This window comes from Hyaloscypha bicolor (genome assembly GCF_002865645.1).
Source record: "Hyaloscypha bicolor E unplaced genomic scaffold K444scaffold_23, whole genome shotgun sequence".
Lineage (NCBI taxonomy): Eukaryota > Fungi > Ascomycota > Leotiomycetes > Helotiales > Hyaloscyphaceae > Hyaloscypha > Hyaloscypha bicolor.
Window position 1 is genome coordinate 5032 of NW_020194525.1, and position 141510 is coordinate 146541.

The window sequence follows — 141510 nt, forward strand, 5'->3', positions numbered from 1 at the left end:
ATTATAACTATATATAGAAGTATATTAATACCTATAAAGTTTATTAGTATAAGAGTAAAAGAAAATAAGAAAAAGCTTTATATCTAATAAAAACTATATTTCTTTTCTATTATCTTGGAATTAATATAATTAAATTACTAGATTATAAAAAATATAACTCGCTAGTTATTACTAGAGATAACTTCTCAGAATAAGTTAAAGCTAGACCTTTAAAGAACCTAATTAGTAAGAAGATTACTAAGTTTATTTAGAAAGAAATTATTTATAAGTATAATTTATTTAGATAGCTTAAGGTAAATAGTAAATTAGAATTTTTTAAAAAATAGTAATTCAAGAACTTAATAAGCTAGAAATTAATAAAATTATTATTTTGGCTTATAATTCTAAAAGAAATAAGATAATTAAAAGAAAATATTAACTAATTATTTAAATACTTATTATATTTATAATAAGTAAAAAGAAGCCTTAGGTAAATTTATTATTATATATTTTATTTACTAACGGAGTTATTATATATAAACTAACTAGATTTACTTCTTTTTATATAGTCTATAATAGAGAAGCTATATTACTTATAAAAATACGCTTTCTAATCTAGAAAATACTTGAATAAAATAAAGTCTATAATAGAGAAACGCTTCTAGAAATATATATAAAGCAAATATAAATAAAAGATAAAAATATTAAAGAAGCCAGAATAAAGAAAAATAAATAATATTAAAAGAAAAAGAAATAATTTAATACTACTTATTAGATTTATTTAAAACCTATTTCCGAAAAAAATCTAGTTCTTATATATAATATTAAATTAATAAATTAAAATAAGTTAAAAAATATAAAGCTATTATACTACTAGTTTAGCCTATATAAAGTAAGATATATAAATTAACTAAAAGAATACTATATACTAGAAGAACTTAATAATATTATACTCTAAAGAATATATACTAGGAATTAACTTAAATAGTTTATTAAAAGAAATAAATTCTGGTACTTTCTTAAAAACAAAGTTAATAACGAGTATATATCTATAAATAAATATTTTAAAACAGATATAGAACTAGAAAAGAAAGTAGTTATAAAGTATTATAAGTAAAATAATATTTAAGAAATTAAGAAAGCTACTAGTATTATTATATATATTCTAGAATTACCGGAATTAGAAAAAGTAAAGTATATTTCTTTTATAAAGAACTAGAAAGAAGTATCTAATAATAGAAGCTTTTCCTAATCTAGAATAAAGCTAATTACTTTTAATTTTTTATATATCTTTTATTTTTTTTTCTTTTAAATATTATTTATAACTATTAAAGAATATTATTATTAGATTACTATTCTGGAAATTAGATAAGCTTTACTATTATCTAATTATTATTACTAGATAGTATTTTTAATATAAGATTCTATTACTAGATCTTAGAAATTAAATATAAAGTATTTCTTTTAGTATAAAAACAAATAAAGAATTAAGAAATTATCTTATAAACTCTTAATTCCGAATTATAATAATAAATAATAATTATATTTAGAGAAAAGAAAAGAAAAGAAAAGAAAAAAGAAAAGAGCCTTTTATATATATCTTATTAAACTAGAAATCTTTTAAAAGCTTTATTTGCCTTTTTAACTAGTTATTCTTATAGCTTATACTAGTCTAAAGCTTAATTATAATATCTTTAGATCTTAATTTTAACTTGAATTATTATTATAAGTTTTCTTATAATATCTAAATAAACTTCCTAATTAGAAGCCATATATAAACGAAATAGCTAAACTAGAAGCCCTATAAGAAAAAAGGGAAACCTTATTAAACCTAATAGTTATTTCTAAAAATATTTAATAATATATAATTCTGGAAATCTCTTAATTATTAGATAAACTAGATCTATTTATTTAAAGCCTATTTTATATTAGAAAACCTATTTTTTCTTTAATATAATTATAGTTATATTTAAGGCATATATTATAACTACTTTAAAAATATATATTAAGACTTAGTTAGTATATTATATATTTCTACTTCTATATAAAAAGAGCTTCTCTTATATAAAACCCTTTCTCTAATTATAATACTATTTTATTACCGGAAACTAGTTACTTCTTTAAAAAACTAGTATAATTTACTAATTCTTATTATTAATTTATTTCTTACTATTAAATATTATCTAAATAATTCCTATATCTTTAATACTAATTCGGAATATCTAATTTTTTTATATTCTATATTAATTTTAATATTAACTATTTCAAACTTAATAATAGTACTATAAATCCTATTTATATTATCTTATAATTCTTTTTTTATATATCCTAATACCTTTAGTATTATTTTTATAAATATAGATATTACTTTAAAGTTCTAACTAACTAAATAGTTTTATATTATATAAAGTCGACTTTAATAAATACTAAAAAGATATAAATTAGTTTCGAAAGAAGTAATATTTTATTCTAAGTTATTTCTTAATTCTATTATTCTAATTTCTTTTTTATTAATACTTATTTTATATTTGCCTAATATCTTTAGTATATTTATATATCTTATCTTTTATATACTTCCTATATTATTCCTCTTCTTTTATATTATTTTTTGAATTAATAGAAATATTTCTAAATAAATAAAAAATTAAAATATATTTCTATTATATTACTTTCTTATTTCTCTATTATTACTATTTAGTTTAATCTATTTTAATTATTTCCTTAATTATATTTCTTTAAATATATATATTTATATTTTTTTCTATAATAGAAACCTAATTTCATATTTTATCTTTTATAATTATTTCTAATTTATAATTATATTATTTTAAATATATCTAATTATTATACTTACTTTTCTTATTATATATATTACTATTTTAGCTTTATTTTTTTACTAGAAAAAAAGAAAACTCGAATATATATAATACTTTTATATAATTTAAGATTATTTTAATTTATTCTTTATTTTAAAATATACTTAAAAGAAATTCTTATAATCTCGAGAATCTTTAATTCTATAATTTATAACTATTATATTAATAATACTTTTATACCCTATTAAAAATAATAAAATAACTAAAGTATAATAGCTAGTTCTTATAAGCCATAATATTATTACAAGCCTATAGATTAATAATATTAAAGTTTAAAGTATTAAAGAAGCTTAGGTAATTATAGAAAGCCTACTAATACTAGAAAAAATAGCTATAAATATTAAATTTAATATAAATATTCTAGATAAGCTAAGTAATATATATAATAAACTCTTAAAATAAAAGACCTTTATTAGAAACAGAACTAGACTAGAATTAACTAAAAAGAAGCTAAAGAATTACTAAGCTAATAATAGAAAATTAGAGAATATTATTAAAGGTATTTTTAAAGGCAAATAATAGAAGCTTAATAAGATTAAGACTATAGTAAATAGTCTAGAAACCAAGAGTTAGAATAGAATTATATTATATAATAAAGCCTTTAGCTAATATATTAATAATATCTATAATAATCTTAGTAAAAATATTTATAAGAAGTTATATTCTCTCTTTAAAATAAAAGCTTTAGTATATAAAGCTATTTAGTTAATTAATAAAGCTATTTTAAAGTATATTAAGAATAAGAAATATTAGAATACTAATATATTTACTAAATTAAATATTACTAAGATACTTAAGTATACTAAAGCTATTTCGAAATCTAAAGAATTAGAATTTAAGCTACTATTAGCTAATAATTTCAAGGCTAGATAATATATCTTTAATATTTCCGGAATTCTAATTAAGAGAATTTATAATAATAAGTCTTTTTCTATTTTCTAAGATAAGTCTAAAAAATAGGCCCCTATTATAATTTTAGCTTTAACTTAATTAGATCTAACTAAAAAAAATAGAGCTAATTTAATAAAGCCTAGCAAGAAAACTACTAGTAAAGCTAGTAAAACTAGTATAACTAGATAAGAAGAATCTAGTAAGAATAGAGAATAAGCTAAGCCTAAGACTTCTAATAAATAATAGAGATCTAAATACTAAACTAAATATAAGATTAATAAAATAAAAAAAAATAAAAAGAAACTTTTTATTTTAAAGAAAAAGATACTATCTAGAAAAACTTCTATAACTATATTTAGAACCAAGAAGCAGAAAACTAAGAATATTAAGTTTAGAGAACTTAATAAAGGCATTTAGTATACCTATAAGATACTAGCTAAATAAAGTTAATACTTGCTTAATAAGATAAGTATATTTTTAAAGAAATATATAATAATATTATAGGACCTATTTATAAGCGAGAATATTATAAGATTAATAATAGATTCCTTAAAGTTCTCTATATAAAATATATTTAATAATTTACTAATACTTTCTTTATTAATATATAAGATATTAAGGATACTTTAAAGCTAGTTACTAAGATTTATAAAGTTATTAAAAGCAAGAAATATATTTCTATTATTTAGATAAATAAGAAAATACAGGATTTCTTTTTTAAGACTCAGGAAATTAAGTAATATAAATATAAGTACTATATTTTTAATTAATTTTGCCCTAATCTATAGCTCTAATTTAATATTATAATTCCTGTTCCTAAGTCTAGTATTACTAATCTAGATATAAATAGTTATATTTATAAGAAAAATTACCTAAAATAGATTAAGAAGCTTAATATTTAAGAACTCTTAATAAAAGAAATAGAAATACTATAATTCTATTTCTAAAAAAAAAAAAATATTAATATATAGAAATCTTAGTAATAGCTACTTTATCTTAGTCTCTTAACTCTTAATAATAGACCTATTAATATAGCTCGGATTTTATAAGGTATTAAATAAGTATTTTATTTATCTAATTATTTACTTTTAGCTAGCCTAATACTTTATTTCTAAAAATATTAATTATAATTAGTATAAAAGTAATACTAAAGATCTAGCTATTACTAAAGCTTTAAATAGCGAATTCTATTTTAGTAAAGAATATCGGAATATTAGCTATATTTTTCTTATAAATTATAAAAAGGCCGGAACTTTTAGTAAGAAGTTCTTTAAAGATATTAATTACTTTTTTATTTCTAATAAATTTGAGCCGGAAGTAACTAAGAAATTAGGCAAGTATTTACTAAAGATAATAGAAAGAAAAACTTCAAGTATAATTTATTTAACTAGATAAATAAATGCCTTTAGCTAGGTAATTTATAAGTCTAGAATTATAGGAAAGTATTAATTCTCGGATAATATATAAGTTAAAGAATAGCTTAATAATAATTTGCTACTTAATAGGCCTTTTATTATAATTCTAATAAGTCTAGTTATTATTAAGAATAGAATATATAAAAATAAAATCTCTTATAAGATTATTAAAGCCTCTTATTTAGAACTTTCTCTTTTTATTAAAGATTAATTTAAGAATATTATAAATAATATAAAATTTAAAGAAGCTATTTATTTAGAATATATTAGTATAATTTATAATATAATTCACTATAATAAGCTTTCTTAATATCTTATAATAAAGGCGGAAATTAAGTAATAATTAAAGATAAATACTAACTAATATAAAGAATTATATCGGATTTAGTATAAGAATATAGTTAAGCGAGTTTGAATTACTTTTAAATAAGTTCGGGAATATAAAATAAGACTATTTAAGAGTAATAAGTCTTATTTTAGGTATATAAAAAAGGAATTAGATTAGCTAATAAAAGAAAATTCTAATTATTTTATTATTTTAGACTCTAAATAGGATCTTTCTATTATTTTTAGTATTTAGAGAATAAGTATAAATAAATAGAGAGTTAGATATAGTATAACAGGCCATATTTATTAAAAATTATATTATTTTAGTAGTTTTAAGATTTAGATTATTAGTAAAAGCTATGGCCTTTTATATATAACTTATAGAAATTATATAAAAAAGCTAGTTTTTTTATAGTTCTAGAAAATAATTCTTTATAAGTATTGAATTAATTAAGCTTTTATATACTATATACTATTTATACTTTATTATTTATACTTTTAATTTATTATTTTACTATTAAGTTATATTTTATATTCTAGTATATTTTATATAGGTTTTTATCTTATTATAGTTTTCTTCCTATAATATATATAGGACTTATAAAATTATAAAATAGGATTTAGGAATAATAATTAGATTATTAGCTTATAAATATCTATTATTCTAGAATTTAATTAAAAAGTAATCTTTATTTAAGGTTCTTTAATTTTCGGATTTTTTAAAAAATTTCTAATATATTATAAATATATATTTATAAAAATATAAATACTTATTTTCCCCAAAAAATCTAAAGCTTTTTATTTTTATTATTTTAGAATTTATTACTTATATTTTTAAAGTTCTATTATTTTAATAATACTTATATTTCTAATAATTTTAGATTAGTTTATTTAAAATTCTTTATAAAATTAAAAGAAATAAACTTTAAATATTATTATAAATATAGTATTTAAGGCTTAAAAAGTAAAATAAAAGATTTCTTATAAAAATAATTTAAAGCTAAGAAAGAAAAAACTAGAATATATATATATTATAATATATTAGTTTTAAAAGAATTTAGTTTTCTAAATATTTCTAATATATTTCAAATATATTTCTCTAATAAGGTAATTATATTATATATATTTAGAAAATATTTAATATTTAATTAGATATCTCAAATATTAGATATTTGGAAATTATAATATAAAATATATAAAATCTCGAAATTCTATTATAAAAGAATTAGAAATTACCTTATTTATTATTTAATAAGTTTTTATATTATTATAAAATACTTTAGGTTTTTATAATTTATTTAAATCTCAAACTAGTAAATATCTTTTAGTTCTATTTTCTGTTTTTTTTAAATAATAAATAATTATAAATATTTCCTTATTATAGATTTTATAATTATATTTTATATAATTTATTTTTTTTCGAAAAAAATATATAGAATTATAAAATATTTTCTTTATTAATTTATATAAAAATATTATTTATATTTTATTTAAAAGAATTTATTTCAAGAATTATTTTCTAATTATAATTAAATTATATTAATATTATTAGAATAGCTATATTACGAATTTCCTAGTTATATAACTAGTTATATAAATTTATATTATAAATATAACTCGACTAGTAAACTAGTTCTTATTAAGCTTAGTAGATTTAGGAATTATATATTAATATTATAATATTATAATTCTTATTTCTAAATAATAACTATTTTACTAACTTATATAAATAATATTCTATAATTATATAATAGTATTATATATTTCTAATAAACTAATACTAATTAGTTTATATATATAAATTAGAAAGAATTAAGTTATACTTATCCAAAATTTAGTTATTCAGAAATAAAACTATTATTTATAATTCAGTTATATAAATAGGAAAGATATTTAATTTTACTAAAGTCTAATTATATTATACTAAAAGAAAAAAGATTTATTAGTTCTATTATTTATAATTTAATTATATAAGTAAGAAAAATACTTAATTTTACTAAGTATTAAAATAGTTAGCTATTTAACTATTCTATTTTATTTTTTATTTAACTCTTATAAAACTCTTTTAAAAACTATTTTCTTTTAAATCCCTGGGGCTTTTAAGCTTTAGAACTATTAAATCCTCTCGAAATCTTAATATTTTACTTCTTAAATTTCACTTCCTAAATTTCTTGTTATAAACGAAATTTTTATCTCGAATATAATACCTTCTATAAACTATATATCTTATAAACTACTTTTTTCTTTATAAATCTCAACTATTTTCCTTTTTATAAATCTATTCTTCTTATAAAATATTATATCTTAAACTAGATATAAGCTTATAAAATATAAAATAATAGAATATACTATAGTAAATAATTCTTTTATTAGATTTATCTAAATTAATTACTCTATAAATAATAATAATTACAAGAAATTAGTAAAAAAATAAAGATATGAAATTAATCTAAACTTTACTAAAATAAATAAAATAACTAAATTTCTAAATACTAAAATATTTTAATATATTCTTTATAAAATAATTAATAATAACTTCTAGAAATTATTTAGATATAACTTCAAGGACTTTATTTATTAAAGAAACTTTAATAAACTTGAATTTAAGGAAATATAATATTTATATAAAATTCTTTAATATAGGAATATATTTATATAATAGAATAATAGTACTAATATTATTATAAATACTTTATATATTATTATAAAAGAAAATAAATAGTATATATAATTAAATAAAGATATATTAATAGCCAGACCAGATTTTATAAAAGAACTAATTCTATTAGACTTTATTACTTTTATAAAAAACAAATACCTAGAACCCATTATTTTTAATATTTCTATATTATTATTACTTTCTCTATTATTATTTTTACTATTATATCTTATATTTCTATTAGATTTATATACTAGTATAAGAGTTCTAGAAATAAATAGTATATTTCTATTATTATTATTATTATTATAACTATATCTAAATAATCCCTAATTTCTTTTAATTATAAGACTTATTAAGGAAGTTACTAAGATTTATATTAAAAAATAAAAGTATAATAGATTTAATAATAATTTTAATTATAAACTTACTATTTTCCTTAATATTTACTAATATATAAAGCTTTTATAAAAAGTACTAATATAAGCTTTTCTTATTATACTAAAGGAACTAGTTTAAAACTACTTTTATAATAATTAGCTCCTTTAATATATATATAAAAAGGCTTATATTAATATCTATAGCTTTTTTTAAAGGCCCTGAATTCGAATATCGAAACTTAAATAAATAAAATACTACTATATTAGTTTCTATAATAGCTAAATTCCAGGAAAAGATAATATTTAAAACTATTTATTTACTAATTAATAAATTATATTAACTATAATACGGTTTTATACTTAATTTATAAAAACCGAATTCTTTTATAATAAGATTATTACCTTTTACTAAGATTTCCGGATATATAGATATATAATCTCAGACTCTCTTATAAATCTCGACTAACTTATTAATAAGCTCTAGTTATCTATTACTATATATAAAAGCAAATAATAAACTAATTCCGAAATACTTTTTGCTAATTAATAATACTACTCTTAGAATCCTCTAAGCTATTATCTCTCCAGAAATCATTAATACGGACCTAGTTATAACTTCGGAACCCGTAATAACTACTCTAAGCCCCGTAATTATAATAATTATATTCCGAAGTTGTATTTTATATATAAGAAACCCGAATACTGCTTATAGAAGCATATACCGGAAGAATAAGAGGCTAAGAAGGCTCGATTTAGAAGTAGAAATATCTATTGGTTCAGATCCCGAAATACCTGCAACTTTAATAAATATTTTAATGCTTATATATAGTATATTACCGAAGCCGAAAGCAAAGAGGGCAATAAGGGCAGTAAGGACGAACTAGTAAATGACGCTTTTGAGGCTTTATTAGCGGAAACGGACAAAGAAGAGGAATACCACTCAGATTCCTACTTTACTTCAGTCGAGAGCTTTTTAGCCGCTCCTGCCGCTCCTGCTCCACTAATAACTATAGCTAATACCCTCGTAGATAACCTCACTTCCCTTTCCCTTATATACCAGATGACAGGCGAAAACCACGCCTTGGAGCCCATTGAACCCTCAATGGAAGACGCCCTTACCTTTAATACCCTCACTTCATCTCAATCGACTACCACCCTCGTTTCACCTCAATCGATCCCTTTTACCAGTGGCTGTCTAGCTTACACCCTCTCTTTACCTTCTTCGATTCCTGCTACCGGATTCGGCCAATTCCATACCCTGCAACCTACCGATGGATGCACTACATCCACCTATACCCTCGCTAAATTCGGACGATTCCAAGGTTTACAGCGAACAGGAGTGGGTTGAACGCGAATGGGCATACTAAATGGGAGGAATGGGTATACTAGGAATGGGAGGAATGGATACATTAGTGGAAAATGGGGCATACGGGGGGAAATGGGAATATTGGATGGGAATATTGAACGGGAGGGACACTGAGCGTTTGGGAGGTTTGGGACTAGGCCCAATTAGGAAATTAGTATGCGATGGGAGGGAAGCACTGTTTTTGGCGTTTTTAGAGAGGTTCCAGTGTCGGAATAGCTGCACTGCGAATTTCCTGGTCATGTGACTAGTCATGTGAGCTCGCATCGCAGGCGTGACTCGACCGGTAGACTAGTCCCCATTAGGCTTAGCAGATTTAGGGATCGCATATCAATACCACGATATTGCGATTCTTACTTCTGAATAATAACCACTTCACTAACTTACACAAATAGCATTCCATGATTATATAACGGTACTATGCATTCCTAGTAAACCGACAAGTATTAAAGCCAAAATAAATATCTTTTTAAGCTTCTAGAAAATAGCTTCTATTTTATTTATTTATAATAATACTCGGTTTTTATATAAGATTAAATAGTAATTAAATAATCTCTAAGAATTCTCGAATAAAATATTAGTAAAAATTAGTAAATTCTAAGAAATTTTATATATCTTTTACTAATTTCGGGACTTTTTAACTTAAAATAGCTTTAATTTTTATTAGATTTATATAAATACTTTTTCTGGCTCTTTATAATAAACTTTAAATATTTTATTAACTTAATTTCAAATTTATATTTATTAATATCTAGCTATAAATCTATTTCTTAAAATTATTAAAGAATCTTTTATATATATTTATAGTATTCTTTTTTTTAATTCTAATAAATAAAATAGAACTTATTTAGGAAGTTTTTAAGAATTTAATTAATATATTTCTAAAATATATTTAAAGTATTTATTAGATTAAAAGAAATTACTAATTATTTATAAAGTTTATATTTTATATAAAAGGCTTTTTTTTAAAAAAATATAAATCTTATAAAAAGCTATTATAATATTAAGTTTTATAAACTATTTTGCTTTTCTAATATTTTAAAGAATCTTATAAATTAGTAAAAGCAAATACTAGTTCTTTTTTATAAGCTTATTTAGGCTCTAGTAATTTATATAAAACCGTAATTCCTTATTAGATTTCTATATAAAAAGAATAGAAATAGTAATAAGAAAGTAATTTATTTAATAGTTTTATAAATATCTTTTATAATACTAGAAGCTTATTTCGAGATATATTATATAGCGGGTCTTATAATATAACGAGTTCTTTTTTATTAACTTCTTTTAATTTAATCTAATAATTAATTTCTTTGTCCTAAATAAATAATAACTTTTTTATTTTAATTAAATAAAATGCTTTTTAGAAATTCTTATATTATTTCAGAAGCTTTATATAAGAATTGGTTTTTTTTTCGAATTAGGGCTTTTTAAATATTTATTAGACTAACTAAGAATATTTTTATATTTTTATTTTTATTTTTCTTTATTAGATAAAAAAATAAAGCTATTAAAACCTATATATAATCTATTATTTATAGACTAAAAATTAAAATTTTATTTATTTTATATTAAAATTTTTAATAATAAAATAAATAGTTTTAATCTCGAATTATAGATTTATATATCTTATAAATAAAGCTATTATATATCTAAAATTATATTTAAATTAAAGATTTTAGGAACTATATAGAAAACAAGATAAGATTTATATTAAATACTATTATTTCTCTAATTATATCTTGTATTACTTTATTAAAAGCCTTTATTTATTTAGAAATAATTAATATATATTAAAAATTATATTAATTAGTAAAGCAAGAATTAATTATTTTATATAATATATATCTAGTATTAATAAAAATTTATATAAAATATTCTTTATTAACTATTACTAATATAAAAAAAGAAAGCCTAATTATATTTTTCCGAAATTACTTCTAAATTTATTAATCTAAATTTATTTCTATATATTTCTAATAATAATTTTTATTAAAAGCTAGTTTTTTCCTAAATTAAATAAACTCGAGTTTTTTTTATTTTTATTATTATTTTTATTCGAGGTATTAATATTCTTTTCCCGAACTACTTTTATTTTTTTTAAAGCTATTTTTAATATTTTTATATTTTTTGTTTTATTTTTAGCTATTTCTCTTTTTTTATTTTTTTTATTTACTAGTTTAAGAAAAAAGAACCCGAATAGAGCTTTATTTAATATAAAATAATTATTTTAATTATATTAAAAATAAAGTATTATAGTTATTATAATATATAATACTAGTAGGAATTAGACTAGAGCTAGTAAAGTATCTGGTATCTAAAAGAGATATCTAATATCTAAATAAGGTATCTATAGTTACCTAATTATTATATATAACCCCGAGCTTAAGCTAGTATATAGGCCCATATATAGCTTGTAATTATTTAGATCCGAGGCTTCTTTGAGATTCTCTTTTTTCTTTAGCTTTAAATTATTAAAATAGAAATAGTCTAACTATATTTTCTAGGCCCAAGATCTTATACTTATAATATAATTTAAAGCTTACCTATTTCTTAATTCTATAAAGGATTTAAATAATACTTACCTAATTAGTTTTTAATAAATATAAATATAATATATTATAGTTATTCTTATACTAGTTAACTAATATTAAAATAAAAGAAAGCCCTAGAATAACTAGATAAGAAAGCCCTAAACTAGCTAGGTAAATAAATAGGCTAGTAACTTTATTACTAGATAAAGATTTATAAGAAAGCAAGTCCCGAAATAATTAGACAAATTAGAAGAAGCTATAATATAAGATATTACTAGTATATTACTAAAAGATAAACTAGAGCCTCTTATTAAGTTTTCTAAAAAGTCCGAATATCTTATTAATACTTATAATAAGAGAAATACTTTCTTTTAGAAAACTAAGAAAAAAGAGGAACCTATTTTATTAAAGGCAAATTTCCAAGAATTACTTCGGAGCTCAGAGGCTTTATATAAGGAAATTATTAAGCTAATTCTAAAGATATATAATATTCTTACCTATAGCAAGAATTATTATAATTAGCTAAAAGAAACTAAGTAAGTCTTATAAAAGAATAAAGCTATTATTAAAAAGCTTATTATATAACCTATAGAAATAACCGGTTCTTTTATTTTAGAAAATAAATATTTAGTTAAATTTCCTAATTCTTTTATTTTTAAAAACATAATTAAGAATAGTATTATCTTTAATAATTAGTTAGTTCAGATTAAGAACAAGTTCTATAATAACTCTAATATTTACTAGATAAAAAACCTTAAGATTATCTATATTTTTGGCTATATAAATAGTTATATTTTTATATTAATTTTTTTTTTTACCTAAATTAGGATAATTAATATATATATAAAACTATTAGAGAACTATATACTTACCTAAAAGAATTATATAATAACTTAAATAAGAAATATAATACTCGATAAGCCTTTAAAAAGCTATTTATAAAAAAGAGCTAGATTTTTTAGGAATTTTATATTCTATTTCTAAAATATATAATAGACGAAAATATTAACTTATAGAACCTTAAGAATAACCTAAATAATAAGCTTACTTAGAAGCTCTAAAAAGCTATAGCTATATATTATAATAACCCGGCTATTTATATTATAAATAACTAGTAAATCCGAGCTTATTATAAAAAGAAAAACTAGGTATTTAAGAAAGCTAATAAAGATATAAATAAGTCAAGTTCAGAAGGCATTTCTTATATAAAGCCTGCTTCTAAGACTCTAGTAATAAATAAGCCTATTATTCTAAAGCCCGAATTCTTAGATCTCAAGTACTATAACTATAATAAATTTAGTTATATATCTAGGAACTATTTAAAGCCTAAGATAAAGTATATAAAGTAAGTTTTAGTAACTAAGCTAATAATACTTATTATAAATAAGCTATTTAAGAATATAGAATAGGGAAACGAGAATTCCTAAAGAAAGTCTTCTTTTTAGGGCCATATTATATAAATATAGTAGAAGTTAATTTGAGCTAGCTACTAGGAAATAAAGCATTTATATTTCCTTATATAATTAATAATAATAAATTAGATATTAAGACTTCTTCTTTTATTAATACTAGAATAAACGAATATACTTTTATTAATTTCAAGTTTATAAAAATAATTAAATAATTTCTAGATATTAACCTTATTTAATTAGTATTACCTTATAATATAAGGGAATTTAATAATAAGCAGGCTATATTTATTACTTATTATATTAAGCTTATATTCTTAATTAATAAATAGAAGATTCTAGTACTTATACTAGTTATAAAGCTAGATAAGTATAATATAATTTTGGGATAATAATAGTTTATAAATACTAGTATTCTAATTAATTATAAGAATAGAAAGTTAATCTAGCTAGATAATTAGCCTAGAAAAAAGAATTAGAATAAGGTTCTAATTACTATATATAAGAACTTGAAATCTAGAAAAAGTAACTAGTACTAAAAAAATATAAATAGAAAAAATAAAGCTATAGCTATAAATAAGTTCTAAAGACCTTAGCTTATAAAAAGAAAACCCTTTTATTCTTTTCCTAAGCCGGGTTTAGAAAGCTATATATAGTAAAAGAATTAAGCTTAATATTATAGAAAAATATAAGTAGCCTTAAGAAATATAGAAGTTTTTCTTAAGCTAGAAATAGAAATATTAAAATTATATTATCTAAAAAAAAAGCCATAAGATCTAGTTAAGGCCTATAATTAATATTATAGGTATCTTACTAGCTACTTTCTAGATAAACCTATAAAAAAAGAAGAACCTTTTTTTTATAATATTATTTTTTAAAATTAATAAAGAGCTAGAATTATAATAAGAGAACGAGTTTATTCCGGATAAGTAATAGCTAGAAGAAATAGAGCTATAATAGCTAGTAAGAGTCTTATTAAAGAAATTCAAGGATTTTATAGATATTTTTTTAAAAGAAGTATTAAATATCTTATTTCTATATTAATTATATAATTATAAGATTTAGATTAATAATTCTAAAAGCCTAGAGATCCTAGGGTATTTCCCGCTCTATTAATAATTAACTTATAAGCTATAAAAAATTAAGTATTTCCTTAAAAAGAACCTCTAATAAGGCTTTATTAAGCCAAGCTAGTTTTCTTTTATATCTTTAATTCTCTTTATAAAAAAGACTAATAAAGCTCTCTAATTTTATATTAATTATTATAAGCTAAATAACTTAATATAAAAGAACTATTATTTTCTTTCTCTTATTTATAAGACTCTTATATAGCTAGCTTAAGCCAAGGTCTATATAAAGCTAGATATTTAGTAAGTATTTTATTAAATTTAAATAAATCTAAAATTAGAAAAACTTATAATATTTCATATAAGATATAGGGCCTATAAATATAAGGTTCTTTAGGAAAGCCTAATTAATAGCTCTATTATATATTAGAGATATATAAATAATATTTTCTTTAATTACCTTAATATCTTTTATATAGCTTACTTAAATAATATTCTAATTTACTCGAATAATTTCCTAGAATATAAAAACTATATATAAAAGGTTTTTTAGTAGCTATAGAATACCGGCCTCTAAATAAATATTAAGAAATTAGAGTTTAAGATTATTTATATAAAGTACCTAGGTTTTATTATTTTTACTAGAGATATTAAAGTAAATTTAGATAAGATAATAATTATTAAGAACTAGTAATTACTAAAGATAATTAAAGAAATATAAGGCTTTCTAAGTTTTTATAACTTTTATTAGTATTTTATTATAGAATATAGCTATATAATAAAGCCCCTAATAATAGCCGAATTAGAGGCTACTAAGAAATATTTCCTAGAAAACCTTAATAAGAGTTTTATTATTTCTAGTTAATTATTATTTATAGCCCCTATTCTTTTTATAAGAAAGTTTAATAGAAGTTTATAGTTCTATATTAATTACTAGAAACTTAACCAGATTATTTATAAGAACTATTATTCTCTTTTTCTTATTAATAAGACCTTAGCTAGAATTAGTAAAGCCAAAATCTTTATAAAGCTTAATATTTATTAGGCTTTTTACTAAATTCATATAGATCCCGAATTAAAGAAATTAATAATATTTTATATATATTATAGGATATATAAATATAAGGTTTTATTCTTTAAATTAACTAATAAACTAGTTATTTACTAGTACTATATAAATAATATCCTATTTAATTACCTAAATAACTTTTATATAGCTTATCTAAATAATATTTTTATTTATTCTAATAATAAGTTAGAATATAAACTTTATATAAAAAAAGTTCTTTAGTAATTCTAGAATATAGGCTTATAAATAAATATTAAAAAGCGCAAATTTTATATTATATATATGAAATACCTTGGGTTTATTATCTTTATAAAAAGTATTAAAGTTAATCTTAAGAAAGTTATAATTATAAAGAATTAGAAAGCTTCTTAAACTATAAAAGAAATATAAGTCTTTCTAAAGTTCTATAACTTTTATAGAAGATTTATTTATAACTATAATAAGATTACTAAGCCTTTATTAAATCTTATATATATAAATATTTCCGTTTTATTTAATAAGGCTTATTAGAATACTTTTAAGAAACTTAAAGCCTATCTTATATTATTAGTTCTATTTTATTACTATAACTTAAAATAATAATTAATAATTAAAACTAATATCTCGAATAGTATTATTACTAGTATTTTCTTCTAATAATATAGTAATAAATAATATCTTATAATATTTTTCTTAAAAATAATAGTACTTATAAAATATAATTATAAGATATATAATAAAGAAATACTTATTATTATATAGTTTTTAAATTAATAATACTCGGAATTTTAAGAAACTATCTATTAAATCCAGATTTATATAAATTACTACTTATTAAAATACTTTATAATAATAAAGAAGCTTATAAATAAATAAGCTAAATAGGCTAAAGCCTTAGTTAAATATTACTTTATTATCTAATATAAATTTAGTAAATAGAATATAAAGACTTATATTCTAATATATTAAAATAATAAGATTATCTAATAAAATAAAGTAAAAGAGAAATACTATATTAAAACCTTTCTCTCTTAAAACCAAGTTAACCTAAAAGTATTCTAGAACCTTAGTATTAAAGTTAATTTTCTTTTTATTTTCTAAGATAATAATAATAATCTTAATAAAATAAATAATTTAGTTAAATGAATTCTATAAAATAACCGCAAAGTCCCTTTTTTATAAGCCCTCTATAAGTAGGCTAAACGGGATAATACCGACTTTATTATAAAGAATAAGTTATTACTTTATTATAAATAACTTATAATACTAGAAAAATAATTATATATAAATTTAATTTATAAGGCTTATAATTAAATCTTTATAATATATCCTAGTAAAAATAAAACCTATAAGCTAATATAGCTATAATATTACTAGAAGAATATATAATATAATATTACTTAATATATTTATAATTACTAATTATATAAATAGGTAAATATCCCAAAAAATAAATCCCCTAGTTTACTTTATTCTTTACTAGTTCCGAACTACTCATAATAATATATTATAATAGATTTCAAGTTAATACCTAGCTTAAAATCTGGCTATAATACTATATATATTATAATTAACTAATTAAGTAAGTAAGCTATTTTTATATCTTATTATAAGATAATTATAATAAAGAATATAATAAAGATATATTTCCGAACTATTTATTATTACTATAGCCTTTTAGCCTCTATTATTTCCGATTATAGTTCGTAATTTATATTAGTATTCTAGAAGAAATTTAATAAAATTCTAGATATAAAATTAAAGCTATTAATAGTATATTACTTATAAGCTAATAAATAGACAGAAATCATAAACTAATATATTAATTAATAATTATACCCGTATATTATATATTACTAAAATATCTAAAATAAGTATTTATTAATTATTAATTATATTTAACTTATTTTCTTATATAGCTTTATTAATATATTCTTATATAAACTCCTTAATAGTAGGCTTCTATAAACCTCCTTTAACTAGTTAACTCTAATAACTATATTCCAAAACGAGCTAAGTAATATAAAGGTTTAATAAATTACTAGATAAATAGAGAATACTATAAAAAGAAATAAGAAGAATATAAAATAAATATAAAAGAAAATAAAGAAGTATACTAATACTAAATATTACTTTATAGATTTCAAAATAGAAAACAAGATATATATATTAATAAAGAAATAGAAAACATAATATCCTAGCCGCAAACTAGACTACTAAATAGCCGGGCCTTACCCGATCTTATATTAAGTTAGTAATTCCTATAAGGTCGAATTACCTAAAAGTATTAAAATTTATAATATATTTTCCCCAGACTATTTATATAAAGCTACTAATAATTTATTATCTAGCTAAAAGAACGAATTACTTTTACTAATTCAAGTAATAATAGATTAAGAATATAAAGTATAAAATATTCTAATATTAAAGGCAAAGCGAGAAAAGCTCTTATATAGGGTTAGTTAGATTAGATATAATAAAAACCTTAACTAGTATCTGGCCTCTAATCTGAAATACTTTTCTTATAAGCTATAAGATTACTATTTGACTAATTAATAATAGCCAGGCCTACTAAAAAAGCTAGTTAACTAGATACGAGCCTAAAAGAATAAGATAAAGAACTATAATAAATTAGATAATAATTCTATAATACCTATTTACTTAAGAATAAGCTTTTTTTAAAGAAAAAAGTAATATTATAATTTCATACTTTACTAAACCTAGTATCTAGTATTTAGTATCTAAGCCTAGTATCTAGTATTTAGTATATAAATATCTAGTATCTGGAGTTATATAATAGTTATATATAATAAAGCTAGAGAAAGCTATATTTCAGAAAATTTAGAATACTAAGCCTTATTAGGCCAAGCTATAAGTAAAGAACTATAAATATTTAAAGAACCTTAGCTCGAGACTTTCTTTCTTTCTTAGCTTAGTTTTCTTAATAAATAGTTCTTTTATAAGTGCCTTATTTATGGGCTCCTTTTATAAGTCTATAATATTAGAAAGATTTTCTTTAATTTTTAATAATATTTCAAATTAATATAATAGCCGGTGCCCCTCCCACGCACTTCGCTTGTGGTCGGAATAAGCAAGTATCTCGTTTAACCAAGTGTCCCATCGAGATTTTAGCTAATTCTTGATTTTTGGTATATATTATATATAAAATCAAGCATATTTGCAATGGAATTTAAGGATACTAGTTATAAAAAATACAAAGCTATCTAGAACTATATAAAATCGGTATTCGCTTATATACTATTAATTGAGCCCGTATTACTTTCCATATCTAAAGAGTCTGGAATAATAAGGGGGAATAGACTTGAGTCTATATACTCTTCTATTCTCTTCTTTTAATACTTCTATTTAGTAGTATTAATTACTATATCCTTATCCCCGTTAATATTAATAAAGGTATTTGGTACCTCTAGCCGATCGGGGGCTAGATTACTAAGGGATGCCATAAGCTAGCGAACTACGAACTATAAATCAGGGTAAAAGTCCTTCTTATAGCAAGCTCGTTTAATAATTATAGGGTATTTATTAGGTTCGCAAATTGGTACTATATCCTCTACTGGAATTAGCTTATTCTTTAGTTAATACTTTACGATTCTAGCTAGTCTAGCTTTCTTATCCTTGCGAGCTTGAATTCCGGCGTCCTTAAGCTGATTTTTAGCTCGATTTACGGTAGTAGTAAGCTTCTTTTTAGCCTTATAAAGAGCTTCTCTATTATCTTTCTCTTTCTTTTCTTTAATCTCTATATAAAGCTCTGCTATACTAGCAGATAGCCCTCCCTTATATAAGCTTTTACAGGACTTCGCCTTGTAATTATACTTCTTATAAAGCTTTATTTGGAGAGCCTAGTACTCTATTATCTGGAGATGACTTTTTTATAGTTAGATATTAACCTTTTTGACTATAGCTATCCAAGTTTCCTTCGAATTTTCTGAAAAAGTAATAGGATTATAATCTGCAAGTACTCTAAGAATTACGGCTATATTCTATACTTTATCGGGGCAAGTAAGTAATAAAGGGAGAAGATCTAAGCTCTCCTCTTCCTTAACCTCCTTAATTAATCTCTTCTTCTTTCCGTATAATCGTATATTTTTAATTCCAGCTTTATAACTAACGGGCCATATATTAGAGCTCTTAAAGGCGTTCTTAATTATATATTTTTGTATTATTTATATATAAATCAGGGTAAGATTACGGAAAAAGGAGGTAATTATATATTTAAAATCGAGAGAACGGAGGGCCGTATAAATTACTATTTTATAATAGTGCTTTTAGGGACGGAATATACTAATATTAAGTAGTTAAAAGATATATATTAAGTAAGAGGGAAACTAGAATAGCTTAATATTATATTTCCCGGCCTTTAATTAAAATAGTTTATAGATATATGATTCGTAACTATCTAGGAGGAGGATTTTCCAAGGTTTGTCTGGCCTAGCTCTTAAATACTTAATTAAATAATTAAGATATTTTATAGCTATATCGTTATTTATATATCTAGTAGGTATATACTTAATATACTCTATCCCGATTAGGTTTTCTAATATCCAATTATCTATAATCTTCTTCCCAGAAGTAATTATAAATAGTAAAAGAGGTTTATAATTATCCGTATAAATAGTCTCGATTATTATAACTAATTTGCAATTCTCAGGGCTAGCCATATATAGCTCTTTTATCTCTATAAGTATAATTATATACTTACTAGTAGGGTAACTAATATATACTCCTGACTTGTCTATATTTAGAATATTCTTCCCCTTTATAATATAAAGCTTCTCTAGAATATTATAATATTTCTGAAACTATATTCTAATATCCTCTTCTATATAGGACTCGAGTTATATATATATAATTAGCTTCGTTTTAATTATATAAAGTATCTTATAGTTCCGTATCCAGAGGCTAAACCAAATAGCCAAAGGAGGTGGTTTTGGGGGAGATTTAGCCTAATTATATTAGATATATTATTAGATTTAAAAGAAGTACTTATAGCCTTTAAGTAGGTAATTACGGCTTAAACTATCTAATATATAGTACCCAAACCAGCCTCCTATTACTTATAGCAATATTGCCGAATCGCCTCCTCTTATACCTCGTTTAGGATCTTATTATTACTACTATATATATTATAGAGTTCTTGGGAGTTTCTTTTCTTATTATACTTATAGAGTACCGATTTTCGTAAAGAAGCTTCCTTGATATAATATATCCTTATAGTAGTAATTACTGAATTATTATTATTCTCAAGGTACTATTTATAGGCCTTATTAAAGATACGGTAGTAATTAGCTTCCGTAATATATGAATAATAGAAATACTTCTAGGATATCTCCCTAATTCTAGTAGAATTAAATAAAGGTATATCTATTTTTGGAATCTTTATACGTGAATTAAATAATAAATTAGTTAATAAATTGGGCCAAATATGTAATTACAAGATGCGTTTTTTAGTAAGAATTATATGTAAATTTTAGGGCGTGCATTTTCTCGATAGGATACTTGGTTAAACGAGACACTTGCTTATCCCGACTACAAGCGAAGCGCATGGGAGGGGCACCGGCTATTAAGTAAGTATTTATTTTTAGCTTAGTTTTAAGAATTTACTTTTTTTTTATAATTTGCCTAAATAATAAAATATAATTTAATATAGTAAAAAAAGGTATTTTATCTAGATTTCTATAAAAATATATATATATTAGAGTTTAAATAAAACCCGAGAAATATTTAGGTTTTTTCTTTTTTTTCTAATTATAAAAGTTTTATTATTAAAATTTATTATTATCTAAATAGTTTTTATTAAACTTGTTTTTTTTAATTAAATAATTTAGAAAGCAGGAAATATATTTATAGATTTAGATAAATCTATAATAGAAGTTATAGAAGTCTAAAAATATTTTTTTTTATTATAAACTAAGACTAGTTTTAAATAATAAAAGTTTTAATAGAATTTATTTATATATTTTAATTAGAAATAATAAATCCTAAGAATATTATTTTAGAGATTTTAAATTCATATTTATAAATATTAATTTTTAATAAAATAATCCGATATTCTAGAGCTTTTATAAAACTATTCTAATATATTATTAATTTTTATTTTTATTTTTAAAGAAAATAAATATATTATTAATATAGGCTAAATAAAAGTTATTTAAATAGTTTATAAGAATAATATTAATATATTATTAGAAAGTTACTAAACTATTATAAAGTTTAAATAATAGAACTACTAGTTTAAAAAATTTATATCTTATTCTAAAAGCTATTTATATTATAAAAGCTAGTTTTTATATAAATTTAATTAAAAGTATATTAAATATCTAACTTAGTAAATACTAATAATTTAGCTAATTAATTAAATATCTCAGTAATAAATAATAAGAAATAATAGTTCTTTTTTATTATAGTATTTAGCTATTAATAATTAATCTAAAATTATAGGCTATTATTTTTCTTTTTAATAAATAAAATTAGTAATAAAAAAAGAAATTTAGATAGCTTAATAAAATTCTTTTTTATTTTTTCGAGTTTATTAGAGCTTATTTTATAGAAATAAGCTATTTCTATTAAAAGATCTAGTTTATTAAAATAGAACTTATAATTAAAAAATTAAAACTAGAAAAGTTTATTTATTACTTTTTTAGAAAATATCTTATTTATATTATATAGCTATATAAAAAGAAATACCCGAAGCTTTTAAAGTTCTTTAAAAATTAAAAAATAATATATTATTAAGAATATCTAGCTTATTTATATCCAGAAAATATATTAGATTACTAGTTTAAATATAATATTTAGTAGGCTATAATATTAGTTATTTAATTATTATAAATAATAATAAATATCTTTTTAGTTTATAATTTTATTTCTTAAATATATAATTAATTTCATTAATAATAACTAATTTAATTAAGTTATTAAAGTTTCTAGTATTTAATTAAAAAGCAGTTATTTTAATAAAATAGCAAGAATAATCTAATAGTTTACTTATTTCGAAAATATTAAAATCTGGTTCTTTTTTTCTTATTTAGTATTTGGCTTTTCTTATAAAAAGATCTTATAAAAAGATAAGAAATATATTCTTTTATTTCTTTAATCTAGTTTTATTAGTTTTTTTAGAATTCTAGTTAGAATATTTTCGGAATAATTATTTTTTTAATATTTTTTATTAAAATATTAGATTTTCTAAATAAGATCTAGCTAATTTATCTTATAATTCTTTAGCTAATAAAGTTAATTCCATTAATAGTTTAATAAAATATTTTATTTTATTAGCTATTTTCTTTCTAAAATTATATTATAAAAGCCGAGATTAATAATAAGCAAGTATTATTAAATTTAGAAATACTAATTAATAACTAGATTTATAATAATTAGATATTAAATAGCTTTATTAAATTATTTATTAAAACCTTATAAAAAAATAAGGGTTTTGAATTTATATAAAAGTATTTATAATATTTTTATTAAAAAACAAATATACTTTTAATTTATTAGAATATATATATTTGCTTTAGTATTTACTAAATACTAAAAAGTTATAATTTTATTTTTTTAGTATATTCTATATTTAATAAGGAACCAGTTTATATTAATTAATTAAGTAAGATTTATAAGTCTTTAATAAAGTTTTTATTCTAGAAAAGCTATTTTTATATCTAGAACTAGACTTTTCTCAACTTATTAATATTATATTTCTTATTAAATAATAAATAGAAATCGGTATTTTTATTATTTATTTCCGAATTATTAGCTTTTTTTAAATAATTTGCTTTAATAAATATAATTTTATTAAAATTAAAACAAGTACTTTTTATATATTTAGGCTTTTTATAGCTATAATAATAAAAACCCTTTAGCTAGTCTAATTTCTTTTTAAATTCTCAATAAACTATATTTTTTTATTATAAGAATACTAGCTACTAAAATTAATTTACTAGATATAAGATTATAATAGTTTTTTAGTTTCTAATAGGCTTTTTAGTTCGGAATAATATTTAGTAATAAATAATTTCCGCTAGTTATTTTTCCTAGAACTAATAGTTTTTAATTAAAAGAAGTCTATTTTCTTATTTTATATATTATTTAGTAAAATCCCTAAATAAATTAAACTTTTTATTATTTAAGCTTTTAAAAAGCTTGAAATTTATCTTATTTATTAAATTATTATATTAATTATTTAATAATTTTTCTAGTTTTATTATTAAATAAATAAATTTTATTTAGAATACCAGAAATAGTGTGAGGTGTTTGTTGGTAGGCAATAAGACAATAGAATGAATCAGTGTGTTGTGAAACCACAGTATTAAATTCAGTACAGAACTAATCTCTGTCCCTCCTGTGAGGTCCAGGAAAGCCCCCTCTAAATAGGAGGCCCCGATGGCATACATACAATTAGTGATTTATAAGCCTAATGCATATGATATAAACAGTAGTTGGTTGGGATATCGAAGGGCTGCCGAACTCCCTGATCGACACCCGCGATATCCGAGGTTCGTCACATGCCCTTAAGTCACGTGCGACCCTGCACACATCACATCACAAATAGCTTATTTCTTTATTTTAGATACTAGTATATCTCTTTTATTTTCTAATATTTTATTTCGTTATTTTTATTATAAGCTTATTAAAAAATCTTAAAGATTTATTTAATAATTAAAATCTATTTAACTAATTCAGGTTCTAGTTAATTATAAATAAACTTATAAATATTTTTAATAACTAGTTATATTATATAAATAATTTTTAGTAATTTACTATTAAATTCAGAAAAGTTTTATATTAGTTTATTTCTTATATTAAATATCGAATTATTAATCTAGTAATTATTAATCTAGTAATTATTAATCTAGTAATTATTAATCTAGTAATTATTAATCTAGTAATTATTAATCTAGTAATTATTTTTGTTTATAAATAGAATAGAATTCTTAATTCTAATAAGCTATAATTAATTACTATAAACTAAAAACAGAAAAAAGCCTTAGTATTAGCCCCTATATAATTTTCCTAATAAAAACCTATAATATTTCTGGATATCTGCTTATTTAAATCTCTATTTTATAGCTTTTCTTATACTAGTTTTTTCTTTATATAAAGTTAACTAGTAATTATTTCTAGCTTATTAACTTTTTTAATAAGTTAGTTAATATATAAGTGGAATTTCTAATAGTATTTTACTTATTTATTAGCTATAAAATAGTATTTATTAATAAGATTATCTTATATAAATAATTTCTATTAGGCTTTATCTGTTTTCGAAATATTTATATTAATTTTAAGTTCTAAATTAGATAGCTATTTCTTAATATTTTTTTCCGGAATAATATTATAATAGCTTTTCTAGTAATATAGATTTATAATATTAAAGTCTGGCTTTTTTATTTTATTATACTAGGGCCTTTTATCTAATATATCTATAATAGTAATACTTAATTCCGGGCCGTTTATAATAGCTTTAAAAAAAGTATTAACTATAGAAATAAGTTTTAAATAAGTTTTTCTTATTTAATATTAGTAAATTATAACTAATTATTATCTTATCTAATTTTAAGTTAGTAAACTCTAACTAACTATTATTTTTTCTTGTTTTAAATTAATAAACTACTATTAATTTTTCCTATATTAGAGAAAGAAGGCTAGTTCTTTTATTTTTATTAGTATTAAAGAAATATTATTTATTCTAGTTAAGAGCCAAGCTTTAAAATTAATTAAATAATAAAAAATAATATCTTTTTCTTTTATATTAATAGAAAACTAATTACTAGAAGAGAAATATTATCTGCTTTAGTTAAGAGCCAGGCTTCGAGATTAATTAGATTATAGAGAATATTATATTTCTAGTTAAGTTCTTTAGTTTTTTATAGTTCGAGGAGGTTATTAAATATTAAAAGTAGTATTTTGTTTTCGCTTTCTAAGAATAAATACAAGTCCTTTACTAGTAGTATTATATTACCTCTATAGGCCAAGTCGAATAAGCTTAGTATTATATAATAGCAGAATTAATATAATAGTTAAAGGCTCAAAGTTCAAAGAATCTCATATATTAGAAAATACTAAGCTATAGAACAAAGTAGAGAGGATGCCTTGACCTTTAGTATTATTCCGCCCAAGTAATTCCGGCTTAGCTTCGTTTTGTGCCTGTTTCCGATATCCTGTCCTTGGCAGATCATGCCCTTACGCCAGCCGTCACAGGTATGACTGCGACGAAGAAGTCGAGTAGTGATGAACGGAACTTGGACTGCGTTCAGCCTCGATCAGGGTGGTGGATCTTGCAGGAGGCTAATAGGCCTTTGGAGCGCGCTTGATAGAGACCTCCATGCCTAATATCACTTGAAGTTTAAGCAGATGTAAGAACGAGCAAGGACGATTGGTCTTGGTAAGCGTTTTCTGAAATACAACTTTGCTTCTATGTACTCAAAAGCAATCGAATTGAGCCAATCCCGGTTCTACCACAGTACACCAAATTACTAACAACGAAATAGTCACTTGATTAACACTATTGACAAATGCATCCCGCACGAAAACTAGACTTGAGATTTCAATCATTCTGTTTTCAGCTTTGCGCTGCGACTATGAGATCCATCCTTAACATTTAGGATAGAAGGCGTATACCAAGTAGCGGCCAGGGGGTTGTTGAAGGTGGGGAATGCTAGACCCCACCTCGAACGAGGATTCGTCGGGGTAGATGTGGAGGGTATTCCAACTTTGGCTATGTTTGCGATGCGACGGATCAGTGCATGAGTGGCTGCAAGCGTTGTGCTCTGAAAACGATAAGAATGCAAGCTTCGTAAAATTTCTTGAAAAGGAGATCACCTCCGAAGGCAAAGGCTCCTTTTTTTTCTTAGAGGGATGCGGGGGGAGAAGGAGCCAAGGTCCCTCGGTAGCATGTGGGCGGGGCTTCAAAAAGGAGGGTATTCGTGAAGATTGTGTGGCTGATGACGCATAAATTATGGATTTGTGATGATCGTCGGAGCGGAGATTGTGGACGGGGAAGCTATTTTTTTTTTTTTCAGATACCGCGCCGTTGAGGCGCCGCTGCATGACTGACGCCTGAGAGGGTGAACTAGAAACGAAAATTGGGCCCTGCAGATCCAGGGGCCGAGGTTTGATGGGCCGCCAAGGAATTTTGAGCCGAGATGCTAAGAGGTTTTGGAGATTTGTAATTCTGAAGATGAGCGAGAATGTTGCGCTCGGATTCGATTCAATCACGAGGTGTTGCGTGCCCTTGAAGAGTGTGGCGGATTACTTCGAGGGGGTGGTCTCAAGGTGCTCAGGTTGGCATCGAGGGAGCAGATGAGAAATTGTAGTACGCAAAGAGCAAGAGGTGGACCAACAGCACATGTATGAAACAGTTGAAATTTGAGCACTAAGAAAGTAGGAGGTAGGGTGAGGATGCAATAGAGAGTTCAGATCTAACTTTCTCTCAATTATGTGTATATAAGTACAGAGTGAAAACTAAAGATTCGACAATGAGAGGAATGTAGAATTCATTCCTACCAAAGCAACAGTCCTCAGTTCACCTAGATTTCGAGGCCAAGCCTCTAGAAATCTCATCACGTCGTATCCGATCCCCAATTATGTCAGATAGTCTGTCCCAACCTCTGAAACGCCGAATGCAGACCTGGTATATATATGAACAGAAATGCAGACCCCCCGTGCTTCGCGAAGCAGCTATTTTCATGTCTCGGGTTTGGGGTCGATTGGCGCAATGTGTGGGGGCTCGACTTCTTTGTGCACTTTGTTCTCTCCGTCGAGGGTGTCTTGAAGTAACATCCAGCCGTCTTGTTGCTGATGCTCCTGCTTGTGCTCTTCAGGTTTCTGCTCCTGCTTGTGTTCCTCTTTATGTTCCTCAGGTCTTTGCTCTCCGTTGTTCCGGTTCTGGTCGTCATGGTGCTCTTCATCATGGTGCTGTTCCGGCTTCGGCATCTCGAACGGCGGATCCAGCTTCTCGCACTTCTCACGGGTTTCTTTGTCTATCCTCTCCCGATCTTCCCTCTCACGATTTGCCTTTTCCTCTTCCTCCTTGTTGAACCTGTCCGCGTCAACCTTCTTCTTCGCTGCAAGTACCTTCTCCTTCTCTTCCTCGCTCAAAGTTGGGTATGCCGCTGTGTTGTTGTCCCATGCTTGCACACACTCTGGCTTCCAATTGCACTCCTCCACCATGCCATAGCCAGGGTGGCTGTATCTGGGATGCCGGTCTGGCCATTTCGAAGCATGGTAATGGTGCTTAACGAGCGCTCTTGGATCATCGTGTGTGCCCGAGTTCGAATGTCCCTGTCCTGAGGCAAATGCATGGACGGTCAAAACCAAAATCCGCCCAACGAGGGTTGGCTCTGTCAAATTGTGGAACGTACTCCATGGGATGTGCTTCATCCCCGTTTGCCTCTTCATCTCGGAGAGCATGGCGGTGGTAAACGCAGAGGGTCCAGTCCCGCTCAGCACGTCGTCAAAATTGAGCTGGATTTCGGCAACGTGCACGTTCTGCGCTCGCGCGACTTCAGTCAACCAATTGATAACGTTGTTGATGATCCGCAGGATAGCTGGATTCCGCGGTTTGCTCATGATGGTCCATTGGCAGAAGGATTGTGATTTGGGACCAAGGATGCTATGGTTCGCATACGTGGGCTCGTCGATCTCGACGCTGATGACCAGGTCGAGATCTGCCTTGTCGAAGTGGGGAGGGATCCATTCGTCTACCGGTTTCAATGCTTCCACATCAATATCCGCGTACACCCCTCCCTCGTTGTATAATATCAAGTATCTTAACAGATCCGCCTTGATGATTTTCGCCGTTAGCGATTTGTAGAAATATACAATATCGGGACGATTTAGGCCTGCGGGCCCGAAATTCGTCTCAACATAATGTAAATCGTTTCCATCGGTCAGCACCTCGTATCTATGCGATATATTAGTTAGTGGTGGAGGCGAGACATTCGGGTCAGCAATTCGAACCTATAGCCGGGATTCTTGGACGGCCAACTCCTCGCACGCGACAAATCTCGTTCCTCGAATTCTAAAGGATCGATCTTCCACGTCTGCCAAATTTTCCTGGTGAAGGTTGTGGTGACAACAGACGATGTTTGGTACGCTCGAACCCGGTCCCAAACAACGGCTAATCTAAATGACGATACTGATTCTGCGGTCCAGAAAAATACAACGACGAGAATGAGCGCGACATAGATGGGCAGCGCCCTTTGTATTTGTTTCGGAAGACGTGCTGGGAATCGCGACGTTGGGCTCGTCGCCTTCATCCTGGCGTTCGTCGTAGATTATTCAAGCCAGGAGAATGTCTTCGAGCAGTCTGGGCGCTTTTTGAAGGGACATAGAAAAACCGTTGTACGGTTGAGGCGAAACGAAAAGAAAGGGGTCCAGCAAAGATCAGGACATGAGGCAATCTGATGAAGCGACCGGATGCTCTGGACTCCAAAGTTCAGGTGAGGGAATCCATGCGAGAGGTTACTGCTACGGTTTGTGTCGAGCTGTCACCGGTGTCGTCCGAGTTTTGACTGTTGCGGAATTGAAGAGGTCGAAGGACAGGAGGAGCATGATAATCGACATCCAAGATCGCCCTGGGACCGTCAAAGCACTAAGGTTAATATTGGCGGGGGAACCTGGTAACGGCAATCTCGAACCAACAGGGGATGTCATCCTGCTGTGCAGGTGAGCGCACGAGCAGCTCAGCAGCTGGAGCGAGGCCAGCGGCGGTGGCCAACAATGGTCGTTGCGTGAGATCTCCGCCAAATTCCTGAACAATGGCCACCCAATAGGAGGCGAAAAGCAGCAGCAACCAGCAGAAACCAGCAGCAAGTCCGATCCCCTGTGGCATGCACCACCACCAACCACCAGTTTCACGCGCTCGCCGCTGCAGTCTAATTTCTGATTTCGGTGCACTGCGCCTAGCCTCCTTGAGACCCTTAACATGGCCAATTGCCAATTGGCCGTAGATATCGAGCATCAAACTTCCAAGGCGCCGAAGAATGTTGATTCGCGTGGGTCACCGAAGATTTACGATGAGGAGTGTCCGAGTGTGCCTTACTTTACCCGCAGGTGCTTGACATAGCGTAGGAACGGTGGACCCGGTGAAATTTTTAGGTCCACTTGACGCAATCCTGTGCCTTATTTTCGTATCCAGGTTCGGATCGTGGAGCTGCTGCTCACGCACGAGTCAACTGTGGCCTGCCCTCCTACTGTAGCCTGTAGGACCTACGGAATAGACTTGCGGCGTTTGCCCAGCGGAAAGGGGGAGGGAACGAGGGAGCCCGACTCAGAAGTCAGAACAAATGTGGACTACCTACTCCGTACAGTATTACTCTGGGGGAGCAGTGAAACTCGCGACGGCCAACTGGGGCAAATGATTTGCTTCGGTAATCTCCCGCGCCTCCTTTTTGCCGCCCGGGGTTGTTTCAGGGGGGCGATCGCAGGGAGGCGGGTCCCAAGTTCCAACGGTGTTGCATCAGAAACGATGCTCAGTGGCAAGAACGAACTCACTGTGTGCGACGAGTACGAGGCTGTGTAGCTGACGTGCTGTGTCATTGTGTAATTGTGTCATTGTGTCACCGTGTCACTGTGTCACTGTGTCAGATCAGAGGGCTGAGGGCTGAGGGCTGAGGGCTGATGCTCAGCAAAGTCGCAGCGACACAGCAATCGGCGTGTTGAGAAAAGGGGTGTGGACTCTGACTTTCTTCCAGAAGCTGTTCAGCCCCTATTATTCGCTTGCTCACGTCTGCAATAATCTCATTCGTGCATGAGCCAACCTGCCAGAACTTCCAGAAGTGAAACCTATCCCCGCGCTTTCTCTGCAGGTGGCGCTCCCGCGCATGTGCCGATCGCCAAGGTGGCGTTCAGAGCCCGAGAGGAAACAGCCAAGGTTCCCTGAGAACCAGTGAAACGGGTGCGGTGGTTCCGAGAGCCAGCGCCCGAAGCAGGTACGCCTGAATCGGTTGCGAAGGCAAGCAAGCCCAAGGCTCAGGCAATAATTAGCACTCAGAAACGCGAGAACGCCTTGGATGTTCTGTGAATAAGTGCAAGTAGACACGCGTAGACACGCAATAAGAATACCGATACGAATCCTTGATGATCAAGGCCTGGTTACCGGTATGCAGACACGGGGATGAAGAAGCGGTCCTAAAACCCTACAGAGGCCTTCCAATCTCCGCGATTCGATAGGTTAGAACTTGGCACTTACAAAACCATCCTGGCCTCCAAGTCCCAAACTGACTTTTGCTGCGGCGTGGCGCCTTGCACATGATTTCTGTGTGGACCAACTGTTGCACAAATCTTGTCCCTTGACGGCGCAGACTCGCATGCCCCGTTGCTGACCGCTGACTTGCCCCCCTGAAAGCTGGGCTGGCTTGCACAATTAGGATCAGCCTAACTGGAAACGGCCCTACAGTAGTCATCACGTCGTCTCCGCGGCCGCAGTTCAGTTGAACGAGAACATCATCATCATCATCATCATCATCAAAAAACCAAACGTTTCCACATCGCCAAAACCTCACAATTGGACTTCTAGAGCGCCGAGGAGTCTGCAGATCGAACATAGGGCCACCTGCGATCGAATCTACGGATGAATCTGCCCGGCACTGCGCTCTGCCGCCAAAGGCCCCGATAGCGATAGCCCCCTTAAAAATTCAAAAAATGGGTGACATTTTGGAGCCGGGGATCTGGGAGGAGAAGGAGGGATTGAGGAGAGGTCCAATATACAATACGCGAATATGGTTGACGGATCTTTTGCGGCCGGCGATTTTGACTCGAGGCAGAGGGGGAAAGCAGCAGAGTCGACGGACAGCATATCTGGATGGCCTGCGAGGCTTCGCAGCATTTCTGGTGTACTGGCACCACCATCAATTATGGCCGCGGCAGAATTATTTGATAATGGGCGCTGACTACATCTTCGAAAATTCTTGGGGTTCGTGGTTTTCGTGTTCCTCTTCGTTATGTCTTTTCAGGAGAAGCAGTTGCAAGCTCCCTGGTCTTTTTTTTTTTCGGTCCATCAGAGACGGTGGCATAGACGGAACTTTTGCACACCCAATACTGACGGAGATCTTGTATAGGATTTGGCGATAATTGGTTCTTCGCCGCCATGCCCGTAGTACGAACCTTCTTCACCGGTGGTCACTTCGCTGTCTCTGTCTTCTTCGTCATTTCAGGATATGTCCTCTCCGCGAAACCGCTCTCCCTCATCCACTCCGGCGACACCGCGAAACTTGGAGACAGCTTAGCCTCAGCCTTATTTCGGCGTTGGCTCCGCCTTTATATTCCCGTCCTCGTCACCACGGTGCTATACTTCACATCGTGGCATATGTTCGGCATCTGGACAGTATCTCCCAACCATGAAGCCAATTTCCGGGATGAACTCTGGAAATTTTATGTCGAGTTCAAGAACTACAGCTTTGCGTTCAGGACCGGGGGTGAGGATTGGTTGTCATATAATTTCCCGACGTGGTCGATACCTGTCGAATTCCGTGGCTCGATTATTATTTTTACTTCGTTGTTGGCTTTTTCGCGATGCACGAGAAATATGCGGCTTTTCGGGATGGTGGGGCTGATTTTTTACTTTATGTATATCGTGGATGGATGGTTTGGATCATTGTTTATGGCAGGTATGCACTCGGGAGTCTCCCTTCTTGACGAGTCTCTGTCTAAAACGCCACGTACCCCTTTTATTGCCTGAGATAAGTCAACTAATTGTGGCTTTTTTTGCAGGGTCCCTTCTCTGCGAGCTCGATTTACTTGCCAGGAACGACGATTTACCCCGCATCTTCAAAAGATTAGAACGATATAAAACGCCAATTTTTTACACCTTCTTTGTCGTTAGCATGTTCCTTAGCGGCGTCCCTTCTCACTCCCGTGCGTATCCTTCCTCTCTCTATCTCGTATTAAAACCCCGCAAGCGTTGCGGCATCGTCGATACAATACCTCAAAACTGCTTTATCACCCTTAACAAGATTGCTAACTATTCGCCACAGGAGAATACGAAGTCCTCCTCAAATCCCCCGGTTGGCGACACATTGCCTTCCTAACTCCCCAAGCAACCTGGGACTTCAAATGGTTCTACCTCTTCTGGGCCGCCGTCTTCATGGTGTCCGCGATCCCCCGAATCCCGTGGCTCAAGTCCTTCTTCGAGCTCCGCTTCAACCTATACCTTGGCCGCATCTCGTTTTGCCTGTACCTGATCCACGGCCCCGTGCTCTGGACTATCGGTGATCGTTTATACGTTGCAACAGGCTGGTATCGACCGGAACATGAAATCAACACGCCGTTTTTGATCAATGCATTTCCGATGTCCAAGGCCGGACCACTGGGCCTGGAACCCAGCTTTTTGGCCCCGCATTTGATTTTGTTGCCGTTTACGCTGTGGGTGGCGGAGGTGGTCACTAAGTTGATCGACGAGCCAAGTGTGAGGCTTGTAGCGTGGTTGTACAATGAGATGAAGGCGCCGAGTGAGCAGCAGAAGTGATTGGGAATCATGCAGCGATCGCCTTGTTGAACCTTGTAAGAGCTTCTTGCACAGGACTGTTGGAACGTTATTTAAACGGCGGTGCGGAGTTTGGTACATTAATACTTACACGTTGTGCGTGGGTTTGGAGTCAAAACACCACATCTCATGAGAATATGTGAAGAATAAGTGTTTGATAAAGTCATAGCTTCTGGGTAACCTTTGGCTAAAAATAGAGATGCTTCTCCAATGACTTCGCACACTTTCCGTTCCCTCGTCTCTTTCTGCATTCTCAATACTTGATTTTCAAATACTCATTATTTCATCCTCACCTCACAAATTCAGCTTTCAAGCAATTTTCCAAGTTTCCCTCTTTCACCCACCAGCACATTCAATGCAAATGCACGAATTGGTCACCATGCAAAGATCAAGAAGTTTTCCTGCCAAACGAGTCCTCGACTTGGTTCACGCAAGGACAAAGCTATTCGCATTGACAAATGCACTCAGTCGCGGCAGATTAGGCCTTTGTTGGTTGAACAGCTTGCGCAAGTTCTCATTGTAAAGGATAACATTACCAACACACTGCTCGAGACCCCGATTCAAGTTTCATTGCCGCTACCACTTTTACGTTATCCACCAAAAGACTCCCCATTCTTAACCTTCACTTTCGCAACTTTCACCCAAACACCAAGATGGCACATTCAAACTGGACTTCCGAGGATGACAGGATACGGTTCTGCGAACTCACAAAAACTATTCCCAATCAAATTATGAAAGTGGACAACAGCGTCAGAAAAGCCAGCGCACAATTAGCTTCACCTGGGCAGGGTTGGCTCGTGCTTTGGGTGCAATACGAAAACTATGATAATTGGTCGGCGGAGATCAAATTCGATCGTCATCTCAGAGAAGACATATTGAAGCTAACATGGAAGGGAGATAGAAGATACTTGATGCACAATGAGGGTCCGAAAGTGGTGCCGTTCATGTTTGAGTTTTCCAGATCGCTGGATATTTGCGCAGGGAGGTAGTCTCTGCGAGAGAGTGGAGAGCCGGCTTGAGGAATAGAACTGTGCTGAACTCAGAGAACTGGTAGCTAGAGAGAATGCAATATAGAGATTGGCAAGTTGCTCGGTATGAATATTCGTCACGTGAGATGTAGAAAAGGGGCAAGGATCACTTCTCGCTTCGCGCTTCAAAATGCAATATGAAGGTTCAAAAGTACAAACAGAAGCCCAACTATCTTGAAGTTATTATTGAAAGCTCCTTTTGTCCTGCAGCTTCTGTTTAGCATTAAATTCGACTACTGAATGTAAGCCTCTGGAGACCCCGAGACTGTTTTATTTGGCAAGTGATGTGAATCATAAGCCTTTGATCAACATAGCAAACCGCACACTCGGCGGTGATCCACAACAAAGCGGATTCCGTTCTTCTATTTGGAACATTTTCCCTTGTTGATACTCTATCATGAATATGATAATTCAGCTTTATCTATTGAATAATTCAACCAGCGCAATCTTGAACATGGACATCTTCCCTCAGACTTGAATCACCTTTCACCTACGAAAGGGGAGGCATCACATAGAATAGTGAAATCTCTTTTTATTTCCCTCGACTTCAGGCAAGACCCTACGCACCTTAGCACCTTAATACCGCACGGATCGCGATTCTTTACAAGCTTCACCATGTCCCTGCCTTGCAGAAGAACACCACGCCAATCTCAAAACATCAAACTTCCCTATGCACCTTTGCTTTTCGTCCAGAATTCGACTATCGTAGCTCTCTTTATCTTCTATCAAACTCTCAAGCTCCTCATGGCTTCAACATCTCGAAAATACCCGTCCTTTCCAAAGGAAAATAGGAGCCGCAGTTTCTCATGACAAGACAACGTGGGTTGTTCTCTGGGTGCGATTGGCCAATCGGGATAAAGGTCAATATTCGAAAAACGTCGAATTGAAAAAGAGAGAGATCTTCTTCGAATTCTACAATAATTGGCACAGAATGGAAACAAATCTGTGCCAGTCATTTAAGGGATGAGGTTCATATTCCAAGAGGTCGAGAGGGCATGAGAGGTCTCTCCCGAGTATCAGGGAAGGAGAAGCAACTGTGAGTCTGAAAGATTTCGCAAACAACCTGCTCGCCAAAGGATTATTAAAAAGGATCGAGAACCTGCCCTTTTACCTCGACAATAGTATCGAGAACATTGAGTACTGCATTGATACCCTGAATCATCCTCGGCCGTGTCGCCAGCCCCATCCCCGCCTCAACCCCACCATCACCAAGGCGATCAGAAACAGAAACTACAGGTGGTATTGCGGGGAAGTTGTGTGGATCACAATTCGAAGAGCGTGCCACTAGTGGGGCCAGGACAGAGCAAGCGCAAACAAGATCATGTCAAAATGGCATGGGGAGTTTGGCGCACCTTGGGGGGACTGGCTTCCAAGGAAGAAAAATGGATCAATGAATGTCGCACAGTAGTGACGTAGTGTTCTCACCCAGAGGAGCATACATTCAAATTCATGTTCGAGGGTTTGGAAGGCGGCAAGGATCTTGGCGCATCACGGGAAGACTGAATTGAGCCTCGCCGGAGTGCTGGTGGTGTATACAGTATAGGTGTAAGAAGCCCTCGGCCTTCGGCTTCCCCGCTGTTTTGGGTTGAAAGGATTTCATTTCTAGTGTTCGATGGATCAAAGTATGAGATCTGGAAGAATGTGTTAGCCAGTGATTATAAAAGGGGTAAAGAGTCGTTAAGCGAGAAATTTCAAATTGCAAGTATAATGACTTATTGGGAGAGGCATATGCAACTCTACTAACAAGACGTTAGTAAATTCGGATGATGTATGTTAATGTACTACTCGATCTGGAACGCAGGTTGTGTTGAGCATATTAAAGACAAATATCCGTGTTCGGTGATATTCAACAAATCAAATTGCGTTCGTGCTTCTAGATTTCGCAGTCTTCTCTATAATTACTCCTACGCTCTGTAAATCGTAACGTTAATTTTTGTATTCTCGCTAAGATCTCTTTAGATTTACGTTGAAATGGCAGGAGTTATGATTCACGTATTGCCCCCCCCCCCCCCCCTTTCCCCCCCAAAAAATGTAACCTTGATGTGAATCAAATACCGTGCAGCTAACATGAATCACTTCCCAAGAATAATGCCCCCCAAGCTCATACTATTTGTGAATCGTTGCTCCAAGGCTTGAGTCCTCTTTTGTCTATAAAAGGGTCAGATTTCTTGGCTCCACGGAGTTTCTCCCTCTGCCTTACCAACCACAAAACCAAATCAAAGAGCTCACTTCGTCACAAGGAGAACTCGTCGATGTTCAACAATACTACGAGCTTCTACATCTGTCTTGCATAAACAAAAGGTCGGAAATTGTTCAAGTTTGGTGGTTAGAATCAACAAACCTCTGCTGCGCTTCCTTACCAGTTCCTCCGCTTTCTGGCTCCAAGTGCCTTGTGCCAGCGCTGCCAAGAGAGTTTGCCCAGGCAATTCCTAACCAGTAGTTCTTTGTAAGAACTATTGCAAGGGTCTCGAATTGCTTCTCTCCAACGGCAAGAGACTGTCGTTGGGGTGCAACCCCCTCCTCGGAATTTCCTTCATACTCTGACTCAACTACTCAGATCCCTGCGACATAAACTCTTCACAGTTAGCTGGATCGAATTACTCCAAGAGTAACGAGACTTCATCAAATATCCAAAAGAATTCAGTCCAGCTCAGCCAAAGAAAGATGGCCGACCATTATCAACAATATGCAACCGTACCTCAACCGGTGGAGACTTACGAAACCGCCGCCGAGTGGCTAATTTCACAACTCTCAGGCAATATTTTGGCGAAACGTGATGTCTTTAAGGTTGCGGTGCATCAGGCGAACAGGGAATTGGGCCAGGAGGCGGGACAAAAGTTCACTCTCACACTCTTCACCCAAGCAGAAGATTACCCTAGGCACAACCCTACCTTGAAAATCCCAGTGACTGGAATTATCAAAAGTCGACTTATGGGCTTAGCTAGAGAGAAAGGCAGCCGTGTTGATTTTAACGGCCTAGGGAAACACATAACGGCCTGGATTGTGGAGTTGGAAGGTTGGATCGAAGACGGAGCTCCGACCCCCCCCATCTACAGCTAGCTCCTCATCATCCAGCTCCCCCTCCGGTCCTGCATCTGGCAATCAACCCAGCTCTCGACGTGGTTCCCACTCGGGATTTCACTCTTCTTTGCACCCCGGATCCCACCATCAATCGCGAGGTATCTCACAATTTCATTCTGACCCTGTCTCCCCGCAACACGGTTCCCACCATGGATCCCTGCCTCACTCCCAACATTCTTCTCACCCAGGTTCAGAACGTGGCTCTCGACGCAGCTCCGTATCTCACCCTCTACCTCCTTCTAGAGCTGGCTCCGAATACGGTTCCCCATCTCCTTCCCAAGCTGGTCCCGACGACCCCTCATCGACCACAAAACGTCGGCGATCTTCTAGCACCAGTAATAAGATGGCAGGATTTTTTGGAGGCAAGAAACCCAAGGGGAAATAGGAATCGTGTGAGATAAGTCAGAGTATGTTTGGGTAATCTGTGTTGATTAGAGCAGGCTAGGACGGGGGAAATTTATTTTGCGAGACTTTTGGTTGTTGATAGGGGTTACATTGTTAAGCGAGACCTTCGTGCTGTCGGACTTTTGGACACGACTTGTACGATTGATGAGAGACGTTGCGTTCTGGCATTACTCGACCTCGCCTTTCTGGCGTCCAGAAATTTGTACCACAGCCAACAAAAGTTAGCATGGAATAATAAGTTCGCGTTGAGCATACTTAACTATTACAGTTCTAGGCATTCAAGTGAATCTAAGCATGAGAATTAGGGGCCTTCGGGAGATAATAGGGGCTTCAGTGATACGCACGTGTGGACCTCTCCTTGCAAAATTGCGGCCATGACTGGGAAACAACATGCTTGTGAATGAAGGGTGGTGGGAGCAAGGGTGTCTCTTGTTATTCAAACATCTTCATCATGTCACGGACGGAGGAGCTATAGACCTTTAGGTTAGATACATCCTGGTCTGATATTGGAAAGCAGTTCAATGAGTGAATGATCGAATCAATTACGGAGCCAAGATCTGGCTACAAGAGGGTGTCATTTCTCGAACATGTCCCTCCTGCGTCCACACCAACCTTCACACTTCAGACCAATGCTCGTCTGCAAACCAACAACATCAAACCCAATCAAGGCTTCTTGTTCAGCTGCTCCCGGTTTTGAAATTAGGAACTTCCACTCCCACACTCGAAGCCAGTTCTGCGAGCCTCGCCCTTCTCTGCCGGCAACGTCCTACTGATCTCTGTTACCTCCCTCCAGAAATGAAAGCATCCACACGGCCAATTGGGAAGCAACTCTCATGTTACAGGGCAGTTCACTGAGCGAGAGGTACAAGCGCAAAAGCTTCTGCATGAATCGACAGTCAACTCTGCGTGTAATCGTGGAAAAGAACTCGATCTCTCCAAAAACTCGGACCTTCGTTCTTCAAAATCATAAATTAGAGACTGCAAGACGACCTGCAGTTCAAAGCTTGGATCTCTATCTAACCACCTTCACCTCAAGAAGCCTCACGGACGTCTCTCTCTTACAAAATTCAACTCATCGAACGTAGTCTCGTAAACACAACTTGACACCACCTCAAGATGCCAATGAATTTTAAAAAGAAGTCCAAGTCCAAACACCCCGTCTGGCATGTGGGGCAATACAGAGAACCAATCGATGTTTACAATCCAGGAGGAAGCTCAGGCCGCCACTTGGCGCGAGAACCAGGATAATTTCTATGTGAAGAGGAAGAAGGGAAAAAAGAGAGCGCGTTGTGTTGTCATGTAAAGGAAACTAGGAAACAGTTCGCAATTCGAGGTAGTCAGAACTAGAGCAATAGTCGGGGTAGTTGTACGAAATAGGGGATGGAACCTTCAAGCGAGACTTTTGGCTGCAGCACTTAGACATCTGGGGAGTACTTGTATGCTTGGAAGGGAAATTTGAGTTTGACGCCCGACATGTATTATTAGAATGGTGGGGGCAATTTGGGGAAGTACATGGATTGGCATTTTGGGGGTGCTGTGTAGGGTACAGTACTAGAGAACTCTAGCGGAGAATAAAAGTATTCGTTGAGCTTCCATGTTTGGGCATTGAAAGGGTGAGGTGAAGTTGAAATACATTGCCCATCGCGGGTAATCGCACACTGTATTGATAATTTGATATCGATCCGTCGCCTTTAATTCCGCCACATGATCCAGAAATGACAGAATGGCTAAGGCTGTGTCACAGGATCTAAGGGGCAAGAATCCATGACAATACTCAGGAGAAACAAATCAATCATGTCGGGGTTATTACCCTGAGTATCTGGATGGAATTAAATAGCGGCACCACTGAAGGAAGTGATGCCGCAACTATAAACAAGTATGGTCATACTTACTTGGAATATTGAGACGTCAGTCAGTAATCGGGAACACCCAGTGTTGGTCGCAGCGTCCCTATACGAAGCGGGATGTACTTGAGAAGGGCAGTTCAAGACAATGGGGAACGTTGGTATTACGCAGCATGCAATTTACTCCAATCCAATGGCACAATCCTAGTCCCCTTCCTTGCCACCAACTCCAACAGAACCAAGCTCCTCACATCGTACACGTGACTTCCAGCCAAACGATCAATCAAGTCTGCTCGTCCTTCCCCATACCTCATCTGGATCTTTCTTCCCCTTCGTCTCCGGCACCCACCACCCCACGAACAGAAAACTCAACGCCGCCAGCGCAGCAAATCCAAAGTAAGCCCAGCCTTTACCACCAAATCTATCATTCAACCACGAATTCAAGATAGGGAAGAACTGCGCCACGATATACGTAGCTACATAGTTAGCACCGAGACACCAGCTCTGTGTAGCTCCAACCGCTTCCTGGCCCACGAGCTCAGATGCCATCATGAAAGGTACGGGGCCGAGACCTGTGGCGAAGAATCCAACGAAACCTAGGACGGAGATTGCGGAGAGGACCTTGATTTCCATTCGTAGAGAGATGGCGAGAAGGAGGGACATGGTTCCCATTCCTGAGATCGAGAGGAGGAGACAGGCTTTCCGGCCTATTTTATCAGCGAGAGGAGCACAGGCGATGGTGGTGAGCAAGTTGACGATTGAGATTAGGATTGTGACCCCTGCAGAGGAGTAGGGGAGGACGCCGGAGAGGAGGGAGACTGAGTACATCATTATGCTGTTGATACCACAGAACTGTTGGGCGAACATGATGCCGATGACAGCGATGATTGCTGGTTGGTAGAGCGGGTCCCGGACAACTTGGAAGAATCCAACGTGTGGTGTAGCCTTCTGGGACTTGGTGCTCGCTGTGGACTGTCTTCGTGGTGTAGGTGTAACGTCGCCGTCTGCAGAGTTGAGAAGTCGCTCCTCCTCTGCTATGCCTTTGTCTCCTCCCCACCCTTCGATTTCCTCCTCAATTGAATACCCTTTGCCTCGGATTCGTTGTAGGGTGCGGATAGCGACAGCTGGGCTTTTGTGTGCTGCGAGCCAAGCAGGACTCTCTGGCACGAAACACAATCCAATCCCTTGCACGAGGCCAATGCAAGCCCCAACTCCGAGAATGATACGCCAAAGTGGCCCTCTGCTCAAAAAGTATCCCATGGTTTGTGTGATCAGAATGCCAGAATTGATCGTAACCTGCGTCAAAGATCCAAATACCCCCCTCTCCTTCGGTGGAGCAACCTCCGAGATGTACAATGGCACAATGACAGTGCTAGCACCAGCTCCCACTCCCGCGAGGAACCGCCCAATAGACATAATCGGCACCGTGCCAGCCAGGGTCTCCAGTGCTGAGCCCAGCACAAAGAAAACGCTTGTAATACGCATAGCCAGTAACCTGCCATAGCTAGTCGAGATCGGCCCTGCTGTGATCGCACCTAAGAATCCACCGAGCACGAACATCGAGGAGAGAGCTGCGAACTCTGCTTCGGTCATGGGGATGCATTGTGGGAGGTTGGATTCGGGTTGGGAGGCTACATCGTTCGCGACGGAGGTTTGCTTGCAGGTTATGACATCTTGGGGGGCGTTGAGTTCGGACTAAGGGTGTTAGATGGGCAAGGAATGGGGAGGAGGTGGACCTACAAGATGGAATCCGAATTGAAGAGGTCCCAGCGTGGAGATGAGGATCAGGAAGACGAGGTAGACGGAGACATTACGGACACACTGTCTCATCCCAGCGGAAGGCATCTTGACCTGGAAGGAGGAAATGTTGTGTCCAGGAGCATGTTATGCGTACAGGAAGAGGGGATGTCGTCGTCGTCCGGTGGGGGGGAGCAAGGGAGACTGAACAGGAGATTGGTGTGTTCCTCCTGTTGACGCCGCATTTGTGCAACACGACTTGTGAAGCGAGTTATGCACGAGACAAGGTTATGCAGAGCCCCAAATGGAAAGAAAGCACACTTCTCTCAGCCTTGCCCATACACGTCACCTGACCTCACCGTCACCTACCTCACCTCACCGCACCACACCTTACATCCCATTCATGAGATTTCCATGCCAAGAGACAGCTGACGACGTGCCCCTCTTCGTATCGGAAGCTCCCCCCTTATCCCTCCCTTGTTGTCATTCGGACGCCTCTGCCAGGCTAACGTTCCACGGCCAACCAAACCAGCCTTCACCCAGCTCACCCAGCTCACCCAGCTCCCCCAGCTCACCCAGCTCCCCCAGCTCACCCAGCTCCCCCAGCTCACCTCTCCTATCTGCCTCTCCTACGTGTCTGGCTCTTGCTCACATAGCGAAACACCGACAGCTACTGTACCCCGGCCCGTGAAGAGATTCGACGGAGCAGGAGTCCAGTCATAGAGCACCAGGAGTTTCCCGAGCATTTGTCCCAGATTCCCAGCCCTCGCGTGTCGCCTCAGCAGCCCGCAATCCCGCCCTCGACCCCTCCTCTGGCTGCACGTAGGCTTGTTGCCTTGGGATCTCCGGCTTGGAGACATCACCAGATCTGCAGTTGACATAGTTGACATACAAAGTATCCTCCGCGGCGCACATCATGTCTCAGTAGGATGCTAGCGGCAGAATGTCCCCGCGTACGGTGTACTAAAGTATAGGAATCCGGCGAGTGTAACCAAAACCAAAGCTCCCACCGTGGGATCCAACCAAGGCCAAGAGGGTGGACATCCACGACATCCCATCCGACAGCCGCGCACTCACTCCCGTCCTGTTCGCTTCCCTTCACCACCACCGACTTGTCTCGTCACTCTCCCACTCCTCCCACTCCTCCTCGCCCCTCGCCTCTCGCCTGCCTGAGCTGATCCAACCTAACCTAACGAGAATCACGGGCCAGCGCAGCATCACGCAGCTTCACGCAGCATCACGCAGCATCACCGCCCCCACCCGAAAGTGTAGTGTGCATACCGCATACCCGAGCGGCCCTTCACGCCGCATGCCCACAAAAAGGCCAGCATGAGCCTGACCTCGAATCCGCCGTCAACCGGGGGCCAACCCTCCTCGGCCTCAAATGCTCAGAGGACCCAAACCTTAAAACGCAGTGTCCAGCAAGCCTTTGATGGTAATCCAACCCCTATCTCCCTTCACCTTGGGTTCAGCCTCCTCTTTTCCACATCCACAATGGTTTCATAAATCGGATAAAAAATATTACTTATTTTGCATCCGGAGATCTGGTCTTCGGATATTCTATCTACCTACCTTCGACCTCCTCCCCGAGGGAAGCATCAAAGCATGTTTCCCTCACGACGACCTCCATTTCGTGTGTACTCTACATGTCTGAATGAAACCCTGCTGATCTGACCAACAGACCCGGCTGATCGAGGAATCGGTCCTAATGTCGGCTACCAGAGCAAAGTCCGCGTCATCGACCGCTACAAGGTCATCGGCTTCATCAGTTCAGGGACCTATGGACGGGTCTACAAAGCAGTCGGCCGTCATGGCCAGACGGGAGAATTCGCCATCAAGAAATTCAAGCCTGGTATTTTAGTCATTTCGTGATCAGTTTGAGTGGCACTGATGAAGGCAGACAAGGAGGGCGAGCAAATCCAATACACCGGCATCTCCCAGTCCGCCGTCCGGGAAATGGCCCTTTGCTCAGAGCTGAGTCACACGAATGTAATCAAGCTCATCGAGATCATCCTGGAAGACAAGTGCATCTTCATGGTCTTCGAGTACGCGGAGCACGACCTCCTGCAAATCATCCATCACCACACGCAACCAACACGGCATCCCATCCCACCAAGCACCGTCAAAAGCATCATGTTCCAACTGCTCAACGGCTGCCAATACCTACATTCAAACTGGGTTCTCCACCGGGACCTGAAACCCGCGAACATCATGGTGACTTCTTCAGGTGAGGTCAAAATCGGTGATCTCGGGCTCGCCCGTCTGTTCAACAAACCCTTGCACTCTCTCTTCTCAGGCGACAAAGTCGTCGTGACAATCTGGTACCGCGCCCCAGAACTTCTGCTCGGCTCGAGACATTACACCCCGGCGATAGACATGTGGGCCGTCGGCTGCATCTTCGCAGAACTTCTCAGTCTCCGCCCAATCTTCAAAGGCGAAGAAGCGAAAATGGACTCCAAGAAAACAGTCCCCTTCCAACGAAACCAGATGCAGAAGATCGTCGAAATCATGGGTCTCCCTACCAAGGAAAAATGGCCCCACCTCGCCAATATGCCCGAATCCTCACAGTTGAGCACGCTCTCAAGCTCCACACATCCCAAGTCGGGAAGTAATCTGGAGAAGTGGTACTACAGCACTCTCAACTCGCACTCCGCAACCTCCGTTCCCTCTTCCAACTCCTCTCTTGGCGCAGAGGGCTACCGTCTCCTCAGCGGACTCCTCGAGTACGATCCCGAGAAACGCCTCACTGCGCAACAAGCTCTCCAACACCCGTTCTTCAGTACGGGAGATAAGGTGAGCGGGAATTGCTTTGAGGGGCTGGGCGGCAAGATGGAGTATCCGCATCGCAGAGTCAGTCAGGATGATAACGACATCCGGACGAGCAGCCTGCCGGGCACGAAGAGGAGTGGGTTACCCGATGATTCGAGGCCGGTTAAGAGATTGAAGGAGTGAGCTGCGGGCAAATGAGCAGCATGATGTTAGAACAATCACGACCTCTTGCATTTCATCGGAACATTTACACGGGATCCTGCATATGGAAGACACGACGTTTCTTACACCGACGGCTTGCTGCAACTCTGACTGGAAAAAGAAAGGCTCATACCACACCGCTTTTCGACCTCTCCATCAAAGGGCCACCTCGTCTTGGCATCGAAGTTGAGTAGGTTGCCAAGAATGGGGGCTCAGCCACACGAGTCAGACCTGCACCGCCACACCTCACCAGCTAAGAAATGCCAAGCTGCGAAATCTTGTTTGAGGCGTGCCACCGCGTCACACAGGGAGGGCTAAGTGAAGTATCTTTTTTAATATCGCCATATATAAACCCCTTTTGGGTCCAAGACCTCGAACTCCAGCCATCGATGCCAACCGTCCTTGCCAGCATTCAACAGCCATAGAAATATTGATATCGACTCAAATATCGAAGGAAGTCAAAGGAGAAAAATGCCCTTCTTCTACTCAAAAGGCTTTGGCGGTCGACGAGCAGGCGGCACGGTGACCGCTGATAGACATGGTGTTCATCGACCGATGTTCAGGTTCAGGTGCTGTGGGCTGAACTGTTTCCGCTAGAGGGCGTGCGGTTAACGTGAGTGATTGTATTGGATATGGACGGAGAGCAATGACCACGTCGCTGACAACTGTCCAGAGACGGTGAGAGATGAGGGCTGGGTTTGGTGTCAGCTTTTTGCGGAGGATGGGAACTTCCCATTGGAGTTTTGGAGAGAAGCACAGAGACATTGAATTGCATTTTGGACGGATCACAGAGAATGCATCACCAACACAAAACCACAATAAATAAGCATCAATAGACGGAAGTCAAGAAATGGATGGTGAGGGCGCATGTAAAACCGTAGCATCATAACAGCGACTCTTATTACAACAATTCTACCTAGTATTACAATTCACATAAGCCATTTCCTTTGGCAGTAAAACTCCTATTTCCCTTCCCTTCCAGCCCCTTCTCCTCCCTCAAATCATCATGAAGCAAAAGTCAAATTGCAATTTTGGTATCGATTAAAATTGCACCCCGTGAGAAGAAGCTTGGTATCGCCGCCAGAGTCGCAGTCGCAAATTGAAAGTAGCACAGAAGCAAAAACTAGAAAAGCAACGCTGCATCATCATCGTACAGATTCAGAACCAAAAGAAATCTCGTGAGCCAGTCTCAAGCCACTTTTTGTGTATCTGCCCTTGCGCCGTGTTCGTTTTGTGTTGAGGACCGAGGTGGGTGTCGTGTGCGGTAGGAGAAGGGAGGGAGGAGTGGGTGACGGCGGTCTATTTCTTTCCCTGTACGTTGGGTGGTGATTTTACGTTGTTTGAGAGCCATGCCTGTTTGCAAACTCGTTAGCCTATCTTCCTTTCTATCGAGAAGTCGAAGAGGGGGGGACGGGGGAAATAAGGAGGAACAACAAAAGGGAGCATACCAATCCTTCCAATAACCCCTCACCAGTCGTTGCGCAACTCGGCACCACGAACCAGATTTTATCTTTCAGCTGCGAGAGCTTCAGGGCGTCGGTAACTTCTTGGGGTTTCATGGCTATAAAATCTCACAATTAGCACGAATGCTGAATCGCATTGGAGGTCAATGGTAGGAGGGGAAGGGGAGAGCATACCTCCCGGGATGTCTTGCTTATTGGCAAATACGAGCAGTAGCGACTCCTTCATCTCTCGATCGTTGATGATGCGGTGTAATTCCTGTCTCGCCTCGTCTATGCGTGCTTTGTCTGAGGAGTCGATCACGAAGATAAGGCCTTGTGTTCCTGTTTAAGCTGTCAGCACTCTGCCATCATTTCTAACCCTGCTCCATCCATTCAATATGCCCACCATACCACAAAATGCCCAAAAATCCAGCTAATATCTACCAATGGATGCCCATAGCCCCAAGAGAAGGGAACCAAAACATACCACTAAAATAATGCCTCCAAAGCGGCCGAATCTTATCCTGTCCCCCCACATCCCAAACATTAAACTTAACATTCTTATACGTCACAGTCTCCACGTTAAATCCCACCGTAGGAATTGTAGTGACGTCCTGGTTCAGCTTCAGCTTGTACAGTATCGTCGTCTTGCCCGCGGCGTCCAGGCCCAGCATCAGCAGCCGCATCTCCTTGGATCCGAAGATCTTGCCCATCATTTTCGACAGTTGGCCTCCCATCTTGTCGGTTATGTGTTTGCCTGCCTGCGAGAGGAGTAGGTAGGTGGAGTTCGAGGGGGGGTGGAGGAGAAAAGGGGGAGCTCTCGTGCGATTGTTTCTCCGCTCTGGGTTCGAGATGAGGTTAGATTTTCGACGGTCTTGGACATGCACAGGATCTCGTTTTGACAAGGCTGAGACTCTCCTTTGTTGTTGCGCTGCCCTTGTCGTGCTCGCGTGGGTGTTTCCTGCTCGTGTTCTTGGCTCGTGGGGCTCTCGCACAATCGCAGTCGAAGCCGAATTCCTTGGTGGAAATGTGTGCGTGATGGTCGCAAAGGAGGGCTGAAGGAGTGGCGTTCTGGTTTGAAGGGGCCAGATCAGGAAGCTTTGACTTTAGACGCCGTGGTTGGGCGGAGATTGAGATTTGCAGTGGACTTTGAGGAGCGTGAAACGGAACGCGGTTAATTGTTTCAGGGGTTTGGTCGCGTTTACCCAGCGGTTCCTGAAATTGCCTGGGATGTGAGGCGAAAAGCTCCACGTGATTGCCGTAGAACGGAACTTTTTTGAATGTTTGAAAACTTAAATACAATGATTGAGGAAGAAGATAGGATATATACAAGCAGTATGCAACCTACCAATTTCCATTTACCATTGACATTGGGTATCCGTCCTTGGCCACCCCGTGACGCCGAATATGCATCCAGACCAGAGACAAATCTAACCCTTATGATCCAACACCAGACGCCTCTCGACGATTTTCAGGGCCCCAGCAGCCTCGTCTTCAAATAGCAATTGAACTCTGGCTCCGTCTTCCAGCATAGCCTTGACCTCTGCTCGATAAAAGGTGGTTGTATCCGGGTAGAGCGCAAGAACGCGCTTCCCCACTTCGTAATCTTCAAGCGGGGTGCCTTCGGCAGGAATTGGAACCATTTGAGAAGCAGAAGACTTGTACAGAGTGCTGACGCTGCCTTCGTCGGGATAAGGATCTTGGACTTCGTATCGTCGACTCTTGCCTTCTCCGATTACCCTCTTCACCTGACCCAAGATCCAATCTTGCTCGTCGGTTTTGCCCGGAATCTTTCTCTTGAATGCAACCTCCTCGCCCTGGGCATACACAATCTTTGGTTTGCTTGCGCGCTCGCTGGCTTCAGAGGGTCCTGTATCAGGTCTTACATCTGTGGAACTCCTTGGGGGTTGACTGCTCGTCCGCGAGGGGCCGATCTTACGGACTTGCTTGTTCTCAGCAGGTGAAGGTACAGGAGAGTCTGATGGCCCGTCAAAATCCAGCGTCGAATTTCGTGAACTGCCCACGCGAACTGGGGGTTGTGCATCCATGTTATCCTCGTTGTGTTTGACCATACCAATCAATATAGTTATCTTTGAGAGTAGATCTTCGTCCGTAGCACGTGCCTTTTGGTCGTCCGCCGTGCGTATTTGTTCGCGGTAGAGGGTGGAAAGGTGCTCGATGCCTTCTATGGAAGGTTCTACAGATGGTCAGAAAGATTTTCGAGCCAGGAGGGGTAGAAAGTGTACTTATTCCAGCGCTTGCCTTGTCCTTTTTCTGCGCTTCATTCTCGAATATCTCTTTGTTAACCTCCGCAGCTCTCGCTTCCGCCTTGCTCAACGCCGCTAGATGAGGCAAGATCTGCTGCCAGAGATCTTTCTCCTCCGTCAAATCATTTGTCGCTCCTCGTGGTCCACCACGGCCTGGGCGATTTCGCTGCGACGCCATGCTTGGGCTTTCCTGTGATTGGGCCGGGTCCGAAGCTGGGGAATTGGCAGTGGAAGTTTCTTTCGGTGATTGTTGACTGAATGAGGGATCCCTAATCTTGATTTTGATCTTGGGGTTTTCTGCGCCTAAAGCCGCAGCTCTTGGCGAGGTATTGCTCAGCCAAAGCTGTCCCTTCCCCAATGGCGACTTTCCCACCGATGATTCCCCAACCGTTGACTTACTCGCAGTCGTTGCCGATTGACCTGACCGTCGATCGCGTCGCGGCGAAGCAGCAGGGGAGCCAGGAGGGTCTGATGGTCCACTGGAGGAGACCAGTGTTCTACGTTCGCGTCGAGCGGGAGTGGATGGACTGTCTGGAGGATCAGAATAACCGCCAGAAGAGATTCGTGCCTTGCGACTGCTTCGATCCAGACCTTGGCCTTCTTGCAGTAGCTTTGCCAGGCGTTCCTGGTTTTCGCCAGGTTCGATCTCCTTGAGAAGCTTCGACATATTAGCAGATGTTCTGGTGGTTGCCACGGGGACTGGTGTTGCTGTCGTTGCATGGTTGAGGCGAAGACTTACTTAAATATATTTGGAGGTGGGTAAAGATACTATCGACCTGCCGGTATCGCTCATTCCTCCGTTCCGAACTAGTGATGTGAATTGTTCGCGATGGAGAAGGGATGGAATACGGAAGGGATGATAGCGGGAAAGACGTCAAAAGCGGCAGAAGTTCAGCCTTGCCGCGCTAAAATCTCCGGGGCAAATTGATTGGCTGAAAACATCGATCCTCTAGCGCGGGGTACGTCGATGTCAACTCCCATTCTTCGATTCTTGAATTCTCAAGTGCCCTCGAATTCCTTTACAGCATTACTGAAGACAACGTCTTTGGCCAACATTTCCTCACGATGCAAGTCCCATTGATCAGACTGCAATGTGGAGCCAACTGCTACGATTGGGGCAAGAAAGGCCAATCTTCAGCAGCTGCCAAATTCGCTGCAGCAACGCCAGCCGATGGCTTCACGATCAAAGATGACAAGCCATACGCAGAGGTACGACTCAATGAGCACCTTAGCAGCAATTGCTCACCGCTGCATAGTTATGGATGGGCACTCACCCCTCTAACCCTTCGAAAGACGTCCAAACACAACGAACCCTCCTCGACCTTGTCCAAGAAAATCAAGCTCTGATGGGGACGGAGATCAACGAGAAGTTCGGACACAAATTACCCTTCCTCTTTAAAGTCCTCTCAATCGGCAAAGCTCTCAGCATCCAGGCACATCCAAACAAGAGGCTCGCAGAGCAATTGCACGCAAAGGATAGCAAGAACTACCCAGACGACAACCACAAACCTGAGATGACAATTGCGATTACGCCTTTTGACGGATTATGTGGCTTTCGGCCTTTGGCAGAGATATCGCATTTCTTTTCCACGGTGCAGGCGTTGAGGAAGTTGGTGGGGGAGAAGGCTGTCGACGAGTTCCAGTCGGCGGTCAAGGGTAAAGAAACATCGGAGAAGAAGGCAGACGAAGAGACAAACAAAAAGGCGCTACAAAAGTTATTTGGCATTTTGATGAACTCGCAGAAGGAAGATGTAGAAAGGGCTAGCAAGGAGTTGATTGCCGAGGCAGAGAAGAACGGAGCAGAGTTCGCTGGTAATGGAGGTCCATCAAATGATGGGCAAGAGTTGGTAGACTTGGTGGTGAGGCTAGACAAACAGTTTCCAGGAGATATCGGACTCTTTGTGCTATTCTTCCTCAACTACGTCAAGTTGGAGGTTGGTGAGGCAATGTTCCTGAAGGCGGATGACATCCATGCATATCTAAGCGGCGACATCATCGAGTGCATGGCCGCATCCGACAATGTTGTCAGAGCTGGATTTACACCGAAGTTCAAGGACGTCGACACCTTGATCTCGATGTTGACTTACTCCTACGCACCGATCTCGGAACAGAAGATGGATCCCGTCGATTACCCATACGTTACCTTGAATGCAACGGCATACTCTTCAGGCTCAGAAGCAACACTCTACGATCCTCCGATTGAAGAGTTCAGTGTCGTGAAGACGGATCTCAAGAAGAGAGGAGCGAAGGCAACCTTTGAACAGATTGCTGGACCGAGCATATTCATCTGCACTTCTGGCCATGGGAAGATCAGTGTTGGACCGACGAGTGGAGAGGTGAAGCCTGGACATGTGTATTTCGTGGGAGCTACTGCAGAGGTAGTCCTTGAGAGTGAGGATACAGAGTTTACAACATTTAAGGCTTTCTGCGAATTGCATGACAAGGAAGATGGGAAGGAAAAGCTTTGAATTTGAACAATTAATATATACAGTGCCGCTTCTAGACTCAAAGACTGATCATGACTCTATACAAAAAAATATCTTCCTCACGAACGAACATTGTATTGGTTTGCAGTTCATTAAACAACGAGTATTAATGGGTGTCGAGCGAAGTCAGGTTCGACTGAACGGTATCGCTTACTACAATTTCAAAAGCCATTATGCGAGTCGAAGGAGCTTCCCAGTTGAAATGACAGTGATTCAGATTCACTTCTTTCAACTGGCTTGCCCCCTCAGTCCGACACATTCTTCTCCGGAGGTGTTGTATTCATTGCAGCCTCCGCTTTCTCCAACTCACCCGGCACAGTGATATCAACGCCCAAAGCAGCCGCCTCCTCGAGCTCTGTTACGGGACCAACGAACCATCGATGAGCCCACAGCACCCAGCTCGTCAGGGAGAAAATAGCAATAATCCCCACAGCAACAACAGTGTAATTCAGCGTCTGGCTGCTGACCGGATTCAGAGTCGGCAAGCAGAAAATGATACTGATGAAGCAAATCCATGCCACAGAAATAAAGGCTATGGGTCGGGAAAGCATGCCCAAGTTGAAAGGCCCCTTTCGAGGGTTGAACTCGCGGGCATAGATGAGCCCGATGAGGATAGGGATTCCGTACGAGATGTAGAGCCCAATTGTTGCGATGCTGGTTGCGGCTCCAAAGGCGACAGAGCTTCCGAGGGAGGGCAGCGCAAGACAGAAGGCGAGGAAGGCGGCGAGCCAGACGGTGCGGATGGGGGAGCGGAACTTGTCGTCGACTTTGTGGAAGAAGTTTGGCTGTTGGCTGTCAGTATGCGCCTCGTCGGGTTAAAGGGGAAGGAGAACGCACGATTCCACCATCACGCGAGAAGGCAAACATCATTCGGGAGTTCGAGGTCATAGAAAAGAGTCCGCAGTGCCATACACAGATCATCACTAGGGACATCAGGACTACGGCTCCGTCATCTCCACATGCATCAGCGAAAATCTGGAGCACAGGTTGCCCGAAGTTTCCACCAGACGCCGTGAACGTGAAGTCTTGGATTGAGAACAAGAAACTCAAAATGACGAAAAAGCCGAACAGGGAGGAGAACCCAACGGATGAGATGACACCAATTGGGGCTGACCATGAGGCCTTTCGAGTTTCCTCGGACAGATGTGCGGAGGCATCGAATCCAGTGAGGGTATATTGACTCATGAGAGCACCGCAACAAGCAACATATGCCGGAGAAGCGCGCACACTCCATCCTGGATCTCCAGTCCCATCATAGAACGTCGCGAACACAAACTTCGCGCTCTGATGAGTTGGAGCCTTTGCCAAGACTGCAATAGCAAGCGCAGTGACGCCTGCCGAATGTAGGAAGATGGATGTGTTGTTCAGATATCTCAGAACGTGGACACCGAATGTGTTGACGATTCCATGGGAGATCAGAACTGCGGCGTAGATTCCGATTGTCTTTCCCGGAGTAGGCGTGTAGGACGATTTCACAGTCGCGGTAGTCGATATCAAGCCTGCGAGACCGAATGAGATACCCGTAGTGACAGCGACTTGGCCGAGGAGGTTGAACCTTGACTTCTTAGCAAGTTATATCCGGCATTGGAGCGGACCTTACCATCCAGTAATCCACGAAGCAAAGGCGGAGTGCTTAGGAGGCGCCAGCAATGCTGCCCAGTAGTATGGTCCTCCAGCGGTGGGGATAGCAGACACAATCTCAGCCATGCTCAAAGCAATGAACATTGTGAAGACCGAGACAACTATCCAGCCCACTGACATAACTTCATTGCGTTAGCCAAGGCCGCATGTATGCAATAGGATGAGTGTACCTCCAGGACCACCTGTATTCAATCCATATCCGAAGAGGGTTGTGATACCGGTGATGACTGACTAGATACGCGCATCAGTTACTGCCATATGAAAGAGGGCAGGGAGGCTATACGATGATGGAGAACGAGATTCCAAAATTGTGCGCCAATCCCCAGTCGCGACGCAGTTCCTGTTTGTAGCCAAAATGGCCCAACTCCTCCTCGTCGCGCTCCTCGACCGTTGAGACGTGCCTCTCAAGCGTGGGTTCTGGTTCGGCCATCTTTGAGCCAGTTCTGAATTCCGAGCGTGCCCGTCTTCAGCTGATGGTACAGTAAAGAGCAGCATTCTGAGGTCACACGGCATGGCCGAATACTTATCCTGTTCCAAGCTTCAAGATTGTCGGACGTGTGGCCCTCTTCGGTCACGCTGCGATAAGAGCTCTGGCGCTAGACTCTGCTAGGATGATATCTGGCCCAGGGGCTCAGCAGTGCAGCACCACCCACAGAATTCGCAGCAAGGGTTATGATAGCCGTGGGCCGTGATACCTTGTTGTAACCCGGGGCAGCCCATTCCTGCATTGCATTCGCTCAGCCAGTGAAGTGTGTCCCGGCTTTCAAGGGTCCTCCTCATCTTTGTAGAAGGCATGACTAAGATTGGAAACCTAGCCAATGCATAACATTACTTCGTAGCCCGTGAGTCGCCGAATCTCCGCCACGATGAGCAGAGTTCAACGCTCTGCTTCGACGCGGACCAGAAATGGCCTGGAAGCGTGGAAGCGTGGGAGCCTGGACCTCCCTCGGCGAGGAATCGCTCGCATACAGTTGCCCGTTGCGGGGTGATAGGGCAGATTTGATTCGGCGCAAGGTCTTGCATTTGAGGAGGAGAGTTCGCGAGACGAGTCAGAGCCGTTTATCAAGACCTCGAAGATGACGAATTGCTGATATCTTTGGATAATTAAATATTTATAGGGGTTGGGGTTGGGTACAGTAGTCGATGCCAAGCTACGGCGTTTCGAGGTCCTACACAGTTACCAATTAAACGACGCTTCAGGCTCTTCATTTCTTCCTTCATTTTAGCCACAAATCAACCCGGCAGTGCCGCATTCAATGAGATTTCAACGAAGTAGCCGGGATAAACCAAGCGCTCAACTCCCACACTCGTACAAGCAGGCCGATGATCCCCCGTGTAACTTTTGACCATCCTTACCAGTAACGGTCCGGTTCGCGGGCCATCCAACGTGGTATGAAAGTGGTATGAATAAACAGAATAAACAGATTTTCAAATTCCCTCGGATGCCTCCTCAGGAACAGTTGCACTCAGAGCCTTTTCGAGTTTCTGGCATGCTTGTCAATAGGGTTTAACAACAGAGACTTCAACATATTGTGTAACAGGAAGTACGGAACTCAAAAACAATCGTGAGCTGCTCTTCTAAAGTCCCAAACTTCCAATCAATACCGCTTGTCTGGCCGCCCACTGCAATTATGGTTGAATTTGGCGGAATACGAACGGCAGAGGAAATGTGCCAGTCTTCGGAAGCTTTTTCATAGCCTGAGTAGACTGAAGGTCGAAGTTTCGCTGACATTCAACTCAGTAAATCCGAGCAACACGCCGTTACCACAAGTACCCATGATCGATGCGAAATGGTTAAAAGTTATAAAGCTCATAGATGTTCAAGTCATACTACACTGGTACAATTATTAACTCTGGGAGAGGCATCCCTATCGAGCTCGGATATTGGTTCCCGTAGGCCGAGAGCCGTCCCTGAGTTCAAGGAGGAATGTTGAAATATAGTGACCCATCGCCTAAGATCTTATCCATTGTGCGCTAGAACTTGGTGAGATGTACCTACGCGGAGATCCGCCTTCAAGCGAAAAGGGGCTCGCTTATGCCTTGAAAGCATCACCCGCTACCCAAATTTACCATTGCTCTTAAGTTCTTGGACTTTAGTAGTAATGAACCCTTTTTGAATGAGCATTCCCCCATTGCCAATCACACTGCCCTTTGGCGACAAGTGAGGAATTCTCAATTTTCCTTTCCTCAAACTGTGGACTAGATTCTTACTCCTTCTAATCTTTCCGCTGGTTAAAAACCAAAGTCTCATGCCTCCAACCGCAGAATAGCCAGATCCCTCTCCAGTTCAATCTCGGAGCCCTAATCTATCTCGGAGTCTTTTGGCTGCAAATATCTGTTCCAAGCTGCTTTCCATATGCGACGGCGAAAACCACCTCCCGGAGGATGAGGACGCATTGGATAAGAAGTTCCAGAAGTTCAGCTGCATATGCGGTGTGGAATTCTTCCTGGATGATCTGGTCGACCGTTTTGCTGCCCACTGTCAAACTGGGGTCTGCGCCGGATGAAACCAGCTGCTTTACTAGCTGGAAGTCAGTGACCGAGAACTGCGATGCAACAGGTCACTCCAATAACGGCTTCAAACCGCCCCACCACCGGGCTTCGAGTTGGGATTCAGTCCGTTATTAGGTAGCTTGCCAAATATCAACTTCGAATACGGCTCGGGGGCGCGAGAAGCCGAAATGTTAGTAAAAATTGTGATAAACACGCGGCTGGCATCAGCGCCCCCAGAAAGGAGAATGTCCATGAGTTCCAGCCTTAGCTCTGACGGGCTATTAGCAATATCCAGAACTAACAATTTCCATGTTGCGAAATGTCCATCGGCGGCATCTACGAGATTCTGGTCTGCTCTGTGCTGGAGCTAAAGTTGAACAATAGCTGTAGAATTAATTTTGCGATTTTTTGTTGCCATTTCAACTGGGAAACATGCATGCCACAATAATGGCCGATGCCATTGCGAGGACGAGACTAGTGAAGGACCTCACCCTGGGCTGTCCTTGAAATAGAGTTATAAGCCGTGCTGTACGCATAATTCAAAGGCTGATTGTGATAACGAATTCGGCAATAGCATCATGTCGAGCGTAGATGAATTTTGCAAATCGATGTCCGTTGTTGAGGGATGAGCTAAACAGAGGCACCTTTGAAGTTCATCAATCACCGCCGTCTGTGCTAAGCCGGTGCCTGTTTCGGACATATAAGCGTGGTTCAGCCTCGAGAGCCGTACCACTACTGCGGTCAAGAGGAGGAGGGATGAACTTGGTGACAGTAAGAAACCCGTGACACAGGGAGATCTTGGGGCTAAAGTTAGGCCCAGCGGATTCAATGAATCTCGCTTTGATATCCCTCTTGTTCAAGAACTCGCCAACAGTCCGATGCAGAAAGCCTACTCGGCATCGAAGCTGTACTTCCCCAGCTTCTTCCCCAGAAACCTCGAGAAGTCCTTTAGTCCGTGCATCCAGTCTCTTTTGCTTTCGAACCTCTCTATCTGACATATTGTTGAAAGTGCCCAAGACTATTGATATAGGGCCACGGTGGTCGGGGTTTGGTGGCTCTGGGGCCAAGGAGTTCATGGCAAAACTGGGATCCTCCCTAATGTCGTGGAGGAAAGAATAAAAGGGAATTATTTGCAGCAAGTGCAATAAGAAATTTTTGTGCTATTTGTTTCTAATATACTAGTTCTACGGAGTCAAGCATGAGATGGAAGAATTCTTCCAAATCAAATAGTACATACTAAAGTCTCTTCTCCAAATCTTTTAGATTATCTCCGTATACGAAGCCATTAAGGAGTGACTTCTCGTAACGAGTGCTACCCTAAGCCAAACTCTCTGAGCTCTTTCTACGATTTCATTGACAAGTTCCTCATATTCGTTGTTTCCTTCTTTGGCTTGTTGAAAGTTGGTATCGTTCTCGAAACCATCTTGGATGTAGACCTAAATATAATTTCTCGTCAAATCTTGGAGGTATAATCTATAGTTTGGGCTTTTGTCAAACTCATCCTTGAATATTTGCCACGGTCGACCAGAGACACAGACTTTAAAGTTGAGGGAAGCAGAAAATGCTCGGATGACCAGCAGAGGGTCTCGTGGCTCCCTATCGAAATTCATCTAACCCGTTAATAAAGAGGCAGAATTTGGCTAATGTGGCCAAGCCGTGTTTAAGCGTGCGGAATACCTCTGAGAATTTAATCGGCTCCATAGATCTTGTGTTTTACTTTTCTATCGATTAGAGAGACATTCTCGGACTAGATTCGAATACTTCCTCAAGATCTCATAAAGCAGTGTCCTTAGCAGCCCATCTTGAGATTTTGCATTTTTGTTTCAGAAAACCGGGAGAAGCTTGCCGTGACTAACAGCTCAGATCCAGCCCAGTTCTGAAGTGCGGCCTTTGTCTTAGGGTGTTCGCAAATGAACTTCATAAAGGTTGATTTTCCAGACCCCGGCATTCCGCCCACCCGATATGGTGCCTAATATGGTGGAATATTTAAGCTATTCCAGTAATTTTATAGGATATTCTAGTCCAGAATGTTGCAATACCCACCCCAGGGTTGCAAGATATACATCCGGGATTTGTTTAAAGCGAACTTGGATTTCATTGAATCTTAAACTTTTCAGTATTCTTTGCTCTGTAAAAACCTCGCGGCCGGCGAGAGCTAGATTTGAAAGACTCTCCTGTAATTTATTGAAATCTGCGTTGCAGGTTTCGAATTTTAACGAGCTAAGGTCGTCGATTCTTGCCTTTAACCCGAGCAATTGGCTCGTCCGTTCAATGTCAATTCTCTCATTTTCTTTAACCATCGTGTGCAGAGAGGACAAGATGGTTGAATTTCGGCCACTAGGAAGTCGTGTTAGACAAATAATCGAGGATTCGAGGAATGGAAAAACAGATGATCACATACCTCACCACCGCCACAAGTTGAGAGGCTATCTCGCCCGATGATCTCTCAAACGTCCCTAAGTCTGTCGATTTGTTCTTTTGCAACCGCCCCTTTCAGCGTTTTCCGAAAGCTGCTCCATTTACTGTCCTTCTTTGCCCTGAGAACCTTTATCAAGCCAAGGAGGGCTTCCGTATCCCGAATGCATTCCTTGCTCAACCCATGCAAAGCTTTTCGGGCGGGATAGTACGAGCAAGCCGTGGCTGCTCAAGCGCCTGCTCAAGCTCATGGAGACTATTGGCAATTCCCTAGAGGTGAACATGGTTTCTTGGACTTCCTATGCAGCTATGCTCGACCTATATATTTCGTAGGTAGAAGAGAACTCTTTAGAGTTGTAATTAATGGACTGGACAATGATTCTTGCGAGTTCAATGGCTGTAAATAGATCAATCATTATGTTGTACGCGAGGCTGCAACTGGGTAATAGGAATAGGCAGAGAGAAAATATAGAGGCATATTCCAGACATTTCAGATAGATGTGGCTGAATATACGAGGTCTCGATCTCTCAAGCCCTTAGAGACTGTGGTTCTTCGAAGCTGTATGGGCCCAGCGACAAGTGGTGTTGAAATCGCAAAGGCTGAGTACTGAGATGAAACCCTGGAGAGATGACAAAGAAGTGGGAAATGCGGCGGCTGAGATAATGTGGCAATGCAATGTGACCTTATGTCCACCAGTGATCCTACGACCTGGCTGGCTCTCGGCTAGGCTGCCAAAGGGGTTGATTTGGCTACTACTCATGCAATGAAGAACTAACCAGGCCTAGTTCAGCGCCCAAATTTTGACTGAAGAAAAGAGCATCTTTACCCCGCGATATCTCAGAGCTCACTCACTGTACACCACCACCACCACCTCAAACCCAAAATGTCCTCTCTTCTCCCTAACCATCCACCACTCACCTCCTTATCCTCTTCTCAACCTTCCCATCCGAGATCCAACAATACACGTGGAACATCCTAGCCTCCCTTGAAGCACAAGAACGAGGCGTACAAAATCAACGAATAGGCCGCGATCGCCCCCCTTAAGTGTGGAGCCGACGACCACTCAGCTATTTAACTCCAAATCATTAACTAGCCTCACTACCTCCCGAAATTCCCACAAGTCTGCGCAAACTCACGCGAAGTCTCGCGGCGGATATTCACCCACTAGCTGAGTTATAATGGCGGGTACATCTATGTCAACAAGGCGAGAGACATGTTCCACTTCACCAGGGGTGAGTTCGGAGAGTACTGGTTCCTCGATGCGGGCATTGCACGGAGCCTCAATATAGCTGCAGAATCGGATGAGGTCGCGCTCAAGTAGTTCAAAGAGCAGATCAAGGGCGTCCAGCACTTTGAGTTCTATTACCTCCTCTGGAAGGCGTTTTCCAGTCGCATAGCTATCAGGACTCGAACTTCTTCACTTCTGCTTTCCCCAATATGAGGATCTTGACAATTATATTTGTTAACCATGATATTGTTCGGAAATTGAGGGCTGGGTATTGCTATGTTGAAAAGGGACTCGCGGGAGATTTGCGTGGTGCAAAGAGAGCTGGGGAATTCTTGGGATCAACTTCAATTTCGTGGTGAGGTCTTATCCTGCTTCGAGTGCCCCTGTTTTGAAGATTGCGACTTACGTGACGAACCAGAGGGAGTATAGGGAAATCGATGAGGAGAATCGGTTCACATGCGTCATGTATCATGTATCATGACCCGCAGCGGGGATTCTTGTAAATTTCCATCGGTGATAGTCTGCTTGGTAGGCAAGCATTGCTGGTGGCAAAGTCAGCGCTCATGGCAATGCCTCGGTGTGTCCAGGGACTTGAGCTACAGTTCTATTAGCGACGAGCAAAATATAGGATACAAACCTTCCACAAAGAGCTGTGCCCTCTATGCCTCGAGATGGGTGGGATTGTGGCCCGCTGTCCTCCTTGCAACCAGCATAACTCATGCTAAATCACTTCTACGACTAAAGCGTCAACAGGGCACATGTAGTATCAAGACACAGTCGTTAGACAATATTCTTCAATATATTTCAAGTCTGGTTTGTGCTTCTATTGAGCAATATGCAGAACCACTTACGCCCTTATCACGCCCTGGTGCAAGCCACCAGATATACCAAATTTTTTTGATGTAAATACCATGGAACAACCCGCCAACTCCAGTCCAAAGATATGATCTTGGTATAGGACATAATATGTGCTCTTTAGACATAGATTTTGATTGGGGCGCCGTCTCGATAGAGAGATTTGTTCAACTTCGCCTGGAAATAGTTTTCATGAGTTTTCACTCATCTGAAGCATGTGCCCCATCTTTTCTATCTGGAAGAAGTCAGCATGCGAAAATAGGAACTGAAAGTTTCTGGACCATACCTTCGTCTTCAAATACCCGCCCACCTCCTGGCTCCTGATGCCGCCACTCTTTCCCCTCCACGCCAACGGAATCATAGCCACTCTCTCTTTGACTACGATCTCCCTGTTCGGCCCCTCAACAGCGCGTACTTTGTCCGGGTTGTTCGTCAACAACCGAATGTCCTGCACCCCCAAATCAACCAACATAGCCGTGGCGAGACCATAACTCCTCGCATCTGCAGGATGCCGAAGCAGCAGATTCGCCTCCACGGTATCAGATCCCAAATCCTGCAGATTGTATGCTTTGAGCTTCTCTCCCAATCCGATTCCTCGTCCTTCCTGCCGCAAATAGATTATAATCCCACCTCCAGATCCAGGCATCGACATCAGTCGCGCAGCTTCATCCAACTGTTCTCCACAGTCGCACCGCGCAGACCAAACCGTCTCTCCCGTATAGCACTCGCTGTGTATTCTCACCAACGGCGGCTCCTTCTCCTTCTTCCGGTTCTCCGCGGATTGCTCACTCTCGCTCGGTAACCTCGAGCTCGTCCGACCAGGGTATAATCGCCCAGTATATGCCCCTCGAATCAATCTGTCCATCTCGGTCTCACCCTCCCGTGGCGCATCCAAGCTTCGACTCCGAATTTCGTTCCCGAACACAATCGCTAGATGCTCCTTGTTGTCCTCGCTATTTTGGTATAGATGCAGAAACATCTCCGTCCCTGAACCGCCTATTGTAGTTGGTATTCGTGCGCGGACAACACAGTTCACGTCCGGAAGGCGGTCAAGCAGTTTCGGCTTCTTCTGTCCGCACCCGCCATTGATTGCTGTGCTGTCTACCGGTACAGATTTCGGGATGTGCTGAGAGTGGTGGTGATGCGAGGGTGTATGTGTACCAGGTGTCGAGGGAGGGGTAAATGCTGGGGATACTAAGCCGGGCAGTTCTGAGTCCGAGTCGTGGTCTTCGTGGGCGGAAGAGGATGCCGAGCCGAGCGCCATGGCGATTGAGCGCTCATTGATGGAGAGGGAGTTCAGGTCGAGTTCGGATATGGCGCGAGAGACGGGGATCGGCCGAGGCGAGTAGAAGGGAGGGAGTTGAGGGACTTGGTCATCGTCATCGTCGCTGGAGATCTGCCAGGACGAGGGGTGGGATGGTTGAGCATGGAGGTCCGGCATTGTGGTTGAGGGCGCGAGGGAGTGCGTAGGAGGTGTTTATAAGGACAGTGGTGGGAGCAACATGGGAGGCTGACTTAAGCGCGGCTCAGGGCTTGGGCTGAGTGGAAGATGTTGGAACGGAGCGGAGCACCAGGAGGGGAATGTTTTGAATGTGAAGTTACTCGAGACGTGAAGGCCGAGGTCGCTAATGCGCGATGACCGATTTTAGTAATCGATAAGAAATGGAGAATTTGAAATCGAAATTGTGATTTATGCGTGGCAACACCAAAATGATTGACACCCAGGCATACAGAAGTATAATTACGTTTCTAGGTGTTCTTACGAGAGAAACCTAACTGGTCTTGGTATGAAGTCGCTCTGGCTGCATGGCATGGAGTTGACAAGAAGTACGAAGGGTCGGAAACCGAAGCCGGTCTTGGTCACGTGCGATCGACCCGTCAGCGGCACTAACCTTAACGGCTCGGTTAGACAATCTCCTCCTCGGACCACCGGACTTCTCTCGTCATGGCACGACTCTCCTAGACCACCTCGACGACAACATCTCATTGGCCAATGGCTATGACGTTCATTCTACAAGTGGAAGAATGTTTTCAGTCTTTGCCTTTCAACAGCTCCGAAACCCTCTTCGGAGATAAACCTTCGACATGACGGAGGGCAATTGGTACATTGTGCTAACACTTTCTGCCGACGCCATGGTATTGTGGACTAAGACCCTGAAGAGGCCTGCAAATGCTATACTCACTGACGTGTACATTAATTGGAGATGAAGGAAGCAGAGCAATATAAAAGCCCCATCTCTTGCTGACTGACAGTTCAAACAAATACACCTGTATTCTACTCTCACAATGGCACCAGAACGATACCAATCTGCTAGTGGCGATGCCTCTCCTCTGGGCAAGCCCCTCAAGTTCCAATTCTCTGGCAGAACAGCCAAGAACCGATTCTTAAAGGCTGCTATGACAGAGCGTATCTCATCATGGGATCCCAAGGACTTCAAGGCTCGAGGAATCCCTTCCAAGAACCTCATCAACGTATACAAGCGCTGGGGTGAAGGGGGCTTTGGCCAGATCTTGACTGGAAATATCATGATCGAGTATGACCAATTGGAGGCAATGGGAAACCCAATCATCCCCAGGGACGCTGAGTTTTCTGGCCCTCGATTTGAAGCCTTCAAGGAGTTGGCAACACAGTCGAAAGCCCATGGTTCTTTGATTGTAGGCCAAGTCAGCCATCCTGGCCGTCAGGTGGAAAACAGAATTCAGAAGAACCCCATCTCTGCTTCTGATGTTCAACTCGAGGGTAAGTTCCCATTCATTAATCGTTGCGCAGACCGTTCCTGACACAATGAAGGTCAAGTGATGGGCATGGAATTCGCCAAACCCCATGCCGCGAGTCAAGACGAAATCAATGTCGTAATCGACGGCTTCGCCCACGCAGCAGAGTTCCTCGAGAAAGCAGGCTATGATGGCATTGAACTACACGGAGCTCACGGTTACCTCCTTGCGCAATTCCTCTCCCCGACCACAAACAAACGAACGGATAAATATGGAAGCTCGCTCGAAAACCGCCTGCGGATCATTCTTGAAATCGCTGATGCTTGTCGGAAGCGAGTCTCTAACGACTTCATTATTGGCATCAAAGTTAACTCAGTTGAGTTCCAAGACAAGGGATTCTCTCCAGAGGATGCGAAAGGATTGTGTCAAGCGCTGGAAGAGGCCAAGTTTGATTACGTCGAGCTTTCGGGCGGGACATACGAATCTCTTGCCTTCGGCCACAAGAGAGAGAGCACGAAGAAACGTGAATCATTCTTCATCGAGTTCGCGGAGGAGATCGTGAAGCCCCTTACAAAGACGAAAACATACATCACCGGTGGAATGAAGACAGTCGGCGCCATGGTCAAGGCTCTTGATACGGTCGATGGTGTCGGCCTTGCACGTCCCGTATGCCAGGAACCCCACCTCCCCAGAGATATCCTCGATGGCAAGGTCAGGGGAGCCATTAAATTGAAGCTCGACGACAATGACTTTGGTCTTACTAACGTCGCTGCTGGAACACAGATCAGACAAGTTGGCAAGGAACAGGAGCCGATTGACCTTAGTGATCAGAAGAACGTGGATGTGTTTAAGAAGGACATGGGGGCTTGGGGGAAGAAGCTTGGTGACGATAAGGAGATGAGGGAGTTTGGATACGTTGATCTTAGTCAGGCTGCAAAGCCGTACGGTACAGTTTCGGCTTAGATTTATTTAGATGTACAGGCAAATATCGATTCATGACTTACAACTATACACAAAATGTCGAACCCAAAGCCCAAGTCTTCCCTGAATTACATTTTCCCAGTCGAAATGCCCCGAACTCCTGGGCACAATTTCTGTGCTTCAAGTTCCATGCCCTGGGATTACAACCAATGAAACGAGCCCCCCCTATATACCTCGAGTCGAATGAAGCAACCGCTTAATTACTTGCCTCTGAATCATTATCCAAATCAACAAGCGCTTGATAACTCATCATCTTCTTCTCACACTTCGCAAGCTGTTTCGCATTCCGCCTCAACAGTTCCATCTCCTCCTCCCTCGACACCGCCAGCCTCCTCTCCTTCTCCCTCAACACCTCACGATCCCTCTCATAATTCCTCTCCATCTCCGCCACCACTCTTGCAATCTCACTCTGCTTCGCAAGCTCCAGCGCGTTGGCTCGGTGCTTCACATCCTCTAGCTCCTGCTCCAGCTTGCTGATGATCCCGACGCGGGAATTGCTGTCGCGATTCAGTACCAAGATCTGCGCCTGGATCTCGGGAACTCTTCTTGACGCCCAGATTCTGTCGTTCTCGATTGGCTGAGGCGTTGTTGAACTCGGTTTGGTGTCATTGCTGTATCGTGACTGTGAGCTCCCGCTCGCGGAAGGTTTGGCGTTCCAGGAGATGGGGGTGACGGGTTCGTAGTCTGCAGGAGGCTTATTCACAGGCTGGAAACTTTGGCTTTCGAGGATGTGTGTGGGAGGCGGAGGTCTTGGCGCCGAATGGGGGTGAGGAGGTGAGGGCTCGGGATGCATGCTGTGTCGTGGATGTGGTGGGGGCCCGTACGGCGATTCATGCGTAGCTCGGGCCTGATGAAGGGGACCAGTACGCAGGGGTGGAGGTGGGCCGTCTTGGACCCAGATGTGAGGTTGTTGTTGTTGTTGTTGGACTGGAGGTGGAGGGGCTTCTGGTGGTCCTCGGTTCGGGGTAACTTCCTCCGGTGCACGTGCAGGTGCTATCTTGCGCTAGGGATTGTTAGTCGGCATCCCTGTTCAAGTCGGGGGTTACTTACGATAATGTTGATGGGTTCGCTCATGGGAGGACTGACTGTTGGCGGTTGGTCTGCCATGTTTGGCCTCAGTTCTTCGTCCAGTCGAGGTTTTTTGTGTTGATGTCCATATGCTGGAGGGTCTCCTTGGCCTCGTGGGGCTACCTCGATAATTTCATGACCTTCCATTGACCCCTGCGCTCGCTTCCCAGCCGTTGTTGGGAGGGAATACTCGTTCGCATATGAGAAGTCTTCCCGTGGGCGGTCTTCCAGACTCCTCCTGTTTGTCTTTTGACGATGGTTAATAAACCAATTCTAAATTAGATTAGCCTTGAGAATTCAACTTCGATTAATACCTCTTACCCTTATGGTCTTTTCCTCGACACCTAATTCATTCGCCATTTCTATCCTGCTATAGACGTCTGGATTCGACCCAGTTCTTGCAACCTTTTCTTCGAGATAGGCTCTTTGTTCCGGTGTAAAGCGAAAAGCAGTGCTTCTCGGTTTCTTGGTCGACGGTGCCGGAGAAACACTGGCGGTTTCTTCTGGAAGAGCAGTGCGTAGAGGACCTTCGGTCTTAAAACCCGTAGTTTTTGCCTCCTCGACGGAAGGGGACTTGGATGCTACGGGAAAGGGCCTGGGAGAATTGACAGAAGACCATTGCGCTGCCGGTTGAGGGGAAACCCTTATTTCAACTTTCTCTTGCTGCTCTTGTGGCTTCTCCTTCTCCTGTGGCTGTCCTTGCTCCGGTGGTAGTCCTTGATCCTGTGGATGCCCTTGCTCCTGTGGCTGCCCTTGGTCCTCTTGGGCTTCCTCCTCCTCTTGCTCTTGCTCCCTGTACCATCGCAGGTAATTCCACTTTGTGATCCCGAACTTCCGTGGTAGGTCATTGACAGCGGGAGTATACCCCAATTCACCAAGCATGGCTTTTATTTTGTCGACAAGCGCTGGACTTATGGATTCCCCATCTGGCTTCTGATCGCAAACCGTAAGTCGGGAAGGAAAGAGGATAATGGCTGAAACCTTACCTTCGGCGTTCTGTTTGGTTGATTGGGAGATGTACTCTCCTTTTCGGCTTTGGACGACAGGCTAGAGTCCTTTCTAGATCTTCCTCTTGGTGTCCTGTTTGGTTGAGTGGGAGAAACTGTTTCTATCTCTTCATTAGAAGGTAGTCCGGGATCCTTCTCAGCCGTCCTCCTCGGCGTCCTCCTCGGTTCGCTAACAGTCGGGCTTTCAGCATCCACCTTGGAAGGTGGCTCAGGCGTTTTCCCCGACTCGACAGGTTCTTCGTTTTCATTTGACTCAACCCCACAGCTGACCTCAAATGGTTCCTCAGAGGACAAAGATTCGTCTTCGATATCGAGTCCAGTCCCAGCAGCAAGAGGAGATTTATCTTGCACCAGGTTCCAGTACGCATCACATGCATCTACAGATCTGGTATGACCATTCTCTTTCAGGCGTTCCGATACTCTTTTCCAATGCTTAGCCCATGACATAACGGCTGAAGGGTCAGTCTCCTCCAATTCGAGTTGCTCTTCAGTCATGCCAAGTAGTATCTGGTGCTCAGTATCGTCCCATCTAGGGCCAGCGGCTTTTTCATTGGCCTTTTGGGCACCGAGAGTGCGCTTCCAGTATCCAAGGCAAGCGGCCGATGTTCTGCTGTGACCCCTTCTGTGTAGCCGGTCGGAAACGTTAGTCCAGTGTTTGGCCCAAGGAATGACCTTCGACGCGTCTTTCTTCTCCAGTTCGAGCTGTTCATTCGTCAAGTCGACGAGTATGTCGTGCTCCTCGTCGCTCCATCTTGACGCTGCCGATGGCCCTTGGGTTGAGAGCCGTGCCGGACACATCTTCCGCACTCCCGCAGCCTCGTGGATCGCGAGTCGTCCGATGGGATGAACAGAACTGGCGTCGGAGGGTGGCGAAAAGCTCGGGCGAGATGGCAAGCGTACGCTGTGACAGCGGGTGTAATCTGGATGGAAGAATTGCTCGACGGGAAAAAGATTCGGGTTGTTTGCGCTGGCTAGATTTGACTGACGAATCAACACGAATCAACAGGATTATTGTAATTATTCCGCCTCCCTTGGCTCTCCGCCCGTGTCAGTCGACCTGGGTGCTGGCTGTGTTTGTGTGACGGGCCAGGGGACCTGTTGTCGAGTTGGGAGTCATGCAATCCTTGTTGATCACTTTACGAGCGAGCCGGGAGAGGGTCGATATATGAGAGTGAGAAAATGAGGCCCCGCTTGTTCTGATTGCCGGGGATAGAGCGAGCATTATATTAGGGTTAGGATCAGGATTTGAATTAGGATTAGCATCAATAGGATTAGGTTGCAGAAGCCATCTACCATATCCGGTAGCGTCGTATTGATAACTGCAACCTGCCGGGCCGGGGTTAGCAGCGGACGTGGTTGTGGTGGATGCAATGCGGTGGAGGCTGCCAATTTTTAGGTGCTTATTACGAAATGTGTCTTCAACAGGGCGAATGAGATCGGGAGTGGAGATAACAGTATGTCATCTCGTGTGAGTAATAGTAAGGGTCCATCTGAGCCCGCGACCAATGGGCTAATGGCTAGTCAGTGTAATGTGGTCACAGAACTCACGGACTCACGACTCACAACTCACAACTCACAGACCGACCGTCACACCTTTAAGCGATGCATGTCCTGTACTAGTAATTGGAAGGGGGCGCAGCAAGGTCATCATTGCTTTTTGCTCGGCAACCTCCACACCCTCCACAACCTGGAAGCGGCTTGCAGGGTTGTAGTGATCTTCCGCGCGACGTGCCAGCACCGTCACAGTGTCAGCATCAGCATTGTAAGATCTCATTTCCATAAATCTCCCTGGCTCCACCTCTGTTTCTACAACCACATTTGGGCTCCCTTGGGCTCCCTTCAACAGAACCGCATAACCATAACCATGAAGAGAACTATGGCATCCCCCACTCGCACAATGCTGTACCTTGCCTATCCTGGCCAAGGACTATTTGTGTGCAAGCCGAAGAAGAAAAAAAAGTAAATTCGTGGCGCTCCCGCCCGAGATTTTTATTAGCACTCCGGTGGCTCCACTGAGATGCCACTTCGAAGAGTCAGTTTGAAGAAGTGATAAAGGTTAATAAGTCCTTTCAACTCCCCGATTCCAACCATCACTTCACGTGGACTTTCCACCTTCAAAATGCCAATTCGCCAAGCTAACTACAGCGACCTCCGCCCAGCAGCTGAAGTGGCAGCTGCTGCCTTCATTGAAGATGAACTCTTCGGCGAGCTGATGCATCCACATCGACACCAATACCCCGAGGATTTTCTCCATGCTTGGCAGCAAGACTTCCGGGCCAAATGGCTTCAACGGGCGTACGTTTTTCTCGTTGCCGTCGACGACAACGGGAAGGTGGTAGGACTTGCAACATGGGAGCGGGAGTGTGAAGAGAGACAGTTTGGACTCCTAGATCCAAGTTCGTCTCGGCGGTCTGATTTGGGGGACTTGAGATGGTACTGATCATGTGATAGGAAGGTTAATTTATCATCTTGCGTCTTGGTATACTGGACTTGAGAGATGGATATGGCCGAACCGTGCTGCGGATCCCTCAAAAGCCAATGTGCTGGACGAGTCGAAGCCGCTGATTGAGCACCATTGGGCTGGATTACGGGAACAGAATTGGTATTTGGATCTTCTTGCTGTGCATCCGAAGTATCAGGGGCAGATGTATGGGAGGGGATTGGTGCAGTGGGGAGTTAACGAGGCGAAAAAAGAAGGCGTTTGTGCTTCTTTGATTTCAGCGAGTGGGAAGGAGAGGTTTTACGGGCGATTTGGGTTTATAGAGGTGGGGAGAGCGAATGTTGGGCCGCTGTCTGGGATTGACGGTGGAGCCATTATGTTTACTGACGTGAAGGCTTAAGAAGCAAGATAAATATATAAATGGGAAGGTGGCCTGAGACCCTGAGTGGCCAACTCCGTGGTTCGACTCCCTGGACGAGATCAAGCAGAGGCGATGGCGGACAGCGAGTTTGCGGGAGCTGATGGGTGAACGAGACCCGATCGATGTTGGCCCAATTCTCGCATCGGGCAATGATTGTTCTCACAAAATATATAATCATTCACCGAGTCGCCTCAAATGGAATCATCTCTCCTTCCCTGGCAAAGCTCTCAGTAATCCTTCCAACAATCCCAGTCCAGCCCTTACCCCGTCCAGAACATGCACATTTCTTGCTTCTTCCTCTCCAAGTTCTTCCACAAGTGCATCTTCGACTACGCCGTCCAACCCCGCCATTCCAGCACATCCCAGGCAAATGACCTTCACGTCTCTCTTCTTCACCAGCCTCTTCGTAGCCTCCATCATCTTTCTTCTCACTTCTTCAGGGGGCGCGGTGTGAAGCTCGATTGCACTCAGTCCGGTTGTCTCGACACCTTTAAACTTCCCACAACTTCTCGGCTCGTCCAGACCAAGAAACATTGTGACTCCCTCCGACAGAGCATTCTCCCAATGAGTTCCCGTACTGACTATTCCAAACATCGACCTCTTCTCCCGGAACCCAAGTGGTAGCAGAGACAACGCAGTTGAGATGCTTGCTTCAAAGATGCCAGTCACGTGCTGGTGAGAGGCAAGCTTTTCTCGCAGCATTCCCACCAGGGGATGGACGCTATAGCAAGCCACCAGAAATGCATCGTATTGGGACAGTTCTGTTTCGAGATCTGAGAGGACGATTCCCGCGGAAGCCTCGGCGTCGTTCTCGTTGTTGATACTTGGTGGTCCTGAAGGCGCAGTATAGGTGCGGATCTCGGCCGAGAAAGGCAATCGGTGGTCGAGGCTGCTGATGAGTTGATCGAGGGAATCTGTCATGGACTCGGAGGAGTTGGGATTGATGACTAGAATCTTTTTACCAGCCATAGCTGTGTTTATTTGAGATTGATGAGTTTATTGTGATCTTAAAAGGTCTTATAATTCTTTTATTGTTCACCATTGAATTAGGTTTCTGGACGTAAAAAAACTTGGCAGCCTCGTCGGCGGCCGCGGGAAAAGAGCGCCTCGCTACGGTTGCCTGTTCTGCCAACGTCGTCACCCAGACCCGTCAGCTTGGACCCCACCAACCTCCTCTCCTGAAGGACCACAACCCCTCCATCTCCAACGCATTACGACTTTCCACGACCTGCACGACCTGCAATCATGGCGGAACCTCCAATAGGTATGTTCACCAGTATCTCCAATCTGTAGCCGACTGCTAACGTCCATCCCACAGTCCTGGACGGAGGAACCGGTTTCCTCAAGGTTGGCTACGCTGCACAAGTATACGCCTGCTCCTCATCCATTCCCCGGCAGGCCACTAATCTGACGTCCCTGCACAGAACTTCCCTGAATTCCAATACCCGTCCATTGTCGGTCGACCGATTCTGCGATCCGAAGAGAAGGGCAACGATGGCCTGGTTATCAAAGACATCATGTGCGGAGACGAAGCAGCAGCGGCGCGAACTATGCTGCAAGTGTCATACCCCATGGAGAATGGTATCGTGAAGAAATGGGACGATATGCAACATCTATGGGATTATACTTTCTACGAGAAGATGAAGATTGATACCACGGGGCGCAAGATCCTGTTGACGGAGCCGCCCATGAACCCGCTGAAGAACAGAGAGCAGATGTGCCAGGTGATGTTTGAGAAATATCAGTTCGGCGGGGTGTACGTCGCAATCCAGGCTGTGCTGGCACTTTATGCGCAGGGTATTTCACCTTCATCTAGGCTTGTTGGGTCAATGCTGACTTGGAATAGGTCTCAGCTCGGGAGTTGTCGTTGATTCCGGAGATGGAGTTACCCACATTGTTCCCGTCTACGAATCGGTTGTCCTCAATCACCTCACCCGCCGTCTAGATGTCGCCGGGCGAGACGTGACACGCAACCTGATTGCGCTTCTCCTCCGCCGCGGATACGCCTTGAACCGCACAGCCGATTTCGAAACTGTGCGCCAAATCAAAGAGAAGCTTTGCTACGTTTCATACGATTTGGAGTTGGATCAAAGATTGAGCGAAGACACAACCGTTTTGGTTGAAAGCTACACCCTTCCAGATGGTCGTGTGATCCGAGTTGGCAGCGAGCGTTTCGAAGCCCCCGAATGTCTCTTCCAACCCCATCTCGTCGATGTCGAACAACCTGGTATCGCCGAGTTTCTATTCAATACTATCCAAGCTGCCGATGTCGATGTTCGGTCTTCGCTCTACAAAGCCATTGTTCTCTCGGGTGGAAGCAGCATGTATCCAGGCTTACCGTCACGGTTAGAGAAGGAGTTGAAGCAGTTGTGGCTGACGAAGGTGCTGGGCGGAAACCCAGAGAGATTGAATAAGTTCAAGGTTAGGATCGAGGATCCACCGCGGAGGCGGCATATGGTTTTCTTGGGGGGTGCTGTGCTGGCCAATATCATGGCCGACAAGGAGAATATGTGGATCACCAAGAAAGAATGGGAGGAGCAGGGAGCCACCAGGTCCTTAGAAAAGTTAGGTCCGAGGTAGGAAAAGCCCTGTATTTCGTGGCAGACATTCATTCAATTGCTTTATAAATCGACGGCTTCTCTCCCTTTCTGCCTTGGTGACGCTCCGCTGGCCCTCCGGGGCCATTACCGTGGAGACGATCCTGTTTGGTTTGATGGAGGAAGACTTTTCTTCTTCCCGTTCCTGTTTGAAAGATTTGGCATGCGTCACTTGATGTTCTCCTTATTTGAGGCAAATATTCATTAATTTGCCAGCTATGCTCTTGTTCTCCGCCTTCTCGGAAACGCTCAAAATCTTGCAATTCATAAGGCACCCATCTTGGACCCTCTTGGTAGCGAATAATTGTACAACAAAATGACTGAGTTCTCACGACAGCTCTCGCCAGGGCACTCCGAAACTAGCAAATATTCCTGCAACAGAATGGCCAAGCTCTCGTGACAACTCTCGCGCAGCTCCCGCCAGAGCACTCCGACAGCTCTCCCACACTCCTTGCACTGCTCGCCTCGGCAACCCCCAACCATCAAATAACTCTGCAGAAGACTGACTGATATCTCGCAGAGTCCTCCTCTCACTTCTCCAAACCATCAAATAACTCTGCAACACAACGATGGAGCGCGCACAGCTCTGGCCAAAGCTCTCAAGACTATAAGGACATCTTCCCAGATCGCAACAGAAACAGAATAGGCATGCAATGCAACTCGTGAGCATAATTTCAGTACCTTTCGGAGGCGTCATGCTGACGATATTCGTAATGGCCATCCACGTCTACCAGGGTACTCTAGAGTACTCTCGATGCAGGCACAAGGATGCTGCGTTCGTTTGTGGTTAACTACTCAAGATCTCCATAGTGAAGTCTTTGATCTCTTCAGGCGTGCATTCGTGGCCTCCTTGAGGTCTCTTCAGATGCGCACTCATCTCAGCATCTGTTCCAATCTCCTTGCCTGGTGCAGCTCTCACACAATCCTCGAAGGGACAGAGGCGTTTTCACCATACGAAGGCTTTCTTCTTCCCAGGGACGTACTTTGCGGCATCTTCCTTGCTCAATTTGTGCGTGTATCCCACTCATACTCTACTCAACACTCATAGAGTATAGACTTAAATAATGTAACGGCTCTGGCTGGCATTTGTTGAAATTAGGGGCCTGAGGCCCCTAATAGGCTCAGTAAGCCCTGGAACCGAACGCCATGGGGCTGTGCACTAGCTTAATACCCTGTCCAGCTGGAATACCCTGTATAGCTGGAATACCCTGTATAGCTGGAATGCCCTATACAGCTGGAATACCCTGTATAGCCAGAATACCCTGTACAGCTGGAATACCCTGTATAGCTGGAATGCCCTATACAGCTGGAATACCCTGTATAGCTGGAATCGGTTCAGCTGGCATAGGGGTTTAGTGCATGTGATTTAGGGGGTTCAGGGCTACTTACCACTGTAGAACAGCAGTCAATTCAGTACGTTTTACTTGGTTTACATTACAAGCACGTGACCCTAGCTATTATTAAGCTAGTTCAACAGCATTATATGGAGTAGGCTGTCACCTAACTAGTTTCACCTGTCAGGCCAGGGTTTCAGTCGTTTTAGCCAGTACTTCTTCTCTTTTAGCACACACACACTCTCTCTTCTTCTCTTTAGCTTTGTATTCTATAAGACAGGAAATAGGGACTTTTGCGCTCGTTCCAACTGCTCTAGCTCTGCCATTACAACTAACTTAAGTAATGAGCTACATACTTGCACATATTATAGTAAGAGAGTCTCTTACCTTAATTATTAGTTTTAAATTTACTTTAAAAGGTCTTAATATATTTTAAGAACAGGTAAAAATTAAAGTAAGCCGTATATTTTTCTCTTTTCTTTAATTTATTATTTAAAAGTTATAAAGAAAAGATAATAATAATAAAGAAAGCAAAGAAAGCCAATAAAGAAAAGAGCTATATAGTAATTATAATATAAAGAGAAATATCTAATAAATTACTTACATAATATATTTCTTAAACTACTTATATATTTAACTCTATTTAACTCACGCTTAGTTGAGGAAGCCTTATTTATACTCTACTAACTAATTAATGAGTATTGCTTAAGTAACTTAAGTAGTTTGAGTATTCCCTTGACACACTGCGTATAGTTCTCTCGTTTTCCGAAACCTGTGGTTCGAGTGCAGTTGGGAACCTTGCAAAGCATGGAGGCATCCCAATCGGTGTTATGACAATGAAGTTTGTGGTCATGCCAGTCTTGCCCTTTTTGGTACCGCTTTCCATCGCTACAGCCAAGAGTGCACTGCCGAGCCTTGAAGTTGCGGTCTCGCTCGTGCCGATCTCTGTGGGAAGTGTCCTTGAAAGTCTCGGTACACTCCATATTTTTCTGGCATTTGTAGATTGCTGCCTTCGGGGGTTTGTCTGGAGAGATCTTCCAGTTTCTCGTGTGATCACCAGTCTCCTCAGAAGCCTCGGAGTGCTGTAATCGCAGCCAGAGGTCTCGTTGTGACGGTAGAACGGGAAGCGCGACGAGAAAACTTTGCTTTTGCGAATGGCTACCCAGGTGCTAGCAAGCTCTCAAACTTCTCTTGACCACGGTCTGCTGCGGTGTCATTTCTATGACATTGATTCTCATGAATCTCTTGACAAGATAGATGGCGTTTTCAGCCTCGTCTTCACTGAGCTGCGCAGCGTCGTCTCCGTTATAGTCAGAGGTCATCCCCTTAGTGGAAATGGACGGCGTTGATTTAGCCGCAACTTCTGTTAGCTAAGCTGTGCGCTCGGAAGTGCTGAGTATGATAGAGTCCGCTTTGCTGGACGAAGTTGTGCCAAGAATTTGATGGGTGTCTGATCGAGCAGTAAGCGATGTTCCAGAGGGCTTGTCACGGGCTTGATGGTACTTACTAGGTTTCTGAGGTGCGGAGACTGATCTAGCTTCCTCGTTCTTCATCACTTGTCGCCACGCCTTCCTAACGTAAACTGTGGCTCTCCTCTTGGCCAAACGGTCTGGCGGGTCCAAGCTCCGACTCTCGCAGAAACCGGATAGCTCTGCAGCTGTCCTTGACTTCGGAGTAACATGTGTATTTCCGATTATTGAGCACGAGTGCGAATCCAAGAGCTCTCTGCTGGTAGACCCCAAGTCGAGACATTACCACCCCCACCGTACATCTCAGTGACATTCTTGGTGAACGATGCCATTGTGTGTCTAACGGAAGGTTCTAATTTAGCTGAGGCATTGCCACGAAGAAGATTGATGAGATAGGAAGACTGATGAGACAGATCCGCCACTGAATTACGACGGAGATCTTCAGGCGTGGTCTTCACTCCGAGTCGAGCTTTCAAGCTCATCGCATGCATGCTGTGCCGAGTTTGGCTAGTGGTAACAGCAGGATTGTCGAGATCTAGAAAGCTGCATCGTCCAGGAACGGTGCTTGGAATGATAGGTTGTCCGAAGTCGTCCACTGAGCCGTCCTGTCCGCACAACCCAGAGACAGCACTACAGTAAAACCTCGCTATAAGGATACTCGCTATAAGGATACTACCTTAGGATCCCAATAAAAATTAGCCCTGAGCTAAGGATATCCTCACTATAAGGATTATCCTTATGATTCTTTATCCCAGCCCTAATTTTTTGGTGTATTATCCTTATAATCGTGCACGTGATAGGCTAATTTACCGCTCCTGTCAGGCCTTCAGGCACAAGTAAAACCGCATTCTAAGCATTAATCTCACTGCTCCAGAGCCTTTACAGCCTATCACCCACCCACCCACTGATCCTATGCCCCCCCACCGATTCTATGGCTCCCCAACAGCCTAAAAAGAGACGCAGGGCGATAAAAATATTTGCACGTGATCCTCGATATAAGGATACCTCGCATTATCCTTAGTTTTTGGGGCCAATTTCGGTATCCTTAGAGCGTGGTTTTACTGCAATGCGAATCGCGTGGACAAAAAGCAACTTCACGGCACAAACACTGTTGTGGGCCTTTTCATTCAAGGTGTCTACCCTTAAGTGTCGGCCCTCGTTCTCCATATCCTTACGCATGATGTTAGCACATTCATGTCCGAAATGGGTGCTACCGATTTGTACTTGGAGAATTTGACAAAGCATAGGCAAACGTTCATCACCAAATGCTCATCTTGCTGTCCTCCAGCGTATTGTACAGTTAGGTCTGCGAACGTGATGCCTCTCATCCCTTTGTAAAGCGGAGCGGACAATAGCGCCGCCGCGCGTGGCAAAGGCAGAGGCCAGGACGATGCTGAGGAACTTCGAGAGATACGTGTCCCAGGAGAGAACTTCATCTGTCAGGCCTACCAAGAACCATGCGTTGGCGACTGCGAGCACAGTCTAGAAGCCCACACGGTTGTACTTTCTCCATTTCCTTAGCCCCTCTGTCACGAGCCAATTCAGAAGGGACTCGATATTGATACTATTGTGAGCTGTCATCTTGAGGTCTGTGTATCTGCCAGACAGTGTATCAAATGAGTAGAGTAGAGTAGAGTAGAGTAGTGGGTCCTACTCATACTCTACTCAGCCAAAAGATGTCCTACTTATGCTCTACTCAATACTCATTGAGTATATACTTAAGTAACTTAAGTAGTGAGTCACGTGCAAGCACGTATCCTTATAAGGGAGTCCCCCGACTTATTTATTAGCTTTAAATTTACTTTAAAAGGTTATATTATATTTAAGAGTAAGTAGAAGTCAAAATAAGTCCCATATATTCCCTTTCTCTTTGACTTATTATTTAGAAGTCAAAATAACACGTGATTACTATATGAATTTTCACTAGTATTAGAGGAATTTTAAGTAGTAAAAAAGATAATAAATGTAGAGAAAGATAATAAAGAAAAGAATTAAACAGTATTAATAATATAAAAAGAGATATTTAATAAAATAAACCACGTAATGAGTAGTTAAACTACTTAAGTAGCCTACTCTACTTTACTTAAGCTTAGTTATAGAGGGGCTACTTATACTTTACTCAATACTCAATAAGTATATACTTAAGTAATTTAAGTAGTTTGAGTATTCCTTTGACACACCGCTGCCAGAGAGGACCACGGAACAACAACGCAGAACGTTGCCGACGACAATGAAAGTTGAGAGGAGGCGGAAGAAAGTTGCAAGAACGTGACGCAAAAACTCACTAAGCGAAAGGGGATGCAACAAGGGACAGGTGTGTCGGGGAAATCGCCATAGGCCGTTCCTGCCTTACAGTCCCAAAAGATGCGCTGCAACGGAGCAGAACAGCTTGAAATGATGCAACTTGGCAGCGCCAAGTATCCGAGATGTCGGCAGGCATGGCGGACGTCAACTGGCTGGGACGATCTTGCCGTGGAGAGAAGAAAGTCTGGCTGAAAGTAAAGGAATCTCTACGTTACAAGAATTTTGGGAAAGCTACCTACAGAGGGCGTAGAGAAGGGGCTCATCTCTCCTCAGTATTCTGAAATCGATGGCATACAGTCTCGCAACGCATACACCCACTAGTGCACGCACTTGATGCTTGCAAACGTAAAAGAAGGGATTGAATTTCGGGGCTGAGGGGCAGATACCAAGTCACACTTATACAAACATAGCTGGCAGGCATTTTCTAACCTTATATCTCTTTATTCCTGCCCTGTCCATGTCCTGCCATGTGCTTCTTCCCAATCCCCCCCATCTTTCCCACCATTTGCAATTGGTATGGATATCCCTAAACATCTCTTTCTCGCTAGCCGCAATGTGCTATTGCTCATCCAATGATATGAATTATGCAGAGCAGTAAATATCATTACAAACCTACCTCGCTCCTGGTTCATACTCTCCGATTTCATCAACACGAACAGGAAGTTCGCCAAGTAATTGACAGCAAAATGCGATTCGAATTCATCCACTGTTATTACCTTGCCTTCGACATGCTGCACTGCTGAGTTGAGGACTAATGTCTGTATTGGCGGAATCTCTCCGGATGAAACCCGTTTATTGAGCCAGGCAGCAGCAACAGGAACGCTGTCCAATGTACTGGGATCGACGGTGAGAAGTTTGTAATGTGATCGGTGTGTGGAGGACAGGATATTTGGGATATTTTGAGCAGTGGATGGGTCTCGAACTGCATAGATGCCGTAGGAGGACTGCTTGACGAGTTGAGAGACAAAGGCATTTCCAAGATGCTACAAGAAGTATGTACAAGCGCGAGGATTCCGTCAGAATTTGAGAGGCTCGGGAAAAGAGACGCTCTTATATCAGAGGGTACGAGAACTGTGCGGTTGTTGACACTGGACTTGGATCACCGATCCTCAGATCGACAACAAGTAAGTGCACCGATGTCCACGGGTCTCTCTCACCGTTAAATCCACTCCAGACAGTGGGCCGGTTAATGGTGCTGTCTCGAATGCCTTCTCACAGGTTCAAACGCCCCTCTGTGCGTCCACATCGATTCCGATTTCCCCACAGAATCCACGGCATATACAATCAATCGGACTGTCGAGTTTGGACTTTCGGGGGGGGGTATCGCAGAGTCTCGAAATGGTGTTTTTGCCCTCGAATTCCTGCATTGCCAAAGTATGTACACGCGCTACGCAAGCCACCTTCTAATTGCTTCTCTCTCCCCCTTTCGCTGCCCTCAACTCGTCCATCTTCGCAACTCGCTTCTTGAATTCCTCGTACTGGCACTTCTCGTAACTATGTCTCTCTGTCTGCGATCCCCAAAGTATTAGCCAATCTGTCGCGGATCATCTCCCCGGCATGCCCCCGACAAGTACCAACGCACCTCGCACTTCCACGGCAAGTAGTATTCTTCGTATCGACATCGATTGAGCGGTATGAGGAGGTTTGCACAGCTGTCGCGGTATGCCAGGGGTAGTCTGGCTTCACTCATGGCTTCTCGAGTTGCAGCTGCAAAGGTTAGCACGGCCGAGGGAAAAGCTTCGGAGGTACGTACGAGCTGGTTTCGAGTCGCCGAGGCCAACGGCAGATTTGACAGCTTCGGTGACGGTCATAATGGCGATTGAAGTGATGTGGGGTGGGGAGGCTGCGAGCTTGAGGTCGGCTCCCTGTGCAAGCTTCAAGTCTGGCTGCTAGCGCAGTGGCTGACTCAGCATTTCAAATGGACAAAAAAAGCGGCACTGGATTCAATGTCCCAAGTCACACTGAGCGTTGTTGCAGATAGCTCCTCAACAAATGTTCGCACCGAGATATGGTACATTTAGAGTCCACGGCCTTCGAACATCCCTGAGTTCCAACCTATCAACTCCCAGCCACATCTACCTTTTAAAATGAAATGTACAACTTCGACCGGGGACATCTAAATGAGTGCTGCTTTTTCTGGCCACCATAAATCCCATGAGGCGTGAATCTAGAGATCAGAGGAGCTGGATCTAGACAATCTCATCCATCTCAAATTCCCCTATCTCCATTCAACAGCCATAAACTTCTGCAGGACCGATATCATCCACGGGGACTCCACTACCCGGTAAAACACTGGAAATTTGATCCCCCAAGGCTGACGTGCCTATGGAAACAAATTCGGCGCTGGGAGGCCCAGGCAAGCTTCCAGTAAATGGCTGGACAAGGAGAGATAGGCCCTGCGATGCATGCAGGAGACGCAAGAGCAGGTGCATTATTCCTCAAGATGCAGAGATATGTATTATGTGTCAGTCGAGGTCGGAGGAGTGCACATTTATTCAAAATCCTCAGCGGCGAAAACGTAGGAGAGCAGAGGATGAGAATAGCCCCGACGCCACGAGACCAAGGTACGGCTCGGACGATGATCGACGGCTGCATGGCATATTGGAACTAACTGCTGCCTTAGATCTCCAGATTCCGAAAGAAGTAAGGTGATCAGCCTTTTCGAAGAGCATTGACTGACTCCTGTTCAGATATCCAAGCAAAACCTCCCATCAATGATTACACTTCCCTTCCTGGTCCCTCCCTCCTGAAGCAAACTCTCGGCCTCCAGAACCGGCAACATGGCCAATACTTAGGCCAGACTTCCGAATACGACGTCCGTCTCATCAATCTCTCACCATTCAACGGCCGTGGGGAGTATGTCAGCACTCCTGGGACGCTACGCCGTGTTAGTCACCACAATCACTTTCTCATGAAGTCAGAAAGTCAGGCCGAAGTTGACGACGAATTGTCCAATCTTGACTTGGTAGAAAGTATCATTCAACCCCATGGCCGAGCCCTTGTCGATCTCTACTTCCGGATCATTCATCCCAGCTTTCCCATCATGAACAAGAAAGTATTCCTCGAGAAGTATGAGCGCACATACCGAGAATTTACGCCTCCAATATTAGCCGCAGTCTATATATTGGCCTTGAACTGGTGGTCGTACACGCCCGAATTGGTCAACCTGCCTAAGCCTGATATCCAAAAACTGGAGAAACTCGTACCCCAGATGATGAGCGACGTCTTGAATCGGCCGAAGCTCTCGACAGTCCAAGCAGGCTTGCTGCTACTGCAGCGACCTGATGGCGACTCTTGGGCTCTGACGGGACAACTGGTAGCGGTGGCGCAAAACCTTGGTCTGCACTTGGATTGCTCCAATTGGAAAATACCTGAATGGGAGCGGAGTCTGAGGAAGCGTCTAGCATGGGGTTTGTTCATGCAAGATAAGTGGGGTGCTTTGATACACGGAAGGCCCTCGCTAATTTATCTCGACAACTGGTCTGTCAAACCTGTAGAGGCGAGAGATTTCCCGGAATCTTCCGAGGACGATGACGAGGAAGAAGGAAGCTCTGATATCGAGACGGGTCATCTGACGTTTATCAACATGATTTCCTTGACTGAGATCTTGACTGACATTCTGGATACATTTTTCACACTGCGAGCCACGGCAAATCTGAGCAATGAACGACAGAATGCTATGACGATCACGCTTGAGAAGGCAAAACCGATTCAGCTGAGGCTCAAAGATTGGCATGCGAGGTTGCCACAATGCTTGGCCATTGGCGAGACGCGGGCGAGGAAGCTTTCCCCAACTGGTAGGTTATTCCAAGGCACCATTAGCAACTGACATCTTAATTTACCTCCAGGGTCACTCCACCTCTCCTACTTTGCAGCTGAAGTTACTCTTCATCGTGCAATAATTCGATTTGACATTCCAAGCCTGGATAACCATCTGCGGTCGATTACTCGTGGAGCAGCTAGAATGCGGTTTACTTCAGCCATCGAAATGGTAAACACACTTGAACCTGCACACCTACAATGTTTCTGGTATTTCTCTTCCAAAGTCAACCTCGCCATCATTGCAACATTTGGGAGTCTGTTATGGGCCACCAGCGACAACTCCGAAGAGGCCGAGTTCTACAAGTCGCAGCTGGCAGAGTACAGGTGGGCCTTGAGAGTGAGCAGCAAGGCTGCAGAATTCATGAAATTCACAGTTGGGATGCTGGATGCTAGTCCTGTCTTTTTGAAAAACAGTGCGTCAAAATCATCCAAAACTACTACACCGGCGGTGCTTCCAACCCAGGAGGATATTCAAGAGGCTCATCAAGAGCAACAAGCCTTCGAAATCCACACCAGTCAACCAATGCATGACTTCAACTCTGAAATGTACGGTGTTAGCAATGAAGTTTCTCCCAGCATCGGGACATCGACGGAAAACGCATTTGGCTACGAGATGGGCACAGAAGCAGGGGTGACTGACCACATCGACACCCGGCCAAACTGGGCAGATCTTGCAGGGAACATCAATTTTACTCCGGGCGATATTCAGGACTGGTCACTGGACCAATTATACAACTTTGAAAACTTCCAGGTCGCCGAAGACATCTTAGCGACTCGAAAGTTTATCGAAGAGTACGACGAGACTGGGAACAATTTTGCTGGGTTTTAGGTACATAAATATACACAGGCAAGCTCTAAAGATGGAGCCGCCATCGGGTAGACTTGGTCCTCACGTAGAGAGCGCTACCATGGGTTAGACAAATTACCAGCCCCCAACTACCGAATACAATGTGCATCCTGCTCCTGGAACATTTATGATGGCCATCGATCCAGTGGTGGCTTGGTAGCCCTCAAACAGCTCATCTGAGTCGAGTATGAGCCACTATCTGCTGGAAACTGGAGGAGCAAGATGGGCCAGATCCAAGCCGCTGCGGTTTCGTAATAGGTGGTGTTGGCAGGAACATGTGGAGAATCCTCGAAATCGAACAACGCATTGCCCTCTGTTTCATTCGCTTGAACGAAATCTGTACATTTTAGTCTATACCCAGGTTCTTAGATGGGATGCAAGACACGTACTGTGTGATATCGTGGCTACCATGAACAAACCTTGACAAGAAGGCGGTATGGATGGAATTATCATGTCACCACACACGCTGATTGAGGCATTATGATTGGGTGCCGAAGCTCTGGCCTGCGAAATGGCACGAATCCAATCATCCTCACACTGCTGACCGAATGTGGCAAGGCAGTCACCGTCATCCTTCCATCCCCTAACAATTGCATTCCGCGCGTCCCAGCTTGAGTTCGCAACAAAGGCGCCGTGCGAGTTGAAAGAGGTCATACCGTCACAGAGCTGGAGACTGGCTGCCCATCCGCATCGCCCGTTCCAGATACTTCAGTGATGTTGATTGCTGCTGTCCACACCTCCGGCTCGACCCCATCCGACGGCTTGTTTGTCATATTCACCCCAGTTAAAGAGACAGAACGTGTTGCGTTAGGGTGGAGGGCAGCGGCCTTGTATAGGGCTAGATCATCGTAGGAGTTCTGGGCGACGGCCCGTTGGAGGAGGAATGGCCGAAGAAGCGAAAGAAAACCAATGTACTTCACAGTTTCAATGAGTCGAGGAAGGATGGGCAGAGAACCATGTGAAGAGATGCGAGAATGAAGGGAGGTATTATGGGAAGAAGTCGGAGGATATACTTATAGAGGCGAATGTTTTGATGATAATTGATAAATAAAATGTCTGACTTGACAAAACTTGGCAGTGCAACAAACTAGCTCGCTGAGCAATAAAATGGGGATCTGACGGGTGCTGTGACGGTATGGAATGCAACTTCATATATTTAGGTCATAAATCAAGTTTAGTGTGTAAGATCGGGAGCATTTGTTATTGCTCTACAAAGAAAAGGGCGCGAAGCTGAAAATAGAAGACAGAGCGAAAAAGCATGCCGTATAAACGCTCAGCATGGTGGCGCCAAGTAGTCCTCGACATGATACGATCACCCGAATCGAAGTCATGAACGTGTATTCATCACGTGACCGTAGCTGATAATGCCTCCATTCATCACCGCATTTGCTTGAAACCCAAAACTAGCGGGACCAACCATTGAAAGGGAATACGAGAATCCACTCCACTTGGGCGTACAGGCGCGCTGTGAAGATGCGTGAACACATACAAGATGAATAGAATAGACATGATCGACTAAAATGGGTATTGTAGTAACAGACATTACTCAACGGCTACAATCTCTCATACTCTAGATGCGCCCCTCATCCGAGCAGATCAGTCATGTTACCAAAAAGCTGGTCCCATTCCGGGTGCTAGCAGGGGATGGAGTGGAATGACGAGCAGCGGGGGTGTGCACAACGGTTTGATTGTCAAGGTCACAAGCGGGCGTGAAATCCCGGCTCATTCGGGATTTTTGGTACATTCCCGAGTGAAAGCGCGAAGAAGACCCTAAAATTCCGATCGGTCAGACGCATGATTTGGAACGGGCCGACAAACTTACCATAAAGCTATGATCTGCCATTGAGCCAAAGATTGGATGATTGGAAAGCTTCATCTTAGTCCCCCTCGGACTTGCTATACCAAAGGCGATCCGAGCCAGGAACCTCGCGTCGTCTCGATCAGGAATGTGTTCAAGTACAGCCTTGAATGCAGGAAAGTTGAATTTGACCGGCGGTGGAACCTGCTGGACGATAGCAGTCTTTGTCATGCACCATGTACAGCGGCCACATTCTGTCTTGCCATGTGGCAGATTGTCCCCAAAATGTTGCGCAAGGGCTCGGGAAAAGCACGCCTTGTCAGTGATGAGCTGAAGCATTTGGTTGGTTCGGTTTAATGCTTCCTGTTCCCGTTTTTCCATCAATTCATAAATTTGGTCCACATACTTCTCGATTGCAGGGCCCGTTCGGGGTAAAGGCTGAGTGATCTTGTAGACATTCTGCACACCTCCAGTTTTCAGCTCGATAACCCCGCCCTCATCCAAGTCATTGAGTTTTCGAATGATGTCCGTCCGAGGCAGTTTGGAAATCATTAGTGAATCCACGTCAATGTTGTACCAGGTCTTTGCCTTTTTACCATACTTCTTGATTGCCGCGGCTGCTGGAGACTTGTCTGCCTCAAGTACCGAGTCATAACGAGAGCTGACCTTGTAGGTATACTTTGTATATACTGGTGTGGTTGCTCGAATGAGGTTGTGCGTGAGCTCGAGCTGGGCATATGTGTTTTTCAGGGTCGTTAATCGGATATCGAAATCTCTTGCTTGATCGTAGTGATTAGTTCTGATTTCGCCTCCTACGGGGAGGGAGACATTGGTAGAGTGGAAGATATCTTGCAAAAGACTACGGAGCGATTCACGAGAAGGAAGATCGCCTCGTGCGAACATCTCTCGCAGGTGAAGATCTTCCCCGCAAACGTAAAAGACGCATTTGCTTAGCTTGCCATCTCTTCCTGCCCTGCCAATTTCCTGACTATAAGATTCCAAGCTACTTGGAATGTTGAAGTGGACAACATTTCGTATGGATGACTTGTCGATACCTGGATAGTTTTGAAGTCAGCACTGATTGATTAGAAGAACGAGAAAACATTCCGTAACAGTAAGTTTGGAGAGAGAGGGGTGATTGCGTGGGGGGGTAGGGAAACACGGAAATATGCATACCCATCCCGAATGCAATGGTCGCTACAATCACCAATTCTTCCTCTCTCATGAACTCGTCCTGCAACTGGGTCTTGGTTCCAGTTTCCATTCCGGCATGAAATGATCTCGCCTTGAATCCCTTTCTGCGCAGTTCCGCAGCAAGCTCTTCAGTTTGCTTCTGTAATGTGACATAGACGATGGTCGCTCCTTTGTTGTTCTTCAAGAAGTTGAAAAGAGAAGGGTACAACTCTTGCTTGGTCTTCCCGGATTCAGCGAGTAGTTGGAGATTCGGTCGGTATGTGGATGTGCGAAACAGGCCCTCGGTCTCGTCGATGTCGAATGCTTTGCAGATATCCCGAGCAACTCGTGGAGTGGCCGTCGCTGTGAGGCAGATTACGCGTTCGGCATTGATTTCTCGGGCAAATCGAGCAATTTCTGTGGAGTATTAGCAGGAAGCTTGTAAGGGACGGATCGGGCAGCTGACTGAGATAATCTGGACGGAAAGAATGGCCCCACTCAGAGATGCAATGTGCCTCGTCAACAGCAAGAAGTCTGATTCCTCCTCGAACATACTTCATTTGCTCAACAAATCCCTCGTTATTCAGCCTTTCAGGCGCACAGTAGAGGATTTTGAGTTCTCCATTTCGTAACATCTCGCATGTATGCAGGTATTCTTCTCGAGATTTCGATGAATCAAATGTAGCGGCTTTGACTCCTCGCCTCACAAGAGCATCAACTTGGTCCTTCATCAAAGCTATGAGTGGCGAGACGACCAGAGTAATTCCACTCTCGCCTTGACCACGAGACCCTTCATCGACGTCGGAAAAAACCAAGGCTGGAATTTGGTAGCAGAGACTCTTTCCTCCGCCAGTTGGAAAGACAACTGTGGCGCCATCACCTCCTAGTATCCTCGATATGACTTGCTTCTGTTTCAATTGGAAGTCTTTGAAACCAAATGTTTGTGTGAGTGCCGCCTCTGCGCATGGGAAATCGAGCGTGGGTCTTTTGGGTGGAGGGCCATTGTCTTCGGCAGACTTCCTCTTTGTGCCGTGAGGGCCGATGGCATCCGCGAGTGCAATGAGGTCTGCATCGTCGATGTCGTCTGCGAGAGCGAGGAGCTCTGCGTCGTCGTCGGAATCAAGGCCAAATTCGTCATTCTCAGGATCCATGGGCGGGAGCACGTTGAAGCAGAGATCGCGCCGAATTTAGGTCCTGCAAGCTATCAGGTCAGTTCCGTAGATCTTTTCGATCTATCGCCTCTGCTTGGTCATGCATCAATTGAGCAAAAGCAACACGATGGTTGTAGGTGGTGATGGGCAGAAGTTCAGATGTCGTGGAAATAAACTCGCGTTCTGAAGACGCGAAAACAGTGTCGATTTTAGTTCTAGCGCGTGATCATGTGCAGAAGTTGAATCCCTTTTCTGCCCCCTCTCTCCTCGCCTTTCTCTTTCTTTCTTGATCATACATCGCCGAGAACACTTTGCACAAACTTTGGTACCGACGGGAAGTATCACGATCTCAGATCCGACCATTCAATCCCCAGGGATCGATACAGATGTGTCCCTAAGTAGGGCTGAAAGTCCATCCTTAATTGCCCAATTCTTGCCCGTACTCAGGACTCTGAAACGAACATCCTACACCGATATCAGTGGCAATAATGACCATTTTGCTCCATTCCAATTAGTAAAACGCCCTGCCATAAAAGACGATGCCGGCAGTCATTCTATACTCGCAGTCAGACCTAATTTCTAACGAGCCCCGCCGGCGACTACGGACGAGGGGCTTTCATAATATAATTCCCGTTCATCCACTCTCTTTTCATCCAAAGATGGTTTCCAATCAAATTAGATCCGGATTATGTCCCGGCAAGCTCCATATATTGTTTTGATGAACTATGTTGATCCTTGAATTTATACGTAGTAGTTCGTTTCGCTCACGGGACACGGGTGAAGTCTTCCTCATGGATCCAACCCCGCGATTGGGTTTAGATAAGAGCCCACTCCGGACCCTACATCGATGCAGGAACAGAACATTTGTCTGCAGGAACAGTCGTTTCAATCACATCATCATGAAGCTCAATATCTTCCTGCCTCGCATTTCTGTAGCTTCGGCTGCGAGCTATTGCCCCTCTCGCCCCGCACCCTCCGCCGAACAAATCTCCATCTTTAACGAATTTCGTTCAAAAATTCTACTACGCCAAGAAACATCAAGGCCGCATTTGTGGACTATTTTAGCCCAAGCTGGATCGAGCACCGTCGAGCGTGCCCTCCTTAGGCGAGGACAAGCTGTATATATATTGCTCCGTACACACCATCGATTGATCAACATCCTCTCCGCAGGGAATCGAACCCAGATTGAAAAGCTGTACATATATTGCTCCGTGCACACCTGCTCTCTCAATACAACATTCTCTCCTCCAATTATCTGGTTCAACCACTAATGTAGCCTTCTCCACTCTCATTTGTAATGTGTCACTTGCGGAGCTTATTAAACGCTCACTAATATATAGTCATCTACTTTTATCAGCTGATTTATGATGTATCGGAGAAATCGTGCTTGGAACCACCCCTATCGCCGAATGCTAATGGGGTTAGGAACATAGCTTTGGATACCTTTCTCTCTCCTTTTACACTTCACTCCGCTTGTACTTAGTCATTTAGGCCTTGTCAATCATTAATATTATTGGGTTTGCTGCCTCCATATTGTTCCTATTTCAATAGGTGGATGTGAACATAATTTCAAGACTTTGAACCATCGGGAAAGGAAATAAAGAAGCCCTACATTCTCTGTTTACAATCCTCCACCACGAGTACGTGTTCCAGTTCTCACCACACAAGTTTTCTCTTGTTATTCTATATGCAGAATATTCGTGGTCTATTATTTGTCCGTGGACAATTCTCTACTCACCGAGGATTTGTTTTTGATTTCCTCGGGTCCTCCTCACACACCTGCACAAACGGCGTGAACCCCAGATTCGGTCTATACTAATAATTCAACCGCTAACACGGCCCGGCTAGAATTAGGTTCACGTCAACGAAGCATTCGCTCAGCGGGATGCATTGAATCAGAGGCCGCTTGCTGCCACGATCGTCCTAGTGAGGGCTTTCAATTAAATAAACAATTATTACCTCAATGTTTTCGTCACACTTTTCACAATGAAGAGCACACCCCATGTATCTTCTTACCATATTCTATATAACGCCCTCTCTATCTAAGAAGAAATATGTTACAGGTTCTATCTATTCCGGCCTTTGCCCCAATACAATATTTCTAAGGGAGTCAGTTAAAGTTGTCATTCATAACCGAACAAAGCAAAAGGTAACTTACACTGTAACATAGCTATGAATGCTCTTGTTCTTCAAATCCTTCCTCACGTCCACTAAGAAAGACTGCACCTCTTCAGGTTGCCAACCCAACACGCGAGTAAACATCGCCATCGTGAAACCCTCAACACCGTCCTGTGCATTAACGAGCGTCCACAAACCTAAGGTTTTATGCTTCTTATCCTTGGGCCAGGGGTTACACGGCCATTTGTAAACAACATGCTGGACATTGACGAAGCCTACGCCTTGCATCCACTCCGCGTATTTGGGGGGATTATCCAAGCTTTGGCCAATGCGCTTTGAGGCTTCTAGCATGAAGTGCGTCCACTTGTGAACGGCATGGTCTGGGGTCATGGTACCATCGTCGCAGGCGATTGGGGTCGAGGTCTCCTGCATTTCTAACCAGCCACCCGGCTTGAGATTCCTTTTTGAGGTTTAGTCAGTATAATCTGGAAGATTTGGGCATAAATACCGTAAAGCTTGCTTCATCAGTTTCTTCTCCTCGACGGCGCAGTGAAGTTGTCGGGTATGGATGAAGTCAAACCTCTCTTTGAAAACCCATGGCTCCTTGGCATCATCGACTAGGAACGTGACATTTGCGGGGAGGCTACGATAGGTAAGCTAACGCAGCAGTTGGGGATATAGACAGAATAATCTAAAAGCTCCTAACAAGGTGGGCTGGATTGGGGAGAGGTCAGTGCCAATCACCACAGCAGATGGGTGTTCATCAGCTATTTAATGTCAGAACTCAGAACTTGGGCAGATTTATTGTATTGATGTGCACGGACCGAACTCGATAGCCCATAGGCCAGTTCCGGTCCCGACATCAAGGACGTTCTGGGAGTCCTTTTTGATTGGGGCCAAGAACAGCTTTCCGTCGAGGGTTAAGTTATACAAGTGATGCTGGAGATCTGCGGTACTATTAGTCATGAAATATATGGAGTGTTTTGGCTGTATACCTAGACGATTGGCCTCTGCCTGAGCGAATGTTAGTGCTCGATACTTGGAAGAGTGGCACAACTCACCTCATCGTTGGGGTAGGCGTATTCTAGGAGCGTTATTAGCGTGAGTGGGAACCAAGGGGAAAGACAGGGAGAGGCTTACGGCCATCTTTGTATGAATGGTAGGTGCGGCCATTTTCAACACGGTACTGTCTTATGCTACTTGAAACAGAAGTAGTTATGCTTTGCCTAGCGGAGTGAAGCTAATGAGCTTCAACGTCAGTATATATGGAGGGTCAATGCGTACTCATCGTCGTCGTCTCCGATTGCAGAATCGGCATCACTTTCCTGTTACCAAACCCGTTAATAAACCGCCCAATTGACTAAATTGACAGCACTCACATCCGCAACAAGATGAGTGCCTTGTGTTGGTGCCTTCTGGCCCTGCTCAGTAGCAACGGGAGAAATCGAGGCATGTTCCGCCATATCCAGCTCAAAGTAACCGGATTAGAAGGAATTTCTAGTTGCAAAATGAACTCGATTTTTATCCCTAATCTCTGGGATATCAAGGTGCAAAGTAAAGTGGGTACAGAGTAAATGCACAATGAACAACACGCAGGGCACGGCACTTCACGGATAATACCTGCCTCTCACCCCGGAGTTGACACCCTGGTAAGTAACCAGGAAAGATGACAGCACAGTCTGCGAGCAATGCAAGCCGCGGCCTCGAAGGCACTCCACTGAAGCATCCTCCACGTGTCCACGAATCATTTCTCGGCGCACGATCTTGACTAGGTAACCCGCAGTACGTAGTAGGGGGGTTCAATATTTGCTTTACCCGTATGCTGGAAAGGTCCGTCTTTGGCAGCGCCGAAGGTACGACCGCCACAAAGAATTTGGCCATTTCCCGGGCATTGCAGCTCATAGGTAAGCACCACATTTTACTCTTGCCGGTGTGACGGACCGAGTACAGAACAGTTTAGACGAGAAGCTGTTTGAACCCCACGTTCCGGCCCCACACTCGTCTAACCCCCACGTTAATACTGTACAGTATTCTCAGGGTCTCAAGCTTGCTTCCCTGGGACGGAAACTTTAGAACACAGGGCATTTTACAAAAGCCATACATCCTTGCAATGCTTAATTAAAGACTCTACAAGCAACGAAGAAACTCTCTTTAGCTAGCCTTGGAAAGAAACAAAGATTAAGGTTACTACTGTCCAATCTGGAGAAGGGCACGCAACGGAATTATTAGTATATTTAAACATTTTCCCAGTACTAATAATAAATAAAGAAAACTAGGAGGAGACGCTTCTCTACTGAGCTCTGTTCAAAGATGGAACAGACTCAGATAAGGATTTTGACAACAGAAAACTAAGTGAAAACAGAACCAAAGAGCCAAATTTTCTGCCTTATTTGAGAAATGCCACCAAAAGCAACTCATAAACCAAACTACAGTACCTCAGATTGAAGATCTACCTAAGGTGCTCTAGAAGCCTATTGTAGAGCAGGCTCGGTAACGATTGCTGAGTAATCGATTAGCAATCGATTATGTGCACTATTAATTAGCTATCGATTGTAATCGATTAGTAATTAATTACTAAACGATTATTCTACCGCTTTTACCCCGTATCCCCCCATTTTTTTCTTCTCTCTCTCTCTCTTCTTCTCTCTATTTTCCCTGCCTTGCATACTAATTTTTTCCAAAGATATTATCAAAATATCTTCTTTACTTGAACCAGATTTATCATTTATACGATCAGTTTTAGTAGATTCCACTCCAAGTACTCTAGATATATTAAAGTTAAGAGTACCTTATTAGGAATTTTATTATATTCCTACTCTAGATAATCTTAAGCAAGATATTCTTTATTATATTCTTTATAAAACTGAGCCATATAATATATGAATATTAAGAAATATAGGGGATTATTTAAGCCGCTACTACCAAATTATGATATTAAAGGCTAAAAGTAAAAGCCAAATTACTATAAACTAGTAACTCAAATAACTCTAGTATAAAGCTTAAGCTAAGAAGGGAAATAGGATTAAGGAGTTTAATAATAAGATCCTTGGAGCTTGTCTTAATATAGTAGTTATTACTAAAGCTCTAATCTCCCTGATTATTATACGGAATCTGTCTTTTACTCTCGTTAAATAGCCGGAATTTCATACCTTTTACCAAGTCCTAAATCGAGCTTATAAGGGCAAGATTATAACTTCTTACTCTAGAGTTTATAATAAAGTCAAAGAAGCTTGAGGAAAGTATAAGATTATTATATAAAAGATTCTTTAATTAGTAGTCTTACTTATTTATATTTCGCTTAATATTTGGACTTCCCTAAATTAATTACTTTTTCTAGTAGTTTATATATACTTTACTATATATAATTATAAGAGGCAAAAAGCTCTTCTTACTCTCTAGAAAGTACCTAGCTATAATAGAGAGAACTAGTTCTCTATTCTTTGCCCTATTCTTGAGAATTATAGTATTATACGAAAGCTTGGGGCTATTATTACTAATAATACTTCCTTAAATAATATTCTTTATTAATATATTTAAGCCTTCTTAGCAGAGTTATATAATAGGAAGTAGAATATAGAGAAATAGTAAGTTTACTATATTAGCCATATTATTAATCTTATTATCTAAGCCTTCCTATTTACGGACGTAATTAGAGTAGAAGAGCTTAAATTATATAATGGCTAGGAGAAGACTAGAGAGTATACGAATAAGGAAGTAATTAGGGCCAAGTTTAGGCTCTTAGGATTACTTGGCCAAGTATATAATATTATTATCTATATTCGTGAATTACTAGGCCATATAATAGCCTTTAAAGCTCTTATGAAAAGGCTAATTCTAATAAATAATTAAACGAGGTAGAATAGCTAGTATAATATGCTTTTTATACTTCTTAATTTAAGGCCTATAGTAGAAAAGTATTACCAGGACTATAAGGAAGAGCTAGAACTAGATCTTTTAAGCTACTAAGACTAGAAAAAGCTTTATATAATTAAGGAATTCCTTAGTTCCTTCTTACGAGCTACTTTTATTATAGAGGGAGATTCTATATCTATTAATACTATACTCTTTATAATAGATATTTTAATTAAATACTTGCAAGAAATAACTATAAGCTTATTTCTTTTTCTTTCTCTCTTTTCTTTCTTCTTTCTCTTTATTTAATTAACTTTTATAGGCTAAGTATAAAAAGAAAAAGGATAAAGAGAGCCAAGATTTCCTTTAATACCTGAATATTATATATATAGTACTTAATAAGTACTATATAAAGACAGATATATCTCCTATTTATACTACCGCTTTAATTCTAAATCCTATACGCCGTATGAGATATATTAAAATATACTAGCTAAAAAAGTAAGTAAAGCCAGTTCTACTAAGAGTAAAAAAGCTCTGGGAAAGGTATTGGGACGAGGGGCCATAAGCTCTAATTATTCTAACTACTAGCTCTTCTCAGGAGCCAGAAGCACTTGATACTTACGATCGGCTTGCCTTAGCCCTTTAATTAGTTACTAGGCTAGCAAGTAGGGACGAGTATATAGACTTTAATATAGAGGAATTATATAATCCTGGTAAAAAGAGGGCCCTTGCATGGTAGTGCCAAGATATGCAAAGGCAACGCTGGCCTAAGCTCTCTTGTATGGCTATTAATATCCTCTCAATACGAAGATTGCGGCATAAAGTGACGGGATTACAGCGCATTTACGCTCGCGTAGGGGTCTTAGCGGACTCCAGGGTGTGGTTTAAGGGACTACACCCGCTAAGCATTGTAACTCAGGCCTGAACCCCTAAAACAAGGGCTGTGAGACATTTGCAAGGGGTTTGAAGATCTTCAGGGGTTATGGTGTTGCTGGCGGAGCAACTATAGCGCTCGGACGCTGTGAGAGAGCTATTATCCCTCCGTCCGGTGAGACATAGTTCACGCTAGCAAGGGGGCCTGGCTCAGACTGTAAAGTCATACCTTTGCTTAAAAAGTTATTAGTCATCTATCACCTTTCGCCCTGAGCCAGGCCCCCTTACTAGCGTGGACTATGTCTCACCGGACGAAGGGATAGGACCCTTTAGCGACTCTGCCCCTGTAAGCTCAGGGGACATGCCTTCTAAAGGTGTGGTACCCCTTGTTTATAGTTTATAGCGTGCTTACAGGAGAGTAGTCTGGAAATATAGGGGGCTTCAGTGGGTGAGTGTGGTAGAAAGTGGCCTGAAAATGGACTTGCAGTACGAATGCCCTGTAATCCCGTCACTTTATGCCGCAATCTTCGTAGTACTAATGAGCAATAAACCAGAGAGAGTCTTTTTAGGGGCTCGTCGTACGATAAGCTGGGATAGGGGGCAGCTAGAAGCCGAGATAATTAAGATACGGGAGTGCCTTAAGTACTGGAAAAGGACTGGAATTCTAGATACTTTCTTTAAATAGGTAAATAACAGAGAGCCTTTCCTTTATTATATATAGTATAGTACTTTACTAAACTTCTGAACCTTCTGGAATTAGAAAAGGGGTAAAATCGTATGTATATAGGGATTAGCTCGCTAAATAATTAATTGCACTATTAATATAATCGATACCTTATAATTATGGCATCAATTGTTATCGATAGTGCAAAACGCCAATCGTTGCCGAGCCTGTTATAGAGAGAATGGCATAGACTCACCGATGTAAGAAGAAGAGTGGGACTGCTCTGGAGCTTGAGTCTAATCATATAATACCACAAAAGCGGCGTCGTGTTACAAAGACGCAAATGTTACTCTAGACAGGGTCTCTAAACCTGCAAAGGTCTTAAAGGCAGCGAAGAGAATTATAGAATATATAGAGAGTATAACCCTAAATTTGTAGAAAATAGAATTTGAGTAGATAAAATACTCTAATCCTATAGAACCCACCTATACAGCGCCCAGAATCCTATAAAGTACCACAGACAACTCAACAGCCATGGCATAACCCATCCCTGAAGCATTAGCTCATTTAATTGCAATAAACGTTGAATGATTTGCGAGCATGGCAAGAGGAGACTCCTTCGCTACCTTGCAAGAGATCTAGACTAAGATAATTGCAATCTTTAGCGGAAGATGACATGAACTTCAATAATAATTGAGGCATTGAAGCCGATACACAATAATATTTTCCCGTACCTCGGGATCTTGTAAGTGACATTGACCGACCTACCTCTCATCTTTCCAAGATTCAGCCCTTCCCAAGCCCTTCTCGCTCAAGGAGTCTTGGCTCTCCTCATACTTGACCTGATACTCGGTCGTCATAACGATCTCATCCTTGCCAGGCATTATATTCTCCTCACTTTCAAACACATTCTTAGTCGCAGCATTCCCACTCCCTTGTCCCCTAGTGTATACCTTGCTATATGCTCGAACCTTTCTAGACTTGGCGGAGTCGTTTTTCGAGTCTTTCAATGTAGCCTCGTAAACGTATCCAGTCGCTATCGTGGTATTGCCTTCCTTCCCAGTGACTTTATGTATGATTCGGACGAGGATAGGACGAATGGTGGGAATGCAGCTGGCGATGAAGACAACCCAAAGGTTGGTACTACATGTTTTAGCTAGGTATGCAAGGGGTCATTGAATGCCCACCTTGCCCAGATGTCTAAATAACCTTGATGGAACGTGGTGTCCTGCATTGCTTTAACTGTACCGATCTGCACAGTCTTGACCACAGCCGTTATGGCAGCACTGAGAGGATCAGTGAATGCTAACCAATAGTTGGGACAAACTTACAGAATACCGAACCCAAACAAGATAACCAAACCGAGCTTGACATGGAGCTTGACTTGCAGATGCCAAAGCATAATGGCAGGATACAACGCAAGCGCCGTATCTAAGGCTGCGCCAAAACTTCCCTGGAAGTATGCAAAGATCGTATACGTTTCCCTGCCATAACACGCTCCCGCAATACTGGGGTTCCAGATCTTGTTCACAGGGTTGCATTGCGCCCAGAGCAGAGGTATGAAGATGAAACTGACCATGCAGTTGCTGGCCGCGCAGATGTAGAGAATGCGTTTCCCGTTCCGGTTAGTCCCTTCTAGTTGGAGGATGAATTGAATGACTGCCATCTTACCGAAGGCGATGGCGAGGATGGAGAAGGTCGTGAATATCAATTGGTAGAGTTGGGATTGAGGATCAGGATTCGACGAGGGAGTCGCGGGAGAGAAATGGGCGCCAATTCCATTGTCGACAGAGATGGTGAGGAAGGCCGATGAGAGAATCGCGCAGACCTGCGACGTTAGGTACTGGCTGAAGGCAGAAGGACAAACTTACATATGATGAAAACGCCCACCAGAAGTCAGGATTCCAACGCCGAATGATGAAGCCATTGGTATAGATGCGCAGCGCCATCAAGGCGGTTCCAGCTGCGAACTCCGACCATGTTACTGCGAGAGCAGTGGGACCCAGTCCCGAAGCCACCATGATGAAAAGAATGTACAGGTTAAGAAGGGAACAAGATACTCCGCTTGGTAGTGAAGAAGAGACGGCAGTGCTTACCTTTGAGGTAAATGATGGGCCCTTCAATACGAAAAACATGGGGATGCTGTCATTGAAACCTCCTGGAACATCGCAGGATTTAAACCCCAGGGTTGATAGTGGTGGAAGTTTCGTCTCCTCTCAAAAGAAGAGAGACTCGTCCGACCTTGCGGACGATCATGCTTGGTAGGTATATTTTCAGATGAAAGGCGATCATTATCCTGTTTAATCAATGCACGAATGAGCATTAGAAGCGATTATTTAGAATGAGACAAGATCGGTTCAGGCAAAGGGGAAACGTCAAACACATCTGAGGCTAACCGGAGAATTTTGTTGCCCATTTGTGGCATCGCTTGATGTAACAGTTGGCGTCTCGGTTTGTGCTTCCCTGAAAGCAATTCCATTTCTGATTCTTTAGGAGAGTACAAAGTAGTATTTCAGGGAAACACCAAAATTACGTGTGCTGATTAGCTGTGAGTCAAATGCCTGAAAAGCGAGTATATGCGACAGACTAAATTAGGCTAGCTTATTACGTGGAATATCACGTGCGGTATTACGTGCATACTACTTGTTGAACTAGCTAAATAATAAAGCTAGGGTCACGTGCTTGCAATGTAAACCAAGTAAAACGTACTGAATTGACTGCTGTTCTACAGTGGTAAGTAGCCTGTATATATAGCCCTGAACCCCCGAAGTCACATGTATTAAACCCCTAAACCAGAGAGCCTTATACTGAACCATTCAACCTCAGCTGAACAGATTTAGCCTCACAGGGCATATTATGCCCTGAATCAACCTTACAGGGCATAATCTACTCAGTAATAAGCCTATGGCTTAAGCCCCATTAGTGCACAGCCCCTAAGGCTCTGTTCCAGGGCTTACTAAGCCTATTAGGGGCCTCAGGCCCCTAATTTCAACACTACTCAACTACTCTAGAATATCCAAGAGTAGTGTGGTACGGCAGACCGTACTCTCCAAAAATCATGTTGTTTTGGCGGTTTTGAGGTTTTGGTCACATGGCAAAGACCGCGGCCTTTTGCACGTGACTTGCAGAAATTATATAAGAAAGCTAGTTTTTCTATAGTCCTAGAGAATAATCTCTTCTGAGTATTTAATTAATTAAGCTTTTATATACTATATACTATTTATACTTTACTATTTATGCTTTTAATCTTATTATTTTATTATTAAGTTATATTCTAATATACTTTGTATAAGTTTTTGTCTTATTATAGTTTCTTTCCTATATATTTTATAATAAGTAATATAGGGAAGATTAAAACTTTATAATTAAAGTAATACTTTTATAAAGTTCTGAGAAATATCTATAAAGCGAATTATTAGCTTAGTAAATTAGGAAAGAAAAGAACTATTATAATATCTTAAGTCTAAGACTAAAATATTAAAGATATATAAATATTAATCTTAGTATTTTATATTAATTTCTAATATATCTAGTAATTTAAATACGGATTAGTTATAAGATATAATTACTAGTATAATATATAAAGGTAATAGAAATAGAGACTAATTATAAAAAGAAAAGAAATAAAAGAAATAGAATAAGAAATATTATACTAAGATAATATAAATTAGATCTTAGTTAGAAATAAACTTTAGTATTTGGAAATAAAGTTATATTATTAATTTATATATTATTTTTAGTTATAATAAAAACCGGAATAAAAATAGTATTAGTTCTAGTAAAAAAGTTTATATCTAAATCCGGAAAAAATACCTAAAAGAGGAAATATCCTTAATTTTAAATAAAATAATAAATAGAAATTAGAAATAAGAATTAAAAAGAAATTAGAAATAAGAAATTATATAAATAATCTAGAGAAGCTTCTAGAGAAAAGAAAGAATACTAAATAGAAATAAAAAAAAGAATTTAGAAAAATTAAAAAAATTAAAAAATTATATTTATTATTTATATTATTACCTTTAATAGTATTATTAAATATATCTAGTTTAGTAAAGTTAAAAGAAAATACTATAAATAATAAGCTAATAAAATAGAAAAGAAAATATAAATAATAGAAATAAAACTAGAAAAGCTATTATTTTATTATTATTAATACTAAAATTCAAATCTAGATTATATTTATTATTATTAACTAGTTTTTTCTAAATCTTGATTTTAAACTAAAAGATATATTTAAATAAAAAGTTAGCTTTTTAAGAACCTTATTAGTAGAAGTTTTAGATATAGAAACTCTATAATTAATTATAAAAAAAGTTATTAAAATTAATATAGTCGAAAATAAATATATATTAGGATTAGATTTAAATCTATTATTTATAAAAGCTTCTAAAATACTATAGTTTTAAGAAAGTAATATTTCTATATTCTTGAAATAATATATAAATATATATAAAAACTATTATATTTCTAATAATATTAAAAAAGAAAGAATTATTTATTATATTTCTTTTATTTATAAGAATTAGATTAAGGCTATATTAGAATATTATACTAATAATTCAAGAAATTATTAAGAAACTAAATTCTTTAAGGTCTTATTAAAGGAATTCCGAGAATATAACTAGGAAATATTTAAAATTAGCTATAGCTTTCTTAATTAGATTATTATATAAGTCCAGAATAAAGAAATTTCTTTTAAGTCTTATATTAATATATTTAATAAAGTATTAAAGAAATTACTAAAGAGAAAAAAGATAAATAAAATTATTTAGTACTAAGAATTTATAAGAGAATTATTTATTCTAATAAGAAATTATATTTTTAAAAATATAAACTTTAAGCTTATAAATATTTTTATTTATAAATATAATAAAATATATAAGAAAATAGTAATATTTTATAAGTATAAAGAAAAGAAATATTATTTTAATATTACTAATAACCTAAATATATCTAGATTTAGATAAAAATATTTAGATATAGTAATTTATAATATAGTTTTTAAGCCAGAAAATAATTACTTTTTACTAGTTTCTTTTATTATATTTTCTAAAGCTATTATAAATATAAGTAAAAAAAGAATCTAGCCTATAGCAAATTATATAAAACTTATTAAAAGTAATAAATCTAAAAAAGATAATATTAATTAGCTAGTAAAAAGTTTAGAAAAACTATTTATTATTATTATAACTTAAGAAAATCTATAGAAATAACTTAATATAATTACTATTATAATTTAAGAAAATATTTATAATCTATTTATATAATCTAGCTAATTATAGTAAATATAATAATATTAATAACCTAGTAAATATAATTCGGGTTTTTAGGGAAAATATATTAGAAATTATAATAGAGAATATAAAGAATACTATAATAACTATAATAATTAAACTAAAATAAATAAAAAGTTTAGATAATTATATTCTAGAGAAAGTTAGTTATAAATATAATTAGAAAATATTATTTAAGTTAATATAGCCTATAATATGAATCTAGAACTAAAAGAATAAATTTATTATAAATATTATAATAAGAATAAGAATAATAATACTAATTTAAAATATATTTATATTTTTTAATTCTATTTTTTACTAATAAAAAAGCTTATAAATTATAAATATATTTACTAATTTAATAGAAAATAATATAAAGAGTTATTTAAGCCTAAATAAAAAAGTATTTCCTTTTTTCTTATTAGTAAATACTAGTAATTTAACTAAATTATTTCCTAAGTTTAAGGAAAAGAATTTAATTATAACTTAAATACTTAATTTAAAAATATCTAGAAATTAATAAAAAATATCTAGTTTATAAAATAAGAAAGAAAAAATAGAACTGGCTAACCGGGATCTATATATAAAAGTAAGTAAATTATATCTAGAAAATCTAAATAGCTATTTTATCTTAGAAGAAATTATATTAGAATTACTAATATTTTAGGTTCTGAAATTAATAAATAGTACTAAGATTTGGCTATAAATAGTATTTCTATTAATACTATAATAGGTTTCTTATTAAAAAGAAAGAAAAAAGAAATAGAAATAATTAAAGAAGTTTTCTAAAAATAAACTAAAATAAAAGAAAAGCTATTTTATATAAGAGGCCAAAAAAATATTACTTTAAAAAGTAATAAATAAAAGAATAGCCTAGCTAAAAATATTAATATTAATACTTCCGGAAATAAATAAAATGAATTAGAAACCTAGTATATTCTTAATTATAATAAATATAGAACTCCTAAAATTAATAATATTCTAATAAAGCTACTAAAAAAAGTAATTATTTTATTTCTAAAAACTTAAAAAGAAATAAGAATATTTATTAATACTTTAAAAATACTAGATCTAGCTATTATATTTTAAAACTAATAAATTAAGAATAATACTTCCTATTTTATTATTTTATAAATAGAAAATACTATTATATTAAATATAATTAAATATACTAGAAAATCTATAAAGCTAGTAGCTATAGCTTATATAATAAATAAAATATTTAAGGAATTAGAAATACTAGTTTAGGTATCTAATACTAATAAAATTATTTAATTTAAAAATAATAGTATTAATATTCGGATATTACTAGCTTATAAATATATTAAATAATTTCTGTATTTCTAATTTATATTTTGAGAATCTTAAAAAAGTATTAAATATAAAGAAATAATTAATACTAAAGCTAAAGTTAATATTCTTTCTAAAAAGATCTCTAGAAATATTAGTAAAGTAATATATAATACTATAAATTATTAAATATTTATTATTATTAGAACTGAATTTGGATTTATAGAAATAATAAAGCTTAGAACTAAGATTATAGATAAAGTAAGATATAAAAATATATTTTTCCTAGTTAAAAAAGCTCTAAAAATCCTATTTAATTAATTATTTTTAGTAAAAATAAAGTTAAATATTATATATAAGAGTAATAATTTATAAAATAAAAGATTTACTAATTCTAAAAATAATTAGAATACTTATATTATTATAATTATTTTATTTTTAAAAAATACCGGAAAGTAAAAGAAAATAATAATTCAAGAATATTAAGCTTCTAGAATTAAGAAATTAAGTAATATAAAATAAGAAACTAAAGATAAAAAAGAAAAATAGAGCCTAATATTATAACTAGTAATAATATTAGAGAAAATAAAAAGATACTAGGATTTCTTATAAATTCTTTTATTTCAGGTTTAGAAATTTAGGAAATTAATAATATTTTTAGGAAAACTAAAATAAAAAAGGCTCTAATTAGAGTATTATTAAGAGTAATTCCGGATTTAATAGAAAAAGAAATAAAAAGAATATTAAATAAAGATATTTCTAAAGAAAAAATAAAATAGTATTTCCTAATAATAAAGAAATATATTCCCGAAACTAAGAAATATAGAATCTAAAACTAGAAAGAATTCTGAAATATATAAAAGCTTAAGAAAAATATATTAAAATACTAGATAAAAAGGCATTCTTTATATCTAACTAGAAAGAAGCTAAATAGGAAAGTTATAAAATCCGGAAATTAGATAAAAAAAGTACTAGAGAAAATAGCTATAGCTTTTTAAAAAAAAAATAATAGCTATAAGCTATTTCTAGTTATAAGAATATATAAAATAAAGAATAAGAAGATTTAATTAGTAAATACTAATAATAAAACTAGAAAAGGCTCTAGTAAATATCCGAACTAGTTTAAAAGATTTAAAACTAGAAAATACTTATAGAAATATACTAGGAAATATAAGAACTATTTTTTACTAAGAATATTAGTTATTCTAAAAGATTTATAACTTATTTCAGAATATTTTAAATAATTAGATATTAGTAACTAGTTCTAGAAAAAGAAGCTAGTTATATTTCGAGAATTAATAATTAATTAAGAAAATATAATTATATTTAATTAGAAAGAAATAGGAAAAGTTTATAAAGATATTAGCTTACCTATTCTAATTAAGACTATTAAATATAAAGCCTAATAAGAGAAGAATTTCCTATATTCTAAAGCTCTAGTATTTATAATAATAAAAATACTATTAAAATACCTAGATTATAAAGTTCTTAAAAAATATAAGAGATTTTACTAAAATCTATAATTTTTAGTTATAAAAACGGTTATTAGAACTTATAAACTAATTAATACTATTATAAAAATAAATTTAATAATCTTATAAAATACTAACTTATTTTTATTTACTAATAAAATCTCGAAGGAATTTACTAATTCCGTTATATAATTTATATAAGTTATTATAATTATTTTAGAGAATCTATTTCCTAAAATTATTATATTATTTATTAATAATATTAAAGTTAAAGAACCTTATATAAACTATAATAATTAGCTTATTTTATTTAGTATTTAATATTTTATATTTAAATATCTTTAAAACCTAAATATAACTTTAAATAAGATTAAATAAGCCAGAGTTAATATTAGAGAAAAATTATAGTTCTATTATAATAATATAATTATTATTAGCTTTATTTATAAAATACTTAAAAGAAGCCTTTTAAGTTTAGGAATTACTAAGATTTTAAAATAGAAATATTATAATAATATAACTAAAGGCAAGGCATTTATTAAAATTATTATTTATTACTATATTTAGATTAAAGGCTTTATAGTTATTACTAAATTCATTTACTACTTAATAAGAAAAAATATAATATAGGACTAGGGTAATAAATAAGTAGTAGCTATATAAATTCTTTAAGAAAAGCTTATTATTACTTTAATACTTTATAAGTTATATTATAATTTATTAGAAAGTTAGAGAATAATTATATTAGTAATAAATACTAGCCTAAATAAATAAAGCAAAACTCTTAGTTAATATAATAATAAAGAGAAAACGAAAGTTATATAATATAAGTCTGAAATCTAGAATAATATTAAACGGAAATATAATATTACTAAAAGAAAATACTAAGAACTAATAAAGTATTTATAGAAAATATAATTCTAGCTATATAAAATTTACTTTATTCTTAAACTAGATACTAATATATTTATTATATAGCTAAGTAAAGCGGCTATAAATCTTCCTAAAACTCTAGTTACTTATTAGCTAGTATAAATTTAACTATTTGATTTTAAAGTTAAATATATTAAAGAAACTAAATATACTATTACTAATAAATTATTAAAACGCCTATAATAAGAAAATAATACCAAAAATAATAAAGATATTAATAAATAATTAGTAATAGAGCTTAATATTATTAGAATAATACTTATTAGATAAAAAGTTTAATTAAAGAAAATAGTTCCGGTTTGGTTATATAATATTATTTTAAAAAATTAGACTTTTAAAACCTTTACTAGATATTTAGATAATAGTATTTAGTTACTAGAAATTAATAATTAAAGCCTTATTATATCTAGAAATAAATTAGTAATATTAAAAAATAATAATATTTAGAAGTTATATAATAAAAGCAATAGCCTTTTATATATAACTTCTAGTAAAATAATAAATAATAATACTAATTTCTATACTTTATTTAATAACCCGACTATTTTATTAGATTTCTTAAATAATAGCTATTTCGAATAATACTAGAATATTATATAATATCTTATAATACTTTTTAGGCCAGAAGAAATATCTAAAGCCAAGTTTTAAAAGTTAAATAAAAAAGCTTTAAATTATAATATAAGAGATTAATTATTATAGAGAATTATATTTAAAGTATATTTATCTTAACTTATTATTAATAATTAAGAATAAAGAAAGATTATTATTAAAGAACTATATAATAAGATTAGATATACCAGAAAAGAAAGTACTTTTTATTTAGTAGCTAGCTATTATTACTAGAAAGATTACTATAATTATATATAAAAATATATTAGTATTTATAAAGTCTATTACTATAAAAGTAAAAGAAGATAAGAAAAAGTCCTATATTTAATAAAAGCTATATTTCTTTTCTATTATCTTAGGATTAATATAATTAAACTACTAGATTATAAAAAATATAACTTATTAATTATTACTAGAAATAATTTCTCAGAATAAATTAAAGCTAGACTTTTAAAAAACTTAACTAGTAAGAAGATTACTAAGTTTATTTAGGAAGAAATCATTTATAAATATAGTTTATTTAAATAACTTAAAATAAATAGTAAATTAGAATTTAAAGAAATAATAATTTAGAAACTTAGTAAGCTAGAAATTAATAGAATTATTATTTTGGCCTATAATTTCAAAGGAAATAATATAATTAAAGGAAAATATTAATTAATTATTTAAGTATTTATTATATTTATAATAAATAAAAAGAAGCTTTAGATTAATTTACTATTATATATTTTATTTACTAATTAAATTATTATATATAAATTAACTAAATTTATTTTCTTTTATATAGTTTATAATAAGAAAACTATATTATTTATAGAAATATATTTATAGAAATTTACTTTCTAATCTAAAAAATACTTGAATAAAATAAAGTTTATAATAAAGAAATATTTCTAGAAATATATATAAAGCAAATATAAATAAAAAATAAAAATATTAAAAAAGCTAGAATAAAAAAAAATTAGAAAATACTAAAAAAGAAAAAAGTAATTTAATATTACTTATTAGATTTATTTAAAGCCTATTTCTGGAAAAAATCTAATTCTCATATATAATATTAAATTAATAAATTAAGATAAATTAAAAAATATAAAGCTATTATACTAATAGCTTAGCTTATATAAAATAAGATATATAGATTAATTAAAAGAATATATATTAGGAATTGACTTAAGTAGTTTATTAAAAGAAATAAATTCTAGTACTTTCCTAAAAACGAAGTTAATAATAAATATTTTAAGATAAATATAGAACTAAAAAAGAAAATAGTTATAAAATACTATAAATAAAATAGTATTTAGGAAATTAAGAAAGCTATTAGTATTATTATATATATTCTAGAATTACTAGAATTAGAAAAAGTAAAATATATTTCTTTTATAGAAAACTAGGAAAAAGTATTTAATAATAAAAATTCTTTTTAATTCAAAATAAAGCTTATTACTTTTAATTCTTTATATATCTTTTATTTTTTTCTTCTAATTATTATTTATAGCCTTTAAAGAATATTATTATTAGATTACTATTTTAGAAATCGAATAAGCTTTATTATTATTTATTTCTTACTATTATTTAATTATTATTATTAAATAGTATTCTTAATATAAGATTTTATTACTAGATTTTAGGAATTAAATATAAAGTATTTCTTTTAATATAAAAATAAATAAAGAAGTCGAGAGATTATTTTATAAACTCTTAATTTCAAACTATAATACTTTTCAGAAAGTTCTTATAATATAAATAGTAATTATATATAAAGAAGAAAAAAGAAGAAAAAAAGAAAAAGGGCTTTTATATATTTCTAGCTAAACTAGAAATCTTTTAGAAGCTTTATTTATTCTTTTAGCTAATTATTTTTATAGCTTATACTAGTCTAAAGCTTAATTATAATATTTATAGATTTCGACTTTAATTTAAACTATTATTATAAGTTTATTTATAATATTTAAATAAATTTCCTAATTAGAAATTATATATAAATAAAATAACTAAACTAGAAGTCTTATAAGAAAAAAAAGAAACCTTATTAAACCTAATAATTATTTCTAAAAATACTTACTAATATATAATTCTAGAAATCTTTTAGATATTAGATAAACTAGATTTACTTATTTAAAGCCTATTTTATATCTAGCTTATTTTAAATTAAGAAGCCTACTTTTTCTCTTATATAATTATAGCTATATTTAAAATATATACTAAGCTTAATTAGTATATTATATATTTTTATTTCTATATAAAAAGAACTTTTCCTATATAAAACTTATTCCCTAATTAAGATATTATTTTATTACTAGAAACTAATTACTTTTTTAAAAAGCTAATATAATTTACTAATTTTTATTATTAATCTATTTCTTATTATTAAATATTACCCAGATAACTAAAAAGATATCTTTAATTTTATATTCTTAATTTTTTATATTTTATATTAACTTTAATATTAATTATTCTAAACTTAATAATAATATTATAAACTTTATTTATATTATCTTATAGTTCTTTTTTCTATATACTCTAATGCCTTTAATATTACTTTTATAAATATAAATATTATTTTAAAGTCCTAACTAGCTAAATAGTTTTATATTATATATAATTAACTTTAATAAATATTTAATAAATATAATTAGCTTTTAAAAGAAATATAAATTAGTTTTAGAAAAAATAATATCTTATTTTAAGTTATTTCTTAATCTTATTATTCTAATTTCTTTTTTATTAATATTTATTTTATATTTTTCTAATACTTTTAATATATTTATATATCTTATTTTTTATATATTTCCTATATTATTTCTTTTTTTTATATTATTTTCCGAATTAATAGAAATATTTCTAAATAAATAAAAAGTTAAAATATATTTTTATTATAAAATTTATATTATTTTCTTCTATATTTTAATATTTTAGATATTATTATTATATTTCTATTTCTATTATATTACTTTTTTATTTCCTTATTATTATTATTTAGTTTAACTTACCTTAATTATTTCCTAGATTATATTTCCTTAAATATATATATTTTTATTCTTTTCTATAATAGAAGGCTAACTTTATATTTTACTTTTTATAATTATTCCTAATCTATAACTATATTATTTTAAATATATCTAATTATTATATATATTATTATTTTAGTTTTATTTTCTTACTAAAAAGAATAAAAAACTCGAATATATATAATATCTTTATATAATTTAAGTCTATTCTAATTCATTTTTTATTTTAGAAAGTATTTAAAAGAAATTCTTATAATTTCAAGAATTTTTAATTTTATAACTAATAACTATTATATTAATAATATCTTTATAACTTCTTTAAAAATAATAAAATAACTAAAGAATAGATTTCTTAAGCTAATAAAGTATAATAGCTAGTTCTTATAAGTTATAGTATTATTAAAAGCCTATAAATTAATAATATTAAATTTTAGAATATTAAGGAAGCTTAGATAGTTATAAAAGGCCTACTAATACTAGAAAAAATAACTATAATTACTAAATTTAATATAAATATCTTAGATAAGCTAAATAATATATATAATAAGCTTTTAAAATAGAAAACCTTTCTTAAAAACGAAACTAGACTAGAATTAACTAAAGAAAAACTAAAGAATTATTAAGCTAATAATAAAATATTTAAGAATATTATTAAAGGCATTTCTAAAAGTAAATAAGAAAAATTTAATAAGATTAAAACTATAATAAATAGTCTAGAAACTAAAAATTAGAATAAAATTATACTATATAATAAAGACTTTAGCTAATATATTAATAATATCTATAATAACTTTAGTAAAAATATTTATAAGAAGTTATATTTTCTTTTTAAGATAAAAGCTTTAGTATATAAAGCTATTTAGTTAATTAATAAAGCTATTTTAGAGTATATTAAAAATAAAAAATATTAGAATACTAGTATATTTACTAAATTAGATATTATTAAGATATTTAAATATACTAAAGCTATTTTGGAATCTAGAAAATTAGTTTTTAAGCTACTATTAGCTAATAATCTTAAAGCTAAATAATATATTTTTAATATTTCCAGAATTCTAATTAAAGAAATTTATAATAATAAGCCTTTTTCTACTTTTTAAAATAAGCTTAAAAAATAGGCTTTTATTATAATTTTAGCTTTAATTTAATTAGATCTAGCTAATAAGAATAAAGCTAATTTAATATAGCCTAGTAATAAATTTACTAGTAAGACTAGTAAAATTAGTATAATTAGATAAGAAGAATCTAATAAGAAAAGAAAATAAGCTAAGCCGAAAACTTCTAAGAAATAATAAAAATTTAAATACTAGTCTAAATATAAGACTAGTAAAATAAAGGAAAATAAAAAAGAAAATAAGAAAAAACTCTTTATTTTAAAGAAAAAGATATTATTTAGAAAAACTCTTATATTTATATTTAGAACTAAGAAATAAAAAACTAAAAATATTAAGTTTAAAAAACTTAAAAATATCTAGTATATTTATAAAATACTAGCTAAATAGAAATTAATATTTATTTAAGAAAATAAATATATTTTTAAAAAAGTATATAATAATATTTTAGAACTTATTTATAAATAAGAATATTATAGATTTACTAATAGATTTCTTAAAGCTCTTTATATAATATATATTTAGTAACTTATTAATACTTTTTTTATTAATATAAGAGATATTAATAATATTAAGAATTCTCTAAAGCTAATTACTAAAAGCAAGAAATATATTTCTATTATTTAAATAAATAAGAAAATATAGGACTTTTTTTATAAAAATTGAAAAATTAAGAAATATAAATATAAGTATTATATTTCTAATTAATTTTACCTAAATTTATAGTACTAATTTAATATTATAGTTTCTGTTTCTAAGTCTAGTGTTACTAATCTAGATATAAATAATTATATTTATAAAAAATATTATCTAAAATAAATTAAAAAGCTTAATATTTAAAAGCTTTTAATAAAAGAAATAAATATATTATAGTTTTATTTCCGAAAAAATAATATATTAAAGTATAGAAACCTAGATAATAGCTATTTTATCTTAGCCTCTTAATTCTTAATAATAGATCTATTAATATAGCTCGGATTTTATAAGATATTAAATAAGTATTTTATTTATCTAGTTATTTATTTTTAGCTAGCCTAATATTATTATTAGTTTACTAGTAAGATATAGTACTATTATATAAGTATAAAAGTACTATTTATATAAGATTAGTAAAGTTATTATTTAGAAATAAGAATTATAGTATTATAGTATTAATATATAATTCCTAAATCTACTAAGCCTAAAGAAATCTAGTTTACTAGTTAAGTTACTAATAAGACGCGAGGTTATATAACTATATCCCGTATTTTATATCCTATTACTTATATCTTATTACTTATATCCCGTATCTCGTATTTCGTAACTATATATATAACTTCTAAAGAAATAATTATACTAATATTAGAAACTTTCTAAAAACGCGAAAAATAGTATTTCTTTCTAATTATATATAAATTCCCTAATTTGGCCTAGTATTAGATTTCCAAAATACTTTATATATTTATATTATTTCTAAGGTTTTAGTTATATACTAAAGACTATAGCCTTTTATATATAACTTTTCCTTTTATAATATTCTCTTATCTCATATATTTATTTTCTGTTTTATTTATATTTGACTTATTTCTTTATATCTAATTATATAGTATTTATATTAATTAGGTATTTAAAGGCATTTATTAGCTTTGATTTTATTATAGAATTAGTAGGATTTAATTCTCTCTTAATCTATTTAACTTCTGCGATTTCTTGTTATTTATATATCTAGTAAAGATATATTATATTAATTATTAGGTATTTCTCTCGAGTAATACCTAATTTAATAAGATATTTATATAATAACTTTAAATTTATATAAATAACTAATAGTAATTCTATTTCTAATACTTTATTAATTATAAATTTAACTAAAGTACCTATATTAAAACCGTAAACTATATTATAGAGTTTTGAAGCTAGAATACTTCTAGTAACTTTCTTATATTTAGTAAAGAACTAGTAAATAATATTAGTATATCTAATTTTATTTATTAGAACTAGAATATATCTGATTTAGGAAAAGAGATTTCTATTATTTATAAATAAAGCATTTATAAAAATAATTAAATATAACGATTTCTTTACTAGCTTTATAAATCTTAGTTCTCTAATAATATTCTTAATTTGCTATTAAATATACTTATTAAGTGCCTTTATATTAGTTTCCGAGGGTTTAATAGCTTAAGTAATAATTAATAGGTTATATAAAGCTTCTAATTAATAAACTAATATAATATATACTTCTCTTATATATTAGATAATATATTAGTTCTTAATAAAGAGATTTTAATAAATAGTACTCCTATTACTTATAGTAATAGTATTTTTTATAGAAATGGTTTAGAGATTCTTATACTAGTATTCTTATATAAAAATAATTCTAGTAGTATTTATATAAATAATATCTTTATTAAATTTGAGATTATAATTAAAAGTAAAGAATTTATATTTCTTAGCCAAGAACTTAGCCTTATAGAACTTTAATTACTTTGCTTTTACAAAATTATTAGTTTTAATAAATAAGATATTATTAGTTTAAAGGCTAATAATTCCAAAGAATTACTTATTATAAAGTAAATAAGAATTATAAGTTAATTATTTTATAGAAAGTTTATTAATATAATAGGAATAATAAGTTTTAAACTAGTAGTTCCTAGCTTCTAGTATATTATATAGTAGTTTTATAATCTTTAGAATAGAATTATTCTTTAGATTTAACTCTCTAGTAAGCTTATAAGATAAGTTAATATAGAAATTATAATTAAGTAAGATTATTAATTAAATATAAGCTTGTAAGATATTATATAAATATAATTCTATAATATTTATTATTATAATAATAATACTAAGAATAATTCTCTGGCTAATATATTAGATAATAGGTAATTATATTAATATTATATATTTCTTACTATTATTATAAGCTTAGATAACTAGTCTCGATTTCTTAAGCTTTTTTTTTATATTCTTATTCTTAATCTTATTAATAAACCAGGAATTAAAAATATATATTTCCTTTAGTACCTGAGATCTAGAAATAACCTCAAATATATTCTTTTTTAGGAGGCTAGTAATTTTAATTTAATAGGAATTCTTATATAATTTATTATTCTATAGAAATACTATAATATCCGGGATCTTATAAGGGTATTTTCTATTATATTTTAATGAAATAATAGGAGAAATTATATTTGTATTACTTTTGGCTTTATTATTAGATTCGGGAATAGATTTAGGTTTAGGGCTATTAGTAATAACCTTAATATCTCCTATATAAAAGGGCTTTATAGAAGTTAAATAGAAAGTAGTATTATTATATAATAAAGCTAGTATATAGTTCTTTCTATTAATAGTTACTAATTTATATAATTTATTCCAATTACTAGATTAACTAATATTTTCTTTATATTAAATAAGAATATTTAAATTCAGAAATAGTTTATAAATATTAGTAATACTAGAACTATTTCGGGTATTTAAAGTATTCGTAATTTAATATCTAGTTTAAAGCTTCTGAATTTCTACTATTACTTTCTTAAATACTACTAATTACTATAATATAGTAAGTAATAAAGTATTATCTTTAGTTATTTAAGGTAAAGTATTATAAACTAAAAGAATTAGGATAATATTATTAGGTTTTATAAAGTTATTAATAGCCTTAAAAGCTATTTAGAATATAGTATTCTTATTAATTCTATTAACTTTAGCTATAATAATAAGATAAATATATTAGATTAGGCTATAGTAATATTTTATAATTCTAATAAAATTATAAGCTTTTATAGGAATAATCTTAATCTTAGTTCTTATAGTATTTGCAAGCTAAATAAACTCTTTACTAGTAAACTACTTTCTAATATCTGTTATAATCTAATTAGGAGAACCTAAATAGTTATTAATCTAGTATTACTTAAATATATTTCAGATATATATTATACTAATATTCTAGAGCTATTAGCCAGCTTAATATTAAGTGCCTTTATTAATAATATAAAATATAAGCTTACCGGAAATATGAAAAATATTAATAATAATAAAGTAATTAAAGCTAATATTATTTCTTAGGTTAAACTTGAATTATTCGGATAATTAGTTATATTTCTGGTATTATTTATAGTATTTCATAAGATACTTAAAAGCTTTTATATTAATATTATAGCTTACTTATTCTAGTATATTTCAGAGCTTACTAATAAATAAATAATTAAAATAATAGTATAGATATTATAATTTAACTTCTATAAAAAAGCAGGAGTTATAAATAAAGAATTCGGAAATAAAGCCTTATAATATAGTATTCTAAAGCAGGAAAGAATATTTGAAATATTATATTATAAATATATATTTTCTAATAAAGGTAATAAAATAATTAATAAGATTATTAAAGTAAATCTCTAGCTTATTTATATTAGCTAAGCTAAGTAAAAATAAAGTCTTTAAAGATATAATATAGAATTATACTTGCCTAATTAGTATACTTATTATTATAGATCTAATAGAAAACATAAATCCAATACTAAACTAGATATTAACTTAATTTTTAGTAATTTTATTAAGTTTAATACTATTATTAGTTTACTAAAGAGCTTGGAATTAGTTAGAACTAGTAATTAAGTATCTAGAGGCTCTAGTATTAATTATAACTTTATAAAAGTAATAAGTATTATATCTTAATATATTATTAATTATAAAAGTCTGGGCGTTTTTTATTAAGGATTTAATAGACTTTAAGATATGGTTTTTGCCTATTATCTAGTATATAAGAAAAAGAAAAGTAAGGTTATTTATAAGAGTATTAGCTATAGTTATTAATAAAGTAGGAGTAGTAAAAATAGCTAAAAAGCTCTTAATTAAAATAAAATAGAAATCTGAATAATATTTCTTTTCTTTATTTATTTCTACTAATAAAGCCTTAAAAGTATTATTTACTAGTTTGTTTTTATTACCTTTATTATTTCTTTTATTTTTAGCTTTAGTAATATATTATATATAAGTATTACTAAAGTATTTATTAAAGTTGCAAATATTTCGGGATCTGAACTAATAAATATTTCTATTCCTAAATCGAGTCTTCTTAGCCTCTTATTTCTCTAATATATATTTCTATAAGTAGTATTCGGGTTTCTTATATATAAAACATAACTTTGGAATATAATTATTATAATTACGGGATTTAAAATAGTTATTACGGGTTCCGAAATTATAGCTAGGTTTATATTAATAATTTCCAGAGAAATAATAACTTAAAGAATTTTAAAAGTAATATTATTAATTTATAAAAAAGGTTTCGAGATTAGCTTATTATTTACTTTTATATATAATAATAGATAACTAGAGCTTATTAATAAGCTAGCCAAGATTTATAGGAAAGTCTAAGATTATATATTTATATATCCGGGAACCTTAGTAAAAGGTAATAATTTTATTATAAAAGAATTCGGTATTTTATAAGTTAGGTATAAGACTATACTATAATTAATATAATTTATTAATTAGTAATTAAATAGTCTCAAATATTATCTTTTTCGGAAATTTAGCTAATATAGAAGCTAATATAATAGTATTCTATTTATCTAAATTTCGATATTTGAATTTAGGGCTTTTAAAAAAGCTATAAATATTAATATAAGCCTTTTTATATATATATTAAAAGAGCTAGTTATTATAGAAATAGTCTTGAGCTAGTTTCTTTAATATAATAGGAAAAGCTTATATTAGTACCTTTTATAGAAGCTTTATATATTAGTAAATATTAAGGAAAATAGCAAGTTTATAATTAAAATTTTTATTAGATCTATTATATTTTTATTCTTTAATATAGATTTTAGTAACTTTTCTAATAAGTCTTATAATTAAAGAAAATTAGAGGTTATTTAAATATAATTATAATAATAGTAATAGAACTAGTAAGAATATATTATTTATTTCTAAAGTTTCTATACTAGTATATAAATCTAGTAAAAATATAGAATATAGTAATAGAAGAAATAGTAAAGAAAATAATAATATAGAAATATTAAAGATAATAGGTTCTAGGTTCTTTATAAAAGTAATAAAGCCTAATAGAATTAGTTCCTTAATAAAATCTAGTTTAGCTATTAATATATTCTTATTTAACTATATATATTATATATTCTTTTTTTATAATAGTATATAAGGTATTTATAATAGTATTAGTACTATTATTCTATTATATAAATATATTACTATACTAAAGAGTTTTATATAAATATAATATTTCCGGAAGTTCAAATTTATTAAAGTTTCCTTAATAAATAAAATTCTTAAAGTTATATCTAAATAGCTCCCAAAGATTATTATTAATTATTTTATAAAGAATATATTAAAATAGCTTAGTATTTAAGAACTTAATTATCTTATTTATTCTAATAAAGTTTAGGTTAATTTCATGTTTTTATTTTCTTACTAATTTCTTATAATTATTATTATATATAAAGTAATTAAATTAGATAGATTTAATAAAGAAATTATCTACTATAATATATTCTGCTATTATATATTCTGTAAACTCGTACCTAATTCGAAATATAATAGTTTATAAGGAAAATAGATTTATAAAAAGAAAAGTAATTTATAAAATAAATAATTTATAAAAGATATTATATTTGAGATAAAAATTTCGTTTATAATAAGAAATTTAGGAAGTGAAATTTAAGAAATAAAATATCGAGATTTCGAAAGAACTTAATAGTTTTAAAGTTTAAGAGTTCTAGGGATTTAAAAGAAAATAGTTTTTAAAAGAGTTTTATAGAAGTTAAATAGAAATAGAATAAAATAATTAAATAACTAACTATTTTAGTACTTAATAAGATTAAATATTTTTCTTACCTATATAACCGAATTATAGGTAATAGAACTAATAGATATTTTTTTTTAATATAATATAATCGGGCTTTAATAAAATTAAGTATCTTTCTTGCTTATATAACCGAATTATAGATAATAGAATTAATAGTTATTTTCTTTTTAACTAGAATAATAGCTTTATTCCTAAGTAACTAAATCTTAGGCAAGTATAGCTTAATTCTTCCTAATTTATAAGTACTAACTAATTAGTATTAGTTTACTAGTAATATATAATACTATTATATAAATATAAAAGTACTATTTATATAAGATTAGTAAAGTTATTATTTAGAAATAAGAATTATAATATTATAATATTAATATATAATTCCTAAATTTACTAAGCCTAAAAGAGTCTAGTTTACTAGTTAAGTTACTAATAGAATGCGAGGTTATATAACTATATCTCGTATTTTATATCTTATTACTTATATTCTATTACTTATATCTCGTATCTCGTATCCCGTAACTATATATATAACTTCTAAAAAAATAGCTATACTAATAATTATATTTCTAGAAATATTAATTATAATTAATATAAAGGTAATACTAAAGATCTAGCTATTACTAAAGCTTTAAATAGCGAATTTTATTTTAGTAAAAAATATTAGAATATTAGCTATATTTTTTTATAAACTATAAAAAAACTATTACTTTTAGTAAAAAGTTTTTTAAAAATATTAATTATTTCTCTATTTCTAATAAATTTAAGCCGGAAATAGCTAAGGAAATAAATAAGTATTTACTAAAAGTAATAGAAAAAAAACTTTAAATATAGTCTATTTAATTAAATAAATAAATACTTTTAGCTAAATAATTTATAAGTCTGAAATTATAAATAAGTATTAATTCTCGAATAATATATAAATTAAAGAATAATTTAATAATAATTTATTATTTAATAGATCTTTTATTATAATTCTAATAAGTTTAATTATTATTAAGAATAGAATATATAAAAATAGAATCTTTTATAAGATTATTAAAGCCTTTTATCTAAAGCTTTTCTTTCTTATTAAAAGTTAATTTAAAAATATTATAGAAAATACAAAATTTAAAGAAGCTATTTATTTAAAATATATTAGTATAATTTATAATATAATTTACTATAATAAGCTTTTTTAATATTAAGTAATAAAGACAGAAATTAAGTAATAATTAAAGGCAAATACTAATTAATATAAAGAACTATATTAGATTTAATATAAGAATATAACTAAATAGGTTCGGATTATTTTTAAATAAATTCGAGAATATAAAATAAAACTATTTAAAAATAATAAGTTTTATTTTAGGTATATTAAAGAGAAATTAAATTAATTAATAAAAGAAAATACTAATTATTTTATTATTTTAAACTCTAAATATAGTTTTTCTATTATTTTTAGTATTTAGGAAATAAGTATAAATAAATAAAGAATTAGATATAATATAATAAACTATATTTTTCAAAAATTATATTATTTTAATAGTTTTAAGATTTTAATTATATAATAAAAGCTATAGTTTTTTATATATAACTTATAGAAATTATATAAGAAAGCTAGTTTTTCTATAGTTCTAGAGAATAATTTCTTATAAATATTTAATTAATTAAGCTTTTATATATTATATATTATTTATATTTTATTATTTATACTTTTAATTTATTATTTTATACTCTAGTATACTTTATATAAGTTTTTGTCTTATTATAGTTTCTTTTTTATAGTATTTAATAATTAATATAATATATTTCTATTAAATATATAAATAATAAAAAATTATAGAAATTAAATAAATTAAAAAAAAATTAAATTCTACTAATTCTATAATAAAATTAAAGCTAATAAATGCCTTTAAATACCTAATTAATATAAATATTATATAATTAAATATAAATAAAATAGAAAATAAATATATAAAATAAAAAAATATTATAGAAAAGAAAGTTATATATAAAAGGCTATAGCCTTTAATATATAACTAAAACCTCAGAAATAATATAAATATATAAAGTATTTAGGAAATCTAATATTAGACTAAATTAGAAAATTTATATATAATTAAAAAAATATACTATTTTTTAAATTTTTTAGAGAATTTCTAGTATTAATATAACTATTTCTTTAAAAATCATATATATAATATAAAAAGAAAACTATAATAAAACAAAAACTTATATAAAGTATATTAAAATATAAAATATAACTTAATAATAAAATATAAATAATATATAATATATAAAAGCTTAATTAATTAAATACTTAAAAGAAATTATTTTTTAAAACTATAGAAAAACTAGCTTTCTTATATAAATTTTATAAGTTATATATAAAAAACTATAGTTTTATTATATAATTAAAATCTTAAAACTACTAAAATAATATAATTTTTAGAAAATATAGTTTATTATATTATATTTAATTCTCTATTTATTTATACTTATTTCCTAAATACTAAAAATAATAAAGAAATCCTATTTAGAATCTGAAATAATAAAATAAATAGAATTCTTTTCTATTAATTAATCCAATTTCTTCTTAATATACCTAAAATAAAACTTATTATTTTTAAATAATCTTATTTCATATTTCTAAACTTATTTAAAAATAATCTAAACCTGCTTAGCTATATTTTTATACTAAATCTAATATAATTCTCTATATTAATTAGTATTTGCTTTTAATTATTATTTAATTTCTGCTTTTATTACTAAGTATTAAAAAGGCTTATTATAGTAAATTATATTATAAATTATACTAATATACTTTAAATAAATAGCTTCTTTAAATTTTATATTATTTATAGTATTCTTAAATTAGCCTTTATTAAAAGAGAAAAGCTCTAGATAAAAGGCTTTAAAAACCTTATAGAAAACTCTATTTTTATATATTTTATTCTTAATAATAACTAAACTTATTAGAATTATAGTAAAAGATTTATTAAATAGCAAATTATTATTAAGCTATTTTTTAGCTTTTATATTATTCGAGTATTACTATTTATTTATAGTTCTAGACTTATAAATTATCTAGCTAAAAGTATTTATTTATTTAATTAAATAAACTATATTTAAAGTTTTTCTTTCTATTATTTTTAGTAAATATTTCCTTATTTCTTTAGCTATTTCTAGCTTAAATTTATTAGAAATAGAAAAGTAATTAATATTTTTAAAGAACTTCTTACTAAAAATAATAGCCTTTTTATAATTTTTAAAAAAAATATAGCTAATATTCTAATACTTTTTACTAAAATAGAATTCGCTATTTAAAGCTTTAGTAATAGCTAAATCTTTAATATTATTTTTATATTAATTATAATTAATATTTCTAGAAATATAATAATAGACTAGCTAAAGATAAATAACTAGATAAATAAAATATTTATTTAATATCTTATAAAATTCGAGCTATATTAATAAATCTATTATTAAGAATTAAAAAGCTAAAATAAAATTATTATTATCCAGATTTTTATATTTTAATATATTATTTTTTCGAAAATAAAACTATAATATCTCTATTTACTTTATTAAAAGCTCTTAAATATTAAGCTTCTTAATTTATTTCAAGTAATTTTTCTTATAAATATAATTATTTATATTTAAATTAGTAATATTAGACTTAGAAATAGAAACTATAATATTAAATTAAAGCTATAAATTTAGGTAAAATTAATTGAAAATATAATACTTATATTTATATTTCTTAATTTTCTAGTTTTTATAAAAGAAATCCTATATTTCTTTATTTATTTAAATAATAGAAATATATTTCTTATCTTTAATAACTTTATAAATTTTAGTAATTAGCTTTAGAAAGTTCTTAATATTATTAATATCTTTTATATTAATAGAGAAAATATTAGTAAGTTATTAAATATATATTATATAAAAAGCTTTAAAGAATCTATTAGTAATTCTATAATATTCTCGCTTATAAATAAGTTTTAAAATACTATTATATTTTTTTTTAAAAGTATATTTATTTTACTAAATAAATATTAACTTTTATTTAATTAATATCTTATAAATATACTAGATATTTTTAAGTTTTTTAAATTTAATATTCTTAATCTTCTATTTCTTAATTCTAAATATAAATATAGAAATCTTTTTAAATAATATTGTTTTTTTTTAAAATAAAGAGTTTCTTTTTATTTTTATTTTTATTTTTCTTTATTTTATTAATCTTATATTTAAACTAATACTTAAACTTTTATTATTTCTTAGAAATTTTAGACTTAGCTTATTTTCTTTTCTTATTAGGTTCTTTTTATCTAGTTATACTAATTTTACTAGTCTTAGTAATAGATTTATTACTAGGCTATATTAAATTAATTTTATTCTTATTAGCTAGATTTAATTAAATTAAAGCTAAAATTATAATAAAAGTTTATTTTTTAGGCTTATTTCAGAAAATAGAAAAAGGCTTATTATTATAAACTCTTTTAATTAGAATTCCGAAAGTATTAAAAATATACTATTTAGCTTTGAAATTATTAGCTAATAGTAGCTTAAAAACTAATTCTCTAGATTTCAAAATAGCTTTAATATATTTAAGTATTTTAGTAATATTTAATTTAGTAAATATACTAGTATTCTAATATTTCTTATTCTTAATATATTCTAAAATAGCTCTATTAATTAACTAAATAGCTTTATATATTAAAGCTTTTATTTTTAAAAAAAATATAACTTTTTATAAATATTTTTATTAAAATTATTATAGATATTATTAATATATTAGCTAAAGGCTTTACTATATAGTATAATTCTATTCTAACTCTTAATATTAAGACTATTTATTATAGTCTTAATTTTATTAAGCTTTTTTTATTTACTTTTAGAAATATCTTTAATTATATTCTCAAATTCTCTATTATTAGTTTAGTAGTTCTTTAGCTTCTTTTTAGTTAATTCTAGTCTAGTTCCGTTTCTAATAAAGGTTTTCTATTTTAAGAGCTTATTATATATATTATTTAGCTTATCTAGGGTATTTATATTAAATTCAATAATTATAGCTATTCTTTCTAGTATTAATAGGCCTTTTATAACTATTTAAACTTCCTTAATATTCTAAACTTTAATACTATTAATTTATAGGCTTTTAATAATACTATAGCTTATAAGAACTAGCTATTATACTTTATTAGCTTAAGAAATCTATTTTCTAGTTATTTTATTATTTTTAAAAGAATTATAAAAGTATTATTAGTATAATAATTATAGGTTATAAAATTAAAGATTCTCGAGATTATAAGAATTTTATTTAAATATATTTTAAAATAAAAAATAAATTAGAATAGACTTAAATTATATAAAGGCATTATATATATTCGAGTTTTTTCTTTCTTTTTAATAAGAAAATAAAGCTAAAACAGTAATATATATAATAGTAAAAATAGATATAATAATTAGATATATTTAAAATAATATAATTATAAATTAGAAATAATTATAGAAAATAAAATATAAAATTAGGCTTTTATTATAAAAAGAATATAAATATAAATACTTAAAGAAATATAATCTAGGAAATAATTAAAGCAAGTTAAACTAAATAATAATAATAGAAAAATAAAAAAGTAATATAATAGAAATATAAAAGAAAATAATATAAATTTTATAATATAAATATATTCTAATTTCTTATTTATTTATAAATATTTTTATTAATTTAAAAAATAATATAAAAGAAGGAAAATAATATAGGAAATATATAAAAAATAAAATATATAAATATATTAAAAATATTAGAAAAATATAAAATAAGTATTAATAGAAAAGAAGTTAGAATAATAAAATTAAAAAATAATTTAAAATAAAATATTACTTTTTCTAGAACTAATTTATATCTTTTCCGAAAACTAATTATATTTATTTAATATTTATTAAAATTAACTTTATATAATATAAAACTATTTAGTTAATTAGAATTTTAAAATAATATTTATATTTATAAAAATAATATTAAAGGCTTTAGAGATTATAGAAAAAAGAATTATAAAATAATATAAATAAGATTTATAGTATTATTATTAAGTTTGAAATAATTAATATTAAAATTAATATAAAATATAAAAAGATTAAGTATTTTAAATTAGTATTAAAAATATAGAATTAAAAGTATTTTCTTAGTTATTTAGATAATATTTAATAGTAAGAAATAATTAGTTTCTAATAATAAAATAGTATCTTAATTAGAAAATAGATTCTATATAAGAGAAGTTCTCTTTATATAGAAATAAGAATATATAATATACTAATTAAGCTTTAGTATTTATCTTAAATATAGCTATAATTATATAAGAGAAAAGGTAAACTTCTTAGTTCGAGATAAGCTAAATATAAAATAGGCTTTAAATAAATAGATTTAGTTTATTTAATATCTAAAAGATTTCCAGAATTATATATTAGTAAATATTTTTAGAAATAATTATTAGATTTAATAATATTTCTCTTTTTTCTTATAGAACTTCTAGTTTAGCTATTTTATTTATATATAATTTCTAATTAGGAAGTTTATTTAGATATTATAAGTAAATTTATAATAGTAATTTAAATTAAAGTTAAAATCTATAAATGTTATAATCTAGTTTTAGACTATTATAAGTTATAAAAATAGCTAGTTAAAAAGGCAAATAAAGCTTTTAAAAAATTCCTAATTTAATAAAATATATATAAAAAGCCCTTTTTCTTTTTCTTTTTCTTTTTCTTTTTTATATATAGCTATTATTTATATTATAAGAACTTTCTAAAAAGTATTATAGTTCGGAATTAAGAGTTTATAAGATAATCTCTTAATTCTCTATTTATTTTTATACTAAAAGAAATACTTTATATTTAATTTCTAAAATCTAGTAATAAAATCTTATATTAAAAATATTATCTAATAATAATAATTAGATAATAATAAAAAATAAATAATAATAAAGTTTATCTAATTTCCAGAATAGTAATTTAATAATAATATTTTCTAAAAGCTATAAATAATAATTAGAAATAAATAAATAAAGATTATATAAATAATTAAAAGTAATAAGCTTTAATTTAGATTAAGAAACGCTTCTATTATTAGATATTTTCTTTTAGTTCTCTATAAAGAAAATATATTTTACTTTTTCTAATTCTAGTAATTCTAGAATATATATAATAATACTAATAGCTTTCTTAATTTCCTAAATACTATTTTGCTTATAATATTTTATAACTATTTCTTTTTTTAGTTCTATATCTATTTTAAAATATTTATTTATAGATATATACTTATTATTAACTTTATTTTTAGAGAAATACTAGAATCTATTTCTTTTAATAAATTATTTAAGTTAATTTCTAATATATATCCTTTAAAATATAATACTATTAAACTCTTTTAGTATATAATATTCTTTAGTTAATTTATATATCTTATTTTATATAAGTTAAGCTAGTAATATAATAGCTTTATATTTCTTAACTTATTTTAATTTATTAATTTAATATTATATATAAGAATTAGGTTCTTTTTAGAAATAGACTTTAAATAAATCTAGTAAATAATATTAAATTATTTCTTTTTCTTTTAATATTTTCTGTTTTTCTTTATTCTAGCTTTTTTAATATCTTTATTTCTTATTTATATTTATTTTATATATATTTTTAGAAATATTTCTTTATTATAAACTTTATTTTATTTAAGTATTCTCTAGATTAAAAAATATATTTCTATAAATAATACGGCTTTTTTATTATAGACTATATAAAAGAAAGTTAATCTAGTTAGTTTATATATAGTAATTTAATTAGTAAATAAAATATATAATAATAAATTTCTTTAAAATTTCTTTTTATCTATTATATAATATAATAAGTACTTAAATAATTAATTAATATCTTTTTTTAATTATATTATTTTCTTTGAAATTATAAACTAAAATAATAATTTTATTAATTCCTAATTTATTAAGTTTCTGAATTACTACTTTTTTAAATTCTAATTTATTATTTATCTTAAATTATTTAAATAAACTATATTTATAAATAATTTCTTTTTAAATAAACTTAGTAATCTTTTTACTAATTAGGTTCTTTAAAAATTTAGCTTTAATTTATCCTAAAAAGTTATTTCTAGTAATAATAAATAAATTATATCTTTTATAATTTAGTAATTTAATTATATTAATCCTAAGGTAATAGAAAAGAAATATAGCTTTTATTAGATATAGAACTTCTTTTAATTTTCTTTTATTCTTATATTAATAAACTTTATAAATACTAATATATTTTTATATATAATTATAATAATCTTTTACTAGCTACTAAATAAAAAGTATTTTCTTTTCTAGTATATCTAATTTTATTATATAGCTCTTTAATAATAATCTTTTTTTACTTTTAGTTATTAATAATAAGTTAAGATAAATATATTTTAAATATAACTTTTTATAGTAATTAATTTCTTATACTATAATTCAAAGCTTCTTTATTTAATTTTTAAAACTTGGTTCTAGATATTTCTTCTAGTCTAGAAAATATTATAAAATATTATATAATATTCTAGTATTATTTAAAATAGCTATTATCTAGAGAATCTAATAAAATAATCGGATTATTAAATAAAATATAGAAATTAGTATTATTATTTACTATTTTACTAGAAATTATATATAAAAAACTATAGCCTTTATTATATAACTTTCGAATATTGTTATTTTTTAATATTTCCGATTTATTTCCAGATATAATAAGGCTTTAATTATTAATTTCTAGTAATTAGATACTATTATTTAAATATTTAGTAAAGGTTATAGGAATCTAATTTTTTAAAATAATATTATATAACTAAACCCGAATTACTTCTTTTAATCTAGCTTTCTATCTAATAAATACTATTCTAATAATATTAAGTTCTATTACTAATTATTTATTAATATTTCTATTATTTTTAATATTACTTTCTTATTATAAATACCTTAATAATTTATTAGTAATAATATACTTAATTTCTTTAATATACTTAATTTCTTTAATATACTTAATTTCTTTAATATACTTAATTTCTTTAATATACTTAATTTTTTAATATACTTAATTTCTTTAATATACTTAATTTCTTTAATATACTTAATTTCTTTAATATACTTAATTTCTTTAATATACTTAATTTTAAAATCAAATAATTAAATTCATACTAGCTAGTAAATAACTAAAGCTTTAGGAAATTTCATAGCTATTTTACTTAGTTATATAACAAATATATTAATATTTAGTTCAAGAATAAAATAAACTTTATATAGCTAGAATTATATTTTTTATAAATACTTTACTAGTTCTCGGTATTTTCTTTTAATAATATTATATTTCTATTTAATATTATTTCAGATTTCAGACTTATATTATATAACTTTCTTTTTCTTTTTATTATTATATTAATTAAGAATTCCGCCCTATTTATTTAGGCTAATATTTATTACTAATATAATTATTTCCTAATCTTTTAATAAATTATAATATAACTTATAAAATATTAGAATAATAATAAGCTTTTCTTAAAGAATTTATATAGCTTATATTTATTTATTATTCTAGTTCTATAATATATTTTTTCTTATTAAATAATAAATGAATTTAGTAATAATTATAAAATCTTTAATTTAAATATAGTAATAAATAATAATTCTAATAAATATCTTATTTTTAGTTATATTATTATAATATTCCTATTTTAAAATCTTAGTAATTCCCAAACTTAAAAGGCTTCTTCTAAATATTTTATAAATAAAGCTAATAGTAATTATATTATTATAATAGAATTATAATTTTTCTCTAATACTAGCTCTAGTTTATTTAATTCTATTTGAGATTATATTTAGATTTTAAAAATATTCGAATATAAAATACTAAATATTAGATAAAATAAGCTATTTATTATAATTTATATAAATTATAAAATAGAATTAGTAGTTTTCTAAAATAATATAATTATTCTTAATAGTTCTAGAGATATTATAAATATAATTAAATTTCTATTATAAGAATTTAGTATAAATGAATTATATTTAAAAAAGAAATTAATTAGAGAAATATAAATATATTTAGTAAATTTCTCTAAGAATTTATTAGTAAATAAAAATAGATTAATATTTTATAAATTTATTAAATTTATTTTTATAATAATATTAATTAGTTAGTAAATCCCAATAATTTTTTTTATAACTAAGAACTATAAATTTTAATAAGGTTTATTATATTTCTTAAGAACTTTATAATCTAAATATTCTAATAATATTTTTATTATTACTAGTACTAGAGCTTTGGGATATAAGAAATTCTTCTTTTACTAGGCCTTATATTTAATAGTTTTAATTAGAATAAATAAGCTAATATTCTTATAAATTTTTTCTATTTCTTTTTAATTAAATATAATTATATTTTTTTAATTAATTATTAATTCTTGAAATATAACTAGTTTTTTTTCTAAAGCTAGTTCCTAATATCTAATTATTTAAAATATTCCGAAATAAGTTATAAATCTTTTAAAATAGCTAATATTTTTAGTAAAAAGTAATTCTTATATTTTCTAATATATTTCTATAAATATTTTCTAGCTTTAGATTTCTTAAACTAATTCGAATATTTACTAGAGCTTTCTCTAGTTCTATTATTAGTATTTATTATTTAAATCTTCTTATTTTATATTTTATATATTTCTATAACTAGAAATAAATTATAATTATTATCTTTTTCTTTAAAAGCTATAATTATTTTCTCTAATATTCTTTTTATTTAATTTCCGGAATTTATAACTTTCTTATTTAGCTTCTTCTTATTTAAATATAAAAAATACCTTTTTATTTAATATTTTAATATATCTTTTTTAAACTCTTATATATTCTAGAATTCTTTCTAGTTTTAGATTCTATATTTTTTAGTTTTAAAAATATATTCTTTTATTATTAGAAAATATTATTTTATTTCTTTTTTAGAAATATCTTTATTTAATATTTTTTTTATATCTTTTTTTATTAAATCCGGAATTATTCTTAATAATATTCTAATTAGAGCTTTTTCTATTTTAGTTTCTCTAAAAATATTATTAATTTCCTAAACTTCTAAATCTAAAATAAAAGAATTAGTAAAAAATCCCAATATTTTTCTATTTCCTCTAATATTATTACTAGTTATAATACTAGGCTTTATTTTTATTTTTTATTTTTAGTTTCCTATTTTATATTACTTAATTTCTTAATTCTAGGAATTTAATACTTTTAAATTAATACTTTTTTTTATTTTCTAATATTCTTTAAAAATAAAATAATTATAATAATATAGGTATTCTAATTATTTTTAGGATTAGTAAATCTTTTATTTTATAAATTATTATTTTTATATATAATATTTATTTTTATTTTTACTAAAAATAATTAACTAAATAAGATTTTTAAAACTTCTTTAATTAAAAAAAACGTATTTTTATATCTTATTTTATTTATAATCTTAGTTCTAAGTTATATTATTTCTATAAATCCAAATTTAGTTCTAATAATAATAGATATTTAATAATCTATAATATTATATATTATTCTATTAATATTTCTAGAGATTTTTTTAAAAAAAATATTAATTTTAGTTCTAATATTAATTATTTCTTTATATTTAATATTTCCTTAAAGTTCTTAAAATATAAATTAGAAATATAGAAATTATAAAACATATTTATAAGTTAATAATATTCGAATATTAATACTATTACTTTTAAATTAAATAATTCTATTAATATTAGATATCTAAACTAGTATTTCTAATTCTTTAAATATTCTATTTATTATATAAGCTATAGCTACTAGTTCTATAAATCTTTTAATATATCTAATTATATTTAATATAATAATATTTCTTATTTATAAAATAATAAAATAGAAAGTATTATTCTTAATTTATTAATTCTAAAATATAATAACTAGATCTAGTATTTTTAAGATATTAATAAGTATTTTTATTTCTTTTTAAGTTTTTAGAAATAAAATAATTATTTTCTTTAATAATCTTATTAGAATATTATTAATTTTAGAAATTCTATATTTATTATAATTAAGAATATACTAAATTTCTAATTTGTTTTATTTATTTCTGGAAGTATTAATATTTATACTTTTAGCTAAATTATTTCTTTATTTATTACTTTTTAGAATAGTATTCTTTTAATTTCTTATATAAAATAACTTTTCTTTTATTCTAGCTTATTTTTAGAAAACCTCTTTAATTATTTCTATTTCTTTTCTTTTTCTCTTTAATAAAGAATTTATTATAATATTAATAGAAATACTATTTATAGCTAAATCTTAATATTATTTATTAATTTCAGAATCTGAAATATTAGTAATTCTAATATAATTTCTTCTAAAATAAAATAGTTATTTAGATTCTCTAAATATAATTTATTTATTTCTATATATAGATCCCTATTAGCTAGTTCTCTTTTTTCTTTCTTATCTAATAAATTAGATATCTTTTATTAATTTCTAGATATTTTTAGATTAAGTATTTAAATTATAATTAAATTCTTTCCCTTAAACTTAGAAAATAATTTAGTTAAACTACTAGTATTTACTAATAAGAAAAAAGGAAATACTTTCTTATTTAGGCTTAAATAGCTTTTTATATTATTTTCTATTAAATTAGTAAATATATCTATAATTTATAAATTTTCTATTAATAAATAATAGAACTAAAAAATAGAAATATATTTTAGATTAATATTATTATTTTTATTCTTATTATAATATCTATAATAAATTTATTTTTTTAGTTCTAGATTTATATTATAGGCTATATTAACTTAAATAATATTTTCTAATTATATTTATAACTAACTTTCTCTAGAATATAATTATCTAAACTTTTTATTTATTCTAGCTTAATTACTATAGCTACTATAATATTTTCTATAACCTTTATTATAACTTCTAATATATTTTTCTCGAAAAATCAAATTATATTTACTAGATTATTAATACTATTATATTTATTATAATTAACTAGATTATATAAATAGATTATAAATATCTTTTCGAATTATAATAATAGCTATATTAAGTTATTTCTATAGGTTTTTTTAAGTTATAATAATAATAAATAGTTTTTCTTGATTTCTTACTAGCTAATTAATATTATTTCTTTTAGATTTACTAATTTTAGTAAATTTTATATAATTAGCTATAGGCTAGGTTCTTTTTTTACTTATATTTATAATAGTTTTAGGAAATATAATAGAAGAAACTAATAAAAAATAATTATTTTCTAGTCTAGAAACTATATTATAAATTATTATATTTAAATATTCTTATCTAAATCTAGATATATCTGAATTATTAATAATATTAAAATAGTATTTCTTCTTTTTATACTAATAGAATATTATTACCTTTTTATATATCTTATTATATTTATAAATAAAAATATTTATAAGCTCGAAGTTTATATTCTTAAAAATATAATTTCTTACTAAAATAAATAATTCTCTTATAAATTCTCGGTATTAAATAATTTTATCTATTTCTTTTCTCTTTAATAATTTCTTTAATATTTTACTAAATATATTAATATAAGACTTAAATAAGATTTTTTTATTCTAGGCTTATATAATAATTTAATTAAAAAAGTTATAGTTAATTTTAAGTATTTTCTAGTTATATTTTCGGAATTCCTTTAATAAAATCTTAAAAAACTTAGTTTTCTAATAATTTTCTAAGTTATTAATATAGTATTTTAATATAGCCTTAATTTAATTCTTATAAATAGAAGAAATATAATAGATAATTCTCTTTCTTTTAGTATTATTAGAAATATAATAATTCTTATATATATTTATATATTATTTTAAGAATATAGAAATATTACTTCTCTAAAACTATAATACTTTATAAACTTTTATAAATAGTAGATTTAAATCCAATACTAATATATACTTATTTCTAGCTATATTAATCTTAATAATTTCTTTTATAATTAATTATAGAATTTTTATATCTAAGACTTCTATTAATAAGATTCTTAAAAAATTAATTTCTTATTTAAATATATCTTTTAGTTTAGAAACCAGAATTAAAAAAAAACTAGTTAATAATAATAAATATAATTAAGATTTAAGTTTCAATATTAGTAATAATAAAATAATAGCTTTTCTAGTTTTATTTCTATTATTTATATTCTCTTTCTTATTTCTTTAACTTAATATTTATAATATTTTCCCTTAATTTTACTAAACTAAATATATTTAATAATACTATTAAAAGTAATAATAAATATAATTTTACTAATTTTACTAATTTTTCTGATTTTTCTAAATTCTTTTTCTTTTCTTTATTTAGTATCTTTTTTTTTTCTTTAGAAACTTCTCTAGATTATTTATATAATTTCTTATTTCTAATTTCTTTTTAATTCTTATTTCTAATTCTAGTTTACTATTTTACTTAAATTTAAAAATATTTCTTTTTTTTAGATATTTTTTCTGAATTTAAAAATAAGCTTTTTTATTAAAACTAATACTATTTTTATTCTAGCCTTTATTATAATTAAAAATAATATATAAATTAATAATATAATTTTATTTCTAAATACTAAAGTTTATTTCTAACTAAAATCTAATTTATATTATCTTAATATAATATTTCTTATTCTATTTCTTTTATTTCTTTTTCTTTTATAATTAGTTTTTATTTCTATTACTTTTATATATTATATTAATAACTATATCTTATAACTAACTTGTATTTAAATTACTAGATATATTAGAAATTAATATAAAATACTAAAATTAATACTTATATATTCTTAATATTTTAGCTTTAAACTTAAGATATTATAATAGCTCTTTTTTCTCTTAATTTATTAAACTAATAATTCGCCTTATAGAAACTCTTTAGAATTTTATAAAAATATTATCTTAATTATAAAATTTCGATTTTCCTTATATTACTTATTATAAAATATATAAGAAAGAAACTATAATAAAATAAAAACCTATATAAAGTATATTAGAATATAAAATATAACTTAATAATAAAATATAAATAATATATAATATATAAAAGCTTAATTAATTAAATACTTAAAAGAAATTATTTTTTAAAACTATAAAAAAACTAGCTTTCTTATATAATTTCCGCAAGTTATATATAAAAGATTATAGCTTTTATTATATAATTAAAAACTTAAAACTACTAAAATAATATGATTTTTAGAAAGTATAGCTTATTATATTATAATAGTTATGGGATACGAAATATAAGATATAAATAATAGAATATAAAATACAAGATATAGTTATATAACTTTATATTTTATAAATAACTTAACTAGTAAATTAGATTTCTTTAGGTTTAATAAATTTAGGAATTATATATTAATATTATAATATTATAATTCCTATTTCTAAAAAATAATAACTTTACTAACTAATATAACTAGTATTTTATACTTATATAATAGTATTATATATTATTAATAAACTAATAATTTCCTATTTTATAATTTTATAAATAAGAAAATATTATTATATTAAATATAATTAAATATATTAGAAAATTTATAGAACTAATAACTATAGCTTATATAATAAATAAAATATTTAAGAAATGAGAAATATTAGTTTAAAAATCTAATATTAATAAAATTATTTAATTTAAAAATAATAATATTAATATTCGAATATTACTAGCTTATAAATATATTATATAATTTTTATATTTCTAATTTATATTTCGAGAACTATAAAATAATATCTAATATTATTAATTATTAAATATTTATTATTACTAGTATTAAATTTGAATTTATAAAAACAATAAAGTTTAAAACTAAAATTATAAATAAAATAAAATATAAAAAAATATTACTCCTAATTAAATAAGCTTTAAAAATTCTATTTAATTAATTATTTTTAGTAAAAATAAGAATAAATATTATATATAGAAATAATTAAAATATTTATATTATTATAATTTTTTTATTTTTAAAAAATAAAAGAAAATAATAATTTAAAAGTATTAAGTTTTTAAAATTAAAGAATTAAGTAATATAAAACCGGAAACTAAAAATAAAAAGAAAAAATAAAGCCTAGTATTATAACTAGTAATAGTATTAAAAGAAATAGAAAAATATTATAATTTTTTATAAATTCTTTTATTTTAAATTTAGAAATTTAAGAACTTAATAATATTTTTTAAAAAAAAAACTAAATAAAAAAGATTCTAGTTAAAGTATTATTAAAAGTAGTTTCGAATTTAATAGAAAAAAAAAATATTAAATAAAAATATTTCTAAAAAAGAAATAAAATAATATTTTTTAATAATAAAAAAACATATTTCTAAAATTATAAAACCTAGAACCTAAAACTAAAAAGAATTCTAGAATTTATAAAAACTTAAAAAAAGTATTTTAAAATATTAAATAAAAAAAAGCTAAATAAGAAAATTATAAACTTTAAAAATTAAATAAAAATAATATTAAAGAAAATAATTATAGTTTATTTCTAATTATTAAAATATATAAAATAAAAAATAAAAAGATTTAATTAGTAAATATTAATAATAGAATTAGAAAAAGCTTTAATAAATATAAAACTAAAAAATACTTATAGAAATATTTTATTTATTATTAATTTTATTATATAAATTATTATAATTATTTTAAAGAATCTATTTCCTAAAATTATTATATTATTTATTAATAATATTAGAATAAAAAAACTTTATATAAATTATAATATATAATTTATTTTATTTAAAATTTAGTATTTTATATTTAAATACTTTTAAAACCTAAATATAACTTTAGATAAAATTAAATAAACTAAAATTAAATAAACTAAAATTAAATAAACTAAAATTAAATAAACTAAAATTAAATAAACTAAAATTAAATAAACTAAAAAATTAAATAAACTAAAATTAAATAAACTAAAATTAAATAAACTAAAATTAAATAAACTAAAATTAAATAAACTAAAATTAAATAAACTAAAATTAGTATTAGAAAAAAATTATAATTTTATTATAATAAAATAATTATTATTAATTTTATTTATAAAATATTTGAAAAAAAAAGCTTTTTAAGTTTATATATTATTAAAATAGAAATATTATAATAATATAATTAAAAATAAAGTATTTATTAGAATTACTATTTATTATTATATTTAAATTAAAGGCTTTATAATTAGTATTAAACCTATTTATTATTTAATAATAAAAGATATAATATAGAAATAAAATAATAAATAAATATAAGTTATATAAATTCTTTAAAAAAAGCTTATTACTATTTTAATACTTAATAAATTATATTATAATTTATTAGAAAATTTGGAAATAATTATATTAATACTAAATATTAGCCTAAATAAATAAAATAGAACTTTTAGCTAATATAATAATAAAGAAAAAAAAAGAATTATTTAATATTAAATAGAAATATAATATTATTAAAAGAAAATATTAAAAGCTAATAAAATATATATAAAAAATATAATTTTTAATTATATAGATTTTATTTTATTTTTAAACTAAATATTAATATATTTATTATATATTTAAATAAAATAATTATAGATTTTTCTAGAATTCTAATTATTTAATTTTAAAATTAAATATATTAAAGAAATTAAATATATTATAGCTAATAAATAATTTAAGTATTTATAATAAAAAGATAATACTAAAAATAATAAAGATATTAATAAATAATTAATAATAAAACTTAATATTATTAGAATAGTATTTATTAAATAAAAGATTTAATTAAAAAAATAGTTTATATTTAGTTATATAATATTATTTTATGAAATTAGATTCCTAAAATCTTTATTAGATATTTAAATAATAATATCTAATTACCAAAAACTAATAATAAAAGCTTTATTATATCTAGAAATAAATTAATATTATTAAAAAATAATAATATTCGAAAATTATATAATAAAAGCCGCGGTTTTTTATATATAACTATTAGTTTACTAGTAATATATAGTACTATTATATAGGTATGGAAATACTAGTTATATTAGTTAGTAAAGTTATTATTTAGAAGTAGGAATTATAGTATTATAGTATTAATATATAATTCCTAAATCTGCTAAGCCTAAAAGAGTCTAGTCTACTAGTTAAATTACTAATAGGATATAAGGTTATATAATTATATCTTATATCTTATATTCTATTACCTATATCTTATTATCTATATCTTATATCTTGTATCCTATAATTATATATATAACTTCTAAAGAAATAGCTATACTAATATTAGAAACTTTCTAAAAACGCGAAAAATAGTATTTCTCTCTAATTATATATAAATTCCCTAATCTGGCCTAGTATTAGATTTCCTAAATATTTTATATATTTATATTACTTCTGAGGTTTTAGTTATATACTAAAGGCCGTGGCCTTTTATATATAACTTTCTCTCTTATAATATTCTCTTATCTTATATATTTATTTCTTGTCTTATTTATACTCGACTTATTTCTTTATATCTAATTATATAGTATTTATATTAATTAGGTATTTGAGGGTATTTATTAGCTTTAATTTCGTTATAGAATTAGTAGGATTTAATTCTCTCTTAATTTATTTAACTTTTATAATCTTTTGTTATTTATATATCTAGTAGAAATATATTATATTAATTATTAGATGCTTTTCTCGAGTAATTCCTAATTTAATAAGGCATTTATATAATGACTTCGAATTCGTATAGATTACTAGTAATAGTTCTATTTCTAGTATTCTATTAATTATAGATTTGACTAAAGTACCTATATTAAAGCTATAAGCTATACTATAGAGTTCCGAAGCTAGAATACTTCTAGTAACTCTCTTGTATTTAGTAAAGAACTAGTAAATAATATTAGTATATCTAGTTCCGTTTACTAGAACTAGAATATATCTAATTTAGGAAGAGAGATCTTTATTATTTGCGAATAAAGTATTTATAAAAATAATTAAATATAAGAACTTCTTTACTAGCTTTACGAATCTTAGTTCTCTAGTAATATTCTTAATCTGTTATTAAATATACTTATTAAATATTTTTATATTAGTTTCCGAAAGTTTAATAGCTTAAGTAATAATTAATAAATTATATAAAGCTTCTAGTTAATAGACTAATATAATATATACTTCTCTAATATACTAGATAATATATTAGTTCTTAATAGAGAGATCTTAATAAATAGTATTTTTATTACTTATAGTAGTAGTATTTTTTATAGAAATAGTTCAGAGGTTTTTATACTAGTATTTCTATATAAGAATAATTCTAGTAGTATTTATATAGATAATACCTCTATTAAACTTGAGATTATAATTAATAGTAAGGTATTTATATTTCTTAGTTAAGAATTTAGTCTTATAAAGCTTTAGTTACTTTATTTTTATAAAATTATTAGTTCTAATAAATAGGGTATTATTAGTTTAAAGGCTAATAATTCCAAAGGGTTACTTGCTATAAAGGAAGTAAGAGTTATAAATTAACTATTTTATAGAAAGCTTATTAATATAATAGAAATAGTAAGTCTTAAACTAGTAGTTCCTAGCTTCTAGTATATTATATAATAGTTTTATATTTTTAGAACCAAATTATTATTTAAATTTAGCTTTCTAGTAAGCTTATAAGGTAAATTAATATAAAAATTATAGTTAAATAAGGTTATTAATTAAATATAAGCTTATGAGATATTATATAAATATAGCTCTATAGTATTTATTATTATAATAGTAATACTAAGAATAATTCTCTGGCTAATATATTAAATAATAGGTAATTATATTAATATTATATATTTCTTACTATTATTATAAGCCTAGATAACTAGTCTCGATTTCTTAAACTTTCTTTTTATACTCTTATTCTTAATCTTATTAATAAACCGGGAGTTAAAGATATATATTTCCTTTAGTATTTGAGATCTAGAAGTAATCTTAAATATGCCTTTTTCTAAAAGGCTAGTAATTTTAACTTAATAAGAGTTCTTATATAGGTTATTATCTTATAGAAATACTATAATATTCGGGTTCTTATAAGGGTATTCTTTATTATACTTTAGTAAAATAGTAGGAATAATAGGAGAAATTATATCTGTATTATTTTTAGTTTTATTATAAAGTTTAAGAATAGATTTAGGTTTGAGGCTATTAGTAATAACCTTAATATTTCTTATATAAAAGGGCTTTATAAAAATTAAATAAAAGGTAGTATTATTATATAATAGAGCTAATATATAGTTCTTTCTATTAATGGCTACTAGCTTATATGGCTTATCCTAATTACTAGATTAACTAGTATTTCCTTTATATTATATAAGAATATTCGAATTTAAGGAAAGTTTGTAAATATTAGTAATATTAGAACTATTTCGGGTATTTAGGGTATTTGTAATCTGATATCTAGCTTAAAGCTTCTGAATTTCTATTATTATTTTCTTGAGTACTATTAATTATTATAATATAGTTAGTAATAGGGTATTATATTTAGTTATTTGGAATAAAGTATTATAAACTAAAAGAATTAGGATAATATTATTAGGTCTAGCAGAATTATTAATAGCCTTAAAAGCTATTTAAAGTATAATATACTTATTAATTCTATTAATTTTGGCTATAATAATAAGGTAAGTATATTAAATTAGGCTATAATAGTATTCTATAATTCTAATAAAATTATAAGCTTTTATAGAAATGATTTTGACCTTAGTTCTTATAATATTTATAAGCTAAGTAAACTTCTTACTAGTAAACTACTTTCTAGTATCTATTATAATCTAATTAGAAAAGCCTAAATAAGTATTAATCTAATACTATTTTAGGGTATCCCAAGTATATAATATACTAATATTTTAATACTATTAGCCGGCTTAATATCTAGTGCTTTTATTAATAATATAAAGTATAGGCTTACCGGAAATATAGAAAATATTAATAATAATAAAGTAATTAAAGCTAATATTATTTCTTAGATTAAACTTAAATTATTTTGGTAATTATTCGAATTTCTGGTATTATTTATAATATTTTATAAAGTACTTAAGGGCTTTTATATTAATATTATAGCCTGCTTATTCTAGTATATTTCGAAGCTTATTAATAAATAAATAACTAAAATAGTAATATAGATATTATAATTTGATCTCTATAAAAAAGCAGGAGTTATAAGTAAAGAATTCGGAAATAAAGCTTTATAGAATAGTATTTTAAAGCAGGAAAGAATATTTGAAATATTATATTATAAATATAAAGCATCTAGTAAAAATAATAAGATAATTAGTAAGATTATTAAAATAGACTTCTAGCTTATTTATATTAGCTAAGCTAAATAAGAATAAAGTTTTTATAGATATAATATAGAATTATATTTGCCTAATTAGTATTCTTACTATTATAGATCTAATAGAGAATATAGATCTAATACTAAACTAGATATTAACTTAATCTTTAGTAATTTTATTAAGTTAGATACTATTATTAATTTATTATAAAGCTTGGAATTAGTTAGAACTAGTAATTAAGAATCTAGAGGCTCTAGTATTAATTATAATTTTATAAAAATAATATATATTATATTTTAATATATTATTAATTATAAATATCTGGGTATCTTTTATCTATTTAATAGGTTTTAAGATATAGTTTTTACTATTATCTAGTATATAAGGAAAAGAGAAGTAAGATTATTTATAAAAGTATTAGTTATAGAAATAGTAGAAGTAGGGGCTATAAGAGTAGCTAGGAAGCTCTTAATAAAAGTAAAATAGGAATTAGAATAATATTTCTTTCTTTTATTTATTTTTACTAATAAGGCTTTAAAAGTATTATTTACTAGTTTATTTTTATTATTCTTATTTTTTTTAATTTTAAATTCGGTAATATACTATATATAAGTATTACTAAAGTATTTATTAAAGTTATAGGTATTTTGGGATCTAAATTAGTAAATGTTTCTATTTTTAAATTAAGTTTTCTTAGTTTCTTATTTTTCTAATATATGCTTCTATAAATAGTATTTGGGTCTCTTATATATAAAATATGATTTCGGAATATAATTATTATAATTACGGGATTTGAAGTAGTTATTATAGGTTCTAAAGTTATAGCTAGATTTATATTAATAATTTCCGGACGGGTAGTAGTTTAGAAGATTTTGAGAATAGTATTATTAATTAGTAAAGAGGATTTTAGTATTAAATTATTATTTCTTCTTATAAGTAGTAATAAATAATTAGAGCTTATTAATAAATTAGCTAAGATTAGAAAAAGAATTCGAGATTATATATTAGTATACTAGTATATCTTAATAGAAAGTAATAATCTTATTATATAGGAATTTGGTATTTTATAGGACAGGTACTAGTCTATATTATAATTTATATAGGTTATTAATTAGTAACTAAACGAGCTCAAATATTATTATTTTAGGATATTAAGCTATTATAGTTATTATTATAGTAGTATTCTATTTGTCTAAGTTTTAATATTAGAAACCAGGGCCCTTAAAAAAGCTATAAATATTTATATAGGCCTCTTTATATATATATTAAGAGAGCTAGTTATTATAAAAGTAATCTTATATTAGTCTCTTTAATATAATAGAGAAAGCTCTTACTAATACCTCTTATAAAAGTTCTATATATTAGTAGATATTAAAGAAAATAGCGAGTTTTTAATTAAAACTACTATTAGTTCTATTATATTTCTATATTTTGGTATATATTTTTATTATTTCTCTAATTAGCTTTATAGTAAAAGGGCTAGCTAAAGGGCTATTTAGAGATAGTAGAGATAATAAGAGATTATTAGCTTTGGCTCTTTATAATCCGGTATTAGTAGAAGTAGTTATAGATAGTAAAGAAGTAATAGGTTATAAGGAAGTATAAATAATAATTAATTTAATATATTAATTTCTTATAATACTATTATTTAGGAATATATATAATAAGGTAATAGGGCTTGCTTTAAGGTCTTATTTAATAGTAATAATATTATTAGTAATCTAGATATATTACTTTTTTCTTTAAATAATATTAACTAGAAACTATATAATAGTAAAGTAATTATAGTTATATTTAATATAAATACTACTATATTATAAAATAGCTTGTAATTAATCTAGTTAATTAAATATCTCGAAGTTAAAGTTATTGAAATTTTCCTTAAATAATTCCCAAAGGTCCTTATTAGTTAATTTCTTTATTTTATACTAAAATAATCTAGTATTAAGGTAATTCAGGATTTCCTTATAATTATAGCTAGCCAGGTTAATACTATTCTTTTATTTCTTTATTTACTTATATTTATTCTAAGGATTTATTATCTCGAACTTTTAAGGCTAAGCCTTCCCCGGTATATATATATGGCTTATATTACGGGTACGGCATTCAGGGCTTGGAAAGCAAGGTAGAAGGTCCCTTATAAAGACGATTCAAAGCTAAAGAAGGGAAAACTAGAATATAGGAGGCTGCGAGGAAGTATATGCACCCCACAGTATGCTAGTCCTAAAGGAACTAGCCTTCTAAATATCTCTAGTATATTCCAAGCATATTTCCATAGCAAGGCGGCCGCGTCACGTGCGCCTAGAAGGCATCTGGCATCTGGCAAGGCATCTCAGATACCGGGCATCTGGGAATCGTGATATTACTTCCCCCCTTTATAATAAGCTCGTCCCCGAGCTTCATATAAGCCGTTAATCCATCCAATTTCATACTATGCTTCTTCCCAAAGTGAAACTAGTATCTCGGATATAGATATTACGTATAAAAGGCCGGTGCCTTTACTATATAATCTAGGAGGGTTTATTATTATTTCCGTATAATTCTGGACTAGTATTATTTTTTGTATAATCTAGCTAGTATTACAGGTTTTATAGAGGTCCTAGTATATTAATATTATTATTATGGAAACTCTATAAAACCAGGGGGCTATTACTTAGTACCGAAGCTAGATACCATACTAGATCTTTATCCTAACTAACCTACTAAATTCTATACTTTAGCCTATTTCTTACTAGCTTAATTATAATAACTCGTTTAATACTGTATTCTTATTCGCCATTCTCTAGTATTAATAGGGGCGGTTCCGGGTTCGCTTAACCTAGTAAAGAATTCTGGGGGTCTTTTCATAGCTTCTCCATATAGAAAACTGGGTATATCTTTATGGCTTCCGGTAGTTTCAGGAAAAACGAGTAGCTATACTATTCTAGAATCTCAAATAGGCCCTCTATTTGGTTCCCTAGCTTCCGGCTCGGATAATCGGATTTCTAGTACTTTATAGTAACCCATACTTTATCTCCTACTTTGAAATTAATTAGACAGTAGTATTTATTAGCTTATACCATATATTATTCCTATATTTACTTTATATAGCCTTGGGCAAGTTACTATAATTCATATAATTAATTTACTAATACTTTAGCTTTATTCCTATTTAGCTTCTTTTTAGATAAGTTAGCTTTAATAGGAAAGTTCTAGTCCAGAGAAATACGAGGCTCATAGCCCTTTTTAGTTATAAATAGGGACTAGCTAATAGTTTTATACTAAAGAAAGGCTTATTAATAATTAATTATAGCAATCTATTCGTCCTAGTTATCCTGGTAGTAATTAATATATAGATATAATCTCTAATTAAAGTACTAATTAATAATCTTCGTTTATCTATTTATTTAGGGGTAATTAGCTATAGAGAGCTTGAGCTTTATACTAATTCTTATATAGAATTTGCTTCAAAAATCAGATATAAATTAGGGTCTCTAATCTAATATAATTATTTCTGGAATACCTACTTAGTATACTATATAAAGTAAAAACAGAGGCACTAGCTACTTGGCTATAATTATATCTTATACGGGAATTATAATTAGGCGCTTAAATAAGTAATCCACAAATATAGCAATTATATTATAGCCCGATTTGCTTTCTAGACAGCTCTTAAAATCTATAGTAATATACTACTAGGGGTAATTAGGAACTAGAAGGAAATAAAGCAAACCAGGCTTCTTATTTCTAGGTATATATAATCTCCTATAAGTATAGTAATTACTATAGTATTAATTAATATCCTTACTTATAGATAACTAGTAATATTACTTCTTTAATAGCTATTAGAGCTTTATATATCCAGGATATCTAGAAAGGGGTTTATTATATACTTTATAAATTAGGGCAGTCCGTAAAGATAATCCGGGAATTATTTCGTTCTCTATAATATAGAGTTTTCTATAGTATAAAAGGAGGCTATCTTATAGTATCCAGATATTACTTTTGGCTTGGGCTATTATATATAGCTTTTCTAGATCCGGTAATATATAATTATTCTATAGGATCTTATCCACAAGTTATAAACTACTATACTTAGCAGGAGCCTCTAATAGTGCTTCTATAGGGGCTATTATAGTAGAGTCTACTAGTAAAGCTTCTAAAAGAATACCTTTTTCCAGGGGAATTACGCCTTTAATAGGAATATTCTTTTCTAGAAAATCTTTAGTATATACTTGGTTTTCAGGGCCGAATTCCGGATTAAGTAAGCCGACTTTATAGAATATTACTATAAGCTATAAGTTATAAATAATCTCCGGATTAATCTTATTTTTAGGAAGAAATACTTGAGTTTATAGCTTTTCCTTAATCTGGCCCTAAGTATCTATTTTATCTTATTTTTATAATAAAGTATTTACTTACTTATTTAATTTTCTAGAATAATATATAAGCTTAAAGTAATAGCAGGATAAGAGCTTAGCCTATCTAGCTTATTAAGAAAAGAGCTTCTTAGTAATTATAAAGTATTTCAAGATATAGTAATTAGAATAGACCTTAAAAGAAGTATCCTAAAGGCCCTTTAGCTTAGCTTTCTATTTCTCTAGTACTTGAATTATAGTAAGTATTTCCTTATTATATATATTATAATTAAGCTTTACCGGGAGTATAATTTTAGAAAAATAAGCTATAGAATACTAAAGGCTTGTTTCTGGATCTTATTAAGAAAGTAGGCTAGTAACTACTTCTTTAGATATATCTATTTCTATTATTATAGGTAGATCTGGATTATAGTATTATAAAACTAGGATAGAAATTATAGCTTTCTTTAGGCAAGTAAAAGCCTCTTGGTATTATTCGGATTACTTAAAGGAAATACCCTTTTTTATAAGTAAGGTAAGAGATCTAGTAATCTGTCTATATTCTCTAATAAAGCATTTATAAAAGTTATAGAAGCCAAGAAAGAACTATATATCCTTAATTATCTTTGGGAATTACTAGTTATATATTACTTTGACTTTATTAGGATCTACTTTAATACTAGATATAGAAATAATAAAGCCCAAGTACTTTATATATATGACTTTAAATTCCGATTTCTTAATATTTATTTAGAGGCCAGTAAGGCATAAGTAATCTAGTACTTTTCATATATACTATTTATACTTTACTAGGTCCTTTAAGTAAATGAGAATATTATTAAGATATACTATATAAAAGTTATTTAGATACTTAAAGAGTATATTATTCATATAGTATTAATATATAGCCGGGCTATTTATAAGGCCTTCCCAGAGAATATTATATTTATATATTCTATAGCAGATATAAAACGTTATTAGCTCCTGAGAGTCCGGGTTTATAGCTATATAATAGAAAGCTTAGTAGATATCTAATTTAATATAGATCTTGGCCTTAGATAATTAACTTAAAGTCTTATTAATAAGAGAAAGAAAATATTAATTCTTCCGGGTAATATTATTTAGGTAGCGGAAATTAATATAGAAGTATAAACCTCTGTTTACTTTCTTTATAAAAAGAACTAGTAAAGTAAAGGGAGCCTAACTAGCTTTAATAAAGCCCTTAGCCAGATTATCTTATAAGAAATACTTGATTTCTAGAAGCTCTTAAGTAAACTATTACTAGAGGAATTAATATCTAATACTTTTGGTTTTTTTTAGGCCTTTAATCTGAATCTTATAATTATATAGTCTATAAAAAGAAAGAGTATTAGATTTCTTTTTAGAGAAAACAGAGGCATATTTCTTGAGTTCCAGGAATAATATTCTCTATAGCTACTAAAGCTCTATTTCTCCTAGTTATTAATTCTCTAGGCCAGGGATAGCTTCTTTTTTCCGAGCTTTAAGCTCCTTATTAATCTTATAAATAAAGATTTAACTAATAATAATATTTTCTCTCTTAGCTATATAGTTAAATACTATAAAAATAAGAATAGCTAGATCTAATATTTGCTCTTTATTAAGGACCTCTTCCTGCTTCTTTGGCTTTTACTTGGGTATTATATCTTAATTAGACTATAAAAGCTTCTTTTTTATAGTCTTATATAATTCCCTCTAATTAGTTCGGAAGAAAAAAGACCGTTCCAGAATAGAAGGTTTCCAGGAATAGCTTATAATAAAATCTTATTAATTAGTATTTTTTTAATACTTCTTATTAGGTTACTTCTCTAGCTATTACTATAAAGTATTAATAATATAACCGAATTATATAGATTTAGGCTTATTCTTTGGCTATATAAGCCTATGTCTTTTATAGTTAACTAGAATATTAATATATATTACTTATTTCCTATTAAGAATAATATTATAATTTCTAAGGTTTAGGATAATTATAGGTATATTAATACTTTATTTATTAATTAGAAATAAGACTTCTATATATTTCTTAGTAAACTTAGCTAGCTTTCTATTAAAACCACATATAATATAGGGTAAGAGAAAAAGTTATAGTTCTATTCCTAAGAATTACTTTATAAGCTAAGTAAGCTTTATATTAATAAAAGTATAACTATTAGCTCTAGTATTAATAAGAGAAGAAAACTTAATTCCTAATTTATTTATACTAATAGTATAGGGTATTATAAGAGTATTTTCTCTTATTAGACAAGTCAAGTTAATCTTTACTAAATCCATACCATAAGCCCCTAAAATAAAGACTTTCTTTAGGGGTACTCGTTTCCTGGTTTTATACCAGAATTAGAGCTCGAATTCTCTAAATACTTTATTTAAATAGTATATTCTAGTAAAATAGGAACTAAGCCTAGCTTAATTCTAGAAAGAGCTATCTTGGTTTCCTTATTATATAAAAGCGAATAGTATCTAGTATAATAGCCAAACTTATTATAGTTATAGTATTTAATAGTTAAGAAATCCTCGGTTTTTATAGGATATTACTTGTGCTTATAAGGGAATATATACTTAATAAAAGTAATTAATATAGGCTTTTTGGGCTTTTTCTTAGGAATATACTTCTTAGGAATATATAGGGGTATAGTACTAGAAGTAAACTTGGCTAGAATAGCTCTTATTTTCTTATATTCCTTAGTCTTCTCATATATAGCCTTAATTTACTAATTATTAGTAATATAGTATTAAGTAAAGCAAGTAGTATTAATAGATGAATTATTATAGTATATATATACTAATTCCTAGAGCTTTAGTAAGAGCTTCTCATTTAGTTTATACTTAATATCTTAAAGACTAATACTGCCTTCTATAAATAGTTATAAGAAGAAAGTATAGAACTCCTAAAATACTTAACTAGAATATATATCTTATTAGGGTTAGAGTATAGCTTCTTTAGGTAAAAGTAGAGCTTTAAGAGCTAATAGTACTAATTCGGACTATCTTTATCTATATAAGAGTTAGTTAGGGCAAGAGTATTACTAGTAAGTTTACTAAAAATATAGATAATCTTAAGATTCTCTAAGAGATATAAATTAGTATTTCCTTATAGCTTATTCTTAACCTAAACTAGCTAGTTATTAAAGGCAATATAATCTCTAGTAAAGAGAGTTAGATCTAGGAGCTTAGTAACTCTAGTACTTCTAAAAGAAGTATAAGATATAGGGAATCCTGGACAGGAATAAGTAAGAAATAATTCGGAATTCTTTTAAGAGGGGTTTAGAGTAGCTAGAGTAAATAAAGCAGAAGTAGTTAGAGCTATTATAAGCCAATCTACTATGGCCATATAGTACTTA

The 141510-nt window shown here is 32.8% G+C and overlaps 28 protein-coding genes across 28 annotated transcripts; 10 read left to right on the forward strand and 18 right to left on the reverse strand.

The window, feature by feature from the left end:
- Positions 1-9812: 9812 nt before the first annotated feature.
- On the reverse strand, positions 9813-10239 carry K444DRAFT_302289 (uncharacterized protein). The gene has a single exon (XM_024871728.1). The coding sequence runs from the start codon at positions 10155-10157 to the stop codon at positions 9891-9893; it is 267 nt and encodes an 88-aa protein (XP_024741385.1). The 5' UTR covers positions 10158-10239; the 3' UTR covers positions 9813-9890.
- Positions 10240-16071: 5832 nt separating this feature from the next.
- K444DRAFT_520840 (uncharacterized protein) lies at positions 16072-16326 on the forward strand (the record flags this gene model as incomplete). Its single annotated transcript, XM_024874076.1, has 2 exons — positions 16072-16179; positions 16228-16326. Coding segments are annotated over 2 exons (207 nt in total), but the record flags the coding sequence as incomplete, so codon positions are not given.
- An 11316-nt stretch (positions 16327-27642) lies between these two features.
- On the reverse strand, positions 27643-29216 carry K444DRAFT_625860 (glycosyltransferase family 32 protein; the record flags this gene model as incomplete). Its single annotated transcript, XM_024882575.1, has 2 exons — positions 27643-28861; positions 28918-29216. 2 exons carry the CDS (start codon positions 29214-29216, stop codon positions 27643-27645), a joined length of 1518 nt encoding a protein of 505 aa, XP_024741387.1.
- A 105-nt stretch (positions 29217-29321) lies between these two features.
- Positions 29322-30069, reverse strand: K444DRAFT_302296 (uncharacterized protein). Its single transcript, XM_024871730.1, has one exon. The coding sequence runs from the start codon at positions 29884-29886 to the stop codon at positions 29428-29430; it is 459 nt and encodes a 152-aa protein (XP_024741388.1). The 5' UTR covers positions 29887-30069; the 3' UTR covers positions 29322-29427.
- A 1533-nt stretch (positions 30070-31602) lies between these two features.
- Positions 31603-33424, forward strand: K444DRAFT_520871 (putative acyltransferase; the record flags this gene model as incomplete). The annotated part of the gene is made up of 4 exons (XM_024874079.1): positions 31603-31873; positions 32019-32581; positions 32688-32814; positions 32934-33424. 4 exons carry the CDS (start codon positions 31603-31605, stop codon positions 33422-33424), a joined length of 1452 nt encoding a protein of 483 aa, XP_024741389.1.
- Positions 33425-37134: 3710 nt separating this feature from the next.
- K444DRAFT_625862 (uncharacterized protein) lies at positions 37135-37952 on the forward strand (the record flags this gene model as incomplete). Its single annotated transcript, XM_024882576.1, has 2 exons — positions 37135-37486; positions 37546-37952. The coding sequence occupies 2 exons, from the start codon at positions 37135-37137 to the stop codon at positions 37950-37952; spliced, it is 759 nt and encodes a 252-aa protein (XP_024741390.1).
- A 2127-nt stretch (positions 37953-40079) lies between these two features.
- Positions 40080-41645, reverse strand: K444DRAFT_520823 (general substrate transporter; the record flags this gene model as incomplete). The annotated part of the gene is made up of 2 exons (XM_024874075.1): positions 40080-41495; positions 41541-41645. 2 exons carry the CDS (start codon positions 41643-41645, stop codon positions 40080-40082), a joined length of 1521 nt encoding a protein of 506 aa, XP_024741391.1.
- A 1040-nt stretch (positions 41646-42685) lies between these two features.
- K444DRAFT_302535 (Pkinase-domain-containing protein) lies at positions 42686-44628 on the forward strand. Its single transcript, XM_024871731.1, has 3 exons — positions 42686-43170; positions 43219-43389; positions 43438-44628. Exons 1-3 carry the CDS (start codon positions 43143-43145, stop codon positions 44487-44489), a joined length of 1251 nt encoding a protein of 416 aa, XP_024741392.1. The 5' UTR covers positions 42686-43142; the 3' UTR covers positions 44490-44628.
- Positions 44629-45806: 1178 nt separating this feature from the next.
- K444DRAFT_520886 (ADP-ribosylation factor) lies at positions 45807-46686 on the reverse strand (the record flags this gene model as incomplete). Its single annotated transcript, XM_024874080.1, has 4 exons — positions 45807-45860; positions 45956-46068; positions 46145-46291; positions 46437-46686. The coding sequence occupies 4 exons, from the start codon at positions 46684-46686 to the stop codon at positions 45807-45809; spliced, it is 564 nt and encodes a 187-aa protein (XP_024741393.1).
- Positions 46687-47379: 693 nt separating this feature from the next.
- On the reverse strand, positions 47380-48394 carry K444DRAFT_520844 (uncharacterized protein; the record flags this gene model as incomplete). Its single annotated transcript, XM_024874077.1, has 2 exons — positions 47380-48146; positions 48196-48394. 2 exons carry the CDS (start codon positions 48392-48394, stop codon positions 47380-47382), a joined length of 966 nt encoding a protein of 321 aa, XP_024741394.1.
- Positions 48395-49230: 836 nt separating this feature from the next.
- On the forward strand, positions 49231-50684 carry K444DRAFT_660392 (mannose-6-phosphate isomerase; the record flags this gene model as incomplete). The annotated part of the gene is made up of 2 exons (XM_024886455.1): positions 49231-49425; positions 49473-50684. Exons 1-2 carry the CDS (start codon positions 49282-49284, stop codon positions 50682-50684), a joined length of 1356 nt encoding a protein of 451 aa, XP_024741395.1. The 5' UTR covers positions 49231-49281.
- Positions 50685-50815: 131 nt separating this feature from the next.
- K444DRAFT_302600 (amino acid transporter) lies at positions 50816-52972 on the reverse strand. The gene is made up of 5 exons (XM_024871732.1): positions 52627-52972; positions 52514-52574; positions 52303-52465; positions 51540-52257; positions 50816-51487 (listed from the first exon to the last, which is right to left on the reverse strand). The coding sequence occupies exons 1-5, from the start codon at positions 52771-52773 to the stop codon at positions 50948-50950; spliced, it is 1629 nt and encodes a 542-aa protein (XP_024741396.1). The 5' UTR covers positions 52774-52972; the 3' UTR covers positions 50816-50947.
- Positions 52973-55492: 2520 nt separating this feature from the next.
- On the reverse strand, positions 55493-55912 carry K444DRAFT_625868 (uncharacterized protein; the record flags this gene model as incomplete). Its single annotated transcript, XM_024882577.1, has 1 exon — positions 55493-55912. One exon carries the CDS (start codon positions 55910-55912, stop codon positions 55493-55495), a length of 420 nt encoding a protein of 139 aa, XP_024741397.1.
- Positions 55913-59256: 3344 nt separating this feature from the next.
- On the reverse strand, positions 59257-61132 carry K444DRAFT_554946 (GTP cyclohydrolase II). The gene is made up of 2 exons (XM_024876676.1): positions 59622-61132; positions 59257-59570 (listed from the first exon to the last, which is right to left on the reverse strand). Exons 1-2 carry the CDS (start codon positions 60774-60776, stop codon positions 59526-59528), a joined length of 1200 nt encoding a protein of 399 aa, XP_024741398.1. The 5' UTR covers positions 60777-61132; the 3' UTR covers positions 59257-59525.
- A 294-nt stretch (positions 61133-61426) lies between these two features.
- Positions 61427-62998, forward strand: K444DRAFT_554948 (FMN-linked oxidoreductase; the record flags this gene model as incomplete). The annotated part of the gene is made up of 2 exons (XM_024876677.1): positions 61427-62075; positions 62127-62998. Coding segments are annotated over exons 1-2 (1326 nt in total), but the record flags the coding sequence as incomplete, so codon positions are not given.
- A 122-nt stretch (positions 62999-63120) lies between these two features.
- Positions 63121-65094, reverse strand: K444DRAFT_302681 (uncharacterized protein). The gene is made up of 4 exons (XM_024871733.1): positions 64421-65094; positions 64082-64372; positions 63392-64034; positions 63121-63307 (listed from the first exon to the last, which is right to left on the reverse strand). The coding sequence occupies exons 1-4, from the start codon at positions 64979-64981 to the stop codon at positions 63228-63230; spliced, it is 1575 nt and encodes a 524-aa protein (XP_024741400.1). The 5' UTR covers positions 64982-65094; the 3' UTR covers positions 63121-63227.
- K444DRAFT_608982 (uncharacterized protein) lies at positions 64956-66368 on the reverse strand. The gene has a single exon (XM_024879486.1). It carries the CDS (start codon positions 65902-65904, stop codon positions 65011-65013), a length of 894 nt encoding a protein of 297 aa, XP_024741401.1. The 5' UTR covers positions 65905-66368; the 3' UTR covers positions 64956-65010.
- An 857-nt stretch (positions 66369-67225) lies between these two features.
- On the forward strand, positions 67226-67946 carry K444DRAFT_520819 (putative GNAT family acetyltransferase; the record flags this gene model as incomplete). The annotated part of the gene is made up of 2 exons (XM_024874074.1): positions 67226-67469; positions 67537-67946. 2 exons carry the CDS (start codon positions 67226-67228, stop codon positions 67944-67946), a joined length of 654 nt encoding a protein of 217 aa, XP_024741402.1.
- On the reverse strand, positions 67794-69004 carry K444DRAFT_608983 (uncharacterized protein). The gene has a single exon (XM_024879487.1). The coding sequence runs from the start codon at positions 68934-68936 to the stop codon at positions 68169-68171; it is 768 nt and encodes a 255-aa protein (XP_024741403.1). The 5' UTR covers positions 68937-69004; the 3' UTR covers positions 67794-68168.
- A 142-nt stretch (positions 69005-69146) lies between these two features.
- K444DRAFT_608984 (actin-like protein 2) lies at positions 69147-70724 on the forward strand. The gene is made up of 4 exons (XM_024879488.1): positions 69147-69231; positions 69286-69332; positions 69392-69764; positions 69814-70724. The coding sequence occupies exons 1-4, from the start codon at positions 69213-69215 to the stop codon at positions 70545-70547; spliced, it is 1173 nt and encodes a 390-aa protein (XP_024741404.1). The 5' UTR covers positions 69147-69212; the 3' UTR covers positions 70548-70724.
- A 2592-nt stretch (positions 70725-73316) lies between these two features.
- K444DRAFT_608986 (uncharacterized protein) lies at positions 73317-73913 on the reverse strand. The gene is made up of 2 exons (XM_024879489.1): positions 73406-73913; positions 73317-73348 (listed from the first exon to the last, which is right to left on the reverse strand). Exon 1 carries the CDS (start codon positions 73856-73858, stop codon positions 73592-73594), a length of 267 nt encoding a protein of 88 aa, XP_024741405.1. The 5' UTR covers positions 73859-73913; the 3' UTR covers positions 73317-73348; positions 73406-73591.
- A 2835-nt stretch (positions 73914-76748) lies between these two features.
- Positions 76749-77508, reverse strand: K444DRAFT_608989 (NADH-ubiquinone oxidoreductase-like protein B18 subunit). Its single transcript, XM_024879490.1, has 3 exons — positions 77425-77508; positions 77254-77378; positions 76749-77179 (listed from the first exon to the last, which is right to left on the reverse strand). Exons 1-3 carry the CDS (start codon positions 77480-77482, stop codon positions 77075-77077), a joined length of 288 nt encoding a protein of 95 aa, XP_024741406.1. The 5' UTR covers positions 77483-77508; the 3' UTR covers positions 76749-77074.
- A 534-nt stretch (positions 77509-78042) lies between these two features.
- K444DRAFT_625876 (uncharacterized protein) lies at positions 78043-80322 on the forward strand (the record flags this gene model as incomplete). Its single annotated transcript, XM_024882578.1, has 4 exons — positions 78043-78235; positions 78303-78314; positions 78362-79468; positions 79520-80322. The coding sequence occupies 4 exons, from the start codon at positions 78043-78045 to the stop codon at positions 80320-80322; spliced, it is 2115 nt and encodes a 704-aa protein (XP_024741407.1).
- On the reverse strand, positions 80176-81160 carry K444DRAFT_302853 (uncharacterized protein). Its single transcript, XM_024871734.1, has 2 exons — positions 80730-81160; positions 80176-80677 (listed from the first exon to the last, which is right to left on the reverse strand). The coding sequence occupies exons 1-2, from the start codon at positions 80992-80994 to the stop codon at positions 80466-80468; spliced, it is 477 nt and encodes a 158-aa protein (XP_024741408.1). The 5' UTR covers positions 80995-81160; the 3' UTR covers positions 80176-80465.
- A 657-nt stretch (positions 81161-81817) lies between these two features.
- K444DRAFT_554964 (ATP-dependent DNA helicase-like protein recQ) lies at positions 81818-84616 on the reverse strand. Its single transcript, XM_024876678.1, has 4 exons — positions 83778-84616; positions 83315-83728; positions 82163-83193; positions 81818-82110 (listed from the first exon to the last, which is right to left on the reverse strand). Exons 1-4 carry the CDS (start codon positions 84460-84462, stop codon positions 82063-82065), a joined length of 2178 nt encoding a protein of 725 aa, XP_024741409.1. The 5' UTR covers positions 84463-84616; the 3' UTR covers positions 81818-82062.
- Positions 84617-84831: 215 nt separating this feature from the next.
- On the forward strand, positions 84832-85923 carry K444DRAFT_302891 (uncharacterized protein). The gene is made up of 2 exons (XM_024871735.1): positions 84832-85734; positions 85803-85923. The coding sequence occupies exon 1, from the start codon at positions 85188-85190 to the stop codon at positions 85731-85733; it is 546 nt and encodes a 181-aa protein (XP_024741410.1). The 5' UTR covers positions 84832-85187; the 3' UTR covers position 85734; positions 85803-85923.
- Positions 85924-86532: 609 nt separating this feature from the next.
- Positions 86533-88043, reverse strand: K444DRAFT_625878 (S-adenosyl-L-methionine-dependent methyltransferase; the record flags this gene model as incomplete). The annotated part of the gene is made up of 10 exons (XM_024882579.1): positions 86533-86563; positions 86621-87040; positions 87089-87223; positions 87287-87347; positions 87405-87527; positions 87576-87594; positions 87642-87664; positions 87721-87779; positions 87865-87905; positions 87960-88043. 10 exons carry the CDS (start codon positions 88041-88043, stop codon positions 86533-86535), a joined length of 996 nt encoding a protein of 331 aa, XP_024741411.1.
- A 4617-nt stretch (positions 88044-92660) lies between these two features.
- Positions 92661-93993, reverse strand: K444DRAFT_660403 (uncharacterized protein; the record flags this gene model as incomplete). The annotated part of the gene is made up of 4 exons (XM_024886456.1): positions 92661-93115; positions 93160-93258; positions 93304-93800; positions 93844-93993. The coding sequence occupies 4 exons, from the start codon at positions 93991-93993 to the stop codon at positions 92737-92739; spliced, it is 1125 nt and encodes a 374-aa protein (XP_024741412.1). The 3' UTR covers positions 92661-92736.
- Positions 93994-141510: the final 47517 nt, after the last annotated feature.

Excerpts from the sequence above, each read along its gene's own strand:
- K444DRAFT_302289 (XM_024871728.1), bottom strand. The coding sequence starts at position 10,157 with ATGCGAGCTCACATGACTAGTCACATGACCAGGAAATTCGCAGTGCAG.
- K444DRAFT_302296 (XM_024871730.1), bottom strand. The coding sequence starts at position 29,886 with ATGTTAAGGGTCTCAAGGAGGCTAGGCGCAGTGCACCGAAATCAGAAA.
- K444DRAFT_302535 (XM_024871731.1), top strand. The coding sequence starts at position 43,143 with ATGTTTCCCTCACGACGACCTCCATTTC. Across the intron at positions 43,171-43,218 it reads CTCACGACGACCTCCATTTC|ACCCGGCTGATCGAGGAATC; the intron begins GTGTGTACTCTA and ends TCTGACCAACAG. Across the intron at positions 43,390-43,437 it reads CATCAAGAAATTCAAGCCTG|ACAAGGAGGGCGAGCAAATC; the intron begins GTATTTTAGTCA and ends TGATGAAGGCAG.
- K444DRAFT_302600 (XM_024871732.1), bottom strand. The coding sequence starts at position 52,773 with ATGGCCGAACCAGAACCCACGCTTGAGAGGCACGTCTCAACGGTCGAG. Across the intron at positions 52,575-52,626 it reads GAATCTCGTTCTCCATCATC|TCAGTCATCACCGGTATCAC; the intron begins GTATAGCCTCCC and ends GCGCGTATCTAG. Across the intron at positions 52,258-52,302 it reads GCTTCGTGGATTACTGGATG|GTTCAACCTCCTCGGCCAAG; the intron begins GTAAGGTCCGCT and ends TAAGAAGTCAAG.
- K444DRAFT_554946 (XM_024876676.1), bottom strand. The coding sequence starts at position 60,776 with ATGCCGGACCTCCATGCTCAACCATCCCACCCCTCGTCCTGGCAGATC. Across the intron at positions 59,571-59,621 it reads GCGGGTATTTGAAGACGAAG|ATAGAAAAGATGGGGCACAT; the intron begins GTATGGTCCAGA and ends GACTTCTTCCAG.
- K444DRAFT_302681 (XM_024871733.1), bottom strand. The coding sequence starts at position 64,981 with ATGCTTGGTGAATTGGGGTATACTCCCGCTGTCAATGACCTACCACGG. Across the intron at positions 64,373-64,420 it reads TCGAGGAAAAGACCATAAGG|AATTGGTTTATTAACCATCG; the intron begins GTAAGAGGTATT and ends AATCTAATTTAG. Across the intron at positions 63,308-63,391 it reads GGAGAGGAATTATGAGAGGG|AGCTTGCGAAGTGTGAGAAG; the intron begins ATCGTGAGGTGT and ends GGAATGCGAAAC.
- K444DRAFT_608982 (XM_024879486.1), bottom strand. The coding sequence starts at position 65,904 with ATGTGTCCGGCACGGCTCTCAACCCAAGGGCCATCGGCAGCGTCAAGA.
- K444DRAFT_608983 (XM_024879487.1), bottom strand. The coding sequence starts at position 68,936 with ATGGCTGGTAAAAAGATTCTAGTCATCAATCCCAACTCCTCCGAGTCC.
- K444DRAFT_608984 (XM_024879488.1), top strand. Across the intron at positions 69,333-69,391 it reads AGGTTGGCTACGCTGCACAA|AACTTCCCTGAATTCCAATA; the intron begins GTATACGCCTGC and ends GTCCCTGCACAG. Across the intron at positions 69,765-69,813 it reads GCTGGCACTTTATGCGCAGG|GTCTCAGCTCGGGAGTTGTC; the intron begins GTATTTCACCTT and ends GACTTGGAATAG.
- K444DRAFT_608986 (XM_024879489.1), bottom strand. The coding sequence starts at position 73,858 with ATGCATGCGATGAGCTTGAAAGCTCGACTCGGAGTGAAGACCACGCCT.
- K444DRAFT_608989 (XM_024879490.1), bottom strand. The coding sequence starts at position 77,482 with ATGACCGTCACCGAAGCTGTCAAATCTGCCGTTGGCCTCGGCGACTCG. Across the intron at positions 77,379-77,424 it reads CGGCGACTCGAAACCAGCTC|CTGCAACTCGAGAAGCCATG; the intron begins GTACGTACCTCC and ends TAACCTTTGCAG. Across the intron at positions 77,180-77,253 it reads ACTTGCCGTGGAAGTGCGAG|ACAGAGAGACATAGTTACGA; the intron begins GTGCGTTGGTAC and ends TGGGGATCGCAG.
- K444DRAFT_302853 (XM_024871734.1), bottom strand. The coding sequence starts at position 80,994 with ATGACCTCTTTCAACTCGCACGGCGCCTTTGTTGCGAACTCAAGCTGG. Across the intron at positions 80,678-80,729 it reads GGTAGCCACGATATCACACA|ATTTCGTTCAAGCGAATGAA; the intron begins GTACGTGTCTTG and ends TAAAATGTACAG.
- K444DRAFT_554964 (XM_024876678.1), bottom strand. The coding sequence starts at position 84,462 with ATGGATCCTGAGAATGACGAATTTGGCCTTGATTCCGACGACGACGCA. Across the intron at positions 83,729-83,777 it reads TTTCCGTCCAGATTATCTCA|AAATTGCTCGATTTGCCCGA; the intron begins GTCAGCTGCCCG and ends AATACTCCACAG. Across the intron at positions 82,111-82,162 it reads TGGCAGATCATAGCTTTATG|GGTCTTCTTCGCGCTTTCAC; the intron begins GTAAGTTTGTCG and ends TCGGAATTTTAG.
- K444DRAFT_302891 (XM_024871735.1), top strand. The coding sequence starts at position 85,188 with ATGTTGATCCTTGAATTTATACGTAGTAGTTCGTTTCGCTCACGGGAC.